Source organism: Oryctolagus cuniculus, chromosome 7 (genome assembly GCF_051225735.1).
Source record: "Oryctolagus cuniculus isolate XC-2025 breed Fujian yellow rabbit chromosome 7, ASM5122573v1, whole genome shotgun sequence".
NCBI classification, from domain to species: domain Eukaryota; kingdom Metazoa; phylum Chordata; class Mammalia; order Lagomorpha; family Leporidae; genus Oryctolagus; species Oryctolagus cuniculus.
This window is the reverse complement of record NC_142873.1, coordinates 76,275,656-76,419,834: the sequence shown is the minus strand read 5'-3', so window position 1 is coordinate 76,419,834 and position 144,179 is coordinate 76,275,656. Positions and strand designations below refer to the sequence as shown.

The 144,179-nt window shown below is 43.1% G+C and overlaps 1 protein-coding gene across 4 annotated transcripts; it reads right to left on the bottom strand.

Moving 5' to 3' along the window:
* Positions 1–32,621: 32,621 nt before the first annotated feature.
* On the bottom strand, positions 32,622–137,271 carry ALG14 (ALG14 UDP-N-acetylglucosaminyltransferase subunit). Of its 4 annotated transcripts, none has more exons than XM_002715847.6 (4): positions 137,008–137,255; positions 127,149–127,300; positions 95,654–95,785; positions 32,622–35,818 (listed from the first exon to the last, which is right to left on the bottom strand). In XM_002715847.6, the coding sequence occupies exons 1-4, from the start codon at positions 137,141–137,143 to the stop codon at positions 35,588–35,590; spliced, it is 651 nt and encodes a 216-aa protein (XP_002715893.1). In that variant the 5' UTR covers positions 137,144–137,255; the 3' UTR covers positions 32,622–35,587. The 4 variants fall into 4 exon arrangements, with proteins under 4 accessions (XP_002715893.1, XP_089193178.1, XP_089193176.1 ...); XM_089337052.1 differs by lacking the exon at positions 32,622–35,818 and adding an exon at positions 44,350–44,795 and having other exon boundaries at positions 137,008–137,259; XM_089337050.1 differs by lacking the exon at positions 32,622–35,818 and adding an exon at positions 79,844–80,146 and having other exon boundaries at positions 137,008–137,269.
* Between the last annotated feature and the right edge of the window lie 6,908 nt (positions 137,272–144,179).

The window sequence follows — 144,179 nt, the reverse complement described above, 5'->3', positions numbered from 1 at the left end:
TGTTGTCAGTTACATCATATTGTGCCCTCACCATACCAGGCCGGAAGGGAGGCCACTTCTGTATTATTATGCCTATTTTATAGATGAGGCTTAGGCACAAGGATAAGGTGACTTTCCCAATATTTCAGGATTTGTGACTTAGGGCCTTTATAAGCTTGGACAGAGTTTCTCAATCTTTCACGTACAGATAAACCACCCAGGAATCGGTAGTTTTAGCTGTGGAAACCACCCGGGAATCGGTAGTTTTAGTTTAGGGGTGGGGGTGTTCCAGATTTCTTCATTTCTAAAGGTTTCCAGTGATACTATAAGAAATTGGAATATAGAGCGCATTACTTTTTAATTATTTTTTATTATAAAATGAAGCTTACATTTACAAAGAGCATAAAAATCCCATGAATATTCTTAAAAGTTATTATAGGACAAATGCTGTGTGGCTTCTCCATCTGGGTGAGAATTAAAACCCTACCCATGGATTCTCCCTAATGTTCCATGGCTTCTCTATTTCCTATGCTCTTCCCTCTTCGTTAACCTTTTCCCTTCTCTGCAAGAAAGCACCATCTTGATTTTTTTTTTAGGAACCTAATTTTTGGAAGAGATGGTTTGTATTATCCTGGTTCCTAAAACTTGGAGTCATCTGTATCTCATACGTGACAAAGGTATGCAGGCCAAAACGGCAGATCTTATCTTTTGAAATCTTTTTTTTTTTTTATATAGATTTATTCATTTACTTGAGAGGCAGACTTATAGAGAGAGAGAGACAGAGAGAGAGGTCTTCCATCTGCTGGTTCACACCCCAGATGGTCGCAATGGCTGGAGCTGGGCCAATCCGAAGCCAGGAGCTTCTTCTGGGTCTCCCACGTGGGTACAGGGGCCCAAGCACTTGGGCCATCTTCCACTGCTTTCCCAGGCCATTAACAGAGAACTGGATTGGAAGAGGAGCAGCCGGGACATGAACTGGTGTCGATATGGGATGTTGGCACAGCAGGTGGAGGCATAGCCTACTTCGCAGCAGCACCAGCTCTTGAAATCTTTGATAGGAGAAAAACCCCTTAGAGGAGTCCAGCCAGGACCTGCTCAGTAAAAGCATTCAGAAACAGAGGCTATCGCTCACATAAAGCACTGATCGTGGGAATGCGGTGTCCTGGCAAACAATGGATCCTGGACTGTCATGACGGTATCAAGTCAATGTTTAACAAATTGGTTACAATCGTTCAAGGTCTTTTATAGATGGCGGGACAGATAAGAGGAGTCAGGATAACAATTGTGCCACAATAACACAGACCAGGAGAGCGTCCTAGATGTTCTGCCTGCGTTTGTGTGGTGTTGCTTACAGATGTTCCAATTCCCTTCACTTGGTGAAGGTCCTGATTTTCAGTAAAACACAATTTCCTGAAACAGTCACCGTATGCTGGCCAGCCCCCTAGTCTGACTAAATACAGAATTGGTGGCATATTCAAAGGGACAAGAGATAGAGCTGCCCGTGCTTATGTTTAGCAACAGGTGACCAGGAAGTGTCTGTGTGGCCAAGAGAACTAGGGAAGTGTACCCGAAGGCAATGTGCCAGCTAGCTTGTGGGTGGGACTGGGAATGCGACAGGGGAAGGCTGAAGGCCCTCTGTTCTCTGCAAATGGACCTTCTGGACTGCATGTGTGTTGGTTGACTATCGCTGTGTAACAAACCATTCCAGAACTTACTGGCTCAAACATAGCCCATTATTTTTTTTCATGATTTCTTGATTTGCCTGGAAATCCTTGTGCTGGTCTCCGCTGGGCACACTTTGGCTGAAGGCCAGCTGAGCTGGAAGGACCAATGAGGTTTCAGGCAGAGAGCTGTCAGAACTGGGCTATTGTCTGGGGCACCTTGGATTTCCTCATTCCTAAATGCTTGTCCCCAGGCAGCTACGTTATTATCAGCCAGATGTTAAACCACTGGTAGGTGGAAATCAGCCATGGTGGGAATCATTGCACCACAGACACTGGCAAATGTTATAAATCAAATCTTCTTTTTCTGGAGTGCTGGTCTACCAGACCATCATGGCCTACATCTGTGTGTGCCCTGTGGAGCCTTGCAGTGTGGGTGCTCAGTATATGTTAAAATGAGTCTTAAATACAGAGGTAGAGAGTTGCAAACAGTGTTGCAGTCTTATTGTCAAAAATGTCAAAACAATTTGTACAACAAGGAGGCTAGATCCAAGATAACTACATTTCTTTAGGGGATATACTGTGACTATTAGACGCATATATGCACACTCTCAAACACACACACACCTTGTATCAGCAGCTCTATTAATTTAAACTCTTATGGGTTTTTGAATGGGGAGTTTCTGGCTCTGGCATAAATATGAAATTATATGCTTGTATCATGGAATACAAAAACAATAATTCAGTTTCGGACAGAACAGCAGTCCATAAAGCTATGCTGATGTCGTTTCTGAGAAAGACACAGAGTGGAAGACGGGGTGGGACAGTTCAAGACACTTGCTGCTCCCTCCTCATTGTGTTGTCTGCGTTCTGAGTGTTTGGACTTGTGCCTTCCCAGCACTGCCTCCACACATGTCTCTGTGTCTCCTGGCCTTGATTACAGGGCCTGCTTGTCTATTTTTCTCCAAATGTGTTTGGGTTTCTCCCAGACTGTCTGGGTGAAAGAGGAGTGTGGGTGGCAAGGGAGCAGGTTGGGTGCGGCTTCTTCCCATAGTTTTCTGTGTTTCTTAGCCAAGCGTTTTCCCGATGCATCGAAGGCAGTTGTGAACGTGTCATCACGGACCAGAGCGGTTTGCAGCCTGAGAATGATCTATCAGGTCCTTGGGACTTCCTTACGTTACTGTCCCAGATACCTTTTTTGGCTTCTGGTTTTCCTTTTCCTCGTTTGGCCGGAAAAAAAGCAAAGAATGAAAGCAAAGTATATAACCATACTCCATCTCTTTTTATCTGTGTTGCAAAACCCCTTTGCGGGGGGGGTTCTTCCTTTGCTCATCCTTAAACGATGGTGCTCCCTGTATTTTGTTTTGTGACCTTTGGCTTCTGCTCCTGTCCCACACTGAGTGATCCTGGGTGATTTACTCCACTCCCCACTCCTAGAATGGATGACCCCATCCAGACAGTCCCAGATCCCAAGTGTGCACCTGCCTACTGGACAGCTGTACTGGGATATTCCAAAGGCTCCCAATGCTTGTCACATCCTGATCTCAATTCATTATCCTTCTTGACTTAAACCTTAAACATCAATTAATGTGAGTCATTCCAGATATTTGCTCCTCACCTTTAAACAAATCCTATAGATTCTATTTCAGTTATCTATTACTGCACAACAAACTACTTCAAAACTAGTGGCTTTAAACAATGATGGTGGGGCAGGGCCGGTGCAGTGGCATAGTGAGTAAAGCCGCCACCTGCAGTGCCGGCATCTCATATGGGCACTAGTTCGGGTTCCAGCTGCTCCACTTCAGATCCAGCTCTCTGCTATGGCCTGGGAAAACAGTTGAAGATGGCCCAAGTCCTTGGGTCCCTGCACCCTCGTGGGAGACCTGGAAGATGCTCCTGGCTCCTGGCTTTGGATCAGCACAGCTCTGGTCATTGTGGCCAACTGGGAAGTGAACCAGCAGATGGAAGACCCTCTCTCTCTCTGCCTCTCTTTCTCTCTCTGTGTAACTCTGACTTTCAAACAAATGAATAGCTCTAACAACAACAACAACAACAACAAAATGATGGTGGTGCTATGGTGCTGTGGTGCAGCATGTTAAGTGATGGCCTGAAACACTGGCATCCCATATGGGCACCAGTTCGAGTCCCAGCTGCTCCACTTCTGATCCAGCTCCCTGCTAAAGCACCCAGGACAGCAGCAGAGGATGGCCTAAGTCCTTAGGCCCCTGTACCCCCTTAAGACATATAGAAGAAGCTCCTGGATTCTGCCTGGCTCAGCCCCAGCCATTACGACCGTTTGGGGAGTGAACCAGTGGATGGAAGATTTCTCTCTCTGTCTCTCCTTCTCTCTCCATGTAACTCTGCTTTCAAATAAATACATTTTCTTTTTTTTTAAATTCAAAGAAAAATGGAATTAAAAGGTGTTTATTAAAAATTAATAAAATTTAAAAAGGTTTTTTTTTTTTTTCATGACTATGGCTTGGCTGAGTATTACTCTTTTGGGTTTTCCTGGGCTCAAAAATGGGCCTGTTGGGGCCGGCGCTGTGGCGCAGTGGGTTAATGCCCTGGGCTGAAGCGCCGGCATCCCATATGGGTACCAGTTCTAGTCCCAGCTGTTCCACTTCTGATCCAGCTCTCTGCTATGGCCTGGGAAAGCAGTTGAGGATCGTTCAAGTCCTTGGGCCCCTACACTCATGTGGGAGACCCGGAGGGAGCTCCTAGCTCCTAGCTTCAGATTGGTACAGCTCCAGCTGTTGCGGCCATCTGGGGAGTGAACCAGCGGATGGAAGATCTCTCTCTCTCTCTCTCTCTCTCTCTCTCTCTGCATCTCCTCTCTTTGTGTAACTCTGAATTTCAAATAAATAAATAAATGTTTAAAAAAAGGGCCTGCACATAGCTGGACTGGGAGGCCCAAGATGGCCACATTCATGTTTGTATATTTGGCAAGTGGCATTGGGCATTGTCTGCAGGAGGCTGGTGTTGCAAGCAGTGAAAAATTCACAGAGAGATCAGACAGAATGAGCAGAGCCGGACTAGTTGAATATGCTGCAAGGGAGCAGTGGACAGCAGGCTAGAAGCTGAGTAATGCTGCAACTTGGGCTATAATCCAAGCCCTCTACTTTCACCTGCAGTATCTTCCCAGTTAGGGTGGGTTTTTCCCATTATCTAGCAGGTTTTCCTGGGTAGGTGATTTGTGTTTCCGAGTGGAGCTGGGGAGCCTGCAACCACCCTTAGCTTGGGGGCTTTCCCAGTGCAGAGTGCTGACCCTCTTCCGGTGTTGGCTGTTGGTTAAAGAGCCTCAGTTCTTCTTTACATGGCCACTCATCCTCTGGTTGGCTAGACTAGCTTCAGAGCAAACACTTTCTAAAAAAGCAAAGGTAGGAGCAGCTGGACCTGTTAGCCCTAAGCTTCCGAAGTCTCATGTTAAGTGAGACTTGTCCAACCAATTCACAAGGCCAGCCCAGATTCAAGGAGAGGGAAAAACAGACCTCTCTCCTTGATGAGAGAAGCAGCAAGGTCATGTTGCAAAGGAACATACCTACTGGGATTGGAGGATTTGTGGACATTAAATAAATACCACACTATCATAGGCAGACCATGGTATGTCTTGTATATCAAGATCTGTTGCAATCTGCTCTGTGTTGTAAGATAGCAACTCTGGCCATTTGTGTATGAGTTACACAGGCCAGAGGTTAGAGACAGGAAGCCTAGTGGGCAGTTTGCTTCAGCAGGCCAAACAGAAGGAAGAGGGCATCGTTCATAGGGCACAGACGGGGAATGTGAATGTAAGATGGACACAAGGTGCTTCTGACCTAGATTATAGAGCAAGTGAGTTTACCATAGGCTCAGTCTAGGAGATGGAGGGAGATGTGATGTTAGCTATTATTAAAATGTAATCCAGCCAATAAAAAGATGTTTGTCTGCCTAATGGAGAATTTACACTCTTTTTGGGACAAAGGAAAACCTGATGCAAAACCACTGAAAGTTACAGTGAGCTCTGCCTCTTTGCTTTGGCAGCAGAATCTCTCTTTCTCATGCTGACTCATTCTGATGGACTGGTTAGCCCCTGCACATTCTCCCCAGTACACCTGTCTTCCCGCCCTGGGGAATAGTGCCTACTGCTGGCCACTGGAGGTTCAAGGAGGCATATATGGCCCCAACCTGGACAATAAGCACCTGCCCCAGGACTTCCCTGTGGACACTCTCTAGGAAGATTCTCTTTCTGCTGTGAGGATGTGAGGCTGCAGCTGCCAAGGCCAAGACACCCATCATGGAGAAACACTGTGCAAGCAGAATCAGGCAGAGCTGAGATGGAAAGACCGAATCCTCTAATGGTACATGTGAGTTCCTGGATCTAGCCACGCCGAAAACAGATGGAGCCCAGATTTCTGTTTTACGTAAACCAAGACTCTTTTGGCTTAACCCAGATTGCGTTGTATTTCTTTCATACCCAACTAAAAAAAGTTTTGATTCTTGAGAAAACAACTGCAAGCTTGTAGAAACAGGTCCCGAAGATTCTGTCCTCTGCTTCTGTGTGCTCCCCTCCAAACCAGCCCACACACTTCCACTGTGCTAGTCTTCTAGAAGATTATTTTTGTCACGCAAAACCCTTTAAAGGATCTCCATTATTAACTTACTATTTTCATATAGGTCAAACCTAGATTGAACTTGCCACTCTCCATTTTTTTCCATAAATATTTGTTTATTATTTAAAAGGCAGAGTGTCAGAGAGAGAAGGACCGGGAAAGAGAGAGAGAGAGAGAATCTTCCATCCACTGGTTCACTCCCCAAAGGGTCACAACAGCCAGGGCTGGGCCAGGCTGAAGCCAGGAGCAGAGACCCCATCCTGGTCTCAGGTGGGTGACAGGGGCCCAAGCACTTGGCCATTACAAGTGCGTTCCCAGATGCATTAGCAGGAAACTGGATCAGAAGCAGCAGAGGAGCAGGATTCACACTGGCACTGTTGAAATGGGATGCTGCTGGTGTAACCCATTGTGCCACCACGCTGCCCTCCTCTGCTTATTAACCAGTATTCTCCCAGCATTCCCTCCAGTCAGATTGGTTCGTTGACTCTACCATCAAAATTACTTTCTCATTCCTGTTTCCTGCTCCTGCCTTCTATTCTCCTACCTTGCAACATCCCATTCTCCTCTCCCCACTGAGATCCCATTTACACTTAGTGTCCCAGTTCAAGTACACTTCTTCCACAAATGCTTTCTCTGGACATAGCAAGCCAAGAGTTCTCTCCCTCTTGGAAACACTGTCTTGTCCCATCTGTCCCGTTCTTCGCACATGCAGTAACATACTGTCTCCTATTATCTAGCTGTTGTGCTAACTTTATTTTCTTGATTAGATTTTAATGAAGCCTGTGAAAAGTCTACTTATGTGAGGTCAGTCACTCAGTGTCTTCATGCATTTTTCTCTGCAATTACAGAACATCATAGACTTGGTAGCTTACAAAGAACAGACATTTCTCCCCACAGTTCTGGTAGCTGTCAAGAGCATGGCGCTAGCATCTAGGGAGGGTTTTGGTGCTTCATCGTCCCACAGAGGGAGGGCACGTGAGCATGAGCAGATGGAGAGCCAGGCAAGAGGGGGCCAAAGGCACAGCAAGCTCTTTCTTTCTTTCTTTCTTTCTTTCTTTCTTTCTTTCTTTCTTTCTTTCTTTCTTTCTTTCTTTCTTTCTTTCTTTCTTTCTTTCTTTCTTAGATTTATTTATTATTTTTATTTGAAAGTCAGAGTTAACACAGGAGAGGCAGTGAGAGAAAGAGAGAGAGGGAGAGAGGGAGAGAGAGGGAGGTCTTCCAACTGCTGGTTTACTCCCCAATTGGCTGCAACAGCCGGAGCTGCTCTAATCTGAAGTCAGGAGCCAGGAGCCTCCTCCAGGTCTCCCACGTGGGTGCAGGGGCCCAAGGACTTGGGCCATCTTCTACTGCTTTCCCAGGCCACAGCAGAGAGCTGGATCAGAAGTGGAGCAGCCAGGACTCCAACTGGTGCCCATATGGGATGCCGGCACTACAGGCAGTGGCATTACCCGCTATGCCACAGCGCCGGCCCCCAGGCTCACTCTTGTGATAATCAGTCCATACTTGAGACATTGACATTAGCCTATTCTGCAGAGCAGAGCCCTCACAACCCAATCACCTCTCCTTAGGCCCCTCCCAACACTGTTGCACTGGGGATGACGTTCCTAGCACATAAGCACTAAGGACATAGTCAAATCATATAAATCTTTTTTAAAGAGAGAAAACAAATTCATACCCCGGTCTGGTGTGTGGCACAGGGGGTTAAGTCACTGCTTACGATGCTCACATCCTGTATCACAGGCCAGTTCTGGTCCTGGCTGCTCCGCTTCCGATCCAACTCCCTGCTAATGTACTTGGAAAGGCAATGGAAGATGGCTTGGGAGACGCGGATGGCGTTTCTGTGTCCTGGCTTTGGTCTGGCCCAGCCCTGGCTATTGCAATCATTTGGAGATAAGACTATACTTTCAAGGATCATTTCTATAGTTTGCAATCATTTGGAGAGTGAAACAGCAGATAGATGATCTCACTCTCTCTGTCTCCCCCACCCCAACCCTATGTCACTCTTTCAAGCCAACAAACAAATAAATAAATCTTTGAAAATAAAAAAAAAAAAAAAACATGGCACTCAGGAAATTGATGGATGATGCACTGTGTCACATCAGAAGGAAAAAATTTGATGGTAACTTCTGCCAGAGAGAATTACAGTTGAGGTGCATAAGTCTGAAAAATATGCACAAGTGTGGCCGGCATTGTGGCATAGTGGGTAAAGCTGTCACCTGCAACACTGGCATCCCATATGGGTACCAGTTCCTGTCCTGGCTGTTCTGCTTCTGATTCAGCTCCCTGCTAGTGGCCTGGGAAAACAGCAGAGGATGGTCCAAGTGTTTGGGCCCCTGCCACCCATGTGGAAGACCTGGCCATTGCAGCCATTTGGGGAGTAAACCAGCAGATGGGAGATCTCTTGTCTCTTCTTCCCTCTAACTTTGACTCTTAACTAAGTTAATATATCTTTAAAAATACATACAAGAAAAGAGGGTTTGGGGCAGACAAGTGGCACAGTGAGTTACACCCTCACTTCGGATGCCCGCATTCCATTTGAGTCCCTGCTCCTCTGCTTCTCAACCAGCTTCCTGCTAACGCACCCTGGAAGGGAGAAAACGACAGCTCAAGTGTTGGGCCCTTGTCACCCACAGGAGAGACCCAGGTGGAATTCTGGGCTCCTGGCTTTGACGTGTTTTAACTCTAGCTGAGGAGTGTCTGTCTCTTGGTTTCTCTGCATTTCAAATAAAATGAAGGTAAATTTAAAAAAAATGTAAAATGTGTTTATGAAGAAGGCTGTGGTAGTTACCACATTCTTGCCCCCCACACCCTTTTAAGGAAAGTTACAGAGAAATGGGAGAGAGAGAGAGAAAGGTCTCCTATCCTCTGGTTCCCCAAATGCCCACAATGACTGGAGCTGGGCTGATCTGAAGCCAGGAGCCAGGAGCTTCTTCCGGGTCTCCCATGTGGGTTCAGGGGCCCAAAGACTTGGGCCATCTTCTACTGCTTTCCCAGGTGCATTAGCAGAGAGCTGGATCAGAAATGGAGCAGCTGGGACAGTGCCCATATGGGATGCTGGCATCCCAGACAAGTGTCTTAACCCACTACGCCACAGCACCATCCCCAACATGTTCTTATGATGGATCAGGGTGGGAGTACCCAGCTTCCCTGTGTACTTGTGTGTGTGTGTGTGTGTGTGTGTGTTCCCTTGTCCACTTCCCAAGGACCCGTCCCTGACTCCAGGCAGTCAGGGCAGGCAAGGCATGGGGAGGAACCCTATTGACTTGCAAAGAATCTTAGTGAAGGGCCAAGCCATTGTACCCCTGAGCACGGGGAAGCATACTGCATGGACAAAGCTTGGCTGGGGTACAGACCCCTGGAACTGCTGGAGAAGAGACCCAAGAGCCGGCTGCACAGCTCTCTGTTCCTCCCGTCCCCACCCCCAACTTGTTCTGGAAGCTCCGTAGTGGCTGGAACTGTGAACCTGGAGCAAATCCTCCTTGTTCCGCAGTGCTGGAGGGACGCCCAGGGTGCCAGCCCACTGGCCCCTGTCAGGCCTCAAAGAGGAGGGAGAAGGTCAGGAGGAGGCATCCTATTGGCCCCATATAGTGGGACTCCTGCGGTATTCATCAAACTGAAGCGTTTGCCTGAACCTCAGGTATTTTTGTTGGGTTGAAACTTCAGTGACTCCTCTGGCTTGGCTGCAGTCCCAACATCCAAGTTCACCCGTCCTTAGTCCCACATTTAACTGCGAAGTTTTTGAGATTTTTTTTTCCCCAGCTGAATCTCAAAAGGTTGGCCTGGAGAAGCTGGAGGGGGCGGGGTTTCCCCTCTTGTCGCATAAACAAGGAAGTGAAGGAGGCCTCTGTGCGCTCAGAACTCCAAGCATGAAATGATGGGAGTCTAAGCATTTAAATCACTTGGCTGGGGCTGAGCATGAGAGCGTTTGTTTGTTTGTTTGTTTTTCTCCCGTACCAATTAGGTTGGGGCCTCCGTGATGCATTTGGAGACTTGTGGTTATCGCTGGAATGACACTGGCAGGCGAGCTCTGAGAAGCTTTACTGAACAGCAGGAAAAGCAGCTACCCTTCCTGTCTGTGCTCCTGGCCCTCATACAGGACCTCTAACAAGTCCAGTTTCTCTCGTCTTGCGGTGGAGATAACTGAGACCCAGAAAGAGGAGAAGCAAGAACAACAAGAAGCCCAAATAGAAAATTCGTCCAAGGGCATGCGACAGGACAGAGGCGGAGGCAGGATTCAGGCTCAGGGCTCTTGGTTTCCCAGGGCACTTTTACTCTATGCCCTATCGTAAGAAAAAATGATGCCCACGGACCCATGCTCTGGAGCTCCAGAGACTTCCTGGATAAGGGAATCTGGTACACCTTTCTGTAGGCCAATAGTGGAGTCTGTGTGAGTACAGATTTATGGATAAGCTTAGCCTGTTGCAAGTGAGCTGTGGTGTTCCTGTTTGGGAAAGTAAAGACGCCTTAAGGATTTTAAAGAGGGCTTTGTCCGTGCTTTGGATAACCACGTGCCGGGTGTTTCTCCCAGGAGAGCAGTGCCTGTCCTCAGCTCCTGCCTGCCTATAAAGACAACATAAGAGTACTTGTGGCAGCAAAGTCAATCATTTACAAAACTTTCTTTTCTGCTTATCACAGGGATGCATCTCATTATAAAATGAAATACAAAACCCAAACATTACAAGAATATAAATTCTAACAAGTTAGTTTCCTGTATTAACAGCCCAAAGCAACAACCAATTATAGATGGAAAGATTAACCCCTGAAACTCTTTCTCCAGGGGTGGGCATTTGGTTTGGTAGGACACCCGCATCCCCATTGGAGTTCCTGGGTTGGACTCCTGGCTCCTGCTCCCTGTTCCAGCTCCCTGCTAATGAGTATCCTGGGAGGAAGCAGGTGATGGCTCAAGTGATTGGGTCCATATCACCCACACAGGAGACACAGATGGAAATCCCGGCTCCGGCCGTGAACCAGTGGATGTGAGCTCTCTTTCTGTCTCTCTGCCTCTCAAATACATTAAAAAAAATCAAAAACCAAAACCTCCTCCTCTCAAGGAGAAACAGAGGATGCTGGCTATGAATTCCCCTGTCCCGGCTCAGGCAGCCCCTCCAGGTCTTGGAGACGTTTCGTGGTAGCTCCTAACCTTGGGTGACAAGAATCACGGCTGGGGGCCGGCTGCGGCGCAGTTGGCTAATCCTCTGCCTGCTCATGTTCCAGCTGCTCCTCTTCCGATCCAGCTCTCTGCTGTGGCCTGGGAAAGCAGTGGAAGATGGCCCAAGTCCTTGGGCCCCTGCACCCGCGTGGGAGACCCGAAGAAGCTCCTGGCTCCTTGCTTCGGATTGTGCAGCCAACTGGGGAGTGAACCAGCAGATGGGAGACCTTTCTGTCTCTTCCTCTCTCTGTCTGTAATTCTACCTCTCAAATAAAATAAATAAAATCTTTATTTATTTATTTATTTATTTACTTTTTTATTTTTGACAGGCAGAGTGGACAGTGAGAGAGAGAGAGACAGAGAGAAAGGTCTTCCTTTTGCCGTTGGTTCACACTCCAATGGCCGCTGCAGCCGGCGCGCTGCGGCCTGCGCACCGCGCTGATCCGATGGCAGGAGCCAGGAGCCAGGTGCTTTTCCTGGTCTCCCATGGGGTGCAGGGCCCAAGCACTTGGGCCATCCTCCACTGCACTCCCGGGCCACAGCAGAGAGCAGGCCTGGAAGAGGGGCAACCGGGACTAGAACCCGGTGTGCTGGCGCCACAAGGTGGAGGATTAGCCTAGTGAGCCACGGTGCCAGCCTAATAAATAAAATCTTTAAAAAAAAAAAAAAAAAAAAAAAAAAGAAAGAAACACAACTGAAAGTAACCATGCAACAAAACTGGCTGCAGAATCATGAAAAACTTCCCTAGCTGCCCTGTTAATTTCCTTGTGAGAAGACACCAAAGCCACTGAAAATTTGGATTGTTCTAGAACTTCCTGGGCCAGTGACCACCAGATGCACTGGGGGTGGGGGTGGGGGGGGCAGAATCAGGGCACACTGCAGGAGATGCTCCATGATCTTTGCTGAGTAAAGGAACAAGAGCTCTGTACACCAATTTAGAAAATCAAAACCAAAAACCATTGAAACACGTGATGGACTTTATAGGCTTTCAGTCTACCTTCTTTTTTCTTCACACGTGGCAAAGAGAAAAAAAAAAAAAAACACCAGCCATGTGTTTCCCGGCTGAATTTTATTTTGCTTTCCGTCTCTGCCACTTGAGTTCCTGTTATCTTGCTCTGAGGTGCACTGAAGTGCAGCAAGCCCAGGGGATCCCAGCTGCTTTGAAAAGCGTCTGCCTGCCGCGCAGGCAGCAGCAGAGATTAATAACGTGATGTCAACACGGCCCGTGCTCAGGAAGCTCTTGGAAAAGAGCACGAGAACCCTGGGTCGTGGCGCTGGGCGCTTCTAGCAAAGGCTTTCATGCAAAAGGGTGGTGAGCATTTTACAAGGGCTATGAAGAAACCTTTCAAGTTAATAAAGCTTTTTATTGAGTGTTTACTGTGTGTTACTGTGAGCTTTACATCTCTTAACTCACTTCATCTTCAAAACAACCCTATAAAGAGGTTACAACTGTGACCCCCACCTTACAAGCCAAACAACTGAGGCACGGAGAACCTCAGTGTCTTGCCTAGGGTGACGGCTAAGACAGGCTCTGGACCCAGGCAGCCTGGCACCAGGGCCCCGCTGTCAAATCTCCTTACTGTGCAGCCTCTCAGACAACAGAGAACTTTGATGAATACTGTGTTGTTGAATTCTAGGTTGTGTGCATTTTTTTTAACCTACAAGAGTTTAACAAAATACATCTGAAATACTAAAAAATAACATTTTTTAAAAGTGTGCTTTGTTCTCACTAAACCTACCACTTTTTCTTTCTTTTGAGAATCATTTCTCGTTCCCTTCCTATTTGTACAGCAATGATAGCTCTGTTTTAGTGTGAGAAAAACGAGGTGAATGACACGTCATTTTATCCAGGAGTGTTTCCGGTGAGTTTGGCAATCACACGCATGTAAGTTTGACTCTCAGGCCCCCTACCTGGCAGCTGTGAGACTTGATGCAAATTTCCTTTGTGAGTTCAGTTTCCTTATGCAGAAATATATGTGTCATGGTGCTGGCACTGTGGCGTAGTGGGTAAAGCCACCACCTGCAATGCTAGCATTCCACATGGGCATGAGTTCAAGACCTGGCTGATCCACTTCCCACTCAGCTTCCTGCTAATGTGCTTGGGAAGGCGGCAGAGGATGCTCCAAGTGTTTGGGTCCCTGCCACCCATGTGGGAGACCTAGAGGAAGTTCCTGGCTCCTGGCTTCAGCCTGGCCCACCTCTGGCTATTGTGGCCATTTGGGGAGTGAACCAGTGGATGAAATATCTCTTTCCATCTGCCTCTAGCTGTCTTTCTCTGTAACTCTGACATTCAAATAAATAAATAAATAAATCTTAAAATATAGAAGTAGTCACTTCTAAAAAAAAAAAAAAAAGAGAAGAAAATAAGGTGCGGTATATGCGGAGTGTCCACCAGAGTGCCTGGAACATTATAGGTACACAGTAACAGCCGGGCACCAGGAGGGAGGTGAGACAAAGACAATGCAGACGGCGACTCTCCTATGGGACAGCCTGACACCATCGGTGGAAAACCAGCGGGTAGTGGGATGGGGTGACTGACGCTCAGCCTCGCTGCGCTGTCAGCATGCAGTCCCTGTGGGTGTTGGAGAAGAATGGGAGGCTGGAGGCTTGGGCATGAGCTCCGCCAGCCTCCTCTGCCAGCTCCCTAGATCTGCTTCCTCAAGTACATAGGGTAAGTTGCAGGGCAGCCCAAAAGATGCCCCAAATTTCTTCATTATAAATTCGACTTTAAACAATTTGTTGGTCTCCATTCTCCCTTGGAGAAGCACAAAAGAAAACAACTGAGTTTTTCTTTTCTTTTGAATTCTGTTGACAGGCTAATCATAGAGAATAGTCAACTTCTGGTGTAGACTTGTCCATGAGACCCAGAGCTCAACAAACAAAAACCTCAGGGTGTAGGATCCTTTTTTCTTTCTAAGTAAAATTATACAAAATTGACGATGACTTGATCAGGAAGAAAACTCAAATACACAGAAACTCATACTCAAAAGTTAGAGCTCTTGATTTCCCTAATTTTTGTCTGTACCACAGCAAAAATGTAACTTCAAATGAAGATGATTTTCATGAAGTCAGCTTTAAAAATTGGCTTCTGGCCTAAGACTGGAATGTTAAAGTTTAACCCTAGCTCTGTGTTGTATTCTCACCAGCACTGATCCATTGATAGGCAGTATCTTTTTGGCTTTCACGGCTGTCAAGCCGCTATCTGAGTTCCAGGTACCATAAATGTGTTTTAACAGCGTGTTACATAACAGCGTTGTACGATTACTCCAAAGTCAGTTGTTTTCTCTTTGTTGCTTTGAGTGAGACACAGTGGAAAGTAGGCTGTGGGTTGGGACACCTGAGCATTAACCAGCAACACCTATGTCTTGGAGTGCCCTTGGTCCTCTGTCCTCACCAAATCTTTTTAAAAAGGGGGGATATTCATTTACAAACCTTCCAGCTCTAAGTTCCAGGTTTTCACGTCTGATTTATTAACTTCCCTTGATCGTACTCAAAGAAGAAGAAAAACATCCAATTGAAAAGATTTTTCTTTTGCTGACTGTAAGCAGAATTAGCTCAGTTGTGCTTTGGCAAACTGCTACTCCTCTGGTTCTGTCTTTTGTTGTGACCTAAAAATGGTTTATTTCATATCTCAAACTTATATTCAAATGATTACACTTGATTTACTTCTGCATGTCAGTCTAACCACAAAGCATATGTCATCACATCACTTAATTTATAACAGAACATAAATTTGCTGTGTTAGCTCCTCAAGTTAAAATAGAATCTAGTAATTTACAGTCACCCACAAAAAAATTCACAGTGAGGAATACTAAATAACAATTAACAATAGCCGAGAGACTCAGGAGAGAAATAAAAAAAATTCAAGACAGATTTCTGTTGAAAAAAATCATTTTGAAAGAAAAAAAAGTCCCTATTCTGTTTTCTTCTCTTTTGTCTGGCATCCTGTTGCTCTCGGAGACAGCTACACACACAGATTCTATCTCACACACCCACACTCACACACATTCACACACTCACACTGCAGTTTTGAGGAGTGGGGTGATTGAATAGGGCAGGAGGAAAGGAGATAAGAAGGCTGGTGGTTTTTCCACTAAATTTCAAGCCTCCGATTGAAAAACATTTTAAAATAAATAACTCTGCCTTTTATAAGCTTTGGAATCTTTTTGTACTTAGAGGGTTGAGGCAAAGGGGGTTCACAAAGAATCTAATGACAGTTATGGCCTATCTTTCCAAAAATGCACAGGTGGACACAAATTCCAGAAGCTGTAGAGATTTCCAAAGACTGATAGTCCCTGGCTTAGATGTTTGGGGTGAAAAGATGGAAAATGTTGACTGTGTGAGTCCTACATGTATTACTCAGATGTAGCTACCACTGGTGGGTCATACCCTTCGTATTACACACTATTTAATACATAATTTATACATGGGTAAGTTATAAAATTTACTATTTATAAAGTAGTAAATGTATGGAAAAAGTTTTAGACCAATGGACCGCTCTCTATAACAGCAGGGGGGAAGCAAGGAAATCCTTCCATTGTATAACCGACTTGTTTCCTTTTCAGAGCAAGAAATCCCCTTTTAATGTGCAGTGCCTTACACTTAAGTTTATACACTCAGCATTCTGTGTAAGCCAGGACTCATGTGGTAGCCCTTAGATGCTTGAGTTACGTGGCCATTTACCACCTGCAACATGATGGTAGATGATGGAAGAAAAAAGAAATTCATGAGAATCCTGACATCCTACATCAGAATTGTTTCGATTGATACCAAGTTAGAACCTCCACAAAAATCACTGGTGCTCCGGAGATGTCAACGACCGTCCAGCCAATGTTGACACGGAGAACATGTGGGCAGCTCACCCAGGCAGATTGCCTGTTGTTTTTAGGACAGAAATGTGAGACTTATCCTGGCTCTTTATGAACCTGCCAGGAGTTCTCATTGGAGCTCCAGAGAAAGTAGTCTTTCAGGAAGTGTTGGCTTCAAAAACAGTGTGAGGGACAGGAGGCTGTGGTGCTAATTTGTTATGTGGAGTACAGCAAGAGAGACTGCAAGACAAAGAGCGAAGAGATTCCTCATCAGGTTTTATTGCCCCCAAGGCTTTAGGCATGCTGAGAGGCAGACCCCGGCCCTGCATCGGGAATGGAGAGCTTTCTCCATCAGAGAAAGGCTGTCTTGATTACTTTACACAGGCCAGCAAAAAGAGAAACAGTTTCTTTTCAGGATGCATTTTTTTTCCTGCCTTCCTCTTGGCGCTTTCCTGATTCCTCCTTGGGTCTTAATCAAGACGCTCCACCAAATGGCCAGCTCCTGTTTACCCTGCATACTCTGATGGAGAAAGCATTTGCTGGCCCAGGAGTGGGAATCTCAAGGCTTTGCCATTTTGTCCCCTTTGCCCCTTCTGTTCCCGCCGCGGTCAGTGGGGTTGACACTGGGGAGGGCTGACGGGAGACTGGTGAGGGGAGAGAGGACAGACGAGAAGTGTAGGGGGCGAGAAGGCCCACAGTGTGGGGTAAGTCCAGAAGCTTCTGCTGTGGTGGGAAGAGAAAGCTACTGCTGTCTCTGTACTCTAGCTCTGTGCCTCCTATCTTCAACCCATAACGATTTCTCTCTTCGGGGCAGAGTTCATCAGGCAAGTGCCTGCTTCTTTGCATTGTCTTCATTTGCATATTCCTGTTTCCTCAAATAAATGAAAAACTCTGATGTCAGTGTAGGTGAGGCAGCACTGTAGCTGCACTGTGCCCTGTCCCCTACTTTCCTAAGCTCCTCTTTTGGTTTCTTTGGCTGATTTCTCCCCTACTCCCTAAGGCACTGATGGAGCTCTCAACCACAGCAGTCCTGTCCCCCATCCTCCCACTCCCCCACCCCACCCCCCACCCCCAGCTTTGCAGGCCAAGATGATTGGTTCAGGAGAGTGAGGTGAGGCAGGGCTAGTCAGAGGTGCCCCAGGTATTGTTGAATGAATGTCTGTCCCTCACGGAGGCTGAATTGGGAGGGTGTGAACCTGAGGCACATGGTCTTTCTCACTGCATAGAGAAAGCGTACACAGAATAAAGGCAGAGAGTCATTTCAGCTCTTGAAATTGGACTTGTTAGCCTTTGTTTATGACGCAAAATTCCATTCTAAATTTGAATTAGGCTTCTATTATCTTATTACAGAGAATTTTAACATCAGGGCAGGTATCTGGTTCAGTGGTTAGGACACTGGGGTGTCCACGAACTAAACAGGAGTGCCTCTGTTCAAGTCCCGACTCCACTTCTGATTCCAGCTTCCTGCTAATGTGCACCCTGGAAGGCAGCAGGTGATGGCCCAGGTTCTTGGGTCTCTGCCATGCACGTGGGAGGTCTGGATTGAGTTCTGATTTCCTGGCTTTAACCTGGCCAAGCTCTAGCTGTTGTGGGCATTTGGGGAGTAAGCAAGGGGGATGGAAGAGCTCTCTGTGGTTATCCTTCAGATACAATTAAAATAAATAGTCCACGGACATGAAGTATTAATTGTAACATAAGTAATTTCTGGATATTTGCTGCAGTGCCTGGCAGCGGGGCCGGTGTTGCATGGATGTCATCTGTTGAGAAGAAGGGCAAAACCAGGATCAGATTGCAACACCACGTCAACACTCCCAGGGAGAGCGCTTTGGGTGAGGGCACTAGGACTGTGGGGGACAGTGCAGGAGGCACAGATGCTGGAACGCCCAGGGCCTCAAGTCAGGGGCACCTGGCTCCGCATCAGGGCTCGGCCACCCAGCAGCTGTCCAACTTCGGGCAAATCGCTGGTGTCTCTAACTTCATTTTCCTCACTGCGGAAGGGAAATGGTGATGATAGCCATAGTTCCCTGGCTTGTGAAGGTTAAACTTAAGGTAATTAATACAGTGCTCAGGGACACTAGGAGCGCCTAGTAAATGCTGGTTATAATTACTAGCAGTGTCTTTGAAGGAGATGCTGTTAGGAATTTAATTTCATAAAATTATGAAATTATTTAAAAAGAGCTGGGAGGTCCTTTGAGAGCAGGAAGTCCCTTGCATTTTAGATGTGTCACTAAAAAATCATTAGTAATTTAAATCTCCCTCTTTTCCCCTACAGCCTTCCTTTGGCTGGATGCAAATTTAAGAACTGAAGACCAGGGCTGGTGCCATGATGCATTAGGTTAAGCCTTTGACTGTAGCACTGGCAACTTATATGGGCACCGGTTCAAGTCCCAGCTGCTCCACTTTCAATCCAGCTCCCTGCTAATGGCCTGGGAAAGCAATGGAAGACAATGAAAGTGCTTGGGCTCCTGCACCCATGTGGGAGAGCTGGAAGAATCTCCTGCCTCCTGGCTTCAGATTGGCCCAGTTCCAGTCTTTGCATGCTGGGTCTTAGTCCACCCGAACGAGGATGGACTGGGTCTGAAGAAAGGTAAGTGCGCTGCTCGCCCGCTCCCCAGCCTCCTGATCCCAGAGACGGTCAGAGGCAGCGGGGAGTCAGCAAGCAAGAACTCGGTTTATTGCACGTGTAGCAAAGCCTTTTAAAGCACAAGACCGCAGGATTACTGGGGCAGGGCATAAGGACCAATTACTTAAAAGGTCATTTTACGGGGTGACTTTTTACAGGACCAGCCATATGTCTGTACACTCATCATCAGTTGTCGTCACCTCCCCTGATGCTGCACAGCCAATCAGCTTTGGTAGTAAATGACTTTGGGTACCGCCCACCTTATTTCCTTTGGGCGCATTCTTTGAATTGCCTCCTGTGCCTAATTTCCCCACATTTGCAGTCATCTGGGGAGTGAACCTGTGGATGGAAGATCTCTCTCTTTTATCTCTCTGTCTCTCTCTCTTTCTCTCTATAGCTCTGCCTCCCAAATAAATAAAAAAAAAACTTCAAAAAAATCTTATTTTCTCTCATTGTAGAATACACAATCAAAATATAACTAAAAAATTTAAAGAATAAATTGCATATATAATTCCTTAACAGATATATTCTTTTTTTTTTTTTTTTTTTTTTTTTTTATTTTTATTTATTTTTTTTTTTTTTTTTATTTTTGACAGGCAGAGTGGACAGTGAGAGAGAGAGAGACAGAGAGAAAGGTCTTCCTTTGCCGTTGGTTCACCCTCCAATGGCCGCCGCGGCCGGCGCGCTGCGGCCGGCGCACCGCGCTGATCCGATGGCAGGAGCCAGGAGCCAGGTGCTTTTCCTGGTCTCCCATGGGGTGCAGGGCCCAAGCACCTGGGCCATCCTCCACTGCACTCCCTGGCCACAGCAGAGGGCTGGCCTGGAAGAGGGGCAACCGGGACAGAATCCGGCGCCCCGACCGGGACTAGAACCCGGTGTGCCGGCGCCGCTAGGCGGAGGATTAGCCTAGTGAGCCGCGGCGCCGGCCAGATATATTCTTTTTTAAAGTTTTATTTATTTGAAAGGCAGAGTTACAGAGAGGCAGAAGCAGAGAGAGAGAGAGAGAGAGAGAGTCTTCCATCCACTGGTTCACTCCCCAAAATGGCCACAATGGCCAGAGCTGTGCCAATCCGAAGAAGAGCCTCCTCGGGGTCTCCTACGAAGGAGCAGGGGCCCAAGCACTTGGGCCATCTTCCACTGCTTTCCCAGGCCATAACAGAGAGCTGGATCGGAAGTGGAGCAGCTGGGACTCAAACCAATGTCCAGATAGAATGCTGGCACTGCAGGCGGCAGCTTTACCCACTACGCCACAGCACCAGCCCCGAGATAGTCATTTTTAATATTTTATATAATTTAGCCCTTTTAAACTTTGCATAGATTTTTAAATTGTGCTCATGATATACATGGTATCATTTAAAATGTAGCATTTTAAACACTTAAACATTTTTATTTATCTGAAAGACACACACACACACAGAAAGAGGGAGAGATAGTGTTTCTATTCACTGGTTTGCTCCCCAAATGGCCCCAACAGCCAGATCTGGGCCAGGCAGAAGCGCAGAGCCCAGAACTCAATCCAGGTCTCCCACATGGTGGCAGGGACCCAAGTACTTGAGTCATCATCCCCTGCTGCCTCCCAGAGTACGCAGGAAGCTGGAATTGAGAGCCAGAGCAAGGACTTGAACCCGAGCACTCCAGAACTGGGGTCAGGGCATCCCAGCCAGTGTTTTAACTCCTGGACCAAATGTCTATCCCTTAAGCATTTTTTCTAGGCTATTAAATATTCTTTAAGAACTGATTGTTGGGACCAGCATTGTGGCATAGTTGGTTAAGCTGCCACCTGCATCCATATGTGCACCGGTTCAAGTACTGGCTGCTCCACTTCCTTTTTTTTTTATTATTATTTTATTTATTTGAAAGACAGAGTTACAGAGAGAGAGAGAGAGAGAGAGAGAGATCCTCCATTCTGCTGATTCAATGACCACATTGGCCAGGGCTGAGCTGATCCAAAGCGAGAAGCCAGGAGCTTCTTCCAGGTCTCCCATCTTCTACTGCTTTCCCAGGTCATAGCAGAGAGCTGGATCGGAAGAGGAGCAGCTGGGACTCGAACCGGCGTCCATATGGGATGCCGGTGCTGCAGGCTGGGGCTTTAACCCACTGCGCCACAGTGCCGGCCCCATTTTCCACTTCTGATCCAGCTCCCTGCTAATGTGCCTAGAAAAGCAGCAGGTGACCCAAGTGCTCGGGCCCCTGCACCCATGTGGGAGACCTGGAACAAGCTCCTGGTTCCTGGCTTCCGTCTGGCTCAGCCTTGGCCATTCTGGTCATCTGGGGAGTGAACCTGTGGGCAGAAGATCTTTCTATCTCTCCTTCTTGGTCTTTAACTCTGCCTTTCAAATACATAAATAAATCTTTTTTTTTAAGAGCTGATTGTTAATAGCTGCACAATAGTCCAGTGTACAGATTTATTAAATGCTTTTAAATTTAGGTTGTTTCCAATTTCTATATTATAAATAGGACTTTGGCAAACCTCTTTGGATATAATTTTAGTTCCAAGCTGCCTCTCCATTTCTTCATCTGTAAAGAAGCAATAGTAATACAAATGCTTCCTAGGGTGGTCGTGAAGACTGAGTTAACAGGAGAGGGTCTTCATAAGCTTCAAGGAAAATATGTTATGAAAGAACCATTCCTGAATTGCAAATGTTTTGCACCAAAATAAACTTTATCTTTTAATTCAATTTCTCCCTGAATGTTCTGAAGAACCTTCATACGTTTATGACTGAGAATTGGGCCTGGGACATCAGTACTCAACACTGTCAGCTACTGTTATTATTACTAACTTCAGATATTTGTGGTTAGGGTCCAACGTGCAGCTAAATTGGCTACTTGGTATTAAGCACATCAAAGTATGCCTTCTAAAAATATTGTAATATTTTTATAGCTTTTTTCAGAAATTTGCTTTTCCAAATTACCTATAATTTGCTGGATGGTTCATTACAAATAAAGTTATTGAAAATATGTTTGGCTAATTTTATTTCTGTGCCTCAGGATGTCCTTGGAGGGAAGGCAAGGGTCTTAACATATCAGAACTAATTTCCTGGTCTTAGAAGTTTAAAGGAAATAAACAAAGACCTACTTATATGATTGGCCAAACATTTGTTCAACAAGGTTAAAATCCAGGGAAGTTACCTTCTTGATATTCCACGCTTGGAGCAGCAGCTGTAGGTCAGAAGTTCAGAACAAAAAGTGAAATCCTAGGATTAACTGTCGGACTCTGGTACCAGATATTTTTCTCATGAATCAACTTCCCATGGTAAATTTTTCTGGAAGACACTTCGCCATTGCTTCTGTCTGCTGCATCCTCAGTTGGCACCAACAACGTCGTGCCTGGTACAGAGGTCACTTAGCTGTTGGAAGACGGCTTTCCAAGATTCTCTCTGTGTCTTGTGAGAGCCTCAGGTGCTTGCAGCCTTTGTGGGTTTTGTTGTGTGGCAGCACGAAAGCAAACAGCCATGGAAATGTAAGAATGTCACTCTCAGCCCTGGCTGGGCCACTACCTCGCTGTGCAGCTCCAGAAAAATCACTCACGCTTTCTGTGTCCTAGAGAGGTGGCAGCAACAGCTACCCCTGAGCAGGCCCAGCCCTGGCACCTACAGGTCCCCAGGCAAGAGTGTGAAAAAGCAGCCCACCTCCCCTGCCTTCACGCCCGGCTCTGTCCTGCACTGAGCACCCAGCTGGGCGGTGTCCACGAGGCAATCTCTTCAGCTGCAGAAACAGAGTCTGGGGGCGTTCCTATCCACCGGGGGTGACCTGTCAGTCAGTCTTCTGCCGTGGGGCGGGAAGTGTGTCCTTGGAGAAAGGGGATCCTTTGGTGGGAGCCAGCGCCCTCCCGCCTCTGGAGAGGTCTTTTCGGGTTAATGTTGGAACACCTCAAATATTTACTGAACAAGGAGAAGCACAGCCCTTAAGTGGTTCAACAGTAACGTGACATTCTGTCCTTGATAGCTGTGTACCAAGAGGCCCCGGACACAGCGCTTCAAGCCAGAGAAACCCAGCGCGGCTCAGAAGTCAGATCTGCAGACTGAAGTTTATGTTTCTAGGCGTTCAAGGCCAATACAAGTCACTTAGAAACGTCTTTTCTCATTCTCATTTAACAAGTGCAATTTGTTTGGTTTTATCTATAATCAGGACATTCTTTGTAGAGTTTTCAGCATCGGAAAATGTCCGACATAAAACACAACTCCTGGTTGTGGAAGTGGTGGAACGGAGATGAAAGCAGAGGCGCCCACTGGGTTGCTGTGGTCTGACGACTCCCCGTGGACCCACTGCCCACCCAGTGGCCCTGCTGATCACGCGTGGCCAATCCTGTTTCACCTGTGACTTCTCCTTCCTTCTCCTCCCTGAGCATGGATTTCGAATCCAACCTCAGCCTTCTAATCCTTTCCTCCGCGATGTTCAGGAGAACAGGTCACGCTCCCCGCGCCCGGCCGCTCTCGCCAGCGTGTTTGACTGGGTTGTCAATGGACCGCAGCCCGGGCCCCCTTCGGATGCCTTCCAGGGTTTCACATCCAGCTAACTCGGGGCAAATCAGTTTGAAAACTGAACCTCTTTTTAATTTGCCTGCCAGACTGGAAACTGAATAGGGGAACATTTGGGATACTTTTTATTCCTTGCTGAATTGCTGCCAGCTCTGTATATGGGATTTCCATAAAAGTCTTGTTTTTCTTCCCTTTTCTTTGAAGAGTGAAACTCCTTTCTTGCTTCTTTGAGAGGCGAGAGGAGCCTGTCATCTCCGACTCCTTCCTCCCTCCTGCTGCGGCTGGGTTCTCACTCTAATCTGCTGCTTCCAGGAGCTGGCCATCCACACGGAGGCCCAGGGATGGGGGAGGCCCTGCTCGTGCCGTAGAAAGAAGACTTCGCAGAGTTCTCCTTACAGTTACGGAATCTTACATCATTATCCTACAAAGACTGAGAGGAGGGAAAGAAAAAGCATTCGAAGTTAGACGGAAAAAAAAAGAATTCGCATCTTCCTGCCAGAAACATTGTTCCTACTTTCAGTGGAGTGGTTTGGGTATTAATTAAATCTCCACACTCAGCTATCTCCTTCTCTACATTCTTGCTGCTACGCGTCATACATGTGACACATGACTTCTGTTTAAATGCTCAAGTTTATTAGAGTGGAAAAAAATTCTCAGTTACACAGGAAAGGAAAAGAGATTAGGAATCAGGTCCAACCATTTGCTTATTCATCTGCATATGGTTAAAAGATTTAAAAGAATCCATTGGTTTCTGTTTCACTGTTACATGCAGGCCAAGGAGCAAGGAGTTGAAAAAAATCCTTTTCCTATCCACCATGCAGAAATTCAGCTCCCTTTGCCTCGGGGGCGAGAAATTGCTTCCCCTTTTAATATTAGGCCAAAGTAACCAACCTTTGCAGAAACTGGCCTCTTTTGAAAGGTTGTTTTTCTAATGACCTATTACTTGTAACAAATTTATCCCAAAACGTGTGGGAGAAAATAAGCCCAGGGACTCTGTGAGCAGCCATTCACAGGCCACAGGAGAAAGGAGGTGGGGGAGAGGCGCTGCTTTTCTTTGCTCCTGGTGTCTGAGCCCCTGCGGGGAGCCTGGGGAGGCTCAGGGAGCCTCCAGTGCCCAGGATGCCATCATCTATAGGCCCCTCCCGCACATGTGTAGAGCCTGGACTGAGATGACTCGGAGTCTGCACTGAGAGGCACTGTCAGCTGGGCCGCCCGCACGCGGCTTCTCCATGTGGCTTGTACTTCTCACAGCATGGTCACTGGTGCTGAGAGGGGTTCTGTCCAGAGAGTGAGCAAGACACCAAGTCAGAATGCCATTCCAGCTGTAGCCAGTGGTTAAGCAAGTTCATGTGTAGGCCAAGTCAGTTCAAATGGAAGGGATGAAAATCCTGCTTCACTTCTTAATGGGGAAGTGGCAAGGTCATCACTGCAGGAGTGCATTGGAAGGTTAACTTTTAAAAAACTATTGGTGGCCGGCGCCGCGGCTCACTAGGCTAATTCTCTGCCTGCGGCGCTGGCATACTGGGTTCTAGTCCCGGTTGGGGTGCCGGATTCTGTCCTGGTTGCTCCTCTTCCAGTCCAGCTCTCTGCTGTGGCCCGGGAGTGCAGAGGAGGATGGCCCAGGTCCTTGGGCCCTGCACCCCATGGGAGACCAGGAGAAGCACCTGGCTCCTGGCTTCGGATTGGCGCAGCGCCGGCTGTGGCGGCCATTTGGGGGGTGAACCAACGGAAGGAAGACCTTTCTCTCTCTCTCTCTTCTCTCTAACTCTGCCTGTAAAAAACAACAACAACAACAACAACAACAACAACAACAAAAACCTATTGGAGAGGCAGAGAGAGAGAGAGAGAGAGCAAGCAAGCGAGCTATCTGTTGGTTCCCTCCCTTAATGTCCACAATGGCTGAGGCCCCTGTAAGACTAAATGAAAAACAAAACACACTCAAATTATCTTAGCTTCTGGTGAGGGCAGGAGGGTGGCGTGAGGCCTTTGGATGAGGCATCTTCATGGGTGGTGAAGCGATCTGTTTCAGGCTGAGACCAGTTCCTACTGAGCCCTGCCCTCAGAGCCCTGCTGTGTCTGAGGCACGTTCATAGACTTTTTTGTCTCTGGCATTGGGCAGAGATGGAATCCCAATAAATAGAAACACTCCCTGTGGTGGCTTCCTGGCTGCTGTGCCAGTTTTTGTTTTGTTTTTGTTTGTCTGTGTACTAACCCACAAATATATAGGTAGATATATTACTATTGGTGATTTTTTTTTTACTGAGATAGAATTCATACACCCTAATTTCACCCAGTGTACAATTCAGTGGTTTGTAGTGTATTCACAGAGTTGCATAACCATCACGAGTAATTCCACAACATTTTCCTCACTTCAGAAAGAAATCCCATACCCACAGGGAGTTGCCCTCCCCTCCTTCTTCCTGCTGACCCTGGCAACCGCTAATGCATGCTGTTTATGGATTTGCCTGCTTTGGACATTTCGTATGAATGGAATCATACAACATGTGGTCTTTCATGACTGGCTTCTTAGCATAATGCTTTCAAGATTCATCCATATTGTAGCATATATTAGTACTTCAGTTTGTTAAAATTTTTTTATTTTTTAGAAAATGTTAATAGACATATACAATTGTGCATATTTATGGGTACCACATAAGTTTTGGTATATCATGTAATAGCCAATCAGGGTAAATACATTTATCCTTTCAAACATTGAGCATTTCTTTAACACTTCATTACTTTTTTGTGACTGAATAATATTTTGTTACATGAGCTGACCACCTTTTGCTCATCCATTCATTAACTGATGGACAGTCGGGTTGTTTCTACCCTTTGATTATGTTGATAATGCTATGATGAATTTTCATGAATGAGTGTTTGTGTGAACATGTTCCCACCTCTCTGGGGCACACAGCTACAGGTGGAACTGCTGGATGATGTGTGAACTGCACGTCTGGTTTCTGAGGACCTGCCTAACTGCCGTCTGCTGCTGGATCATTCTGCATCCCCACAAGCAGTGTACGAGGTCTCCAACTTCTCCATATCTTAGCAACATGCATTTTCTACTCATTATTTTTTTTTTAATTTTAAGACAGAGAGAGAGAGTGCGCTCTCATCAGCTGATTCACTCCCTGCAATAGTTTGGAGCTGTCTGGGCTTGGGCTGGGAGCTGACAACTCAAGCCACGTCTCCCTTCAAGTGAGAGAAACCCAATTACCTGAGCCATCACTGCTGCCCCCGAGGGTCTGCACCAGCAGGAAGCTGGAGCTAGGAGCTAGAAGTGGGCAATGAATCCAGGCACTCCAACATGGGACGAGGGTGGCCCAACCACTAGGCCAGATGCCTGCCCTTTCTGCTCCTTTTTGATTACAGTCATCCTACAGGGTTGGAAGTTGTTGCTCTGCTTAGTTTAAGGACAGCTGTCCTTCAAGACACGTACACACCAAGGAAGCCACCACTGATGAGACATAAGGTCACTGAGGCCTTCCTGTGTGGCAGGCTCTGTGTTAAAATGCATAGGGTTGAAATCTCACAATAACTTTAGCAGAGGTGTGCCTATTTTATAGGGAGGTTAGGTAACTTGCTCGAACAAGGATGGAGCTTGGCAAACACGAACTTCCCCAAATTAAAGAACTGGGGGACGACAGTAGAAATTTGGTGGTGAAGGTGAAAGGTTGGATAAAAAATGTTTGTTTTCCCCAAAACAGAACAGCAGAAGTCTGTGATGGCCCCTAATATTGTACTCCTGGTATCCCTGCCCTGTACAATCACTCATCCCTAGGTATAAGTGGGATCTGTGAATGTCATGGGATAGACTCACACAGTAAGTAGCATTAACATGGCAAAAGACATGTAATCATGGGCCTAATTACTTGACTCTAGTTAATCAACAGGAAGATTACATATGCCAGGTGTGCCTGACCCAATCATACGAGTCCTTATGACCCAAGCAGGAGCAAAATACCTCCAACTGGTCTTTTTTTTTTTTTTAACTTTTATTTAATAAATATAAATTTCCAAAGTACAGCTTATGGATTACAATGGCTTCCCCCCCATAACTTCCCTCCCACCCACAACCCTCCCACTCCCTCTCCCATTCCATTCACATCGATTCATTTTCAATTATCTTTATATACAGAAGATCAATTTAGTATATATTAAGTAAATATTTCAACAGTTTGCACCCACACAGAAACACAAAGTGTAAAGTACTGTTTGAGTACTAGTTATAGCATTAATTTACATTGTACAACACATTAAAGACAGAGATCCTACATGAGGAGTGAGTGTGCAGTGACTCCTGTTGTTGACTTAACAATTGACACTCTTGTTTATGGCATCAGTAATCACCCAAGGCTCTTGTCATGGGTTGCCAAGGCTATGGAAGCCTTTTGAGTTTGCCGACTCTGATCTTATTTAGACAAAGTCATAGTGAAAGTGGAAGTTCTCCCTTCTTTCAGAGAAAGGTACCTCCTTCTTTGATGGCCCGTTCTTTCCACTCACTGGGATCTCACTCACAGAGATCTTTCATTTAGTTTTTTTTTTTTTTTTTTTTTTTTTTTTTTTTTTTTTGCCAGAGTCTCTTGGCTTTCCATGCCTGAAATACTCTCATGGGCTTTTTAGCCGGATCCGAATGCCTTCAGGGCTGATTCTGAGGCCAGAGTGCTGTTTAGGACATCTGCCATTCTATGAGTCTGCTGTGTATCTCACTTCCCATGTTGGATCGTTCTCTCCTTTTTAATTCTTTCACTTAGTATTAGCAGGCACTAGTCTTGTTTATGTGATCCATTTGACTCTTATTCCTATCATTATGATCAATTGTGAACTGAAAATTATCACATGGACTAATGAGATGGCATTGGTGCATGCCACCTTGATGGGATTGTATTGGAATCCCCTGGCACGTTTCTAACTCTACCATTTGGGACAAGTCCGATCGAGCATGTCCCAACTTGTACATCTCCTCCCTCTCTTATTCCCACTCTTATATTTAACAGAGATCACTTTTCAGTTAAATTTCAACACCTAAGAATAATTGTGTGTTAATTACAGAGTTCAACCAATAGTATTAACTAGAACAAAAAAAAATACTAAAAGGGATAAAGCATTAAGTTGTTCCTCAATAGTCAGGACAAGGGCTGATCAAGTCACTGTTTCTTAGTGTCCATTTCACTTCAACAGGTTTTCTTTTTGGTGCTCGGTTAGTTGTCACCGATCAGGGAGAACATATGATATTTGTCCCTTTGGGACTCACTTAATTCACTCAGCATGATGTTTGCCAGATTCCTCCATTTTGTTGCAAATGACCGGATTTCATTTTTTTTTTTACTGCTGTATAGTATTCTATGGAGTACATGTCCCATAATTTCTTTATCCAGTCTACTGTTGATGGGCATTTAGGTTGATTCCAGGTCTTAGCTATTGTGAATTGAGCTGCAATAAACATTACCAACTGGTCTTTAGGAGCCAGGTTCCCATGAGTCCCACAGCTGCAGGGAAATGAACTCTGCCACGTGCCCCTGATTGAGCCTGTACTGAGAGAGGATCCAGAGTTTTGGATCAGAAGTCAGCCCTGGTTGTCACCTGGATTTCAGCCTTGTGCCGTCCTGAGCCCGTCTGGATCTCAGACTCACAGAACTGGGAGATGATGTGCTATTTTAAGCCAGTAAGTTTGTCAGACAGCAATCAAAGGAATACAGAGATCACTGACTACAGGCTTTTAGAGGAGCTAAAATCATTGGTGTGACATTGTGCAGCACAGCAGCTCTCAAAATGTGGCCCAGGGGTCCCTGGGGCCCTCAAGACAGGGAGAGGTCCATGAGGTCAAAATTATTTTCCACGTAGTATTAAGGTGTGGCTTGCTTTCCCCTCTCATTCTCATGATTATAGTTTCCCAGATCCTATAGAACGTGTGAATGGGAGCATTACTCTGGGGCTAATGGAATATGTCCTGTACATTCTGTTTAAAATTTTCTCCAATTTTTAATACTGGGATAAAAAAAAACAAATATAACTCACATAAACAAATGCTCACTGGGGTCTTCAACAGTTCTAGAGACTAACGAGGTCCCAAGACCAAAAAATGTGAGAACCACATGATAACAGCACCAAAGCAGGCCTAGACAGTCTGAAGCTCTAAGGATTTATGTATTCAGTTATGCCTGTATCTTGTCCAGACCGTGATGTAAGAATTACCAGGAGTGGAACAAGGATCCAAAACTTGCATGAGGTAGAGTCCCCGAGGTAAGGCAGACAAGAAATGATTAGCAGAAGCATGCGTCGTCCCCTTCGCACAGGTGTTTCTAGGAATCAGGCTCTGCAATGTGATAGAGTGTAGCTCAGTGCTAAGCTTCTGTCCAGGGGCTCACTGAAGAAAGCTGCTCAAGCTAGGCTGTGGGAGACCAAGAGGGCTTGGCGGGAGAGGCAGAAGGAGGGGGAAAATGTTTAGGGCACTATCCTTCACACCGGGCTCTCACGCACTTTTCTTAGAGAGACATTTCCTGGCATCCCTATGCAGAGCATGCAGCACCATCCGCTCCATCACAGCTCCCTGTTCACTTCCTTGGCAGCACTTTTTAAAAACCTAACACAGCTGTTAAGGTAAGTGTAGCCTGAGCTCCAGTGCCTGGGTTCAAATTCCAGCTGCCGCTTTCTAGTTATATGATTGCTAAACAGTTACTTTGCTGTGCTCCAACTCCTCCATACAATGTTATCACCAGACAAGGACCTTACATGGAGAGCTGGCTTAGGTTGTGCCCATGGGACTGCGAAACAGAGGGCAGGTCAAAGCCAGAATCAACAGGTGAATTCAGACAACAAGGAGAAAAGATAGTACAAATAACTGCGTGAGAGAAGAGGGAGAAAAGACAAGGGAAAATTATGGGGACATTAAAAAACAAAAGGCATGGGGCAGGTGTGGTGGCACAGGGGGTTAAGCTGCTCACTGAAATGCCCACATCCCATATCGGAGTTCCTGGTTTGAGTCCTGCCTACTCTGCTTCTGATCCAGTGTTCTGCTAATGCATCCTGGGAGGCAGCAGATGGCTCAAGTGCTTGAGCCCCTGCCACGCATGTGGGTGACCGGATAGAGTTTTGGGCTCCTGGCTTCAACATTTGGGAAGTGAATCAACAGATGGAAGAGCTTTCTCTCTGTCACTCTGTCTTGTAAGTAGATTAAAATAAATGAACACATACAAACACACATACACACACACACGCATGCATGTGTGTGCAAATAATTATCTGGGGATAAGGGAAGAGAATGAAAACTGAAGAATGGTTCCAAAGTTTGTTGCTTGAGAGATATGACAGGCTACTAGGACCAGCATCAGTTTACTACTCCAGAGGGAAAGGAGGAGCTGTGTTTACAAGGAGTTGGCAACCAGAATACAATTGTAGATGATTTAATTTTATAGCACTGGAGGCATGATCCCTAACGGAAAGAGCTTGAGGCAGACAAGATTTGCGTGTCTGCTCTTGGTGTGTGCTCTTAGTGTCAGAGCTGAACTGCACAGCGGACAGCCTGCTAATACTTGTGACAGTGTTCTTAGCACTGACCCAAAGTGCTTAATACCTGGATACCTGGCTATCAGACTCCAGTGGGGGACAAGGCTTTGCAGAAAATATAAACCAGTGATCCAGCGCAAGGACCTGCACAGGAAGGGGGTAAGTTTCCTAATTTTAACCTACCCTGTATCTTGGGAGGCTCAAATAAACAACGTGCTCCAAGATGCTTTCCTAAGGGGGAAGTGTGGGTTATCGCCTTCCCAGTGAGGACCTCTTGCTGTTTAATTTAAAACTGTACAACACTGCTTCTGCGGACATGATTTCATAGCACCCCTCGATCCAGGCGGAAGCTTCCTGTCGTGACTTTAGGGAGTCCTGTCGGAAGCAGATGGGTCTTCTGACGTGGCAGCTGCTGAGAGCTTCGAGCACAGCTGAACCGTCGATGAAAACCTTCCCGGGAAGCAGGTGCAGTTTCCCTGCCTCTCATGCGAAGGCTGAATCAGTTAATTTTTCATGAATGGTCTCTTACGGTAAAAATTGTATTCCAGAGTGTTTTAAAGGAAATTGAAAAGGACAAGTGAGCTACTGCTCTTCTGCAGTTTGGGTTGAGACAGGCGCACTATCTTTCTGGATGTCACAGAGGAGCACAGCAAGGAGGCTGGCCCTGGACTTCAACAACCTCGAACTAGCCCCCTCGACTTAGAGTGACCCTGGAGGCTTGAATCAGCCATAACAATAACACAGAGCAGAGTATGTGCTCACTTACCAGGCCACAACATGCCCCTGGCCTGGCTTAGAACGTGTGGACGGGAGCCTGCACCGAGCGATGAGACTTCTAAGCTCTGAGTGTTGTAGCACATACAGATTCTTTCTCTGACATTCCAGGCTAACCACTGTCTAAGTCAGGCTCTGCAAAACATCTGGGACGTATGTTTCTGGAAAAAATTATGGCATCTTTTCTAGGCCTCCTCCCCGTCTGAGTGTTGCGCGCTCGGGCCCAACAGCAGCTCCTGCGGCGGGATTGCCTGTGGGGCCTGGGCGAGCTGCTCTGCGGCACAGGGCGGCACCAACTGAACTGAACGCAGTGCACTCTCCCTCACAACCGCTTACCTGGTGCTACCTGGGAACAAAACACAGAGCGGAGAGAGGTTAAACAGGAATAAAACGTGGATGCTGCTGTCCCTGAGGAAATCATGTTCACTCCAGAAAGTGGAGTTCATTTCATCTCAGGCCCTGGTGGGACCGGTCAAATAGGCCGTCTGATGCTCGAGGCCCGCAGGTCAGTGGGAACACAGCCAGTGCCTGAGATTTGAGGATTGCAATCAAAGCACGATGAACTCCCACTTGACTGCCCCATGGCCGCTGAATCCAGACAGCATAGCACTCTCACTATTAGGAGACTTTGTCTGCCACCTGTATCTCCAGCCAAAACCCAGGAAAATGTCCCAGTGATAGATGTGTCTACATACCTGGTTCAAGGAAAGGTTTCCTCAAAGAACAGGAAAGGCTAGATGAGCCTCAGCGTTTTTGAAAAAAAAATTATTTATTTGAAAGGCAGGAAGAGCGAGCCCCAAATGACTGCAATGGTGGGGGTAGGCCATACTGAGGCCAAGAGCTGGGAGCTCAATCCAGGTCTCCTACCCGGGTGGCAGGAAGCCAGTTACTTGAACCATCACCACTGTCTGCATTAGCAGAAAGCTGGAGTGTGTATGAAACCCAGCTAGTCCAACTTGGGTGTCTCGAGTGGCGCCTTCAACCCTTGCCCCTCAGCACTCTAATCACATCATCTTGGGTGATCATGCTTCTTTTCAGTCAAATTCAATCTCTTCCATTAATCATGTACCATTCCTTTATTAGATTTATGTCATACTTTGCAAACAAAAGGTTTAGGAGGAAAAACATAAACTGAAATACTACAGGAGGACTTCTCACCTTTTGCTTTGTTAAAGGAGCAGAGCTTGGGGGGAAGGGAAAGAATTTTCTGACTGTAGAGGAGCTACTTGGATCAGGCACTGCACCAGGTATTCTACTTCTGTTGTGGTAGATGTGGCCCCAGTAACACAGGGTCTCATGCAGGACCAGCTCCATAATCTTGGGAGGGGGGGTCTAAAATGTGAGTCCCTTGATAAAATTAGTTATTAAGAAATTCAAAGGAGTGACAATATTAACCTTGGACCCCTATGTAAGTGCACAGGCCATATACCCATGAAACAAGCCCTACTCTCAAGCCCGGCTTGAATCCTGGCTGAGCCACTTAATAACCAAGTCATCTGTAGGATGAGCATTGCAATAGTCCCTATCCCATCAAGGTCTTAAAAGAGGATTAAAAGAGATAATACGGGACTGGTGCTGCGGCACAGCGGCTAGGGCCGCCGCCTGCAGTGCTGGTTTGAGTCCGGACTGTTCCACTTCCGATCCAGCTCTCTGCTATGGCCTGGGAAAGCAGCAGAAGATGGCCCAAGTGCTTGGGTCCCTGTACCAGCGTGGGAGAGTGGGAAGAAATTCCTGGCTCCTGGCTTTGGATTGGTGCAGCTCTGGCTGTTGCAGCCAATTGGGGAGTGAACCAACGGATGGAAGACCTTTCTCTCTCTCTGCCTCTCTTTCTCCATATAACTCTGACTTTCAAATAAATAAATAAATATTAAAAAAAAGAGAGATAATACTTCAAAAGTGTTTAGCAGAACACCTGGCATACAGTAAGCACCATATCCACCATGTGTAGTAAGTGCATTAGGATACTTCAGAAAGTTTGTGGAAATGGGGCAGGTGTTTATTGCAGTGGTGGGGATGCTGCCTGCGACGGCCACAGCCTGTGTCAGCCTGGGCTCCGGTCTCAGCTCTGCTTCCTATTCCAGCTTCCTGCTGATGTGCACTCTGGGAAGCAGCAGACGACAGCTCTAGTATTTGTGTTCCTGTCACCTGTGTGGGAGGCCTGGATTGAGTTCTGGGCTCCAGCCTTAGCTATTGCAGGTATTTGGGAAGTGAACCCGTGGGATGGAAGAAATCTCCCTATCTGTCTCTTTTTCTGCTTTTCAAATAAATAAAATAAATATACATTTTTAAATAGGTTTTCAGAGAAACAAAGTTAAGTAAGTTTAGGGGTGAATGTTTGGTATAGCTGTAAATAGCACTTTAGGGGCCAGCACTGTGGTATAGCAGGTTAAGCTATGGTCTGAGGCACTGGCATCCCATATAAGCACTGGTTAAATTCCTGGCTGCTCCACTTTCAATCCAGCTCCCTGGTAATGCGCCTAGGAAAGCACTAGAAGATGGCCCAAATGCTTGGGCCCTTGCACTTGCGTGGCCATTTGGGCAGTGAACCAGCAGAAGGAAGATCTGCCTCTCTGCCCTTCAAATAAATATAAATAAATAAAAATTGGAACAAAAACAAACAAACAAAAAAAACCAATGATCTTTAAAAAGATGTTAACTTTGCTTCAAAAAAACTTTTCAGGGACCAGCACTGTGGCATAGTAGGCTGAGCCTCCGCCTGTGGCACTGGCACCCAATGGGTGCTGGTTCGTGTCCCAGCTGTTCCTCTTCCAATCCGCCTCTCTGGTTACAGATTGGGAAAGCAGTGGAAGATGGCCCAAGTGCTTGGACCCTGCACCCACATAGGAGACCCAGAAGAAGCTCCTGGATTCTGGCTTTGGATCCGCCTAGCTCCAGCAGTTAAGGCCATTTAGTTTGTGAACCAGCAGATGGAAGACCTCTCTCTCTGTCTCTCCCTCTCTCTGTAACTCTGCCTCAAATATGTGAATAAAAAAATCTTAAAAAAAATTTTTTTGGAATCCATGCAAAGTTTTCTATACTCCACTGTGTGGAGGCCCCTGGCATACACTGGCATCCTAACCATCTCCCAATGGCAGAGATGGTCATTCACTTGAATTCCTTAATTTTGTCTTTAACAAGGGACTCACGTTCAGGATCCCGAAGATTATGGAGGTGCTCATGCTTGAGACTGTGCTCTCACTGAGGCCACATCTGCTGCAACAAAGCGGAGCACCCGGTGCAGTGTCTGGCCCAGGTAGCTCCTTTGCAACTACAGTCGGGACAGTGCGAATTCACTAGAATGTGCTTTCAATGTTTTGAGAGTTTGGATTCCTCACACATAGAATCATGCTTTTATTATCACCTTTTAATTTATTTTAACACTTGAACAAGAGATTTTAAAAGATATTTTGGATTGAGGCCAATCACTCGTAAAACAAGACTGAACAACAACAACAACAAAAAGAGACACTGGTTTAGGCTCGGGTTCTGGAAGCCTGCAGAATGCAAGTTGTCATGAAGCCAATTTAATATGACTGCTTCCTTTACGCCGCAAGGGTTCACTGGGGACATCACCGCTTCCATACAGGAAATAAAGCCTGTTGTTGTATCCAAACAAAAACGAAGAAATACCTTTCTTTCCTTTTTATAAAGCAGATACTTGGGGAAAAAAAAAGCTATGGAGCAGGAAATGTTACTAATCATACAAACTCTATATTTAGGTTAAGAAAAAAACCACTCTGTAAACAGAAGATAACTTGTAGTCAGTGATATTTTTTTTCTAGAGAAGAAATCTGGTAAAAAGAGGCATAAATATTTCATGTCTACAGCGTATCATGTTTGTTTTATGAGCAGTCTCAGTGTCGTCACTGAGTTATCTGCACATTTTGTTTTCAGTCTCCTGACCATCAGTAACTGCCGGGACTTTCAGAAGCCTTCACAGTAAATATGTGGGTTCCCACCCCACCCCCACTTAAATACCATGGTCCACGGCAAGACTCTGCAGACCTAGTACTTTGCCCTTTGTCAAACGATTCGCCCGAGGTACACAGACTTGGGGTACTTCTCCTTCAGAGTCGGCCACTGCACAACGAGGTAATCTGAGAGGTGAAGCAGAATCTTTCCCGACAGGGATAAGGTTTCCACCCGGCAGATGCTTTCCACGTAGACAATGATCACTTTCTTTATCCCTAGAATCCCGAGGAGCAGGGCGGATATGCAGATAGGAACACATGTTCCCGGTCCGTTACACAGCACCTTTAAAAGAGAAAAAAAGCTGAAGGTCACACTGAAATACGGAACAGGCCTCCTGCATCTAGAAGTCTGATCTTGGAGGGGTTGTGTTTGTTATTCTAGTCCGTCTTCCTTTGTCAAGAGCCAGGATGTGGCGCGGGGCATGTGTACGCCTGTGCACTCACAGGGCTGTGTCCTGTGTCACTGTGTCCTCTGGGTGCTCCTGCTTCCAGCTGCGTGGCCTGGGGCAAATCATCTAACGTCCAGCTTTGAGCATTAGCACGGTACCTGGCACTCGGTCGGCACTCACTGGACGGCATGAGCTGTTCTTCTCTGCTTTGTGGATCGCCAGTGTCACACAGACATATGAAAAACAGATGAAATCAGCTAAGATTCACCCCGTTTTCTTTCATGTACCAGCTGGTTTGTTCTTGATGAAGGGCAAAATGACTAATTACCCAGAATATTTTTGTGGGATTGGAATTATTTTAGGAGTGCAGTCCAACAAGTGGGATATTCAAGAGAAGGCTACCACATGAATGAGATTTTCCCTTGAGAGGGTATAATGCATGCCTGTGCTACAAAACAATTTTAATGCTTTTGAATTCTGCTAGTTTTTACAGAAAGGCTACTGGTTAAAAACAACTGTGTTGACTAATTTAAGAAGAGAAATAAACATTCAACTCACACTGCAATCCTAAATAGCTTTCTCAAGTCTTTCAAAAAATTAGAAGAAACTCCATAGAATTTGTGGTAAGAAAATTTATGACTATCTTCAGAGGAAAAAGAATTTTATGCAACATCTTACTCATATGCTCATGTTGACTGAATTAGTAAAACCTAATAAAGCAGTTTATTCTGTAAGCCTTAAAACTAGATCTTTGTGGCTGTCTACTTGAGCCCAGTGGTCATGATCTGCAGTGTTGCATCATTTTTCCAGCTCCAGGTCCACGTCTCTACTAGACGTCAGAGAACCTTAACAGTCAGATCGACTGTCTAACCAGGCTGCATTTCAGAAGTTTTCCAGACAGCCCCACAGGTATCCTGCCTCCATGTGAACATGGACAAGGCTGGAAAGGCTTGACCAGGGTCACCTGGTCCAGGCCCTACCCTTCCTTCAGGCACACTCACTTGGAACATGATTCACAGAGCTTTTGGAAAAGAGTAGCCTGTTTCAAGTGAGTTTGTTATTTTAGTCCGTCTTCGTCAAGAGTTAGGATGTAGCACAGGGCGTGTGTAAGCCTGTGCACTCGAGAGCACTGTGTCCTCTTGGTTCGTTCGCTTTCTTTCTTTCTCTCTCTAAGATTTACTTATTTATTTGAAAGTTAGAATTAGAGAGAAGAGAGAGAGAGAAAGAAAATCTTCCATCCACTGGTTCACTCCCAAACTGGCCGCAATGGCCAGGCCAAAGCCAGGAGCCAGAAGCATCATCTGGGTCTCCCAAGTGGGTGCAGGGGCCCAAACACTTGGGCCATCTTCCACTATTTTCCCATGCCATCAGCAGGGAGCTGGATCACAGGTGGGGCATCCAGGACTTGAACTGGCACTTATATGCGATGTCGGTGCTGCAAAGGGTGGCTTAACCCACTATGCTACAGCACTGCCCCCAGGGGGCAGTCTTTCTTACAGCGTCCAGAAGCTTCACCTACACTCCAAACCCTTCTGCTGTCATTTATGGGGAACATCCATTCAGCCTTTTTCTTCTTACCAGCAACTGAGTGCTCTAGCTCCTTTTTTAAATCTTTAAGAAAGATTTATTTATCTGAAAGGCAGAGTGGTGGGGGTGGGGGAGATGGCAGGGAGGGAGAGTTGCTTTACTCCCCATATGGCTGCACTAATTAGGTCTGGGCCAAGCCAAAGCCAGGAGCCAGGAGCTCCATCATGGTCTTCCACATGAGTGGCAGGAACCAAACCCTTGAGCCATCTTCCACTGCCTCCTCAGGTACATTAGTAGGGAGCTGGATCTGAAGCAGAGAAGTAGGGACTTGAACACTGGCACTCTGATATGGGATGTGAGTGTTGCAAGTGGTGGCTTAACCTGCTTTGCTGTAACACCAGCCCCCTGTGCTCTCTAGATCATATTTCCTTATCTCCACGAAGCTCCTATGATAACCTTTCTTCATCGACCCTCAAGGTGGTGCAATAAAAGAATAGGGCTGAGAGTCAAGGGGACAGGGGCAGAAAAGCAGCAAGCTAGGTGTGGTGAGTCTGGGCCACAGCAGTAAGGTCAGTCCCCACCTTGGCCCTCCCACCACTATTTATTATATTTTGTTAAAGATTTATTTTATTTATTTGAAAGACAGATGTGTGTGTGGGAGAGAGAGAGAGAGAGAGAGAGAGAGAGAGAGAGATCTTCCATCTGCTGGTTCACTCCCAAAATGGCTGCAATGGCTGGGGCTGGGCCAGGTTGAAGGAGCTTCATCCAGGTCTCCCACGTGGATGCAGGGACCCAAGCACCACCACTATTTATTAACAACTCACTATGTACTAAAAACGTGACATGTGCTACTTCTTTATTCAGCCTGCCAGCAACCATGTGAGGCAAGTTTTATTCTTCTTTGTGCAGATGAGGAAGCAGGCACAGGGAGACTGGGCAAGTTGCTTGATCACATATTTAGGGGGTGAAGGATTTATACTGCTTCAGGTCACCTTTTTCCTGTGTGACTCATTTGCCTTATCTAGAAAGTAGGGAGACTGGACTACATGACTTTCCCTATCAGCTCCAGGAGTCTATAATCCTATGACTCTAATTTGTCTGTATCTTTATCTTAAGCCTAAATTATGAACTTGCTCAGAACTCTTAAAATCCTCTAAGTGCAAAGTGTTAGAGATAATTTGGACTAGATAATTTTTATTGTGGGGTCCTCTCTTGTGCACCACAAGATGTTTATCAGTGTCCCTGGCCTCTGCCAATGAGATTCCAATAGCCCAGACAATCAAGAAGAATGCCTCTGAGCATTCCAAATGTTGACAATCACTGTATTAATGGGCTCTCTTATCCTCAGATCATGGATGTTGCTTTTCTCAATATTCTCTTCAATAGTATAGAGCAAAATAAAAAACACAGCTAAGAAAATAATGTAAGGATTGCTTGTTGGATTTTGAATGTCATAAAAACATTATCACATTTGTTGCCTTTTAAAGTGTACATAACTACATGATCTGGCTGACTCTCTAAAAAGAAACAATATAAAAGTCTGTGGTACAACAGAACCACAAAACCATAAAGAAAAAAAACTAATCTCATAGAAAACTTAGACTAAGAAAAGCTATTTTTAATTAAACACAGGTTTTAAGTTTTATAGGTTTTGAGTTTTATAGCAGCATAGGCAAAAAAGCTTTTTAAAAATGTGGATTAGGGAGTATTCCTTATTCAAGGAAGCATACCAGAGAGACTTATTCCAAGCACTGAACAAAACAGATGCAACTCAGCCAGCCTGGGTAAACAAGGTGTCAATATAACACAACGGTTGAAGCTATCTTTTTAATTTTATAAAAATCATAGAAATATTCTTCACATTTCCATTTCTTATAATATAAATCCTCAGTGAATACAGGACCATGACCCTGGCCATCTTTCTTTCTCACTGCTCTGTCAGCTCCTACGGGCAGAGCCTACTTCTAGGACAATCTGTATTCTGCACTTGAAATTCAGGCACTGAGTAAATTTTGCTAGAAGGAGAGAGCAAAGAGGTCAGGGAGGAGTGAAGCCTTCTTTGCCTATCCTTTGTGGAGTCAAATGTGTCCCTTGTCAGACTTGACCCCACACACATACCATAAACATGTGATTGGCTAAAACCAAAGCCTTTTTTTAAAATCATCTTACATCCATTCACCTGTTTCCTGGCGAATCTCTGTATCCCTTGCTTTCAATTTAAGTTCTTGTTGACTCCACACCCAGCTTTAAGGAGAGGACAGAAGACTCCCATCCAACTGTCTGACTCAGGTTTGAAAAGCCAGAATATCAGGTTCTACTCATGAAAGTTGCTGGTTCAAAGAAGAGCATGTAATTGAGTGGTTGAGAAACCATGAGACACACAGGGACATGTGCTGGAGCTGCTGAGAGAGCAGTACAAAAGGATGCTAGGAAGATGGGGACCTGGTGTTGTTGACATTTCTCTTGCCACCATATGGAGACGTTGAGAATGAAGCAAACACAAAGGAGAGCAGAGCTGAGAGATGAAGCCAGACCAAGTCCCAAAGGCAGCATTTAAGACCCATGAGCCCAGCCGTGCCTGAAGGAAACCAGATCTATCCCCAGACTTGCCAGGTATGTGAGGGAATACATTCCAGTTTTGCTTAAGCCAGTTTGAATCAGGGTTTCTGTCACAAGCAATAAGAAGCACATGAATTGACACAGCCCTTTATTTTGTCTAACTCCCCGACTGGCCCCTGACCATCTGCAGAGGCAACCAGTGGTACAATATGAGTATGTGTGTTGGATGAATTAACAAATCAATAAGCTTCTCTGAAAGCAGGAAGTTCAAGAGACAGACTAGAGACAATATAAGTTACAGGTCTAGAGAGTAGAAGGAAGCCAGGGCTAATATAAACACGAAGCCAGGAGGGCCCAGGAGCCAGACCAAGGAGCAAGAATAGTTACAACAGGATTTCTCTTTCGTAGATTTGGGTGATCATAGGTCGAGTCCTGCTGGCTGAACCATTACATCTGCATGTAGAAGAAGACATATTTAACTTGACTAGTCTGCACTTGTCTCCTTAGCCCAAGAGGAAACCTCCATACAAAATATGGGCCAAGACCTTTGGGGTCCTGGGTTGGTTTGTAAGCCAGAGACCACGAAGTTGAGGTGATCCATGAAAGAGTACGTGAAGGTAAGGATGGAAGCCAGATAAGGAGTCCAACTAAGGCTTCAATCTTAAGAGACCAGACAGAGAAGTGGAGTCCAACTCTGAGGCAGTGGCCTGAAAACCGGGCTTTCTGACAGCTTCTTGGTGGGAGTGGAGGCTGGGGATAAGTCATGAACTACAGGAACATCGCTTCAGGGAAGGTTGCATTGAGCTCTGAGGATCATGGATAAAACCAGAAAACTAGAGCCCACTGTTAAAGTTGGCTCAGGCACGTGACCTGGAAGTCACATGTCCTCTCAAAATCAGCACTTCCGTTTACAGGAGAGCTCCATGCTGCAGACTGATAAATGAATGAGATGAGGAAGGGGGCAAACAGTGACATGCAGGAATAATCAGGAAACACAGGAAGAAGAGAAGCTTCCTGGAAGGCTTCACAGGGAGCAAGGTCAAGTAAGGCACTTTATTTATTTATTTTTTTGACAGGCAGAGTGGACAGTGAGAGAGAGAGACAGAGAGAAAGGTCTTCCTTTGCCGTTGGTTCACCTTCCAATGGCCGCCATGGCCGGCGCGCTGTGGCCGGCGCACCACGCTGATCCGAAGGCAGGAGCCAGGTGCTTCTCCTGGTCTCCCAAGGGGTGCAGGGCCCAAGCACTTGGGCCATCCTCCACTGCACTCCCTGGCCACAGCAGAGAGCTGGCCTGGAAGAGGGGCAACTGGGACAGAATCCGGCGCCCCAACCGGGACTAGAACCCGGTGTGCCGGCGCCGCAAGGCGGAGGATTAGCCTAGTGAGCCCCAGCGCCGGCCCAAGTAAGGCACTTTAAGAATGGCTACAGGAAAATCACAAGGCCCCTGCCTACCTTCCAGAGTGTGTCAAAGATGGTGAAGCAATCAATAATGTGTGTGTGTGTGTGTGTGTGTGTGTTTGCAGCCAGCAAAGTTACAGAGACAGAGAAGAAATGTTCAGCTGACTGAGAAGAGTAATGGGAGCCTCAGAGATGGCTCTTTCAGCGAGTCACTGGTTTAAACACAGGGCAGGCGAAGAGACAGTTGCTGTGGGAGAGCAGCCTTAGGTAGTAGCTGGAAGAAATCAGCAGGGATGGAGGGGGGTCTTACAGAATGGAATAAATGCCCTACCTGTCAAAATAAGGATCAGCGAGAGCCAAGTGATGGTGGGGGAAGAACTGGTTACACAGATGAAGGTGAGGTTTCAACACAGGGAGAGAAGAACAAGAATTCAGAGTATTTGCTTTGTGAGGAAAATCATACTTTTATGAGAACACAATAAAGAATAAAAATGGTGGCACAGGAAGTCTACCTTGAATGGACATTCTTTTAAATATTAATAACTTTTCAGCTCAATATGAAAAATACAGAGAAGCACAAATAAGAAAATAGTGCTTCTATTATGACCAATTTGTTAACATTTTGGCATATTTCCTAATTGATGTCTTAAATATACATTTATACGTTAATATAAAATATGTTAATATATGCACATATATAATTGTGACCTTATATATAAAGTCCTTTTTAGTTATACTTTTGTTTATTTTTCCAGAACTTTTAAGAAACCTATTATTTCTGGCCGGCATTGCGGATCACTTGGCTAATCCTCAGCCTGCAGTGCTGGCACCCCAGGTTCTAGTGCTGGTTGAGGCACTGGGTTCTGTCCTGGTTGCTCCTCTTCCATTCCAGCTCTCTGCTGTGGCCTGGGAAGGCAGTGGAGGATGGCCCAAGTGCTTGGGTCTTGCACCTGCATGGGAGAACAGGAGGAAGCACCTGGCTCCTGGCTTCGGATCAGTGCAGCGCGCCGGCCGTAGAGGCCATTTGGGGGGTGAACCAATGGAAAGGAAGACCTTTCTCTCTGTCTCTCTCTCTCACTGTCTAAATCTGCCTGTCCAAAAAAAAAAAAAAAAAAAGAAAAGAAAAATGAAAAAGAAACCTATTATTTTTAACAGCTGAATATATTTAACCCTATGAATATAATTCTTTTAACCATTCCTTTATTAATGAAAATGTTTCTTTTTTTTAAAGATTTCATTTATTTATTTGAGAGGTAGAGTTACAGACAGAGAGAGGGAGAGACAGAGTGAAAAGTCTTCCATCTACTTGTTCTTTCCCCAAATGGCTGCAATGGCTGGAGCTGGGCCAATCTGAAGCCAGGAGCCAGGAGCTTCTTCACAATCTCCCACATGCGTGCAGGGGCCCAAGCACTTGGGCCCTTCTCCACTGCTTTCCCAGGAATATTAGCAGGGCGCTCAACTGGAAGTAGAGCAGCTGGGGCTCTAACACCTTCAGCAGTGGCTTTACCCTCTATGCCACAACACAGGCCCCTCTCAGCTCTTTCTGAAGAGTTGCCCATCTGGCCTGTCAGATGCACTGCCTCATTAAACTGTGCTACCTTGCTTACCACTACTTTCTGTCTCACATCTGAAATTTTCTTCTACTGCTTTCTCAGGCCTTTAGCAGACAGCTGGATCAGAATAGGAGCAGCAAGACACGAAACAGCGCCCATATGCAATGCTGGCACTGCTGGCAGAGGCTTAACCTGCTATGCCACAGGGCTGGCTCCGAAAATGGTTATTGTTGGAAATTTAAGCTTTTTTTTTTCCCCCTATGATGTTACAAACCTCTTTGTATATAAATCTGTGGTGCCTAAAGTTTTAATTTAGCATTGAACTACATTCCAGAGTTCTAGCTGAGTGAGAGGTTAGAAGAAATAGCTTCAAAGACTTAGAAAGTTGTGCAAAGTTTCATGAAATGATTGTTAGGGATCAGGAATGGGCCATGTGGTCCTTTGGTTCGGTTTCATCCCTGCCTAGAATCCCCCTGAGCGATGCTCCACTGTGAGAGCTGTGGTAGTAGGCAGCCCCATCTCTCAAGGCAGAAGTGAGCCAGCCCTTTACACCGCTCTTTACAAAGCAGCCAGCCCGTGATCTGACCAGATGTCTGCCTACAGAGGCAGGGATGTGGGGGAATCGTTTCTGGTGGCAAAGGTGCCCTGGGCAGGCTCCAGCATCCAGTGCCAGTGGTGCCGGCTGCAGTGCTGTGGCCGTGGAATGTTGGCTGTGGTTCTAGCTGTGTGGCTCCCACTTTATTCCTCTGTTTTCTAAGTCTACTTTACTAACATTCCTGGTAATTCTGAGAGTTCTCAATAGCCTTTCACTAAAATTCTTTTTCTGCTTCAGTAAGCCAGAGTGGATTCCTATGGCGTGCCACCAAGAACGCTAACTAGCATGGGAGGAACACAGATTTTCTGAGAGCAGCAGATGCAGCGCTGGAGAAGGCACAGATCCTGTCAGAGCAGCCACAGGATTTCCTCAGGCAGGGCTAAAAGCACGGGGCCACCAGGCAGGGCTAAAAGCACGGGGCCACGCACACAGGAAGCAGACGCAGTGAACACGGAAGAGGAGTACCCAGCAGATGGAGACCAGTGAGAGCCCAGGGTAGGGAAAAACAAAGCAAAAGGCGTCGACCAAGAAAGGAAGGAAGAGGGCAAGAGCAGTGGGATGAAGGCCTCAGAAAACCGTAGAAAAGCATCTGAGAGCCATCCAGGGAGTGACGCAGAAAATGCAGTCGGAGGGCAGGTGGTTTTTCACGCGCTCAGGACCGGAAGGCTGGGGTGAAGTCTGAGGAAAGGCAGAGCTGAATGGCAGCCTTCAGCGGAGGTGGACAGCAGGAAGGAAGAGGATGTGCGACAGATGGCACAGAGTGTTCGCTTGGCTCACACCACGGTACACTGGCTCTCTTCTTTTTTATGAATATTTAATCATTTGAGTAGTAACACTTAAATGGAAACATCCAAATACCAAAACCAACATGAAACAACCAAATAAATCCTAAACACTCGAATCATCCATCAGTTGAGAATGTTCAAGGTCTCTCAAATTCTGTTGCCTACACGGTGTTCCCAGAGTCCTTAGCATCGTGCAGATTGCTTTGCGAGGTCCACTTTGCCACTGCTGCAACGACTTGTAGTCTGTGTTTCTGGACAGGTCTGAGTCGCTCTGCTGCATGAGCATGCCAGGTCATCCAGCCCTGCTTCTCTCTCTCTTTAGCCAGGCACAGTCAGAAAGGGAAGTTACAAATTGCTTTTTATTAGGCTAACGTACTAAAAACAACGTTTTAAGGATACCAAATTTATTTCTGGTTCCTCAAATATCAGTTGCTTGAACTTTGCTTGGTGACAACTAGAAACAAAAAAACAAAATTGTTCTCAAGTTAATAAATGGGAAGAACAGTAAAACTTGGGTCGTGTAGGCTCCTGACCAATTGATAAGTTTCCTGTATTGACACTGGTTTACTTGGGTCTATTCAGAATATGTCTGTTCTTTGTGTACTCATATTACCTGCCGAGAGGCTGAATAACATAGTATATAGGGACCAGGTTTTTTTAAGATTTATTTATTTATTAATTCCACATCTCAGTTTGCCCATTCGTGAAGTCACCCACTCCAGAAATATATTTTTAAAAATTTATTTATTTATTTGAAAGTCAGAGTTATAGAAGGAAAGAGGGAGGGACAGAGAGAGAGAGGTCTGACATCCACTGGTTCACTCCCTAAGTGGCCACAACAGATGGGGCTGAGCCAGGCTAAAGACAGGAGCCAGGAGGTTTGTCCGGGTCTCCCATGTGCGTGGCAGGGTTCCAAGGACTCGGGACATTCTCCACTGCCTTCCCCAAGCCATTAGCAGAGAGCTGGATCAGAAGTGGAGCAGCTGGGACATGAATCGGTGCCTATAGGGATGCTAGCATCACAGGAGGCAGCTTTACCCTTTATGCCACAAAACCACCACACCCCAGAAACATTTTACTGAACAAAGATAATATGCCAGGTACTGTTCTGGGCATTTGGGATGTATTTGTGAACAAAAGTTTCTGCCCTACAAAGTTTTCAGGACAGGAGGTGGGCAGCAAGCAAGGCACACAGAGGAACACGTAGCATAAAGCAAGGAAAGGGAATGGTGATTTAGAGATCTCTGAGGAGGTGATGTATGAACTTGTGTTGGCGCAATGGAATGTTATGCCAGGCAGGAGCAGAGATGATCTGGAGTACGAGGAAGGAGAGAGGATGCTATAGATTTGTGGACTGTGAGCTACCAAGGGCCATGAAGAGGGCTTGAGGAGCAGGAGCAGGGGAGGAGTAGGAACTTGAGATAGATTTTAGTCAAACAGTGCTAAGGCCCAGGTGAAAGTACACCTCAGGGCCTTCAACCTCCTGCACTGAGCAATGCAATGAAAGATGCAGGGCAAGATGGTTTTGTCCTACCAGTTCTTAGGGGAAGGTGGATTAACATTTTCTCTTCTTAGGAGTCTGTAACCGTAAGGTAGAGAAAGCTAGGGATGGGAGTTGTAATCCAACCAGAAGCAGACAGAGGAGGGGAAAACAGCATCTCCAACAGTGTTGCTGCTGAGACTAAATGAGACATGTAAAGCATTTAACACAGTGCCTGACCACGGCAGAACGTCAATCCAGGGTAGCCATGACAACAGAAGTAAAGTCAATGCTGATGGCCATTTCCCAGCTTTCAGAGTACCCTGTGAAACAAAGGCCCGCGTCTTATGAAAGACAAGAGATTACGTGGCTTGTTCCAGCCTTGTCCTGAAGGCCTGCTGTTCTGTCAGGGCATGGCACTGACCGAGCACATCTGTCCTTCTAGTATACCTAACAGTAACTCAACCCTTCATTTTGGTGTCTTTATCTTCCCAGTGATATTGTTTGCCCTGCCTCATCCACTCCATGTTGACACTTGTAGGAAAGGGCTTGATTTTTACAGCAGTACTTTCTGGATTTTCACAGATGGGGATGGCTGGAGGATTCTAGAGTTTGCCTGGCTCTGGATCCACAGTGCCTGGATAGTGTACTTTTCAGACTATAGCCAAATGGCCTTGGAGGTCTATGGTCATAACCTGTTGAACTGGCCTGCTGACATGATGGATAACCCTGCCCTTGTTCATTTCAAGACAAGTGTTAGCTATTTTTACCCTTGTCTTTGAAATAACACTTCCCAACCTACTTGTGATTACCTTGATTTTCTGGGGGGAGGGGAGAATTTGGAAATGCAGAGTTACAGGATGGAAGATACACAGGTGGCACAGGCATCCAGACATTGGGCTCCGATGGCCCTCCCACAGGTCTGGGACACCAAACTGTGACTCTGATGCATGTTAGGAAAATCCTGCAGACCCAAGACTACACAGCTTGGACAAAAACACTCTGCTGGATTCTGCTTCACCTTAAATGCAAGGCAGGCCAAAGAGCTCCAACATTGTCAGGGCTGGTATTCCAGTTCCTTGCCTTGATGTTCCACCATGAAAAACAGATACATAAATAAAATAAAAATTTAAAATGTTTTATCTGAGTGGTCAGGCCCTGCTGGCTTAGCACCATCACTAGAGATCCCTGGCAGGTGAACCAAACATTGTTTTCCCAGCTTTTCTGGCTCTTCCTACTTTTAGTTGAGGAAACAAAATCTTTCAGGTTTCCTGTTCTCTGAATCAAATGGTCAAGGGGACAATTTCCTGACTTCCTACTCTTATTGGTTGTTTGCTTTGAATGTATTTTCACCCTCTGAAATGATGTCCCCAAGGTCTCTGAACCCTACAAATACTGTATTTCCCCTAATGAAACAGAGCTCTCAAAAGTACAGATAGGTGGAGCTGGATGCAGCCTGGCACATCATTTGGTTCAGTGCCCCCCTTCAGCTGGAGGAAGAGGGGGAACATACTGACGGTTACCAGGCACCTGCTACTGGCTAGGCACAGAGCCTACAGTGGCATTCTGCACCCTGTTAACTTTCTGTACCCCTTAGCTGTGGGACACGGGTTTCAAGACTCCTAGTGGGTGTCTGGAACTGTGGCTAGTACTGAGCCCTGTATACACTATTATAAAGTGTACTTTGTAAATTAGGTACAGTAAATTTACAGTTATGATAACATACTGTGGACCTTAGCAACTCAGTTATGGATTTTTTTTCCCTTTCCTTATTAAGTCAAGAACATTCACTTAAAGGAAACATTCTATGGTTTCTTTTTGGTATATTCAAATTGCCAGCATCACTATTCTTGCATTTTGTGGCAATTATTAAGTAAAATACAGGCTACTTGAACACAAGCACTGCTGGATGGTGACCATCGATCTGATAACCAAGGAGGCTACCCAGTGACTAACAGGCAGGTAGGGCACACAGTGCCAATAGAGTGGACAGAGAGGATTTGGCAGCAGGCATCTGGCTCAGCCCACAGTCATGAAGATACAGGCCTGCCTGGATTCAAGTCCTCTTCCCATGCAGTTTCTTACTAATGGGCACTGTAGGGGGCAGCATGTGATGGCTCAAGTACTTGTCTCCTTGCCACCCATGTGGGAGACCCGGACTGAGTTCTTGGTTTCTGGCTTCAGCCTAGTCCATCCCTGGCTGCTGTGGACATTTGGGGAACGAACCAGTGGATGGAACAGCTCTCTCCTCTGTCACTCTGCCCTTGAAATAAATAAAACTGAATGGATAAAGCTTAAAAAATAAAAGGGAGGATTCGTATCCTGGGCAAGACAGAGTGATACGGTATGAAATCTCAGCACACTACTCAGAATGGCGAGCAATTTAAAACTTACGAATTGTTTAATTTTGGAATTTTCCATTTTATATTTTTAGATATTTACCCGTGGTTCTGAAAATACAGATGTGAAACTACAGACAAGGGTTGGGGTGGGGGGAAGAGCCATACCTCATTTAAACTTTACAATAGCCCTGTGGGGTAGGAGTTGCTATCCTCATTTTTCTAAACAAGGAGATGAAGGCACAGAGAAATTAAGTGAATTTTGTGAGATTACATAGCTATTTTGTTATTCAGCTGAGGCTCAACAAAACCCTAGTTCCTTGAAGACTTATCTTGTGCTTTTCTTCCCAACATACTGATCTGCTTTAGGCTTGCCAATCAGATCCAGTATTAGTTGGAAGTAGACTTAAGATAAGGAGGCTCCAGGGCAGATGGTGACACAGAAAATTTAATATTATGGGAATCATTATGAAAATTTTAATAGTTTTAATAGACCAGTTGGCATACTGTAACATGTAACTGGACTAGGATGGATCAGGAAAGCTTTTCTGTATACAAATAGTGAAATGGTTAACATTTTCAGAAGAGAATACCCTTTCTAAACAGGAAGAATTGGCTTGAATTCAAAGTAATTATGTACACCTGACTTCTGACAAGGTGCTCTCTGAAGTAGGTAAGTGATATTTTCCCATTGACCCTTCCCTAATTTTTGTTCATGTACCTAAGCATTACATATTACTGTGTTGAACTGAAAGAAAGGTCAGCAGTTTTCCTTAAATATCTTACATGCAAACTATTCTTATAGTATAAATAGCTTAAACATTTTTTATAAAGGTCTATCTAGTTCCTTAGTTCTGAGTCAAAAGAATACATGAGAACACTTGTTTATGAGATTCTGCCTGCATGTGTGTGAGCATGTGTGTGTGTGTTTGTGTGTGTAAGAGAGCGAGAGAGAGAGCGCGCACGTGAGAGAGAGAAGCAAACAGAAAAAGACACAGATACATACATACACTTGAAGACAATGAAACATGCAGGATGACAGAATATGACAAATTGAGATGCATTAAGTAGCTGTACTCTTGGTGTGGTTAAAGAACATGGGTCTTTGGAGCCAAGTTTAGATTCCTTGAAGAAGCTGTCAAGGTCTGCCAAAGAAAACATGCCTCACTCTGTGCACTCAGGTTTTCAGAGGTAATTTTCTCCTTAATTGTCCACCACCTATTTTCCACAATCCTAGTAAGGTTGTACCTTGACACCATCAATACCTTGCAGAAGCAGAATGATACTGCTCGTCAAAATCAGGAGATATTCTGAGGTTTTTCACCGACCTCAAGTTTAGTTACGTTAAGAATGCTTGGCTACACTAAGAACTTCCTTCTACTATTGACCCAAAAGATAGGAGGATTGAGGGAAGCCATGAGTTTATCCTGGTTGTATTCAGGGAGGTCCCCCCCCCCCCCGAATCTACCAAGAGTGAAGCAACTTTATGCTAGTGTGTTTCTCAGGTGTCCACATCACACTCACTCAGTAATACCTCCCAAAAGTGTAGATCCTTTTGAAATCAAAATCTCGGGGGCTAGGGCCCAGGAACACACACCTTCTAATTTAATTTTAATTTATTTGATAGGTGGAGAGACAGAGAGAGAGAGAGCACCTCCATTCACTAGTTTGCTCTCTGAATGCCTACAACAACCAGGACTGGGCTGGGTCAAAGCTGAGAGCTGGGAACACAGTCCAGGTCCCCCACACTGGTGGCAGGAACCCAACCACTTGAGCCGTTGCTACTGAGTCCCAGGTAACTTGAGCCATCACTACTGAGTCCCATTACTACTGCTAAGTGGAATGGAAGCCAGAGATGGGTGTCAAACACATGTATGCTGACATGGAATGTGAGTATCTTAACTGCTAGGCTAGATACCCACCCTGAGAATATTTAGGTTCAAGAAACTCCCTGGGGATTCTGGTGTACACTAAGGCTTGGAAACCTTTGCTCTCCACCATAGGAAAGGGGCTGGCAATCTTGAGGCATGGCAGCCCCATTTACATTCATTCTTCAAAAGGGGTCCATACACTACAGGGAGAGCAGCAGGGGATGAGATGTGGCTACTGGTGATCCATCAAAGGCCATTTTGACTATTGTCTTGCTCCATGATTCTGGGGGCAGGCAACCCAGCTGAACTCATCTTGAGATAGGGCTTGGCAGAGATCCTGAAGTCCCCAACAATAGGGAGAACTGTTAGATACTGGGGAAGCTCTGTCAGGATGCTCCCACCTTGTTGGACTTACAGAGCATGTTAGAAAGTAAGTATTGGGGTCGACACTGTGGTGCAGCAGGTTAAAGCCCCGGCCTGCAGTGCCAATATCCTATATAGTGCTGGTTTGAGTGCCAGCTGCTCCACTTCCCATCCAACTCCCTGCTAATGTGTCTGGGATAGCAGTGGAAGATGGCCCAAGTCCTTGGGACCCTGCACCCATATGGGAGACCCGGAAGAAGTTCCTGGCTCCCAGCTTCGGATCAGTGCAGCTCCGGCCACTGCAGCCATTTGGGGACTGAACCAGCGGATGGAAGACCTCTCTCTCCCAACCCCCCTGCCTCTACCTCTCTTTGTAACTGCCTTTCAAATAAATAAAATAAATCTTAAAATAAAACAAAAAAAGAAAGTAAGTATTCCCAGGATGAGTGTCATTTGAAGGACTAGATGTTGGCTCTTTAGTCAACTGTTAATGCTTTATAAAGCAGCAGTGGACAGCATTCTGATGGTATGGACAGGATATGGAGTGGAAAGACAGAAAGTCATCAACAGAAAGGTGGCAGGGCAGGGGCAAAGCATCAGATCCCCTGCCACTCAAAGCCATCTTAGCGGCCAAGGTGTCCCATCCCACCCATGCCAAAAGAGCACGTGGGGAACAGTTTGCAGCGTACTTGGCATTACAACCCGATTGCGTGGACGGTGAGGAATGGAAACCCAGGGCTTCAGTGGTGGTGCTCAGTCTGTCAGTGGCACCAGAGTGATGGCTCTAGCAGGGCAGTCATCAGGGCAAGGGCAGAAGGTCTCAACCCAGCGACTAATCTGGGAAACCTCTTGCCTAACCAAAAGCTGAATTTTCTTAAGGGAGAAATTACCAGCCACTTAGATGAGAAGATCAAGCCTCCAGATTTTCTTGTTCAAATACTGAGCATCCTCTTTCTTGAAGTGATAGTTCATGCCTAACTACAAATAAGGGATGTCTGAGGCACTGATGATCCAGGAAAAGGACAGGGCTGACGGCAGGGACTCTGGAGCCAGACTGCCTGGGGCTGAATCCTGGCTCTATCACTTCCTACCTGTGTGGTCTTTGAGCTCATGATGTCACCTCCCTGTGTCCCAGTTTCCTTATCTGTAGGATGGGGTTTAGTGGTGTTTCCTTCATGGGGTTGCAGTGGGGATTCAGTGAGAGGTGTCTTGCAAAACTCTTAGATCACAGCAAGTCCCACATGAGTGTCTGATGCTTTTATGATGCCCAGTTTCCCCACCAGGGCAGCCTCACAACAAAAAGCCCCGGGAGCTGCAGGAGAAAAGGGAGTCAGTGCATCTGTGTGGCTGATGTTCTTTTGAGATCAGCAGAGGCTCTTCTGACTGAAGTACACTTTTCCCCCCTCCAAATCCTGCTGAGGGCATTGCTGGGCCACAGTCCAGGCATTCTGTTTCAGGGCAGCAGGTTCTCAGGTTCTCTTTAAGGGGAAAAAGAGGTGGGGAAGGCAGAAGAATAAATCCCTTTTTTGTGTAGCTCAGCTAACAGGACAAATACTGAACACTAAGTGATTACTGCTGGGGTTTATTTTAAAATAAAATTCTGTTAAAGAATCGAGACTGCCCATTGTAGGGTGTAAAATGGAGTAATCTTAACCTGGATTAAATGGTACTTCCTGAGTCTGACGGAGCGTTTCCAGGGAGAGTGAGTGTCATGCAGCCTTCAATGCCACTCACCCATTGTTGTTCTTGACCCTGACTGTCACCAGCTGTCTAACCCCATTCAGCCATCCCCACTGGCCCACCACGATGTGAGTCCTTGAGACCTAGAGCTGGTCTGAAAACAAAACCAGGCTCACTTTGGTTGGGAGAAGTGTTGGCAGTTGGAAGGCATGTGTGAGACTTGCTAACTTTAAATCTGATGTTCACTGTAAGAGCATGCTAAAACAATGCTTTAATTTTAATAACTAACCAGGCTGTTTCATCTGTATAACTTTATGGAGAAATTTATTCATGAACGCAGTAGGTATGTACTAGGCAGAAGGGCAGAACGATATCATGATTGGAGCTCTCATGTTGCTATCTCAAGCTGTCTGGGTTTCAATCTTGTCTACCATTTAGCTGCTGGCCTTTGGGAAAAGGCAATTTTCTTTCTCATATCTGAGTTTTATTTGTCAAGTGTGGGTAAAAATTGCAGGCAACAAACTCTTTGTGTTGCTATGAAGATGAAATGAGTTAATTTTGGGATGAGGTTTGGTGCAGCAATTAAGGTGCTGCTTGGGATGCCTGCATCCTGTATCAGAGTACCTTGGTTCAAGTCCTGGCTGTGCTAGACATCCCAGCTTCCTGCTGATGTGCACCCTGGGAAGAAGCAGGTGGCGGCCCCAGTATCTGGGCCCTTGCCACCCACATGGGAGACCAGGATCGAGCTCCAGGCTCCTGGCTTTGTCCTGGCCTGGCCCTGACTGTTGTAGTCAATTGGAGAATGAACCAGAAGGTAAGAGACCTCTTTCTATCTCTGTCTGCTCTCTTTCTGTCTGTCTTTCAAATAAATTAAATGAATAAATTACTTATTTTTAAAAAAGATTCAAGGATAGGCATTTGACCTAGCAGTTAAGATGTGTGCCACCAATATCAAGGGTGCCTGAGGTTGATTTCTGAGCCTGGCTCCTGACTTCAGCTTCCTGTTTAATGTACACACTGGAAGGCAGCAGGTAATGGCTCAAGTACTTGGGTCCCCATCATCCACATGGAAGACCCAGAAGGAGTTCCTGGCTCCTGACTTTGGCCAGGTCCAGCCCTGGCTGTTGTAGAAATTTAGGAAGTAAACTAGCAGGGGGGGATGTCTCTCTGCCCATCTCTACCTGTCTGCCTTTCAAACAGATAGATAGATAAGTTTAAATGAGTCAATTTGAGCAAGGTTATCTTTCGTGGCCAAGCGGCCTAGGCAGATGAGGAAGACGTAAGGGAGCTTACAATTTGAAAACATAGTTCTGCATTCAGCCCCCATCACATGCTTTACATAACAGGTGCATAGCAAAAGTCTCATGAGAAGGCTGCAGAAATTGCTTATTCACTATTGGCTTTCTAGAGATTCTGGCCAGTTTAATATCACTAAAAAATGATTTTATACAATACCCCTACAAATATGAATAAAGACCTTTCATAACATGTCATTAGTTTAAAACTCCATGCTCCAATATTGAGAATCTTTAAAAACTATGAAAAGGCTGGTAAAAGCTTTAATCTTCAGAGACAAGTGTTTCAATCTTTAGGTAATCACTAATACATACCTGAAGTGTGTGCTCACTGTTGACAAGCTCAGTGACGCTCCGCTGTGAGAGGCAGAGCACTGAGTCCAAACAACACAAACTTTCAGACAAAATATACAGCATGGTGAAAAGCAGCAGCCTAGAATGTTCTACGGCTATAAAATTGCTCCCCTTCCCACCCCCATGCACTTCGCAAGAATGAATATTTACCAATCTGTCCTTGCTCACTGCTTTCAGATCTATGTTTTAAAATCTGAGAGTCCTAAGCCGGCGCCGTGGCTCAATAGGCTAATCCTCCACCTTGCGGCGCCGGCACACCGGGTTCTAGTCCCGGTTGGGGCGCCGGATTCTGTCCCGGTTGCCCCTCTTCCAGGCCAGCTCTCTGCTATGGCCAGGGAGTGCAGTGGAGGATGGCCCAGGTGCTTGGGCCCTGCACCCCATGGGAGACCAGGAAAAGCACCTGGCTCCTGGCTCCTGCCAGGATCAGCGCGGTGCGCCGGCTGCAGCGGCGGCCATTGGAGGGTGAACCAACGGCAAAGGAAGACCTTTCTCTCTCTGTCTCTCTCTCTCACTGTCCACTCTGCCTGTCCAAAAAAAAAAAAAAAAAAAAAAATCTGAGAGTCCTTATAACATCCTTTAAAGACAGAACACAAGGAGAAAGCCCACCTCAGGGGTCAAATTCCCTCCCTACCAGGCAATTTAAGGCAAAAGAAGAATAACACTTTAAAAGCCTAAAGAAAATAAAGATAATATAAAAAGTCTCTGGCTAAGTAACTGACTGATTACACACCGCTCTAGGTCTGTGTTTTGGAGAAGCTGAGATGGGCTTCATCTGTTTGATTTCAATGGGCGAATGCAATTATGCAGGAGGCAGGAAGGTCCCCAACATGCTGGCATTTTTCAGAGTATACGGCCCCCAAATGTCCCCAACACACTGCGACTTCTTTGCCCACCTGCTTTTCTCTCTCTCCAATCACTGAAAGACTCATCTCAGAGTTTTACCAAGCCTCGCAGCTTCAACCTGCTAAAAGGTTCTCTCTCCTGCTGCCTCCTAGGGGGACGGATTCAGCTGTTCTTACAGGCCAAGTCCGTCTTTTCTTTGGCTCCGACTGCCTTGCCCAGCCTGGATTCCCCAGGGTAACCACCTAATCCTGCTGGGGAAGGGCCTCTGGCAGCACTCTCATGTGAAATATTATTTTAACTTTAGGAACCAGCCCTCCTATCTGATACATTTCTCTCTTTCCTTTCTCATCTAAGCCCTGTGAATACTGCCCTGAAAGCCTCAAATCAGGGATCTTCTCTTGATCTCCGTTGCATATACCTGGGGTGGGCCAGATCCCCTCTCACCAGGGCCACCCAAGCCACCTACCTGCTTTCTTAGCCCTGCCCCCTCCCCTCTGATGCACCGTCCACTGTGGCGCTACATGACTTCATCCTAAAGAAAACGTGGTCACATCATCTTCAATGGCTTCTTGCTGCTTCAAAATAAAGTCCAGATACCCTGACTTAAACGTTGTTCCCTCAAACTCTCTATACTGCTGTTCTTTATCACAGTGGGTTCAAGGTACACCTGACTTATCTCTATGGGGACAGCAAATTGCGTAAACACCATTCCAGATACTAGAACAATTGATGTGAGGAACTGAGAACTGTACTTCTGTTTGTTTGTAGCCATGCGTTGTACTTTGCTGACAATTCAGGTATGACCAGTTTGTAGCTCTAAAGCCAACCTAATTGTTCCAAATGTTTTCTTCATCCAAATTAATGAGTTTTATAACACATAAGCCAGGATTATCATAGATTTGGTCAATGTGAGTTAATTCAAACAATGCTTACTAAAATCAAAAGTTTAGGACCAGTATAACCACATTTAAAAACCAAACAAAAAGCCTGGGGTGAGGAGGGGGAAACATGACCAAACAGGGGTTCAGAAAGAGAAGAGAAAGAAGGCAAGGAGGATATGTCAGCCCTACTGACTGATCAAGTCTACCCCAGGTTGGTCTTGGACAGAGAGGGCAGTTAATGCACGCTAGTGCTCTCTGTTAAAGGTGCCTCATTTCATTTTAATTTTCACAGCCACACAATAAGGTAGCCAGGATTGTTCATATTTCACAGGTGAGGAAATAGACCAGCAATACTGATTTTGCTTAGCACAGCAATCACTAGTGAGGTATGTTTGGTGTTGGAGGTGAACACTCAACCTTCCTGTCTCCCTGGAGAGAAGGCAATTTCCAGGTCCTAGGGGGGGAAGTGTGGAGCTCCTTCCTGCTCAGTCCCTCCCTAGGGCAAGTGGCTTGCTGACCAGTGAGTGAGCTCAAGAGAGCACCCTAACTCAGCCAGCCACCCTGTGTGTCCTCATGTTCCTTTTTTCCAGCTTTTCTGTCTTCAGCATGTGTCCATCCTCCCTGGCTGGCATGCTGAATTGGAGAAGAATGCAGGAAGACCTGCAGTCTAACTGCAGGACAGCAGCATTAGCAAACACACAGTGGCTTCGTATATTACAAGCTCATCCTTCAGTCTGGCTTCCATCAGTTAAGAAAGCTAGGAATGGGCCGGCGCCGCGGCTCACTAGGCTAATCCTCTGCCTTGCGGCGCTGGCACACCAGGTTCTAGTCCCGGTCGGGGCGCCGGATTCTGTCCCAGTTGCCCCTCTTCCAGGCCAGCTCTCTGCTGTGGCCCGGGAGTGCAGTGGAGGATGGCCCAAGTGCTTGGGCCCTGCACCCCATGGGAGACCAGGAGAAGTACCTGGCTCCTGCCATTGGATCAGCGCGGTGCGCCAGCCACAGCGCGCTGGCCACGGCGGCCATTGGAGTGTGAACCAACGGCAAAAGGAAGACCTTTCTCTCTGTCTCTCTCTCACTGTTCACTCTGCCTGTCAAAAAAAAAACAAAAACAAAAACAAAAAAAACACTTAAAAAAAAAAAAAGAAAGCTAGGAATGAACGTTCTATGTCTTATTTCTCAATTGGTTGTGAATATAACAGGGGAACACAGAGGGCTATTCACTGGCTTCCTAGGAGGCAATGACAAACTACACATACAGGTATTTAGTAAATTACTGTCAAATGAGTGAATTAATTTGCCCAAGGCCACTTAGCTAATAAGCAACAGAGCCTTGAATCCATATGACAGAAAAGTCTGTGGTTTTCTCAAGCTCCACTTAGTGCTTCTTGAAGGATGCTTTATTTCCAGGCTTTAAGCCACACTTCAGTGTGACTGCCAGGAAACGGGAAACACTGATGGACATGAGCATTGCCTGCCTAAAAAATACTTGAATAAGAGGGGCAGGCATTCGATGCGGCGCTGAAGATGCCACTTGGGACACGGGTTCGATTCCAGGCTCTACTCCGATTCCAGCTTCCTGCCAATGTGCAACCTGGGAGGCACCAGGTGATGACTTAAGTAATTGGGTCCCTGCCACTGATGGGAGACTTGGACTCAGTTCCAGGCTCCTGGTTTTGGCCTGGCCTAGCCACGGATGCTGTGGGCATTTGGGGGAGTGAACTAACAAATGGGAGTGTAAATAAATAAGTCACAGTCTTAAATAAACACAGCCACACCTATGTTAAGAACTGTCTTGATGATCTATTTGTTTACAACAGTGGCGAGGGAGGAGTTCTGCTTGCTGTCAGCTATGTCCTGGCCCAAAGCTGCCTGAGCCCTCTAGGAACATGAGGAGGGACCTGGAAGATGTGGAGAGCAGGGAGGGGCCCAGCAGCCTGTAACAGATGGGGGAGGAAAGAGGGAGCCGGCCAACCGTGAAGCCGAGTGAGCCCAAAAGGGGTGGGGCAAGGGACTCAGGATGAATGAAAGGAAGCGGAGGGCCCCAGAGGGACTCAGGGGGTTGGGGAATGGGGAAAAGCAAGGGGGAAGAAAGAACAGACAAGAAAACATCCTAGGAGGACACGGAGCTAAAGAGAGTAATATTTCCAAGCAAAGAATATAAAGGAGGGAGAGAGAAAAGAACAGGAATAAATCACTTGCTGTGAAATAGTCACAAACTGATTTCCTGTTTCATGTGCAAGTGGTGAAAAGTGAGAGGCAGCCTGTGTGCCAGCAGCCTTTAGAAACTGAGAAATGAATACCCTGGTGGAAAAGTTTGGGGAGGCAGAGACAAGATTCCTCCCGCAGGTAAAAGTGAATGAATTGTGGTTTCATGGTAATGACAGTGTCCACACCCCCTTCCCTAGCCCCGGTCACAAACAGGGCAGGGAGGGAGGCTGTTTGGCCAGCAACTGTGGGTGAGCTCAGCGGGTCCCTGTCCTGAGCCAATACGGTCGCTTTGTAAGCGTATCTGGGAGAACTCAGGATTGTGTGTTCACAAACACCACATAAAAACAGCAGCGTCTTTGCCTTCTAAGCCGTGTTTTTCACTCTGTTAAAAGGCTGGGCTTGGACTTTTTTCCCCCCTCACTGGAGTGGCACACAAAGAATTCTCTGACATGCTGCACCCACTGCACATGAAAGCGCTTAAGTGTGAGTGAAAGCAACAATGTTTAGAGTGACATTTACTAGCTGAAAACAGTGAAATCAGAGCGTTCCAGTTCACGGAGATCAAATGTCAGGCTTTAAACATTTAGCACAGTATTAACTATGGAAGTTTTTAAAATTTAGGATCCAGTTTTATATGGCAAACAGCACCGAAGACGTATAAAAGAAAGATCTTTTAAAGTACAGAGACCACTGAGCTGAGCCCCAGTCTGAGTAGAATTTGGGCTGCAAACTCTGGAGCTGTAGGACAGTTGCTGTGTTGAGCTCAGCAGGACCAGTGGCGCTCACTGCCGGGCACCACCACCCAGATCCAGGAGCAAGAGCTAACGTTCCCCACACTTCAGGTTTTGGAAGATACAAGTTGAAACTGCAGATGCAGGGATTTCCAGGCTCACAACTTTCCACAGTGTGCGAAGGCTTGGAGGTCAAGAGTTCTTACAGTATTATTTCACAGTGAATGCCTTTTAGGGCACCAAAAGATCTGTTAGAGGGGAAAGTAGATCACATTTTTTTCCCATGAGTATTTTTCATAGATAAATTTATTTATAACAAAATCAATGGCAATTTCCAAAATAAGATCCATTATTGTGACTAAATCATAAAACCTCGGAATCTCACAGTATGAGCAGTCCTTCCATCCTTCATTCAAAATCAACAGTAAGTACTTCCTCTATTATGCCAATGATAATGGCTCATATTTCAGGTGGGTGTAAACACTTTATAAACATTCTGTGAGGGTACTTTAAAAAGTTCATGGAAAAGTGGAATTAAAAGGTAAGTTTACTTTGGCGCAAAATAATTTTGAAATCCATGCACAGTTTTTGCACAATACTCATTTTCCATGGATTTTTAGAAAACTGCAAGATTAGGTTATGTGGGATGCCAACTGTGGCCACTACTCCAAAGCTGGAGTAATTAACTTCCACTCAAGGAACATTCAGTTTAGCAGGGACCACAAAGGCATCAGAACAAGTAAAATTGCCACACAGGTGTATGCACAGACACACTGAGCAATCCAGGTCAGGGAAGATGTCACAAACGAAGAGACATTTAAGCCACATTGTGATACAGGAGTTCTCCATTTGGAAAAGGCCACCGAACTAAGATTACTCTGGGCCTGGAGCCAGAAGTATGTACTGAAGTTTGTAGTGCTTGACATGTTCATGGGACACTCAGTGTTCAATGTACATCTGAAGGCAGGTGGTGGTGGTGTGGTCTGGTGGTGGGGAGTGTGGAAGCAGGGAAGCAGTGCAGTTATGAGAGCCCGGGTGGAGGTGAAAAGGGAGGGGGGAAATGGAGGCAGCCAGACCCAAAGCCAGGAGCAAAATGGTCTGATGTCCCACTGTACGCCAGCCATAATGAATCCAGTTGCTAGCTTCTTAGACTACCTTTCCCGCAACCCCCCGCCCCCCCACCCCGGAAACCTTTTACTTAAGGAATACAAACTTCATAGGTACAACTTTAGGAATATAGTGATGCTTCCCACTGTATCCGCCCTCCCACCCACACTTCCACCCTTCTTCCTCCTCCGTCTCCCATTCCCAGTTTCATTCTCCACTAAGATTCTTACTACTACTTTTAAGACAGATATAAGGAGGGAAGAGATTGTGAGTGGGAGAAGGGAACAGCAAGAAGACATCTTTCTTCAGTTTTGAAAAACTGAATTTGAGATACTCCAAGGACCACTGGGCATCCTCCCTACTAAATAAACACACAATATCTCATGCACCAGTACTAAGGAAATTAAAAGAAAAACAAAGCTGGGGTCCACCCTTAGACTCAAGTATTGTGTAGTTTGATTCTGGAAATAGCATCCCTCAGTCACTGTAACAACCAGAAATGCTGCTGTGAGTTCCCCTACACATTTTTTGCCACCACTGAGATAAGTAGGTGGGTATGGACACTCTGCAGTACTTGGGACATCCAGGTCAACAAAATACCGTCCTGTATCCCTCTTGCCTTTCAAATGTCCCACTGAACATTCATGTGGGTGGTAATCCACTTATAACTGAGCCTGAATTTACTGTTTTTACATAGACAATTTTTTGCATGTTTTATATATAAACTAAAGTGTCCCAAATAGATCCACCATGGAAATTGAGGGAAGACTTTTGTTAGGAACTTTAATCAGAGCTGTTCGCTATTTAAGACAATTATGCCATGGATGGCAAAGCTGTTGACCGTGTTTGAATTATCAACACAATGCACCTGGATTGATCTGACGTGTATCAGTACTACTCTAGGGATTCTACATTCAGAATCTATCTGCTTGATTACTTCTCTTGGGATGGTTATGCCTTGGCACTCACATGTTGCAAAACATGTCATTTGATTAAAATATTACTTTAATTTCTCCTTTTTATTACAATTAAGATAATATGCTGCATTTTTGGAATTATGTGCATAGGCATGTTAAATGAACTATGAATTTCATTTCAGGACAGGAAAGGGCATGTTATAAAAAGGACACATGAGTGTTTGAAAGGTTTAAGAACCACTAGTGAGAGACTGACATACATAAATAGAATACAGGGAACCCATGGAAGCACTTCAGAGAAATAACAAGTACAAGGGGAGAACAAGGAAGAGACAGTATTGGCCATGGGAGATGCAGGAAGGCCCATGCAGGAAGTGTGATAGGATTAGTATACGCACAGGTGCTGACTGATACTCTCTGTAGGAATAACTCCAGGTATGTGGTATGTAGTACCCAGCTCCAACGATTTCCATTCATTTTGGCATGGCTTTGATTTGTACCAAGCTCTCTGCCATGTTCTTTCGGTATCTGCCCCACAAAGGCCCTTGTTCTGGGAAGTTCCAATGGACAGAGCATGATGAATCCCTAACCTCTGTGATGTCTATTCCAGGATTTGAAAACCGTGGTCTTTGTAATCCTTTCTGGTTAATCTTCTCTTCTGTGGGCTAAATCTCCCTACTTCCTCCAACTGTTTCACATTTAACTGGTTTCATATTCCCTCACCATCTGGGTCATTTTCCTCTGAATATGCTCCAATTTGTCAATGGCTCTTTAATAGTGTGGTACCCAGAACCAAATGTTGTTTCCAGAGCAGAAATATTTAACTTACATTTCGAACACTGGGGAAAATGTTATCCTTCCACACAGTAAGATCAGGATGCAGTGGGGGTGGAAGAACTGTCTTAAAAACATTGTATCTCAAGTACTGAAACTTTCTTTTTTGTTTCAGCAAGTTCTACTTGAAAAAAAAATTTTTAATACTTGCAACTAGACTTCTAATCTCGAAGAGGTTTGTTCCTTGTTTTGAGCATTAAATGGAAAATGTGGGCCTGGTTAACATATACTAACAAATATTTGCTTTGCTAATAGCATCTATTTGCTGGCATCCTATAGTCATTTCCTATCTGAAGACATGTTTCTCTAAAAACCTCTGTCCTGCCCATGACCAGAGTCAACTAAGACTGGCAGGAAGACCACTCTTCCCAGGGTCTTGGTTTATAAAATGAAACTCATATTTCTGCCTTGAACTTGCATTCTGCATTTCTGTGTGTCTAGGGAACTTTGGCTTTCACAACAAAATGCAAAATTATACTGAACCTTCTGAATTTTCATCCCATTTGGTTTGAAACAGAAATCCTGAAGTTACTTAACAGGCTCTTGGCAACGTGTTTTCTACAGGCACTAACACAGTACTAGTTCATCTCTTCATCTGAGATGCTGTAGGCCACTTAAACCAGTGACACCACCTACTGTTCTGAATCCTTTGGAAACTGTAGCAGATCTCTGCCAAAGAATGTCACTTTGGCATGAATACTAGCTTGCTGCTCACTTTGAATGCAATGACAACAGCAAGGATGGATACCATGCCTGGAAGTCTAAATACTTAGTCATATCAGCTGGCACCCAGGCTTCAACACGCTTTTGTAGTTGAACAGACCAGCTCCAAGGCAAACTGCATGAGACAGGTATCTGAGGGAATCTTCAATAAGTTCATGGAAAGACAGAATTGCAAGATGATGCAAATTTTCCATGAGTTCTTTGAAAACCCTCTTATTTGTTTCATTAACTGATGTATCCCTCACCCTTAGGATAATGCCTGGCACATAACAGGTGCCTAAATCACATTCACGAAATGACCTGACATGGTAGACAATGCTCTTTGTCTTACCCAGCATCACCTTCTTTTGAGAATTGTCCCTTCCTCATTTCCTGCTATTCTGGTGATCCTGACACTATACTAGCTAGCAAATGATGTTGTGAGTTGGGGGCAGAGTGGGGGTGGGGAGACTCATGAATATGCCAAGTCCCCAAACCCTGGCCTCTCTATAATAAGTAGGTATCTGCACTCTATCCTAGAGGCAGAAGAACAGGAGTTCTGATTAATGTGGGTGCTACATTCTGCATGTAGATCATTCAGAGGCTAAAACTGATGTGAACATCCATCACAGTACCCAAGCCAACAAGATAAAATGAACTTCCAGCGGGATGAAAGCTTACCTTTCTATCACTGACTTTCCTAACTAATCAAACATGAGGATACTTTAAAAAGTTTGTGAGAAAACGGAATCAAAAGATAAGTTTATTTTTGCACCACAAAATTGGAAATCCATGCATAATTCTTTCATAATATGCATTTCTATGCACTTTTTGAAAGCTCTTAAGTATCAGAAATTATCTTATTCTTCTCATTTGAGATGAAATTTTTTCAAATTTCTTAGGAAACACAAATTTCATAAGGCCAGCTTTAGTGGTGGAGACCTAGAGAGGCAGACAGAGAGTATTCCAATCTGCTGGTTCATTCTTTAAATGCCCACATGGCTGGGCCGGGCTGAAGCCATGACCAGGAGCTCAATCCAGTTCTCTCACTATATCAACAGGGACCCAATTACTTGAGGAATCACTTTTGTCCCCTAGGTCAACAGGGAACCTGTTTATAATGTAAGTGTGTAAGTTTAGAATGATTTTATGTAAATATATAATGATTACAAAATAAAAAGACTTTAAGTCTCTAGACTTTGATACCTGAAATTATTAACCCAAATATTATAAATGGCTCTACTAAATCTGAAGTGGTAAGTCTAATCCTTGATTGTTCACAGAGGAAAATATATAATATTTTTAGTTAGTGCCTTGGATAACCAATTCTGTCTATACCCTCATTGTCACATTGGCCCTGTATTTCTTCTTCCTGGATAGATACAGTAGCCCCTCCCCCCCCCAAAAAAAAAACAAAACACACACACAATTCTTCCAACCTTATATTCTGGAATAGACTTTACCTAGGAAGCCTCTTCCTAACATTTATCCCTTCTCAAGTAATACCTTCTTCAACTGTTGCCAAATCAATGTTTATAGTCTAGATTGCTCTCCAATTTCTGACAGCATATCAGTAGCATATCTACTGCATATTCCTACTTCTAAGAAGCAGCTGAAGGCCGGTGCCGCGGCTCAACAGGCTAATCCTCCACCTAGCGGCGCCAGCACACCGGGTTCTAGTCCTGGTTGGGGCGCCGGATTCTGTCCCAGTTGCCCCTCTTCCAGGCCAGCTCTCTGCTGTGGCCTGGGAGGGCAGTGGAAGATGGCCCAAGTCCTTGGGCCCTGCACCTCATAGGAGACCAGGAGAAGCACCTGGCTCCTGCCTTCGGATCAGCGCGGTGCGCCAGCCGCAGTGCGCCGCCCACGGCTGCCACTGGAGGATGAACCAATGGCAAAGGAAGACCTTTCTCTATGTCTTCTCTCTCTCACTGTCCACTCTGCCTGTAAAAAAAAAAAAAAAAAAAAAAAAAAGCAGCAGCTGAAGTCTGACTCACTGGTGTGTACAAGTCAAAAACAGGAGACTGAGCCTAACCCTGTTCTTAACCACCAACCCTCTCTGCTCCAAAGCAGTAACTGGTGCTGTACTGTAGCATAAAAATAGAATGCATTTGCTAATGTATAACATTGAAATTCAGCCATCTTTATCAGTGATAGACCCAGAGAAGTTCTCTGTCAATGAAAAAGATAAAAAATATCCTGTTTTGGCCTAAATTCCAAAAAACAATGTAGAAATTGGTTTTAGATGAATTCAGGATGTTTTCCATGGAGAAATGTCCTTATTTTGTATTAAAAGAGAAACAACAGTCTAATGCACTTGTGTATTTTTATTTCTGGTAGCCATGTGACTACCCACGTGTAGATTGTGGACTTAGAAAATACCACAGGGTTGAGTTAGTGCTCACCATTCCTAAGTTCTACAAAGAAAAGAGAGTTCTTCTTGACTGGAAGGGGGGAAAAAAAACAAGATATCATTCCATATTTAGTAAAAAGTTCTACAAATCTGGAAGATAAAATTCCTATTCCAAGAGGGCCCAGCAGAAATAAAAACAAGCAAAGCTCTCCATTATATAAACAAAGATATTAAATAAAGTCAAAAGAAATGGTTCTGACTGTATATTTAGAATACTATGTGCTGACCTGGTCACACTATGATCAGAAAATCAACTCGGAAAAGAATGAGGGATGGAGGAGCATCTGGGTTAGCCAAGAAAGCTGAAGATGCCAGTTACATCCTGTGTGGACTGAATATTTATATCCCCAGAATATTCACATGCTGCAACTCTAACCTTCAAGGAGATGGTATTAGGAAGTAGGGCTTTTGAGATGTGATTAGATCCTAAGAGCAGGACCCTTATAAAAGACTCCGGGGTGGGCATTTGGCCTAGGGGTTAAGATAGCAGCTGAGATGCCCACATCCCATTTTGGAGGGCCTGTGTTCAGGTCGTGGCTGTGTTCCTGATTCCAGCTTCCTGCTAATGTGCAACCTGGGAGGCAGAGGTGATGGCTCAAATGGTTGAGTTTCTGCCAGCTATGCGGGAGACCTGGTTGGAGCCCCCAGCTACAGCTTCAACCTGGCCCAGTCCTGGCTCTTATGAGCACGTAGGGAATGAATCAGTGGATAAAAGCTCTGTCTGTCTGTCTGACTGGTCAATCTCTTTCTCTGTCTTGAAAAAAAAAAAAAAGACTCCACAAAGTTTCCTTGACTCTTCCACCACATGAAGTTATAGTGAGCTATGCATATACTGGGAAGCCTGCTCTTACCAGACACTAAACTGGCCAGCATCTTGATCTTGACTTCTCAGCCTCTAGAACTGTGAGAAATAAATTTCAGTTGTTTATAAGAACCCAATTTATGGTATTTTGTTACAGTGGCCTTAACAGACTAAGACATTTTCCTATAAACAGGGTTAAGCGGCAGCCATTGTGGCACAGCAGGTTAAGCTGCTACTTAGGATGCCAGAATCCCATATCAGAGAGCAGGTTTGTGTACTGGCTACTCCGCTTCCAATCCAGCTTCCTGCTAAGGCATCCTTGGAGGCAGCAAATTAAGGTCCAAGTGCTTGGCTCTGCCACTCGTGTGGGAGACCCAGAGGGAATGCCATTTTCCTGGCTTCAGCCTGGTCCAGGCCTGGTAGTCACAAGCATTTGTCAGTAAACCAGCAGATGAAAGATTTCTCTCTCTCTCTGCCTTTCAAGCAGATGAAAAACAAACATGAAAAGAAAAACAGGATTAAGATTCTTCATTAGCCTTTATTATTGAAATTCATAATGTAAATTTGACAGATAATTGCTTTAATATTCATTTTTAATGACTAAAAGTGATGAAACGTGAATATTAAAAGATTTAACAAAACTTTATTGGATATTTTGGTGAATGTGACAGTAACCTATAGTTTAGGGAAATAATACTGATATGGTTTACCTTAAGCCAAAATTTAATATTTTGGGTTCTTGCTGTTTATTTAGATAAGAATTCTAAGCACCAGCCCATGCAAAACAGACAGCATGGTAAAGTTCAGGATTTATTTGAAAAGTGCGAGAAATACACAGAAACGTGAGGCTTTATCAAGGGAAAACAGGTCCTGAAGATCAACGGGGAGTTCCATACCAATCTTTTCCAGAGAGCAGCCCAGAGACTGCGAGAGAGAGGGCACAGGGGGCCGGCTCAGTGGGCTCCAGCCTCCTGTCCACTTTCAAAAGGGGAGTAGTTACATAGTCTGATTGACAGGTGGGTAGACATAGGTGAGAACATGAAGGGGGCAGGCGGCCGCAGCCTCTAGCTCATGAGTCTAATTCTGTCTCCTTGATTAGTTCCATATCAATTCCATCCAGCTTAGTCAGAAGTGGAGTTGGAACTAAACTTTCTCCAACTATTTTATTAGTCAAGCTATTATTTCATTGTAGTGGAACCCAGTTAAGATTTTGCTGCTCATTAAATAGTCATTTGCCACTAAGAAATGCAAATGCTGGATGTGGCAGTCGCAAAGGCTATGCTGGCTGGGTGAAGGTCCTGAGGTACCCCCAATCAGGCCACCCTCTGCAGGCTAGTCACAACCACGTCAGCAAACACGGGGAACATCTATGTTTCATGGTCAACAGGGCCGGCTGCTAGGCCATCACTTTAGAATCACTAAATCAAAGACCATTGAAGCTGCAAAGGACCTTAATGACCAATACTACTACCACCAGAAAAAGTATAATTTGATGAGATGTTATTCAACTCTTTCTTGGATTTGCTCTGTTGGTGAGATAACCAAACAACAACAACAATCCAAAAGAACTTTTCCCTCTCATCACAAGTATTACGTTGCTGTGTATGTTTAAATGCAGAATGGCCTCATTTTTCTAGGGCAGGATAAATAATAGGCCATATCTGAATGTGACCAAAAGCTATCATTTATCCTCAATTTATCCTAACCCTCCACCTCTTTTTTAGCTTCCTGTTCTTTACAGTAAAAACACAGCAATTCTAGAATCTGGATATTTATAGGGTTTTGCTAACAACTAAAACAAACAACCCCTCAAATCTGCACTGGCAATGTAGAGAAAAAAGTTAATTACTTAGACTAATTATTAGCCTAGTGAGGACTAGACTCCAGCTTGGATATTTTACTGCTCTCAGAGCCCCACTGAGATAAAACACTTCAACATATATTTTTAGTTTGGGATTATTTTTAATTTTATTAGCACTGCCTTTAAATCACTTTTCCTTAAAAAACAAAAAAACCCTCCAGTACTTCCAAATTTATGACCTCCAACTGAATTACACAATTTCATTTTGAAGCAATGACCTATAGTTTATCTTTTGCCCAACTTTTATCATTTTATGTTTTAAGAATCATTCTCAGAAATACAAACTGGCGATGACTGAACAAGTTCTAATTACTCCCCAGAGACTGTGGGAGCCTGGGCTTTCAGTATTGTTCACAGTTTGGCTGTGAAACAGGCTTCCTCTTCTGGTGCCTGATCTGTTACTGGTTTAAAAGCCGACCTAAAGGGCTATTTGTTTCAGGCCCTTTGAAGTGCAATTGCTGATCCTCTTTTCTGAACTGGTCTGTCAGACATCTTGAAGTTTCAGGACATATTTTTAAAAGAGAAAATTTAAAAGGTTTTATTTCTTTTATTTGAAAGGCAGAGTAGGAGGGTGTGGGCAGAGTTGGGGGTATCTTCTGTCTATCTGTTGGTTCATTCCCCAAATACCTGCAACAGCTGGGGCTAAGCTAACCCAAAGCCAGGAGGCTAAATCTCAATCTAGGACTCCAAAGTGCGTGGCAGGGACCCAACTACTTGAGCCATCACCTGCGGCCTCCCAGGGTGTGCCTTATTAACAGGAAGCTGGAAGCAGAAATGGAGCCAAGAAAAGAACCTGATGCATCCCAAGTAGCATCATAACCTCTGCACATAATGCAGATCCCCATGCCATATCCTTTTCTCTATTGTGCAGCCTGTGATAATCGGATGATGGCACACTAACCCCTTGTCATCTTCAAAGAGGGACTGGGATTAAAAAGACCTCCAAAGAATCATGCAAATGTTTCGGTCCAGAACTCTGAGGCATGCAAGTTCCATTCCTTGTCCACATCCACCAATCCTTTGCAGCCTTAGACTGGGGTCCATGCCTGTACGCCAGATTGCAAACTCTTCTGAATAAAAACCTCATCTCTGTTTTCCATGATGTCCAATATTGGTCTCATCTTGTCTCAGTTACTCAATGCAAGATAATTGGCAAATTTCTTTTTATAATTGTTCACAAATTTACTTATAAATTTATTTTCTTTTTCTTATAAATAAAACATCTGTAAAGTAAGAATAAATTGTGGACTAAGTGACTCCAAAGGCTAGCTCTGACATTTAGGTTTTGTGATGCTAGAGAAATAGCATCTACATTTATAGTTTCAGGTCATCTTAAAAATAAAAAATAGGGTAAGTGTTTGGCATAGCAGTTAAGACTCCCCTCGGAACACCTACATCCCATATTGGAGTGCCTGAGTTTGGGTCCTGGCTCTGCTCTTATTCCAACTTCCCACTAACGCACACACTGGAAGGTAGCAGGTGATAACTCAAGTACTTGGGTCCTTGCCACCCATCCGGGAGACCAGGACAGAGTTCTGGGCTCCTGGCTTTGGCCTGGCGCAGTGCTAGCCTGTGTGGGCACCTGGGGAGTGAATCAGCAGATGGAAGATCTGTCTCTGTCCCTGTATTTCAAATAAATAAAAAATAACTTTTAAAAAGTAATTCATTGGATGGCATTTTCTTTACGAATTAAGTGTAAGTAGGAAGTGTAAGTTGGAAGACCTGAGTTGCTAAGGCTTGGTTATGCTTCCCAATCTTTTTCGACCAGAAAAGAGCTTCGTACACTTTCAAATTTGCCTTGTCAGTCAGAGAAAGGAAGGCCCTAGTCCCCACTCTGATAATAAAGAGGGCAAGGCCCATTCAGCTGGCAGAGAGGGAGGGAGGGGGTCCAAGTAATAAAGGCGATGTGGGAGGCAGTCTGAGGGTCCAACTCCACTTATCCCTCAGGGGGTCCAGGAGGGACCAGAGGGCCTCAGCTGAAGAGATATTCCTCAGAGAGCAGAATCAGCACCCCGTGTTCTTGCAGGGAGCTGGGACCGGAGGCTGCTAATTTCCTTCATGACGTGTTCCAGTTCCTTACAATTCATCATTAATCAAAGGCCTCTCCAAACACCTGAAACATCCTCCATAGGGGATAATAATAAAGCCAGAAATCTTGGGTTTTGGCCCTTAAAGTGCTCACAAGCTAATTTGGGGAGGGAGAAAATGAACAGAAATTAAATGATCAGAGCCGGCGCCGTGGCTCAATAGGCTAATCCTCCACCTTGCGGCGCCGGCACACCGGGTTCTAGTCCCGGTTGGGGCGCCGGATTCTGTCCCGGTTGCCCCTCTTCCAGGCCAGCTCTCTGCTATGGCCAGGGAGTGCAGTGGAGGATGGCCCAGGTGCTTGGGCCCTGCACCCCATGGGAGACCAGGAAAAGCACCTGGCTCCTGGCTCCTGCCAGGATCAGCGCGGTGCGCCGGCTGCAGCGGCGGCCATTGGAGGGTGAACCAACGGCAAAGGAAGACCTTTCTCTCTCTGTCTCTCTCTCTCACTGTCCACTCTGCCTGTCAAAAAAAAAAAAAAAAAAAAAAAAAAAAAGAAATTAAATGATCAGAGAGCAATTGAATGTTAAACTGCAAGTTCAAGAGGAGCTCAGAGGAGGGGGAAGATTTGGCTGGAGAGATGGTGTAAGACAAAGTCTCAAGAAGATGAGAATCTGAACTGTGGCACTACGGTTGTCTGTGAACCAGGCACATTTCCATCAGCCCTTCTCGAGACGGCCAGAATCGGCAGGATGTCCTTGAATGGTGGCCCAGCAGGAGAGAGCTGGGATTCACTGCTAAGTCCTGACATACTGCATTTAGAAGGGCTGCAGTCTGTGATGAAAACACAAGAAGGGGGCCAAAAAAGAAAGAACAGAGAAGCAAATAATCCTTGGTTGTTTTCATGCCTGAAGGGGATCACTGTGGCATGAAAATCAACATGAAAACAATCAGACATACCACATCATCCAAGCTGGGCACCGTGCACACATTCCTTGGTCTAAATTTTCAAATATTTATTAACTCCTTGTTAGCCTCTCAATTTTTGGAAGAGAATATTGAACTCTTGACAAAGGAGATGGAAAGACACAGTAACTTACTGTGGACTGTGGAGACTCCGTACACATATATTGTTATGTTCACAAGGACTATGAAGTAGGTATTGTAGTCCCTGTACAGAAAAGGAAGGTTGTACAGAGGAAGTATCTCACTGAAGCTTGTACAAATATTAGAATGGCAGATCTAGACTTTTTAAAAGTTATTTATTCAAAAGGCAGAGTGACAGAGGGACACACACACACACACACACACAGATCTTCCATCTGCTGGTTCACTCCCCAAATTCCCCCAATAGCCAGAGCTGGACCAGGCTGAAGCCAGGAGTCTGGAACTCAATCCAGGTTTCCTACATGGGTAGACAGGTATCAGGGGCCTAAGCACTTGGGCCACCATCTGCTGCCTTCCCAGGATTATCAGCAGGAAGCTGGATCAGAAATGGAGCAGCTGGGATTTGAACTGGCACTTTGATATGAGATGCTGGAGTCACAAATGGTTGCCTAATCCTTGTGCCACAATGCTAGCCCCCAGACATAGATTTTGCACAGTGGTATGCATATTGCCCAAGCCCATTTCCTCTGTTCCATGTAGAGAGTATATACCTGATTACCCTTAGAGGAAAAAAAAAATCTATGATATCTCATTTGTGATGTGGTCTACAGCTGATCCTGGAGGTGGGATTCAGAAGAACTGAGTTTTCATTCATATTTTTCTATAGTTCTAAGAAACTGAACAAGGGACTCTTCTCTCTTGGTTCTATTATCTAAATTCTAAAACAGAAGGTATAGGATCAAATTACTGCTAAGGTATCATCTGTATAAGTGTATGATTCTGGGTATATGAATGGAGTTTCCATCAAGGAATGATCTAATAAAGCAGGGAGGGGGATGTGAAGGTACTCACTGATTTTCATATCCAGAAATCTAGCAAGATTCAAATAATCTAATAAATATTAATTTTTCTGTCACAACGGCAGTAGCAGCTCCGAGACTTTAAAGAAGAAGGGTTCAGTGACTGTGACAATAAGCCCACTGCCTTTGCTTACATGGCATGCATTTAGTCCCCAGATCATGGATGAGGCCTCCAAGCCACCCCTTTGTACTGCTACTGTCTAATAAGGTCCAGGGGAAGAGTCTTGAAGGCTCGACACAGCAGTGGTCTGGACAGGGAATGAAGCAGTCATACGTAAGCGATCACAGAGAGTGAGTCACAGACAGGGTAGTCAGTACTCTGGCTGATATCTGACCAGCAGTCAGAAACCCATACAGTTTTGCAAAAGGAGTCAGAAATCTGGGTTTCTGTGTAGTTGTGAAACACCTTGAACTGAAGATGGACTCCAAATTCAGACCAACTATGTGACTCAGACAAAACATGTCTGCATCCACTGTTACCCAAGGTTGGTCAGTTTGTTTCAAAACTGATAAGAAAGAGAAGGCAGGAGGCCTGGTGAGTGTTGTCTTTAAGAATAAAAATGGGCTCACTGATGTAGACAAAGAAAGGGTATTGATGGAAGCCCCTGTCCAATTCACTCTGGAATAAAGTCCATCCAAATTGAAATAAAGTAACCCATAAGCTCTTGTACATCTAACACCCATAAAGCTTACAGTTGTTGTCAACACCTGTATGCTCCCTATAGTCTGCAGCAAGAAAGCCCTCAAAGAGATACTGTGCTGGCAAAACAAAAGAAAGCAAGAAAGGAAAAGGGAGTGCAGAAAAGGAACAGGGGATTCAACACAGATCGCAAGGGGGCCACGGGTGCCAGAGAAGAGAGAATGGTCAGGGTATGAACAGAGAAGAGAGAATGGTCAGGGTCTGAACAGAGAAGAGAGAAGCAGGCCACTTAGCATGGGCAGGGCAGGGCAGGGCAGGGGAAGGGCCACCAAGCGCCTGAAGGCTCCTTAGTATGCATGTGGGTGTTAGGTGCTCCTTAGGTAAGACACGAGGAGCCCCAGCATGCCTCTGAGAGCTAAGTCACCATTATCATCCAAGCAAACGTGTTTTCTTCACACCCACACTATCTGAGACACAATACGCTATAGGTGCTCCAAGGAGCAGACGTCATTTTGGCCGACAGTGAGCAGCAGTTTGTGGTTTTGGGTGGCAGGGAATGACCTTGCCAGAGGATGGAGGGGTCTGTTTAAAAGCAGGTGGCCTTGACCTCTCTGCTGCTTCTACTGCAGCTTCTCACGGCTCCCATTTGCTAGGGAGCAGAAACTGTGCTCAGAGATGCTAACTGATTCGCTTTGAGTTACCATGCCTAATTATGGACAAAACAGGGTAAAACCAAAATCTCTTGATTCCCAGGATGACTTTTTTCCCCCTCCTGCGTCAGAAATGAGGTATAACAGATGTAAAACAGAGAAAAGAAATAATTTGGAAATTAAGAGAACGAAGGTGAAATGAATACTCAGGATCAATTCTCAATGAAACCTATGTAACAAAGGTAACTGGGAATTCCTCTGGGACCAGAAAGCTGTAAGCCTGCCTCCCCTAAGCCTCACCTGGTCCCTACGGAGAGAGGAGGCAATCCACTCCCTACTTACTCCCATCCCCCACCCACCTCCCCCCAACCCTGTCCACACTCTGCTCTCCAATAGGAGTGACCGCTGAGGAGTATGTATGTATGTATGTATGTATTGCCTGTGTGAATTCAGAAAGAAAAATCATGGCTCTTGAAAACTAACAAGAGTTGGCTTAGGAATAATGAAACAACAGACCAAGTCCCATGAGCTCTGGGCACTGCCTTCAACAGCACCACTTACCTATGAATACCTATTATATACGCAAACCTTTTGAAAAATAGCATCTGGAGTTTTGAAGATGTGGACACAACTGGTTGAAGCCTGTGACACCTGTCCTTAGAGAAAAGTGATTATTTAGCTCCCAGAAAACAAACCTGTTTTCACAAACTGTCAGCTGTAGACACATTTAAAAAACTGCTTGAGTCAAGGATTTGTTTAAGTGGCTTAAATGGGAATTCAGGAAGACCAAGAATGCAAAATGGTATTTTGCTAACAAATGGAATTTGCTGCCCTTTGCAATTCTACAGCTGATTCCACGGCAGGCTTTCACTCTCCGCAACAGAATATGGAAATTTTGACACTGTAAACATATGAAACCTATAAATCTGGTACTCAACATTTCTTAAAAGGAATGATCAGTCCCACGTTCTTTCTATAATTCAAGGGTCTTATCAGCAGGGAATTTCTTGCTATTTTTCAGAGTGTGTAGCACCAGTTCAAGCTCTGTAACCTGTTTCTAATCAGACCCTTTCCATCCCTCTATACAATAAGGCTTCTTCTGTAAGCCACAATGAAATTGAACTCTGTAAGATGTTTGCTCACTCCTCAGTAAATTCATGGTAATCAGAGTTTCCTCTTCCCTGACTGCAAGGTACTTCTGAATATTTTTTTCTTTTTTCTTTCTTAGAAAGCTTTTATTTAATACATATAAATTTCATAAGTACAGCTTTTGGAATATAGCGATTCTTCCCCCCATAACCACCCCCACCCCTACGCCTGTCCCACTTCCTACTCTCTCTCCCATCTCATTCTTCATTAAGATTTATTTTTAATTACCTTTATATACAGAAGATCAACTCTATACTAAGTAAAGTTTTCAACAGTTCGCACCCACACACAGACACACAAAGTATAAAGTACAGTTTGAAGACAAGTTTTACTATTAATTCTCATAGTATAACTCGTTAAGGACAGAGGTCCTACATGGGGAGCAAGTGCACAGTGACTCTTTTTGTTGATTTAACAATTGACACTCTTATTTATGACATCAGTGATCACTAGGGGCTCTTGTCAAGAGCTGCCAAAGCTATGGAAGCCTTTTGAGTCCACAAACTCCGACAAGGCCATATTCAAAGTGGAAGTTCTCTCCTCCCTTCAGAGAAAGGTACCTCCTTCTTTGATGGTCTTGAAGAATATTTTTTTAAATTTATTTTTATTTATTTTTTTTGACAGGCAGAGTGGACAGTGAGAGAGAGAGACAGAAAGAAAGGTCTTCCTTTGCTGTTGGTTCACCCTCCAATGGCCGCTGCGGCCGGCGCACCGCGCTGATCCGAAGGCAGGAGCCAGGTGCTTCTCCTGGTCTCCCATGGGGTGCAGGGCCCAAGCACTTGGGCCATCCTCCACTGCACTCCTGGGCCACAGCAGAGAGCTGGCCTGGAAGAGGGGCAACCGGGACAGAATCCGGTGCCCTGACCGGGACTAGAACCCGTGTGCCAGCGCCACAAGGCGGAGGATTAGCCTATTGAGCCACGGTGCCGGCCCTGAAGAATATTTTTATACTTATTTGTTCGTGTATCTCAGGGAAGGTCTGTTTACCTTTCTGGCCACATGGAATAGACTATGTAAGGTGACAGGCAGCATGACTTACATTTCCTGTAAGAGGTGGTCCTGGCATAAGAGGAGTCTCAAATCACTCACTAACAAGTAGAGGAATGGTAAACTTTCTATAGTGATTTGACTACACTAAAAAGGTTACTGGTGACTTCACACTACTCCGGTTATAAAAGATAAAAAACTAATACCAGGAAGTGAAGAGAAAAGAAATCACCAAGTAACAAACTATCAAAGAATAAATGCTAAACTAAAAATGTATGTTTGGGGACAGGCATTGTAGCACACATCCCATATTGGAGTGCCTGGCTCGAGTCTTTGGAGCCAGCTCCCAATTAATGCACCTGAAAGGCACTAGATGATGACCCAAGTACTTGCCACCCACTTGGAAGACCTGGATGGAACTCCTGGTTGCTGGCTTTAGTCTTGCCAACTCTTGGCTGTAACAGCCATTTGAGGAGTGAACCAGTGAATGGAAGATACCCCCTCCCCCTCTCACTCAGCCTTTCAAGTATATGAAAATAAATAACCTTTTTTTTTTTTTTTTTAAAAAGGAACACCTGGGCTCCAGTTTTTTTCTTAACAAACTGAAAAAAATCTGAAGTGGTTCCACTGCACTAAGACAGTAAAGCCAAGAAACTACTGATGAAAATGTTTTGGAAACTAATAGAGGTAGGGGTACATGACAGTGTGAAATGCACTAAATGCCATGGAATCATACACTTTTTTTTTTTTTTTTTTTGACAGGCAGAGTGGACAGTGAGAGAGAGAGACAGAGAGAGAAAGGTCTTCCTTTGCCGTTGGATCACCCTCCAATGGCCGCCGCTGCAGCCGGCGCACCGCGCTGATCCGATGGCAGGAGCCAGGATCCAGGTGCTTTTCCTGGTCTCCCATGGGGTGCAGGGCCCAAGCACCTGGGTCATCCTCCACTGCACTCCCTGGCCATAGCAGAGAGCTGGCCTGGAAGAGGGGCAACCGGGACAGAATCCGGCGCCCCAACCGGGACTAGAACCCGGTGTGCCGGCGCCGCAAGGTGGAGGATTAGCCTATTGAGCCACGGCGCCGGCTCCCATGGAATCATACACTTTAAAATGGTTAATACTCTATGAATCTCATCACAATTCAAAAATTAAAGAACTGTATTCTGATTGAGGTGAATGAGAAACTTTACCTTTTTTTTTTTTTTTTTTTTTTTTTTTAAAGATTTATTTATTTACTTGAAAGGCAGAGTTACAGAGAGGCAGAGGCAGAGAGAGAGAGAAAGAGGTCTTCATTCGCTGGTTCACACCCCAGATGGCTGCAATGGCCAGAGCTGCACCCATCTGAAGCCAGGAGCCAGTAGCTTCTTCCAGGTCTCCCATGTGGGTGCTGAGGCCCAAGGACTTGGGCCATCTTTCACTGCTTTCCCAGGCCATTGCAGAGAGCTGGATCGGAAGTGGAGCAGCCAGGACCCGAACTGGCACCCATATGGGATGCTGGCACTGTGGGCAGTGGCTTTAACCACTATGCCACAGTGCCACCCCCTCCCCCCGCCATATCTTCTTTTGATTGCTTTGACAAAGAAAAACTTAACACTTCAGAAACATGTAATAAAAAAAAGTCCTCAAATGAATTCCAGAGATTAATTCAGAGGACATGAAAGTTAACCAAAGAGCAGTTATGCAATGTTTTTTTCCTAATCTAATTTTTCCACTTTACCTAAAAGCTATCAGCAGTCACCACTATGTTTTTGTAGCTTCTCTGACTCCTTTCATATCCTTCCTATACAACTTTTCCCCTTCAATATTTATTGAACTGCTACAAGTATTTAATAGGTGCTAGGACAGCCAAGATGAGTATTACACCTTACCTTTCTGCAGTGAGTTCATGGGCTGTGTGCAGATTTTTAAAACTACCCATGCTACTTGTGTATCAACTCTAGCTATACAATCTCCAAATCGTTAATGATCTCACCTACCCTGGACTACTACAGCCCTTCTTAAATTCTCCCATTACATAATCAACTACTTGAGGTGCTTGTATCCCCCTTTCTCTTTAGATCAAAGGGCAATTTAAAAAATTCTAAACAAACATTGCTGTTGATTTTTAAATACTATACAAATAGCACCACTGCTTCACGCGAACCCTTTACAACGTATACAGAAAGCCAGTGAGGCTGGAATTGGCTCTAGAAATAATTTACACATTCAAGGCTGTTTTAAAGGTTCCCCTTCTCTCTACCCACTGTATATTTTCACCTACCCACCAAAATCTCTCACCACCTTTGTCCACAAGACCAAGTCTCACCAAGTTTACTGTCTCTGACCACACATCAGTCCCTCTGTTTCCATCACACTTCCGTTATTCTTATCTACTCTCAACTGAATTCCTTTCTGTTCAGCTTTCACTTTTGTTTCCACTGCAGCCACACTGTTATCCTTAAGGAATCACACTAGCTTTCGCCTCACAAGGACGAAGTTTTGCCAGGCTCAGATCTAACATGTGCCTATAATGGGCTAGCGCAGGGACAACTCAGAGAGTGACAAACCAGAGGGCAAAAATCCATGGCAGCCTCTGCAAAGAGGAAAAGCGTAATGTTTGCCAAATGGAAAAAAGATAATTTTAGAAAGAAAGACAATTTTCGAGGCTCTGAGAGCCCCCAACATGAAGAAGAATCAAAACAACTCAATGCGATCTCTCACTGGGAATACACAGCCTAATTTTGACAGTTTGTTCTGAGCTCACTCAAAATGTGAAACAGAAGCAACATGTTTAAATTAAATACCTCATTTGTGGATGGGAACAGCTACAGGCTGTCACCCCGCCAGTGTCAGTGGCACAGCTGGTAATTCCACCATGCAGCTGGGAAACGCAGTTTGCTCGGAGGATTTTCACATCAAATCACTTCTCACAGAGGACTCTGACCATCATCAGGCTTGCTAAATGCACATACAATATGGAGCTGGTTCTTTTCTCTCTTTGCAAAGGGTGCTAAGTTTTTGGCATGCTTATGGTACATATGCAGAGGGGAAACACAAGCTGGGAAGGGGTAATCCTGGCAACATTTTAATGCATGATGGATGACTGGGCAACAGAAGAACAGAAATGAAGCAATCTACACAAATGGCTCCTGAGTATGATTTCACCAATCTTGGAAAACATGAAACAGTAGACAAATGCGATCTAATTATTTTGCATTTGACTTGGCTTGAAAAACCTCATTCTTACTTAACTGCATTTATAGATATGCATCTTGGGACAGCTGATCTTTTCTTTGTTGAGCAAAATTTCCTTTGATCATGTTATAAAGGTTCTGGATCACCAAAAAATGTAATACCAGATGAAGGTCATTATATAAAGAGAATCAAACCAACAGCAGTTAAGAGGAAAAACAAAGTTCCTGTAAGGGTTCTGGCATATCAACAAAAAGTTAATTGACTCTTGGTAATGTTTCAAACACATGTTAATTAGTAGGCCAATAAAAAATTTATATACTATGCAAACAGTGATAATCTTATTGCTATCTAGTTTATGGCTCACCACAGAAAATACCTAATTATAAAAAAGAGATCACAGTATCTACTTAAGGACAATAACCTACTATGAAAGTTATCTTCTTGCTACTGCTATGAACTTAGACATTTTGTAGCTTAAACTGGATATGCAACATGGGGAAAAATGACTAAGTAAAATAATGGCCTTCCTTCATACAAAGCATGAGTGTAGATGTAATAAATACATCTAAATTTGTCATGGTGAATTAAATCAGCTTCAGTGTCAGGCAAAGGGACAGAGTGTTAGCCTGAAATGGCCCATTTCTTTCCAATTTGTTGTACATAAAGAATCTAAAATTTATTTTCTACTTGATAAAAAAAAACTAAATTAGCTTTCATGTTTACATGTAAAACTCCTTCCTTCAGTATTTCATTTAACAACAGTAAGGCTGGAAAAAAGCCAGTAATCAAACTCTGCAGACTTTGGAAACCTCCTGGTTTTGCAGACTCTTAATAAAACCCGAAAAAAGCACCACTGTAGGGAGTGGGTGTCTTTATTTCCGTGATGACTCAAAGCATCTAGTATTCATTCATTTATTTTCAAGTCATCCCACAAATATGCAAAAGCATTTTTCAAGGAAGGGACCATGGGAAATGCAAAAATACTTTCTACCCTCAAGAACTTTACTGATCACCACCACCTCCCAACATAAGCAGTCCTCTTTTAGTTTAACGATCAGCGACCTCATGGATCAAACTTTCTTTTCCTCTCCTTGAAACAAACTAAGTTCTCTTCAGGAGTACGTTTTCAAAAGAATATGAGATCAGACTAGTGATTCAAAGATGGGGAAACTGAAAAAGACATGAGAAGAAATCTTTGGGCTTTGAGATACAAAACAGTACACTCATATGGAGTATTTAAAATTCATTTCAATGTGGAATCAGTGTATACTTTATATGAGCAGAATAATAGCATAGAAGGAATTATGAAGGGCCAAGGAGTATGGAACTATTTAGACATTGTTTAGAAGGATTAATGAAGTGTTCCACGCCCCTCTCAGCAATCAAAAGGACTAGAAAATCAGCCAAGATATAGAAGAACTCAACAATATTATCAATCAACAGGATCTAATAAAGAATTACAGAAAATTACACACAACAACAGCAGAATACACAATTCTATTCAGGCACCCAAGGATTACAATTCATCAAAAGAGACTATATCTGGGTTCATAAAAGAAAACTCCTATATGTTTAAAAACAGAGAATGATCCTTAACCATAATGGAATCAAACTCAAAATCAGTACAGATAACAGAAAAAAAATTCTCAATATTTGAAAATCAAACAAACACTAGGTCAAAGTCGAAGTATCAAAAGGTATAAGAGATACTTAGAACTGAATGAAAATGAAAGTATAACATACCAACATTTGTAGGATGAAACCAAAGCAGTTCCAAGAGGGAAATTTATAGTGCTAGCATTAAATGCTTACATTAGAAAACAGGAGAAGGGGAAGGCATTTGGCCTAATAGTTATAATGTCAGTCAGGACAACCATACCTTACTGTGGAGTACCTGGGTCTTGTCAAGAAAACATAGCATACAAATATACAATGTCTAAATTTGATGTGCATGTGACAAAATGTTAAATAAAATGTAAGGAAGTGAAAGACTTCTACATGAAAATTACATAGCATTAATGAAAGAAACAGAAGACACCAAAAAAAGGGAAAAATCTTCCATGTTCATAGATTAGAATAATTAATATCACCAAAATGCCCATATTACTCAAAACAATTTACAGATTCAATGTGATCCTAATCAAAATGTCAAGGACATTCTTCACAGAACTAGAAAAAACAATACTAAAATTCATATAGAAACACAGAAGACCCCCAATAGCCAAAGCAATCTTAAACAATCAAAACAATGCTAGAGGGGCTGGTGCTGTGGCATAGTGGGTAAAGCTGCCACCTGCAGTGCCAGCATCCCATATGGGCACTGATTCAAGTTCCAGCTGCTCCACTTCCAATCCAGCTCTCTGCTATGGCCTGGGAAAGCAATAGCAGATGGCCCAAGTGCTTGGGCCCCTGCACCCATGTGGTAAACCCGGAAGAAGCTCCTGGATCCTGGCTTGGATTGGTCAGCTCCAGCTGTTGCGGCCATTTGGGCAGTGAACCAGCAGATGGCAGCCCTCTTTCTCTGTCTCTCTCTCTCTGCCTTTCAAATAAATAAATAAATCTTTAAAAAGTTATGGCAACTCAGTTTTTTTTTTATTTAGTAAATATAAATTTCCAAAGTACAGCTTATGGATTACAATGGCTTTTTCCCCCCATAACTTCCCTCCCACCCGCAACCCTCCCAACTCCCACTCCCTCTCCCATTCCATTCACATCAAGATTCATTTTCAATTCTCTTTATATACAGAAGACTGATTTAGTATATATTAAGTAATGATTTCATCAGTTTGCACCCACACAGAAACACAAAGTGTAAAATACTGTTTCAGTACTAGTTATAGCATTACTTCACATTGGACAAAACATTAAGGACAGATCCCACATGAGAAGTAAGTACACAGTGACTCCTGTTGTTGACTTAACAATTTGCCTCAGGCACATTGTTTATGGCGTCAGTAATCTCCCTAGGCTCTAGTCATGAGTTGCCAAGATTATGGAAGCCTTTTGAGATTGCCAACTTCGATCTTATTCTGACAGGGTTATAGTCAAAGTGGAAGTTCTCTTCTCCCTTCAGAGAAAGGTACCTCCTTCTTTGATGGCCCATTCTTTCCACTGGGATCTCACTCGCAGAGATCTTTCATTTAGGTTTTTTTTTTTTTTTGCCAGAGTGTCTTGGCTTTCCATGCCTAAAATACTCTCATGGGCTCTTCGGCCAGATCCAAATGCCTTAAGGGCTGATTCTGAGGCCAGGGTGCTATTTAGGACATCTGCCATTCTGTGAGTCTGCTGTGTATCCTGCTTCCCATGATGGATCATTCTCCCCCTTTTTATCATTCTCCCCCTAATTCTATCAGTTAGTATTAGCAGACACTAGTCTTGTTTGTGTGATCCCTTTGACTCTAAGATCTATCAGTGTGATCAATTGTGAACTGAGATTGATCACTTGGACTAGTGAGATGGCATTGGTACATGCCACCTTGATGGGATTGTATTGGAATCCCCTGGTATGTTTCTAACTCCACCATTTGGGGCAAGTCCGATTGAGCATGTCCCAAATTGTACATCTCCTCCCTCTCTTATTCCCACTCTTATATATAACAGGGGTCACTTTTCAGTTAAAATTTAAACACCTAAGAATAATTGTGTGTTAATTACAGAGTTCAACCAATAGTACTAGAACAAAAAAAAAAAAATACTAGAACAACAACAACAACAACAACAACAAAACAACTAAAAAATACTAAAATGGATAAAGGCAACTCAGTTTTTTTTTTTTTTTTTAAAGAAAAAACAGTGCTGAGGTATCACAATACCAGATCTCAGACATAAGACAGAGCTGTTATAATCAAAACAGCCTACTGTTGGTACAAAAATAAACATGTAGAACAATGGAACAGAATTGAATCCCAGAAATTAACCCACATATTTACAACCAACTAATCTTTGACAAACCAGTTGAAATCATTCATTGGAATAAGGATTGTCTCTTCAACAAATGATGTTGGGAAAATTGGATTTTCATACGCAAAAGTTTGAAACAAGACCCCTACTTTATACCCTACACAAATATCAAAACAAAATGGTTCAAGGATATAAACTTCAGACTTGAAAACATCACATTGCTAGAGGAAAACACTGTAAGACTTTGGCCTAGGTAAAAACTTCTTGGATAATACCCCAGAAACATAGATAATAAAAGCAAAAATAGATAAATGGGATAATATCAAGCTAAATCTCTTGCACAGCAAAGGAAGCACTGTACAAAGTAAAGAGTAAACCCACAGAATAGGACAAATATTTGCAAACTATGCATCTGGTAAAGGATTATGTCCAGAATATACAAGGAGCTCAAGAAACTCAACAACAAGACAATCTGGTTAAGAAATGGGCAAAGGATATGAATAGACATTTTGCAAAAGATGCAATACAAAAGGCCAACAGATACATGAAAAAATGCTTAGGATCACTAGCCACCAAGGAAATGCAAATAGAAACCACAATGAGGCCCTTTCTGGCCTTTTGCCATTGCAGGCCGTGCTGCCCTGTGCTTCCTGTGCTGCCCATGCTTCCTGGCCTACATGCTCCTCCACGTGCCTGGCTCCTGGCACTCGGTATGAATCCAGATTCCTTTCTCTTTTAGATAGGGCCTCACTCTCCTATGCATTTCTCTCACTAAATAAAAAGCTTAAAAACTTAAAAAAAAAAAAAAACACAATGAGGTATTACCTCATTCCAGCTAGAATGGCTTTTCCAAAAATTAAAAAACATAACAAATGCTGTTGAAGGTATGAAGCAAAAGGTACAATATCCTTGGTGGGAATGCAAATTGGTACAACCATTATGGAAAACAGTATAGAGGGTCCTCAGAAAACTAAAAATAGATCTACCATATAACCTAGCTATCCCACTCCTGGGAATAAGTAAAATCAGCATATGAAAGAGTTATCTGCAATTCTATGTTTATAGCAGCTCACTTCACAATAGCAAAGATAGGGAATCAACCTGGATGTCCATCGACAATAGAATCCCTGTCATTTGCCACAGAACTGATGCAACTGGAGATGATTATGCTAAGTGAAATAAACCAGACACAGGAAGACAAATATCAATGTCTTCTCTTTTTGAGGAAGTTAACATATAAAGAGTATAAAACTGGGTAGATGTCATAGCATTTGGCATTTAGTTACAAATCTTGCTTCATGTAAATTACAATATACTTTTCTTTTCCCATAAATCTGTGATATTAATATTAATATCTGTCTTCAATAAAATAGTATATATGTATATAAGCCTAAATTAAAAGTGTGACAAAATGTTAAAAAAATTTTAATTTTTAAAAATGTAAAAACAGATTTTAAAAAAGTGCTTATAAAAATTAGAATATGGTACTTTCTAACAATAAGGTTTTCTTGGAATATTTGCCTCTTCTTTTAATAAGAAATAATGAAAGGCCTTTAGGCTTAGGTTATATTTTACCAAAATAATTTCTAGTGCTTCAAGTTACTTTATTAAGATCTTTGTTTAGAAAAAACTGAGTTATTTGTTTATAAGAAAAAAGGGTTCGTGCTGGTGCTATGGTAGTAGGTTAAGCCTCCACCTGTGGTGCCAGCATCCCATATGGGTGCCAGTTCAAGTCCCAGCTGCTCCACTTCCAATCTAGCTCCCTGCTGATGGCCTGGGAAAGCATTGGAGGACAGGCCAAGTGCTTGGACCTCTGCACCCATATAGGAGACTTGAATGAAGCTCCTGGCTCCTGACTTTGGATAGGTCCAGCTCCAGCAGTTGCGGCCATTTTGGGAGTGAACCAGCAGATGGAAGACCTCTCTGTCTCTCCCTCCCTCTCTCTCTCTCTTTTTTTTTTTTTTTTAAAGAAGAGAAAAAGGGTATTTTCCTTCAACTGATTTTTTCTATATTTGTCTTTAAACTTTTTTGGCACTTTGGTTAAATAGATAACTATTGTTTCACAGTTAAATGTTAAAAAAATTTTTTTTGAGATACAGAGATGGGGCAGGGGTGGGGGAAGACAGAGGGGGAGAGGGAGATGGAGGGTGAGAGGGATGGAGGGGAAGGGGTAGAGAGAGAGAGAGAAAGAGAGAGACAGAGAGACTCTTATCCATTGGTTCACTCCTCAAAGGCTTACAACAGCTGGGCTGAGCCAGGCCAAATCCAGGAACTGGAAATTCTCTCTGGGTCTCCTACATGAATGGCAGGAACTCAAGTATTTGAGCCATCACCTGCTGCCTCCCAGGGTTTGCATCGGCAAGGCTTGGAGTCAGAAGCCAGAGCTGGTAACTGAACCAAAGTACGCTGATGTGGAACAAGAGCATGTTAACCAATACCTTAACCACTAGTCTAAATGCCTGTACCTAAGTGGCCATTTCCTTTTGTTTCTTATTGGTAGACTGTTAGCAGGGTTTGTGGAGAAAAAGGCTCAATATGCTATCTTAATAGTATCTATAACATTTAGTCTTATAAAACTGACTACTACTGCACTGAGATAACAGGTTCCATTAATTTCTAAAACAATAAAATATTTTATGTGAAATGCCAATTAGTAAAGGGGAAGTTTATTTAATGTGCATTATGTGACTCTTTTGCTCAGTTGATTTATTAATCTTCTTAGTCTGTTTTGTGTTGCAGTAACAACATATCTGAGATTGGGTATTTTATAAAGGAAAGGGATTTATCTGACTCATGATTCTAGGACCTAGAAAGTCCAAAAGCATGGCACGACTGTCTGGCAAGAGCCCCTGATTGCATCAAAGTGAGACAGAGAAGCACAGGGGAAGCAGCATTGTGCATAAGGGACCAAGCACCTAAAGTGGCACTGCTTTATAATCACCTGCACCCAAGAGAGGGTGGCTCCCCAGTCCCATGTAACACTCTTAAAGACCCCACCACCTCAATACTGTTGTTTTTGGGAATTAAGCATCAACATAAACTTTCACAGGAACAAACCACATTCAAATCATGGCTTTAACCTTTCACTCTTTCTAAAATGATCTTTTTTGGTTTACTCTAGTCCACTTTTACTTAAATTTAAAGATTATCTCTACCCTGAAGCCTTACTCAACTCCCCAAGAAGACCACACTCTTAACTACTCAGCTGCCACAGGCAAGACTGTTGTCTATTGTGCTTACATTAGGTCCTAGACAAATATTTGTCTTTTTGAGACTGGCTTATTTCAGTAAACATAATGGCTTCCTGTTGCATCCATTTGTTGCAAAAGACAGACTTCATTCTTTTTTGTGTGTTGAAACACCATATTTTCTTTATCCAGTTATCAGTTGATAGCAGGATTGATTTCCTATCTTAGCTACTGTGAACTGAACTGCAATAACTATGGGGGTACAAATAATTCTTTCATATGCTGATTTCACTTTGTTTCAGTAAATTCCCAGGAGTAGGATGGCTGGGTCATATGGTAGATCTATTTTCAGATTTCTGAGGTATCTCCACACTGTCTTTCATAATGGTTGTACTAGTTTACATTCCTACCAACAGTGAGTTAGGGTACCTTATCCTCCCTATTATCACTAGTATTTATTATTTATTTATTTTTGGATGACAGCCATCCTAACTGGGGTGAGGTGATAAATCATTATAGTTTTTATTTGAATTTCCCTGATGGCTACTGATTTTCTAACACTCCCATAGCTACTTTCACCCTTAAGGCTTGACATATTGCATACAATCATAACTCCGCTCCCATTAATCTACTCCACTAGAGTGCAAACTCTTAAAGAATACTCATGTTTCTACTCTGAGTAACTGGTACAGTATAGTGACTCCATGAAGCATGCAGGTGAAGCTGAGAAATTTAGACAGAAGAGCACAAGAAGACTTGGAGTATTTTAAATGTGTAATAAGAGAATCTGATAAATCACTTTGGTTGTTAATAGTAAGAAAATGGGGATATGAATGTCATTCTACAGGTAGACAAGTTAGGATATTGTACAGTTAGGGGTGGGAGGTTGGATGGCAAAGTGGCAGGGAAGAGGGACAGAAGGAGACACACTGGAGGATACATTTTGAAGAAATGGGTGGCAGGACTTAATATTGAACATAGGCAGGAGGGTATGGCACAGGGGAATCATGGATGCCTCCTGTGTATTTGCTGTGAATAAATTTACCCAGATATGAAAGAGTAAGAGATATCTACTATTTTAGATAGAATGCATTTCAGCTGCCTATCAGATATCCAAGTGGAAAAGCGGCACATAGCAGCCATGTGATATATACTTTTAATAACTACCACTTTAAAGACAGTTGACTCACATATAAATAAATCATATGATAGTGCCTTTCAAACTTGACCAGCTCTATTTAATTCTTCCAAGGTTATAGCAAGACAAACACAAAATAATAAGTAATTGAAATGACCAGATCGCTCAGCTCATCTGATAAAATCAATCATTTTTTGACTGCCACTTCTGCTCTCTGACACAGATTTTTAATATAAGTATGCTAAATTCATTGTCAGAAATTGTAGACAAATAGTGACTACTCAATTCAAGTACTTGACTCCATTTCCATAGGCCGTTTAAACAGTGGGGTGGATGGGAGGAAGAACCACTGTATTCCTAAAAGCTGTACATAAGAAATTTGTATTCATTAAATAAAAACCTTCTAAAAAATAAAACAGTGGGGTGGAGGTAATGAAATTGGCAATGGTTCACCAAATTACTTTCACTTATAGTTCAATGCCATATTCAAGGCTACTGGAAGCTAAATGCTTGTATGTTTTTGGCAATAGTACACATTTTAATTCACCTTATTTTTTTGTAATTTATATTTATTTAGATCTAATTTACATATGGTAAAATTCACCCTTTTTAAGTCTAAATGACTTGTCTGAGTTTTGACCATCACAAACAGTTAAGTAAACACCATCACAATCAAGAACTTCCTTCTCAAAGCAGTTTTACTACTCTCCCCACCTCTAAATTCCTCGAAGTCCTTTTGTAGTCAACTCCTCCCCTACTATGAGGCATGGCTTTCTAAACTCAAGCATAATCTTATGAATTTAAGACTTTTCTTTACAAATGCCTGGTGAAGTACTGTAACAAAATAAAGCTTTCTTCAAAAATATGATGTATGAAATATCAGAACCACTTAAAAACTATTTAATGACCTTGTAAAAGAAATCATCCATTCCGATCACTGCTGAGGGTGAGATTTGAGTCTCCAAAACAAGGCTTATAATTTTCTTCTAACAAAGATGTCTCATTTAAAAATTGTCTTGTACAAGACAAGAATGACTTTTAATATACAACCCATAAACAGATTTACACATTTTTCTTCAAAATGTCCTGAGGTTTTAGGGTTATCACCTCATACAAAAAGTCAAAGCATATTTCTCACAATGGCTTTAACATATGATTTATAGTATAATATGAAGCAGGTAAATTTGAATTCAGTTATTTTTCCAACTCAATTACATTTGTAGAATTTCTGAAATGACACATAATTTAATAATTCTGTAATAACACAATTCCTTCTCATTTTTATATTTTTTTAAAAAAGATTTAGTTTATTTATTTGAAAGGCAGACTTACAGAGTAAGAAGGCAAGATAGGGATGGGGAGAAGAGAGAGAGAGAGAAAGACAGAGATAGAGATAAAGATAGATATCTTCTATCTGCTGGTTTACACCTCAAAGGCCAGACCTGGACCAGGCTGAAGCCAAAATCCTGGAACTCCAACAGGGTCTCTCACATGGGTGGCACGGACCCAAGTACTTGGGCCATCTTCTGCTGCCTTCCCAGGTACATTAGTAGGGAGCTGGATTTGAGGCAGAGCAGCCAGGATTTGAACTGGCTACTTAACTTGCTATGCTACAATATTGGCCTTACTATCCATTTTGAATTTTGAAAATATCTTATTTTGACAAACATGACATATAACTCTGAAATCTGTATAATTATTATTATTCAGGGAGGTCAATCTTTATTAAATCTACTATGAAACAGATACTTAACTAGAGTTGCTGGGGATATGTTTTCTTTTTAAAAATTTTATTACTATAAACAGAACAAATTTTATGAATTCTATAAGTATAGTTCCAAGAAGACAACCACACTTCTTTCACTCCCCAGATCGCCCTTCTTCCCTCCTCTCTCTTCACCTGTTTTTGCAAAGCCATAGTTTTAATCCATTCTATATTCTCAGGCATAATTTGCCACTAATTATAACATTCAACAAGTAAAAAGTAGAAGACCACAATTCCACAGGAGTATAAACAATGGCTAAAAATGATAATCATATCTCAACATGACCACTGTATTCCTATACATTTTTGGTATTCTATATTAACTGCCATATATCAGAGAAAACAAATGATACTTGTCTTTTTGAGACTGGCTTATTTCAGTAAACATAATGGTTTCCTGCTGAATCCATTTTGTTGCAAAAGACAAGACTTCATTCTTTTTTATGTGGCGAAACACCATATTTTCTTTATCCAGTTATCAGTTGATAGCAGGATTGATTTCCTATCTTAGCTACTGTGAACTGAACTGCAATAACTATGGGGGTACAAATAATTCTTTCATATGCTGATTTCACTTTGTTTCAGTAAATTCCCAGGAGTAGGATGGCTGGGTCATATGGTAGATCTATTTTCAGATTTCTGAGGCATCTCCACACTGTCTTTCATAATGGTTGTACTAGTTTACATTCCTACCAACAGTGAGTTAGGGTATCTTATCCTCCCTATCATCACTAGTATTTATTATTTATTTATTTTTGGATGACAGCCATCCTAACTGGGGTGAGGTGATAAATCATTATAGTTTTTATTTGAATTTCCCTGATGACTAGTGATCTTGAACATTTTTTCATGTGTCTGTTGGCCACTTGTATTTCATCCTTTGAAAATTACCTGTTTATGCTCTTTGCCTACTTCTTAACTGGATTGTATGTTTTGTGTTGTTGAGTTTCCTGAGCTCTTTATAGATCCTGGTAATTAATCCTTTATCAGTAACATAGTTTGCAAATATTTTCTCCCATTTTACTGGTTGCCTCTTCACTTTGCTGAGTGCTTCCTTTGCAGTTCAGAAGCTTCATAGCTTGATACAGTCCCCTTTGTCTATTTTTTTTCTTTACTGTTTGTGTTTCTGGGATCTTTTCTAAGAAGTCTTTTCCTATGCCAATGCCTTGAAGAGTTCCCCTGATGTTTTCCTCTAATAATTTGATGGTATCAGGTCATAGATTTAAATACCTGATCAATTCTGATTTTTGTATAAAGTGTAAGGTAGGGGTCTTTTTTCATATTTCTGCATGTGTAGAACCAATTTTCCCAGCATCATTTGTTGAAGAGACTGTCCTTTTTCCAGGGATTGATTTCAGCTCATTTGTTAGTTAGATTAGTCGGTTGTAGATGAGTGGATTAATTTCTTGGGTTTCCATACTGTTTGACCATTGGTCTACATGTCTATTTTTGTGCTAGTAACAGGCTGTTTTGATTATAACTGCCCTGATATATGTCTTGAAATCTGGTATTGTGATGCCTCTGGCTTTGTTTTTGTTCTTTAAAATTAATTTAGCTATTCAGAATCCCTTATGTCTCCACATGAATTTTAGCATCATTTTTTCTAGATCTGAGAAGAATGCTGATGGTATTTTGATTGAGATTGCACTGAATATATAAATTGCTTTTCTGAATATGGACATTTTGATATTAACTCTTTCAGTCCACAAACATGGAATATTTTTCCATTTTTTTGGTGTGTCTTCTATTTCTTTAATGTTTCGTAATTTTCATTGTAGAAGTCTTTCATATCACCTGTTAACTTATTCCAAGGTATTTAGGGATTTTATAACTATTACAAATAGGACTGATCTTACAAGTTCTTTCTCAGGCATGGTATTATCAGACTATTGATTTTTGTGTGTTGATTTTATACCTTATTATGAGTTCCAGTAGTCTGTTAGTGGAGTCTTTTGTTACCCCTTTATATAGAATCAAGTCATCTGCAAACAGGGATAATTTGACTTCCTCCTTTCCAATTTTATCCCTTTGATATCCTTTTCTTTCCTAAGGCTCTGGCTAAAACATCCAGAACTATACTGAACAGTAATGGCGAAAGTGGGCATACTTGTTCCAGATCTTAGTAGGAATGTTTCCAACTTCTTCACATTCAATATAATGCTGGCAGTGGGTTTGTCATATATTATCTTGATTGTGTTGAGGGATATTCCTTCTATACCAAATTCATTTAAGGTTTTTATCAGTGAAAGGATGCTATATTTTATCAAATGCTTTCTTTGCATCTATTGAGATAATCATGTGACTTTTATTCTTCAGTTTGTTAATGTGATATATCACATTTATTGATTTGCATATGTTGAGCCATTTCTGCATACCATGGATAAATTCCATATTGTTCTGGTGAATGATCTTTCTGTTGTGTTGTTGGATTTGATTAGTTAGTAAAGATTTTTGCATCTAAGTTCATCAGGGATATTGGTTCTACAGTTCTCTTTCTCTGTTATTGATTTTCTGACTAGTTAATCTGTCTATTGATGAAAGTGGGGTGCTGAACAGTATTCTGGGTTGACAGTTTATTTCTTTTAGCACTTGGACTAAGTCTCTCCATGCTCTCTTAGCCGGTAGGGTTTCTGATGAAAATCAGCTGTTAGTCTAAAGTGGGCATCCTTTTAAGGTAATCTGTTGTACACTATTGCATTTTTTCTTCATTGTTTACTGTTGAACGTTTCACTATAATGTGTTGTGGTGAAGATATTTTCTGATCATGTATATTAGGAATTCTATGTGTTCCCTGTATTTGGATGTCCCTTTCTTTCTTAAATTAGCAAGGTTTTCTGCTATTATTTCACTGAATAGGCTTTTTTTTTTTTAACTTTTATTTAATGAATATAAATTTCCAAAGTACAGCTTATGGATTACAATGGCTCCCCCCCCCCCATAACTTCCCTCCCACCCGCAACCCTCCCCTTTCACTCTCCCTCCCCCTTTCCATTCACATCAAGATTCATTTTCGATTCTCTTTATATACAGAAGATCAGTTTAGCATATATTAAGTAAAGATTTCAACAGTTTGCACCCACATAGAAACACAAAGTGAAAAATACTGTTTGAGTACTAGTTATAGCATTAAATCTCAATGTACAGCACATTAAGGACAGAGATCCTACATGAGGAGTAAGTGCACAGTGACTCCTGTTGTTGACTTAACAAATTGACACTCTTGTTTATGGCATCAGTAATCACCCTAGGCTCTTGTCATGAGCTGCCAAGGTTATGGAAGCCTTTGAGTTCACCAACTCTGATCATATTTAGACAAGGTCATAGTCAAAGTGGAAGTTCTCTCCTCCCTTCAGAGAAAGGTACCTCCTTCTTTGATGACCTGTTCTTTTCACTGGGATCTCACTTGCGGAGATCTTTCATTTAGGTGTTTGTTTGTTTGTTTTTGCCAGAGTGTTTTGCTTTCCATGCCTGTAATACTCTCATGAGCTTTTCAGCCAGATCCGCGTGCCTTAAGGGCTGATTCTGAGGCCAGAGTGCTGTTTAGGACATCTGCCATTCTATGGGTCTGCTGTGTATCTCACTTCCCATGTTGGATCGTTCTCTCCCTTTTTTATTCTATCAGCTAGTATTTGCAGACACTATTCTTGTTTATGTGCTCCCTTTGGCTCTTAGTCCTATCATTATGATCAATTGTGAACAGAAATTGATCACCGGGACTAATGAGATGGCATTGGTACATGCCACCTTGATGGGATTGAATTGGAATCCCCTGGTATGTTTCTAACTCTACCATTTGAGGTAAGTCAACTTGAGCATGTCCCGAATTGCACATCTCTTCCCTCTCTTATTCCCACTCTTATATTTAACAGCGATCACTTTTCAGTTAAGTTTCAACACTTGAGAATAACTGTATTGATTACAGTACTGAATAGGCTTTCTAATGCATTCTCTCTTTTCACACATTCAGAAACTCCTAACAGTTTAATATTTATTTATTTATTTAAAAGTCAGAGTTACACAGAGAGAGGAGAGGCAGAGAGAGAGAGAGAGAGAGAGAGAGAGAGAGAGGTCTTCCATCTGCTGGTTCACTTCCCAATTGGCTACGCAGCTGGAGCTGAGCTGATCCAAAGCCAGGAGCCAGGAGCTTCTTCTGGGTCCCGCTGCAGGTGCAGGGGCCCAAGGACGTGGGCCATCTTCTACAGCTTTCTCAGGCCATAGCAGAGAGCTGGATTGGAAGTGGAGCAGCTGGGTCTCGAGCTGGTGCCCATATGGTATGCCTGCGCTTCAGGTTAGGGCGTTAACCCACTGTGCCACAGTGCTGGCCCCTGGCTCTGTCTTTTATTGGTTGTACAAACTCTTCACATCTTATAGCCTCAGTTTCCAATTCCATTAAATGGGAGTAGCATTACTATCTTTCTCATTTGACATGCATACAAAGTGCTTAGTACCAGGTCTGATGCATATCACTGCTTAATACATGTTAGCTATTAGTACCAGGCAGAATCTCCATTTCAAAACCCTAAAACATTCAAGAAATAAGGAAGTGTTTTTATGTTTTGTAGATGACAAAGTGAGGGCTAGAGACAACTGAATGGATCAGCAGACTTAGGAATTCAGGTGTAAGGTTAAAGCTGTTTGGACAACTGTGGTAATTTTCATTATAAAGACTGTTGCAGCTATTGTTTCTAAAAGGGCTTTTCCCTAGACTTTTTTTTTTTTTTTAAAGAAGGAACGATGCTCTGTGATGAAAGTCATAAAAAAGCTAACAATGACATTCTAGTCCATTTTGGTTATTGTAACAAAATATCATAAGCTGAGGGGCTTGCAAACCAGATATTTACTTCTCACAGGTCTGGAGCCCAGGAAGCCCAAGTTCAAGGTGCCTGCTGATTCAGCTGCTGGTGTGGGCCTGCTTCCTCGCAGACAGACTTCTCACTGCAACTGCACACAGTGGCAGGCGCAAGAGATCATTCCTGGACCTCCTTCATAAAGGCACTAACCCCACTTCTTAGGGCTCTGCCCCTGTGACCTGATCACCTTCCAAAGGTGCTACCTTCTAACACTCTCACCTGGCAGTTAGGATTTTGAGGAGGCACAAACGTTCAATGCACTGCAGATGAATATGGGAGAGATCTGCATGTTATAGTTCTCTTTTCAATACAGCAAAAATAAATAAAATGAAATAAATGAAAAAGACAACCTAACTCTCTTTTCTGTAAAAGGGAATCCACTAACTGGGAGCTCACTTGGAAATGCCAACAATACTACAGTAGCTGATTGGATAATTTTCAGGTTTCAGATAATTTTTTTAACTAACTCAGTTTAAAATGGAAATACGTATTTTACCTTTACCCCTTTCTCCTCTTGTTCCTTAGTAACATCATAATCTTTTTCCCCCTTCCACTTTTTACAAGCAAATTTATGGTGCTCATACAAATTTAGTCTAGTTTAGAAGAAAGCTGACATGGATTTAGTTCAATTCTTTCATTTTAAGGTGCAGAATGAGGGCCAAAAGGGAACTGACTAAAACAAAATAAAAGCCACAGTGGGACTGGAACAAGGATGTGTCCCACATCCCTCAAGCTATCTCAGTGCAAGAGGATCAGAAACGTAGGCCAGACAGTCCCCGGAGCTGCTCTGAACTCACTGTATGACACCCACCACGCATGGTTTTCTCCTAAGCATTAACAGCTCTGAGTCCTGATGAATGAGCCCTGAAGCTCACTGTTGCCAATGGAAATGGCCACACCTCTCTTGTGAGTTAGTAAATGTGAACCTAAAATTTCCAGTTTAAAATACTGAAGCCATTTTCTTCCCTTTCGCTTATCTCTTGAGTTTTAGAAATAAATTAAGGGGCTGGTGTTGTGGTGTAGTGGGTAAAGCCATCACCTGCAGTGCTGGCATCCTATATGGGTGCCGGTTAAAGTCCACGCTGCTCCACTTCTGATCCAGCTCTCTACTCTGGCCCCGGAAAGCAGAAGATGGCCCAAGTCCTTGGGACCCCGGCTTTGGATCAGCCCGCATCCAACAATTGTGGCCATCTGGGGAGTGAACCAATGGAGGGAAGACTTTTCTTTCCTTCTCTGCCTCTGACTCTGTAACTCTGCCTTTCAACTAAATATATAAATAAATAAATCTTTAAAAAAAGATAAATAAATTAAACTTTTTGGGACAATAATAATCTTTTAGGGAAATATAATTCCACTTACTAGACATGTGGTTGGAGACTGAGATAAACTCATTTTGTCAAGTATTTGAAAAGAAATATTAAAAAATTATAGTGATAGGTATAAGAACAGTGGTTATTTAGGGGCAGGGATTGGTTGAGAAGAAATGGAGAAAATATTCCAGGGTGATGGAAAATGTTCTGTATCTTGAAAGGGGTGTGGTCAAACTACACACTTAAAGTCTCTGTGTTTCACTGTACAAATGATATCTTTTTAAAAACAATCTCACGAGTCATGCAGGAAACTCAGCTTTTAGCTTTTAAAATTCTCATCCTAAAGAAGGACTTGCACTACAAGCTAGCTGAAGAAAGGTGATGACCAAATTCATAGAGACTTTTCCAAATCATGGCAGCTAAATGCATGTCTGTTGAACCATTCACAAGAATAACATAAACTGTGCCAGAACTTGTGTATCCACAAAGCAAGTAAAGACTTTCCTTTCAGGTTATGCCAGTTAAAGGATTCTGCCTTCTACAGGAATGGGAGTATTATTATTCACAAACTGTGTACACCACTGTGATATCCTATCCACTGACCTGCATTGTCCACTGAAATACATTTGGAATTCAATAATAGAACTTCAGGGGGCCAGTGCTGTGGCATAATGGGTAAAGCTGTCGCCTGCAGTGCTGGCATCCCATACAGGTGCCGGTTCAAGTCCCAGCTGTTCCACTTCCAATCCAGCTCCCTGTGATGGCTTGGAAAAGCAGTGGAAGATGTCCCAAGTCCTTGGGCCCATGAACCCACGTGGGAGATCTGAAAGAAGCTCCCGGATGCTGGCTTCAGATAAGCTCAGCTCCGGACACTGAAGCCATCTGGGGAGTGAACCAGCAGATGGAAGATATCTCTCTCTCTGCCTCTGCTTCTCTGTAACTGCCTTTCAAATAAAATAAGTAACTCTTAAAAAAATTAATAATAGGAATTCATTCTAAAGACCACAGAGAACTCAAGACTTCCACAGATGAGGAAAGTAAGTTTGAACATAGACTGCACTAATGAAATTTTCACCTTTCTAACTCCCATATTCTTTTCCCATAAAACTTGAGTCTGTATGACATTCTGCCTACTGTATGCCATATCTGGTAACAGAGCTGTGACAAAAACAAAAATGGCAATTGAAAATGAGCAGGGGCCAGTGCTGCGGCTTAGCCGGTAAAGCCACTGCCTGCAGTACTGGCATCCCGTATGGGCACCAGTTTGAGTCTTGGCTGTTCCACTTCCATTCCAGCTCTCTGCTCTGGTCTGGGAAAGCGGCGGAAGATGGCCCAAGTCCTTGGGCCCCTGCAACTGCGTGGGAGATCTGAAAGAAGCTCCTGGCTCCTGGCTTTGGATTGGCACAGCTCCAGTCATTGTGGCCATCTGGGGTATGAACCACTAGATGGAAGACCTCTCTCCCTCTCTGCCTCTACCTCTCTGTAACTTTTTCAAATAAAGTAAATAAATCTTAAAAAAAAAAAAAGAAAGAAAAGGAGTAAATGATTGGCCCTTTTTGGCTTGACAAGCACATGATGCCAGCTAGGAAACACAGGTGAATACATGTAAAAATTGGTTAAAGATATTTATATGCTAGTGGTAATCACTGGGGACAAGGAAGACAAAAGGCCAAACTTAGAGATCAAGGTATAGCTAGAAAGGGAAAGTGTATTTCTTATCTGTTACAGCAAAGTGCAATTTAATGGCTAAGTTTTTAATATTCATTAATATAAAGGCTAGTACTCCATTGGTACACTAATAAATGGCAGCTGTTTAAGAAAACAATATATCTTGTTAACTAATGAAAGATTCCCAGGAGATTTAAGATCCCTCTCCCTATGATGGTCTTACATACCAGATCAGGCTTCACTCGGTAGATCAGGGGGAAGGACACCCACATGGAATGCAAAGTGCTGATCACCGTGGAGAGCCAGGACTGCTGAACCTCACGGCTTCTGGGAATTCGGTGCAGGTAGTACCTGGTACGCTAGAAGGAAACAGAAATCCAAACCAACTGGGTCACTGATACCAAAGTTAAACACAGAAGTAGGAGATGCTTTCTGGCTTATTTATCATTTTCATTCTAGCTACTTTTCAATCAGAGTTGGGAAGTCTAATTCAATCTTCACATAACGCATCATTCAGTTATGATGAAAAAGTCCAAAATATGATTCAAAAAATGTTACAGTATCAACAAAAAGTTGGGGGAAATGGTCAATAAGATATTTTAGGAAAAGAGCTTAATATATAAAAACACAGAATTTTTACCAATCAATATATAAGATACATAACCTAGTATTTGGGCTGGCATTGTGGAGTAGAGGGTTAAAGCCACCACCTGTGATGCTGGCATCCCATATTTGGGCCAGTTCAAGTCCCAGCTACTCTGCTTCTGATCCAGCTCCCTGCTGGTAGCCTGGGGAAGGCAGCAGAGGACGGCCCAAGTGCTTGGACCCCTGTCATCCACATGGGAAACCTGGAAGAAGCTCCTGGCTCTTGGCTTTGGCCTGGCCTGGCCCTGGCCATATGGCCATCTGGGAAGTACACCGGTGATGGGAGAATCTGTCTCTCCCTCTCTCTGTAACTCTGACTTTCAAATAAATAAATAAAAACCAAACCAACAAAAACACTCCTAGCATCGTGATGGGCAAAGATAGATAAATAATTCTAAACAGAATAAATATCAGTAACCAAGAAACCAAAAAAGACTATCAACACAAGAACAAAAGAAAACAGTCAGTTTTTACCAACCCGCCTCGCAATGATTGTGGATACTTTGTGTTGCTGAAGGTATAAGGAAACAGATACATTCTCTGAGCAAATACACTGGCACTTTTGGAGAGGGTAAGTGGGAAGTATTTTAAATATGTCAACCTTTCATCCAGTATTTCTTCTTCTGGAAATACATCCCACAGGTTTATCCATAGGTTTGTCCACTGTATTATTATCTGTACTGTTGGAAATTTGCAACAGATCAAAAATTCTCCAATAGTCCATATATATGTCCATAAAATATATGGGGATTTATGATGGTACTCTTCCAATTTTGTGGAAAACTGAATCAAAAGATGTTTATGTTGGTACAGCATTTTTATGCATACTTGTTTAACAAATGACATGGAAGATGTACAGAGATAATTGGCTTATTCAAGCTGTAGGACAGTACGCTGAATATAACCCAGTATCTCTGAACAAAGCACCCACATACACTAACACATGTTTGTATATACATACACATACTAGCATCTGCACATAGACAATCTGGAATTACATGTAATAAATTACAAAAAAGATGACATTTTAGTATATATTCATTTTCCCAATCATATATATATACACACATATATATCTGTTTTAAATTTATAGTAAGAATATTATTATTTTCATAAACAGAAAAATCACCATATTTTCTCTGAGTCAGAGTTCCAGGTATTTTGGTTATCTATTACTATGTAATAAATTACTCAAAATCTAGTGGCTTCCAACAAATATTATTTGCTTCTCTCAGCTACTAGGGATTGGGATTCCAGGAGTGGTGCAGTTTGGTTATTCTTGCTTAGAGTATCTGATGAACTTGAAGTTGTTGCTTGGGGCCGCAATCATTTAAAGGCTTGACAGGTACCAGTGAAGTCTGGCGATTCAGTGCTGGTTGCTAGCTGATGGCCTTAGTTTCTTGCCACACGAACCTTTCCATAAGGCTACTTGAACATTGTCATTATATAGCAACTAGTTTCCCCAAAGTGCATGCTCCAAGAGAGATCGAGGCAGAAACCACAATGCCTTTTATGACCTAACCCTGCAAGTCATGCTTTATCACGTCCGCAAGATCCTGCTGGTAACACAGGTCAGCCCCACTCATTATGAAAGGGACTACCCAAGGATTGAATACAGGAAGTAAGAATCACCAGCAGTTTTCTTGCAGCCTGGCTGCCATACAGTTAAAGTCAGAGAGTAAAAAAACAAATATTTAACACTTCCCCCTTCACATTTGGCTGTGAGGAACAATATGCTCCTCTAGAAAAATAGAAAAGCCTTTTTCTAAACCAATAAAAAACACGTAACTACTTGTCCTAAGGTTTTTGTTTGTTTGTTTGTTTGTTTGTTTTTGTTTTCACTCAGAAAAAAGGTGTGAAATTGTGTTTGCAGGCTTTGGTTATGCTCCATGAGGGCATGAGTGTGTGTATCACACACTCAGCACGAAGTGAAAATGGAGGGCGCGTGTGACCACTCTGTGCCCCTGCATGAAGGTGATGGGTGTGGCCTCTTCTTTCCACAGCACAATAGTGGGGAATGGAGTTCTGGGCTCTATAGGTTCTTCATTATTTTTATTTACTTATCTATTATCTGTCAAATCACTGTTATTTTTTTTCCTTCCAAAGGCTTAGGATACTAAATCTTCAACTAGAAACTAATAATAAGCTGTTCCCAAACTAATGACCATTCAGGGAACAGCAACCAAGCCGGAGACAAATTTGTTTTGAGATCTGTGCTTGCCTAATTTGTGGACTTATAAACTGAAAATGAGTAATAGATTACTAAATCTATGGAGTCTAAATCTCTTCTCAGGAATCTTCTGTGTCAGAAGTGTTGAGACAGATAATGTGGTACATCCATCAGGTATTATATAATATCTTCCTTTGGAGTTTGGGCAAGTAATAAACATTAATTTTTCTGCAGCAAAACATGAATATTTACATCAACTAAAATAAATAGAGTATATAAGCCTCATACCAATTCAAATAAGACTTTTCTGTTAAATAAGTTTCTGAAACACTTAAAAAATTTTCCCCCAGTTTTTATAGGATTTCAGATAACAGACTGTACTACAAAATACATTTGAATCAAATATAAACTCAAGCTATTGTTATTATTATTGTCATAGCTTAAGTGGGGGTCTATTATAAATTTTTTTTTTTTCGATTTTGTGGCCTGATCTCAACATCTCTATATTTTCTTTAAAAAAAATCAGGGTGTGTCTCATGTTCCTTTAATAATTTTTAGAGCTGTAATCACATGACTTTGTAAAGGGGCAATGAAGAGCATTCCTATTATATTCTAAGCCTAGGGACTAGAAGGGTGAGGATTTGACTCTAGCTCCTCTGATTCCATCTTGGATCCAGAGAGGCAAATACACAAGGCTGGTAAGGCCTGGACAAGGGTATCAGGGCTGGAAAGCACTTTCCTGGACCTCAACATGGAAGACGAGACTACATCTCACCCCTGGAGCAGCCCAAAGCAACCTAGCAAATGGGTTTAAGAAGTCCCAGTCCACTCTCTGAAGAAGCAGAAACACTAGCAGAGGCATGCTGTGGGATGGGACCTGGCGGACCTCTGGGAAGTAAACTGGAAAAGCAGGCCTAAGGTACGATAATAAAATTAGTAACTAAATTTTTTTGACTTTTTTTTTTTTACTTATTTTTTTGACTTTTGGATGTGACATATATGACCTTTTCACCTCATTCCACCACAACATGCAAGTGCCAACATTTCAGCTTGCAGACCAAATGCTTAGCTGGGGTGGGGTGGGGGGAATCTTGGTTTTCCTTGTGTGCTAGAGCTAATGGCCACCACATACCTACAGTGACCAGTCAGCCAGTTTGCAGAGGATGCTTCCAGTTTACACCTGTTGTCTCGGCAGAATTATTAACAGGGACACATTCTGCTCTCAGAATGTCCCAGTTAAAACAAACAAAATGTGTGTTTAACAATGGGTCCAGCAAGGCGTCACTTCTTCCAAGTTCTGGGAATGATATCTACTCAGGACAGCCTAGGTAGTCAGTGTGATGGCAGAATCTGCATTAAAGTCAAGGATGAGGGTTAAAGTGGCAGCTAGGAAGAAAACCAAGCTTAAAGTCCTATCTGTGAGAAACAGATGACTAATGAGGAGAGTCCATACAGTGCCACTTTTCTGGCCTATGACTTTATCCTAGAAAAGTTTCCACCTCCTCATCCCATCCACATTATTATTTTTTGGTAAGCTGAGGTTACTGGAAATCCTACCAGAGATTGCTCTCCAAATCCACACGCACCCCCACCATCTTGCCAGGCCAGTTCTCCTCAGAGGCACCTTTCTGACTAGCCTTTCTAAAATAACCTTCTCTCTCATCACCACCACCCTCCAGCACCCACATGTAAACATATGGTTCCCTTCCCCACCACCTAGCTTGCTGAATGTTTTAAAGCAGCATTTACTATACTAGAATATAATATATTGCTTTTTATTGTCCATCTCCTACATTAGAATATGATTTACCCAAAGAGGCCAGGAATTGTAATCACAGCAATCTCAGTACTGATATTAGTACCTGGTTATAGCTGGTGCTCAATACTTATTGGAAAATGATTCACTATGTCATTAGACATTCGTATAAATTAACTCAATCATCTTATTACCCAGCTGAGATAAACTGATAATATAAAAAGGACATGAAAGAGGTAATTTGAGAGTTCTTAGGCTCTTATTTCCAAGGACCACTCAACAAATTGAACTGAAAGGAATTCCTGGGATTAAAGGAACAAAGTAAGGAATTAGGATTTATTATTTATTTAGATTTATTTTATTTACTTTAAAGAGTTACAGAGAGAGCTAGGGACAGAGAGAGAGGTCTTTCATCCACTGGTTCACTCTCCAAATGGCCCCAACAGCCAGAGCTGAGCCAATCCAAAGCCAGTAGCCAGGAGTCAGTAGCTTCTTCCAGGTCTCCCACTTGGGTGCAGCAGGGGCCCAAGGACTTTGGCCATCCTCTGCTGCTTTCCCAGGTGCATTAGCAGGGAGCTGAATAGGAAGTGGAGCAGCCGGGACTTGAACCGGTGCCTAAATGGGATGCTGGTACTATAGGCTGGGGTTTTAACCTGCTGTGCCACAGTGCCGGTCCCAGGAATTAGGATTTATAAACAGCCTGAGCCAGGAGGCACCAAGCCCTAGGGATGTGGGGCAAAGAAGGAAGGAAGGAGATGAAGCAAAGCCAGATGCCCCTGGCCTTAAGAAGGTTTTCTAGGCATACAGTCTAGAGCCTCTCTGAAACTGACCACTCACAAAGTCCTCAGGGAACTTCTCTCAGCATTGGTGGGTCTTTTCTCAGATCACAGGACCATGAGAGAGGAGTGCCCTAAAGCTCTGAGGTGTGGGCACAAAGAAGGAGGTGGCTTGCTAGGTTAGAGTAAACACAGCATCCCATTCTGCACCTAGAACTGCTAGAGATAGTCTCTTCAGAAATGATTATTATATCTGGCATGCAACCGTGCAGTCAAGTGAATGGGGATCTGGGGCCATCTTGACAGGGATCAGGCCTTCAGAATAGCCACGCTTGAATCTCAGAAGTTGGGTGCCAAGTTTTTTGGTGCCACATGCCAACTAAAGGAAACATTGAGAGCCAGTATGTAGCAAAATCTGAAGGATTATTATTTTACATAGTTTTAGAAAATTCTCAAATACATATAAAGAAGTCAATGGAGAAAAAAATATCAATAGAAGGCTTGTATTAGCATATCAGCAAAAGTTTCTTTGAAGATAAAGGAGCGGGACAGAAGTTGAGAGCGATAATTCAGGCCTGCCTACCAGCTTTGGCCAGGAATTCCCCAGGGGTGCAGCACCTGGAGAAATCCAAATAAAAGCATCTTCACAGACATACTGTTTTTGTTTGTCTGCATTTTTGCCTTGAGGCAACTGTCCCTCATACTCCTTTATGTCCTGTAATGTCTGCAGAGATGATGCCCTTATTTTACCACCCCAACCCCCCACTCCCAGACCCACCATTTCGTTCAGGAGCAGCCATGTGACCCAAGCAGGGCCAGAATTCTCCTGGATTCTTACAGAGACCCAGGGAAAGAAGTTCTCCCTTGGAGGGACACCATGGGCTGCTAAGCTTGCTCTCAATGCATTCTAATGGCACTGGCAAACATACTTTGTGTGTGTATGTGTTCCTCTATCCATTAGACTTTTCTACAATGACTCAAAACTGAATGATTATATTCACCACTAAAACATGCTACTCCTTCTGCATTCCCAACCTAGAAATCAATAAATCAGTACAGTCTATCATAGATTTCCTGCATACATATGAAGACCTGCATTGGGGCTGGCACAGACAGGAAGGAGGGCGAAAGCTGCCCCCAGGTTGCCTTCTTCTAATCCTCTACACACATTCCGTAGCTATCTACTTATTCCAAATGTCCCAGCTACTCCCACGGTTCAAGACATCAACATCTCCCACCTTGACTAATACAACAGCCTCTGAACTAGTCTCTTTGCTTTTCTTGCTCTCCTACAATTTATACTCTACAGAATCCCTAGGGTCATCTTTTTTATAATATAAGCAGGTACTCTTATTCTCCTTCTTAAAACCTTCCAAAGGTTTTCCAGTGCACCCAGGATAAAGTCCCTTTTCCTTACCACTGCTCCCAGGGTTGCACGGCATCTGGAACTGGTTTGCTTCTCCAGACCCTCCTTGTTCACTCACTGGCCTTGTGTCTGTTTCCTGACTCTGTCAAAGGGCCTTTTCTGCTCATTTCTACTAAGTCTGCTTCACCCTTAGATTGTCACATAATTACCTGCTTCCTCCAAATCAGATCTCATTTGAATATTGCCTCCTCAGAGAGGAGTCAGTTCTCCCCAAAACATGCTCATGCTCTACCACAGTGTCTTATTTTACCATTTTCAGAGCAATTATCAATGCCTCAGACTGTTCATGTATGTGTGTGTGTGTTTTGTGCTTCTCTCCTGCCATCAAAATCCCTATGAAAGGAAAGGATTTCATTCTGGGCATGACTATAATCCAACATATCATGGTTACTCAGTAAATACTTGCTGAACAGATGTATGACTAACACTACAGTTTCCAGAAATCCAGTTCATGGTCTGTCCTGGGGAATGGTGATGGGGAAGACGCTGGCTCTTAACCGCATGGTATGTCAGGATCATCCAAACTTCTCACCTCACAGATGAGGAGTCCAGACTTTCCCAAGGTGACAGTGCCAGCACCTGAACCCAAGCCTTCCGTGAGTCCTGAAATACACTGCTGACTCACTCTTCTACAGAACCCTTTGGCCTCCATGCTTCACTGCTGAGGAGCCACCTTCCCATCCAGCACATAAGGAGCTGTATCAGCTTTCAACAACGTTTACTCCCTGCCTCCTAGTGCTCTTATGTATAGCCAGTCACCTATCCTGCCATCTCCTTTTCATTCCTTGTTTTCAACTAACCTACTCACTACATCCACAGCCTCAAAGTATAGAGTGCGTTGTTGCTTTTGCTGGCTCTGAGAATTGAGCTCCCTACCTCTACCTGTCTCTGTTCTCTGTACTCTGTTCTACACTGCAGGCTTGGATTACTAACCTCAGCTACGACGGCTACTAATCCCTTCCCCATCTCCTGAACATTTTGGAAAATGGCCAGAATAAGAAGATAGGTCCTTAGAAATATTCAGACTTTTCTGCTGCGTGTTAGGCCCCAAGTTCCTTCTGGCATATTCTGCTCTTCTGCTCTTGCTCTTACCTGGCAGTCACCTGGGTTATGTGCTCTTAGAAAGGATGTTTCAGGGGCCAGTGCTGTGGCACAGAGGGTAAAGCCACCACCTGCAGTGCTGGCATCCCATATGGGTGCCAGTTCGAATCCCAGCTGCTCCACTTCCGATCCAGCTCTCTGCTATGGACTGGGAAAGCAGTACAAGATGGCCCAAGTCCTTGGGCCCCTGCACCCACGTGGGAAACCAGGAAGAAGCTCCTGGCTCCTGGCTTTGGATCAGCACAGCTCCGGCTGTTGCGGCTATGTGGGGAGTGAATCAGCAGATGGAAGACCTCTCTCTCTCTCTCTCTCTCTCTCTCTCTCTGTAACTCTGCCTTTCAAATAAATAAATACATCTTTAAAAAAAGAGGATGTTTTAGTTGAGTCTTTTCTTTCTCTGGAGTTCAGTGTGTATATCTTGCAATATGTACACATCTTACAACATGGTCTAGTCTCTTTCATACAACTGGTCAAAGAAATAAGACTTTTTTTCTCTTCTTCTCACTCTACCATATAGAAAAAAACCTATCTTAGTTGAAAATTCCTTTTTGCTTATCTCTCTGAGCTTTCTAATTAAAGAGGGGCAGTGGCCTTTTCTTCCAGTGGGCCTCCCAATGCTCTCTACACACACTTGACCAATTTACAACTAAATGTATGCTAGCAAGACAGACATGAAAAGCAGAACGCTTAAAAGTAAAAAAATAAAGTAGAGAAACAGCCTCTTTTTTTTTCAGGTTTCTAGTTTGAAATTATGTGAAACACTGAGTTAAATACTAATAGTATATGACAACATATAACTTTCAAAGTATGTTCCAGAATTACATCACTGCTAAAAACCACAAACATATCTGGCTGCAGATTTTTGAAAACTAAATAGAAGTTTATAGTGTTTTAGATGGAAATAATTCCACCAAAGAATCCAGATGGCATCATAAACCACAACAGAGCAGATCAAGTGGTCTATGAAGTCATTCTTTGCTGTTACCACACACTGAAATGTACAATGCATTTATTATTTAATGAATGCCACACTATTACAGAATCTTGGAAACAAGATAAAACTAAAATGGTAAAATTTCATTCAACCAAAAATGGTTTCAGTTTTCTTTCATAATTTTCAAAAATAATGCAATATATATTTTTGAAAAAATGTATTTGGATGGTTTAGCCCATCATTCTGGAATCCAGATGACCATAACTTACCACAGAAACATTTTTAATATGCATGTCCTTCAAGTTCTTGGTGGATGCTCACTTCAGGGGAGCTGATGGAGCACTATGAAGTCATGTGTAAGTGGGGGACCTAGGAGTTCCAGACTGAAGCCTGTCCCCTTAGGTGACTCAACCTCTCCAGACCTCAGTCCCCCACTGTGCAACGAGGAAGCCTGGCACAGATCAGAAATGCTCAACGGGCTCCTGGGAGCCCAGGACTGGCTCTCAGGTCTGACTTGTCAGAGACAGACCAGTCTGTCGCTCCAGCTCTACTCCAAGGCCACTACTGTCTTTCCTTGAGAAGCCCCTCTTGCCTGGTGGTCTCAGGCTTCAGGAAAATGAAAGAACAGTTTGCTTCTGAAACAAATGTGGGATCCTGGCCTCACAGTTTAAAGGCATTATGAAAGAACACTTGTCTTCCTCCCAGCTCTTGCTGACCCCTTCCCTTGACAATGCCCCAGTTTTTCTTTTGGTAACTCATTCCTCTCACATTCTCAGCCGGATGGTTTCGGTGGTATTCACTCCTGTCTCATTCAGTGCCAACCCCAGCTCCAAGAGGAGGCCTGGAATTGCTTAAGCAACATGGAATAAGCCACACTCCTGGCCACAATGATTGGCTGTGAGATGGGAATGTAACCGATGTCTGCGGGGGCTTCTGGGAAAAAGAGGCTTTCTCCCCGCCCCCGCCTGCCCCTCTCACCTCATCCAGGTGGTAGGAGGCTCTATTTTTCTTCAGTCTAACACAAAATATGAAGCGAGGAGGTGTTGCAGGCTTCTGCTACCCTAATGGGAGCACTTGGAGCTGCAGGTGGCAGCACTGCCACAAGCCTAATGGAGTTGCCATTGCGGAAGACTAAGCACAGAGACCCTGATTCACCTTAGTGATACCCATGGGCAGCTGCACCAACTCTTGCAGATTTAAGACTGATTTTTCCTGTTTTGTACATTGAAAAATTATATTGTTCAAGCCAGTTTTAAGTTTGGTGTCACTTGCAATTGAAACAGCTTTCCTTTGGCTTTAAAATGTTCTGAATTTAAAACAGCTCTCCTTTTCTTAGAAAAGACAGTGGGTTGGCATTGTGGTAAAGTCACCACCTGTGACATCAGCATTCCATAAGGACACATGTTTATGTCCCAACTGCTCTACTTCTGACACAGCTCCCTGCTATTGATCTGGGAAAAGCAGTGGAGGGTGGCCCGTGTCCTTGAGCCCCGTACCTATGTGGGAGACCTGGATGAAGCTCCTGGCTTTGACCTGGCCCATCCCTGGCAGTTGTGGCCATTTGGGGAGTGAACCAGCAGATGGATGAATATTTCTTTCTGCTCTCCCTCTCTCTGTAACTCTGACTTTCAAATAAGTAAATAAATCTTTAAAAAATTTTTCTTTTAATTTGGAAGTCAGAGTTACAGAGAGCAGGGTTGGGGAAAATATTCCATTGGCTGGTTTACTCCCCAAGTGGCTGTAACAGCCTGGGCAGAGCCAGGATGAAGACCAGGGCCAGGAGCTTCATCCAATCTCTCATGTGGGTAGCAGGGGCCAAAGCACCTGGACCATCTTCTGCTGCTTTTCCAGGCTGACAGCAGGGACTGGATCAGAAGCGGAGCAGATGGGACATGAACCAGCACTCCTATGGGATGCTGGCATCGAGGCAGAGACTTTACCTACTATGCCACTGCACCAGCCCCAATAAATCTTTTTTTTTAAGATATTAAAATCATGCATGAAACAACTGTTTTTGATGCTGGATTTCAGAGCTATATTCTTCATTATGAGCACAGATTCATTCCCTCATTCAACACGCAGTGAGCACCCAACTATCTACCAGGTGAGAGGAACTGGGCTATGAACACAAAAGTGAGTAAGACAGTCACAAGAACTCACTACAGACTGACAGGTCAAAAAGCAAAGCTGACCACCACAAGCCAAGAGATAAACACAAGACCCAATTTTTAATACAAGAATAGCATCAAGTGCGAAATGATAAAGCAGACCTTGATAGGCTGTTAGGCTTCCGGAAGATCTTGCTTGTGAGGGATGGGAAATTATCCACACATTAGGGGTGGCAGGGAAGGTCTTCCAGGCAGAGCAGGCAGTACACTCGGAGCAAAGAGGCCTGGAATGGCATGTTTGGGAAACTAAATCGTGGCGTGCCGGAGTACTAGGCAATGCAGCTGGAGGCAAGGCCTTCCAAGCCATGCGAGGGAGCACACCTCTGCATCTAAAAGCAGTGAGGAGCCATCGAGGGGATTTAATGGGGAAAGGGGGAGTGATGCAGCCAGATCCGCATTCAAGAAATGCCATTCTGGCAACTGTGAGAGTGAGGCTGAAGGCCTGAAGGACAGCTGCAGCCCCAGGTGGGGGAAGCACAGGGCAGTGGTGGGCGGAGGACTGAAGGGGGTGCAGAATCTGGACAACTCTCAGGCTTCTAGCTGGGCTGAACAGAGCTGGTGGGGCCAAGGGAGAGAACACGATGGGAAACAGGCTGGCGGCAGATTATTGTTCCCTGTGGTCTGGTTTTGAGCATAATTTTGTGAGTCACTAAAGCATTCTATGTACAAAATGTTTCAATCTTAGGAAACATGTCCAAGGGGGTCTTCACAAAGTTCATGGAAACGTGTAGCATGAAAAAACTATAGATTTCTAAATTTCTTTGCACCGAAGTAAATTTATCTCTTAATCCCATTTTTCAATTAACTTAACCCCATTTTTCAATTAACTTATTGACATATCCTTGTATAGGTAATTTTCAGGTTGAAATGGTGCAGACAGGGACTTGTACTTGGAACTAGGGCAATGGGATAACCTAGCAGGTAGGTGAACAGAGCAAGGTAATCGGGAATCTAGGAAGATGGTATTCAGAAATCTGGATTCAAGGCAGATGCTGGCAGCCCTACAGAGCCAGCTGTGGCCTAGGGCTGCAGCCTCATCAATCTCTGACAAGTCAGACTTGAGAGCCAGTCATGGGGTCACGGTGACCAGTTGAGCGTCCCTGATCTCAGCCAGGCCTCCTTGTTACACAGTAGGGACTGAGGTCTAGAGAGGTTGATTCACCCAAGGAGACAGAACTGGCTACCAGTAGGACCCCGTCTGGAACCCAAAGCTCCCTCAGTGCAGTGGCACTTCTTTCTCGGCTCCCAGGACGTGGTCATCTAGCAAGTACTTGAAGGATGAAGTGAATAGCCCTTGGTACCAACAATTTCTCTTTTACGACCTAATCCTGACTACAACTGCAAGGGTAGCACCAGTTACAGCCCTGTCTCTTACAGATGTATGCTATCCCTGGTGGGAATCTAACTACCAGGTTTCGCAATTGTGTTGTGGGACCTTATGGCTGAACAGGCCCAAAGTGCCTACATTTGTGCAAAGTGAAGACTGGAGGGAATTCCATCAGACCAGGCCCTGACTTGACAAAAGAAAAGAAAATATGGGGCCAGCACTGTGGTGTAGCGGGTAAAGCCGCCGCCTGCAGTGCCGGCATCCCAAATGGGTGCCAGTTCAAGTCCTGGCTGCTCCACTTCTGATTCAGCTCTCTGCTATGGCCTGGGAAAGCAGCAGAAGATGGCCCAAATCCTTGGACCCCTGAACCCATGTGGGAGACCTGAAAGAAGCTCTTGGCTCCTGGATTCAGATCGGCTCAGCTCCGGCCGTTGTGGCCATCTGGGGAATGAACCAGCGGATGGGAAGACTTCTCTCTCTCTGCCTTTGCCTCTCTATAACTCTGCCTTTCAAATAAATAAATAAATAAATATTTTTTAAAAAAAGAAAAGAAAATGTATATCTGTACCCATCATAGAAGTAATAATTTTTTTTAAAAAAATTGTGCTACTTTTATGTTTAAGTCTAATCACTGGCTGTCAGAATACCATTCATTTGCTTTAGCATGGAGATACAATAGCACTATATTGTTAAAACATTAAGTGCTCTGTATGTTCTAATACAAATTTAACTGGCATAGGGAAACTGCATAAATTACCAGAAGGTTGAAATAACTGCAATATGTTATTCACAATTATTTTAATTTCATAAATTCAGAACCTGAGTCAAAGAGAGTTTAACTGAATTTGCCTTAGTACTATTGACAGAGGAAGGGATGGGTAAGATCCAGGGAGAATTTTAAGAGATTATTTAAAACACTTTAGAAGCATGTATACATCTAAATGATAGAGTAGTTTAAAAATAACGATCTATACACTGGAACAGCATAGCAAGATTTCTCTTTGAAAAGAATTGTAAATATTTTCTAATTCATATATTAAATTATTTATACAGGTCTTCCTCCAAATTACAGGTATTTTTACCTTTATTTATCACTGAAAATACTTAAGGTCCATCAGAATGAGGAAAAGTGCATGTACATATTAGTTACACTCTAAAAACAGAACTGTGTCAAACCGGAAGTTGTAATACATAGTTTACGAACTGAAACAAAATCCCACAGTTGCAATTATACAGTTTACAAACATTTCTTTCAGAACTGCTTGAGGACTATGGACGATAGACACCAAACACTTCGAATTTACAAGTCTCAGTGCAGTGTGTGAAGTTAGCACTCCACCTTGTGGGACAAAGCAGGTGTTGGTGAGAGGAAGCACAGCATGCTAACCTTACAGGTGCTGCCTGCTATATCCTGCAACCACCAAACCCCACTGATTGATACAAACCCCAAAAAAGGTGAACCAAAAGAAGTCCTGTTTGTTAAAGTAACAGCAAAACTTCCATGCTTCCAAAATACAAAAACCTGGGCTCAAAATATTGGTGCCTATTGTATGTGTTTGAGTTGTTTCCTCAGAAAATACATTTTTCATATTAATGTTATTTTTTCCACTGGAGTTTTAAATATCTTTTTAATTTTGTTAATAAAAATAGTTGTTTGCTAATTGTAAGCTTAGAAAACACAGGAAAATACTCAAAGACAAAAACAAAAATCAACCAATATCCACAACAGTATCGACTGGGCCAGGCTGAAGCCAGGGGCCCTGACCTGGGTCTCTCATGTAGGAGGCAGGGATCCAAGCACTTGAGCCATCTCCTGCTGCCTCTCAGGCTGTGCACTAGCAGGAGCTGGAATTGGAAGGAGAGGCAGGACTTGAACTAGACACTCCCACACGGGACGTGGGTGTCCCAGGCAAGCGTCAACCAGTGAACCAAGCATCTGTCTCATAGCTTGGTCAAGCCCCTGAAGTAACTGATCACCTCCAGTTCCTTCTTGGGTCCATCCCCATTAGAGTTCTCTGCCCCCTTGCTCCACTACTGACTGGTTGTTCTCTTAGGCCCAGCTATGAGGTCTTCACACAGGAACTCCCTTCACTGCCATCCTGAGAAACGCCTTCGCTTTTGCCCTGGACTGCACCCAGGTGTCGGCACTGAGGCTCCTCCTTGGGTTCCTCTGTTGTAGTGAGGCACAGGCTCCAGCAAAGGGTATCTGGGCAGTCAGTTTAAATCCCTCCCACCGCTGTTCTGGCCCCCATTTTGATCCTCAGTGTAACTCCTTTCCTTGTTCTTTCTGGAAGCTTTTGGTTATCTTCTCTTTCTCACTAGTGCTGAAATTGTAGAAGATATATACCTTGTTATGGCTATAGTTGGATTGGGGTAGGAACAGCCCTTCTAGTTTGAATGTCATGTCTTTCTAGCGCTGGGAATTCTCGGGTCAGTTTTGTTTTTAAATGTCCCCGTTTCTATCTCCTTTCTGAATGGGAGACCTCCAACACCCAGTTTGGTTGTCTCATCTCCTTATTTTTCTCTAGTGTTCTTTTTCTTACACTTGATAGTAGAGATCTCCAATGTGACCTCTGAATCTTTTATTGACTTAGGCCATTCCTGCAATCTGAAATTTAATAACCATGGGTCTTTCCAAGTTTTCTTTTTTTAAATATATCTCATTCATTTTCTTAAGGATACAATGTTTCTCTTTCCCTTGAAAATCACTGTTTTCTTTGGAGTTCCCCCTCTACCCTCCTCTCTCCATTGTCCTTTTCTCTGATTCCTTTGCTCGAGTTCCCTTTACTGATTGTTAGTTTGGGTTTCACTGACATTAGAGGCTTTCCTCAAACGTCTGAGAGTCTGCAGATGTTGTTACAGGAGAGGGAAGGGGGCATTCCCCACCAGCCCACTCGGCAAGGTCTGGAGATACTGGGTTGCCCTGACTGGTGGTGGGGCGGGAGATGGTGGCGGTACACGGGCATGTAGTGGATGGTGGCCAGGGTGCTGCTACACATCCCACAGCACGCAGGACGTTCCCACCCAACGGAGCTTTATCTAGCCCAGAATGTCAGCAGCAATGCGACTGTGAAGTCTAGGTTTATATTTAAGAATGAGGTTTAAACGACAGACTAGAAGCTCCATATGTCATAGAGTAAACAATAGTCAAGAACTGGCCCAAGAACCTAGAGTTCTATTGTCTCAGGCAAATCAGCATCTTCAAAACTGACTTTCAGCTCCCTGTCTGGAGGACAGAAACGTAGTACTCCGGAGACTGGCCAAGAAAGAGCACTCAAGAGGGACATGCTGTGGGGACGGGGCAGATTTTCACTTTTCTACAGCCCCTGTTTCAAGGCAGTGTTTCACCACAATCCTGTCTGGTCTGGTGTTCCCCAAACCGAAACCCATTCAGTTCAGCTTCTCCAGTGGTCAGAGCTCTGGCTTACTGCTGGTGTAGGGTGGTGTCTGGGATGATAAGTGCTCTGTAGCCAGACTTCAACCACCCCACACCGCACCCCAGGCTTCTGAGCACCTGATGAGCATCCATCTCCAACTACACCAAAAACCTGAGGCCAAGAAGCACTTGCTTTCCTTACCTGTATTCCTCTTAAAACACAGAACAAATTTTTACACAGAAAATGCTATCCAGTTTTTGTCAGCAACGATTTTACTTTCGAGGAGGCAAAGCTTCCAGTGAGCAGTTCTACATTTCAATGAATCAAATACATTAGTATTGCAACCTCAACAAGGTGTTTGGGGAATAAAGTCCTTAAACCAAAACTTTTTCTCCAGGTGGAAAGACTGCTCCAAAGCCATATAAAAGCCTTTTCAAATATAAGCAAGGAAACCGCCCCTAGCAATGATACAAGGCACTCTCCCACCAGAGTGGGGGCCACCTCTCTCCCTCTACCTCCTCCCAAATTAGTCTGTTATGTTTACTTCATCTGTTATGTTTACATTCAGCCCTTCTGAAGTTCAGCCCTCTACTGAAAAGCAGTGCCAAGTCCAACAGCTCAATGTTCAGTGATGCACTGCCACCTGCTGGCAGCAGGGGGGTTCACATCAACATGGACAAGAAAGCTGTAAGAGGAAAGTGCTCATAGAATAATGGAAGTTTTTAATACATATGGAGGGACCCTCCAGGACCAGTTCTGAAGCTTGAAGGACCTTTTTGGAGAGAAAAGGGAGAGGGAGAGTGAATGAGAGAAGAGAGAGCTGGAGAGGAGGAAAATAGGTGAGGGAAAAGGAGGGGAGTGAGGGAAGAGAGTAGGTACACAGGACTTACATGGTGCTGAATCAATGCAGATCTCTGAATCCCAAGGTTTCTAGTCCACCCAGCCAAGGCACAGGCTGTTGACTCATTACAACGAGGTGTGGAACATTATGAAGATGCCCGGAGACAGGGCTGCTCCACTTACAGACTTCCCAGGGTCAATGATGGCAACTCCATTCTTAAAGCTCAGACCAAGAGCTTGATTCCTCCTCTCTTTTCCTCACATCCCGTATCCAATTTGCCAGAAAATTCTGTTAATTCTTTTTTTAAAAGAAGTCCAGAATCAGTGTTTCCCCAACTCGTACTGCCACACTACCCCTCGCTCCACTGCTGCAACAGTCTCCTACGCAGCTTCCTCGGATTCACTTCGGTCTCTGTAGCACAGCAACCAGAGTGGCCTGTGTAAAACGGCAGTCGCTCTGTCTCTGTAAGACAGGAAGTGCTACTGAGAGTCCAAGGCCCAATCCATCTGGCCCCTGCCTGTCCTTTCATTGCCTTGCCAGTGTCTCTCTCCGCTCAACCTGCTCCAGGCACCAGGACTCCCTCTGATTCCCCTGGGAATATCTCCTTCTATGGCTTTTCCAGACATTATTCCCTCTGCCTGAAACAGCTCCTCTCCCAGGTGCCCCCAACTTCTTCAAGCAGTCATAGCTTTCCTGCCCCATCAGAATCGCCCACCCTCGCACTGAACTTGGTAGTAAATTTCTCTAGAAGCTCTGGCAGGGTATGATATGAAGCAGTTAAAATGCATTATGACAGGGGCCAGTGCTGTAGTGCAGTGGGTGAAGACATCGCCTGCAGTGCCAGCATCCTATATGGGCACCAGTTCAAGTCCCAGCTGCTCCACTTTCAATTCAGTTCTCTGTTGTGGCCTGGGAAAGCAGTAGAAGATGGCCCAAGTTCTTGCACTGCTGCACCTGCGTGGGAGACCCAGAAGAGGCTCCTGGCTCCTGGCTTTGGAATGGCCCAGCTCTGGCCATTGCAGCCATCTGGGGAGTGAACCTGTGGATGTAAGACCTCTCTCTCTGCCCGCCTCTCTGTAACTCGGCCCTTCGAATGAATAAATAAATCTTTAAAAAATAGATAAATAAAAAAAAAAGAATTCCCCTTGCTCCATTGCTGTGCGATGCTCCCATCGCACCAAATCACTAACAATCATTATTGTTATGATTTTCTGATTCACTGCCTTCACTGCATCCAGTATTACTGCCTTCCCAGTCAGCTCCTGTTGAGAAAGCTGCATAATGGCAAAATGGTTTTGGTCTTTCATTCACTCATGATCCCAACAGCCTATCACTTGCAAATGGAAAAGAAATATTTATTATTCAAAAATGTTTTTTAAAAAAGTTAGAATTCTGACTGCTGTAGCATTATAAATTTGGAAAAATTTATAAAGCTTTATATACTTTTAAGCATCAGGAAAGTCATTTATTTATATTTATTTATACTATATTTAATGTCTCTCAAAAAGATTTTGCTATTGTATACCTATTGATTATTCCTCTCATTAAAGAACCTTTGCCAGTGTTGAACACTTAAGGTAACTACTACCGTCTGGATCCAGTTTGGACGTGGCCCCCAAGTGTTCAAGTGCTGGCAGCCTGGGCTCCAGTGTGGCTATGTGAGAGCTCGTAGGACCTTTAAGAGCTGGAGCCTAGTGGGAGCTCACTGAGCACATTGCCTCTGAAGGGACTGAGGTAGCCAAAAAAATCTGAGCGGCCAGCATTGTAGTGCAGCAGGGCAAGCCGTCACCTTCCATGCTGGTGTCCTACACGGGTGCAGGTTCAAGTCCTAGCTGCTCCACTTCCAAACCAGCTTCCTGATATAGCAGTGGAAGATGGCGCAAGTGCCTTGGCCCCTGCACCCACACAGGAGACCCAGCTGTTCCACTTCTGATCCAGCTCGCTGCTAATGTGCCCGAGAAAGCAACGAAAGACGATCCAAGTGCTTGGACCCCTACACCTGTGTGGGAGACCCGAAGGGAGTTTTTGGTTCCTGGCTTCAGATCAGCCCAACTCCAGCCATTGCAGCCATTTGGGGACTGAACCAGCAAATGGAAGACCTTTCTATCTCTTCTGCTGTAACTATGCCTTTCATATAAATAACTAAAATCTTAAAAATAAATAAATAAAATTTGGAAGGAACAAGAAAGAGCAAACAAAGAGAAAAATAACTACTCATACTCACATCACAGTTAATTCTGGGACATGCCAATAAAGATGTGCTAAACTATTCACTCAGCTTAGTGTCTTGATCAGAATCTGCACTCATTTAACATTTTTAATGAACAAACAACGTTTCTTGAGAGCACATCACACACCTGATTATACAGGGAAATATGATAGAGTGGCCTGACAGTGAAGAAGGTTGGCCGCAATTACTAAACCTTCAACTCCCTTTTGCGCACCGTACACTGGTGTTTTATATGTGAAAAAATCCACAGTGTAATTTCTAAATACAGTTTTAGAAAGCATTTTATTCAAGTGTCACCAAATTGCTTTTTCAGTAGTCACGTGATCTAAAGGGGCCAACTCAGTGCTCTCCCAGAAGTTGCAAGGTTGTCAAAGGAGGCAGCTATGAGACACTGCTCCAATTCAGAAGAAAATAAAAGGATGCCCCACCCCCCCACCCCGCCCCAGTGCAATGTCCTGAGCCTCATTTCCCTCCATGCCTTGCAGTGGGTGTATGCCACAGCCCAGCAACAAGACTATTACCGCTCTCTGCGAAGAAAGAGCTCTGGCTTCACTTTCATTCCCTTCCCAGGCTCTGGTAATCGGTTCTATTTGGAAAAGCTACTACCCAATTCTTGCTGGAAGGTATTACTCTAGCTACTCTTTACTTTAGAACTAATCCCAGTGGAAATTATTTTTTTCTCGAGGAGGCTTTTCAGGCTACTTTTCCCAATAAGTCATTTCACACCAAATGGTGCTTTTTCCTTAGCTCCCTGCTGTTTCCCTCTGCAATCTCAGCTGCTGTTAGTCAAGGAAGCCCGCTCCTCACGAATAGCTGGATAACCGACTCAGAGAAAAGCTGGCTGAACCGTAGCTAGAAGGGGACCAGGAACAATTATTCCTGCAAATAGGGTGAATTATGCACCTAAAAGATTTTAAGTATGACATCAAAAAATACAGCGAATCAGGGGGACGGGTGTTGTGGTGCAGCAGGTTAAGCCGCTGCCTGGGACGCATTCTTTATCCCAGTGCCTGGTTTGAGTCCTGGCTGCTCTCTTCTGATCCTGCTCCTTGCTAGTACTCCCGGGACACAGTCGGCGATGTGGCTATAGGACCTGTGTTCCTGCCACCCACATGAGAAACCCAGAGTTCATGGCTCCTGGCTTTGGCCTGATAGGCATTTGGGGAGTGAACCACTGGAGAGAAGGTAAACCACTGGATAGAAAACCTCTCTCTCTCTGTCTCTTTCTCTGTCAGTTACTCCGCCTTTCAAAGAAAAAAAGTCTTATTTGAATGAACAGGTTTCTGCAACAAAAGTGGTCCTACCTCTAACATTTCATTAACAACGAAACCAAGTCATTTGCAACAAGATGGAGGAATTTGGAAAACATCATGCTGAGTGAATTAAGCCAGTCCCAAAGGGACAAATATCACATGTTTTCCCCGATCAGCGACAACTAACTGAGCACCAAAGGGGAAACTTGTTGAAGTGAAATGGACACTATGAGAAACAGTGACTTGATCAGCTCTTGTCCTGACGGTTGATGTACAATGTAATACTTTATCCATTTTAGTATTTTTTTTTTTTGTTCTAGTACCATTGGTTGAACTCTGTAATTAACACACAATTATTCTTAGGTGTTTAAATTTTAACTGAAAAGTGATCCCTGTTAGGAATTTGGAAAACATTATGTTGAGTGAAATAAGCCAATCCCAAAGGGACAAATACCACTTGTTCTCCTTGATAGGTGACAACTAACTGAGCACCAAAAAGGAAACCTGTTAAAGTGAAATGAACACTATGAGAAACGGTGACTTGATCAGCCCTCACCCTGACTGTTGAAGAGCAGCTTAATATGTTATCCCTCTTAGTATTTTTTTTTGTTTGTTCTACTTAATACTTTTGGTTGAATACTGTAATCAATACACAATTCTTCTTAAGTGCTGAAACTTAACTGAAAAATGATCGCTGTTAAATATAAGAGTGGGAATAAGAGAGGGAAGAAATGTGCAATTCGGAACATGCTCAAGCTGACTTACCTCAAACAGTAGAGTTAGAAACATACCAGGGGATTCCAATTCAATCCCATCAAGGCGGCATGTACCAATGCCATCTCACTAGTCCCAGTGATCAATTTCTGTTCACAATTGGTCATAATGATAGGACTAAGAACCAAAGGGATCACATAAACAAGAATAGTGTCTACAAATACTAGCTGATAGAATCAAAAAGGGAGAGAATGATCCAACATGGGAAGTGAGATACACAGCAGACCCATAGAATGGCAGATGTCCTAAACAGCACTCTGGCCTCAGAATCAGCCCTTAAGGCATGCGGATCCGGCTGAAAAGCCCATGAGACTATTTCAGGCATGGAAAGCCAAGACACTCTGGGGAAAAAAAAAAAACTTAAATGAAAGATCTCCACGAGTGAGATCCCAGTGGAAAGAATAGGTCATCAAAGAAGGAGGTACCTTTCTCTGAAGGGAGGAGAGAACTTCCACTTTGACCATGGCCTTGTCTAAATATGATCAGAGTCAGTGAACTCAGGGGGCTTCCATAGCCTTGGCAGCTCATGACAAGAGCCTAGGGTGATTACTGAGGCCATGAACAAGAGTGTCAATTTGTTAAGTCAACAACAGGAGTCACTGTGCACTTACTCCTCATGTAGGATCTTTGTCCTTAGTGTGCTGTACATTGAGATTTAATGCTATAACTAGTACTCAAACAGTATTTTTCACTTTATGTTTCTGTGTGGGAGCAAACTGTTGAAATCTTTACTTAATATATGCTAAACTGATCTTCTGTATATAAAGAGAAATGAAAATGAATCTTGATGTGAATGGAAGGGGAGAGGGAGTGGATAAGGGGAGGGTTGCGGGTTGGAGGGACGTTATGGGGGGGAAGCCATTGTAATCCATATTCTGTACTTTGGAAATTTATATTCATTAAATAAAAGTTAAAAAACAAAAACAAAAACAAAATCCTATTAATTTAAAATTTAGCTTAAAATTTTGTTGTATTTTTCTATCAAGCATAAACAGGTAAATACCAATATTTAATTTTTTTATAAAAACTAGAATAAAGCATTTAAAAATTTACTGAGTAATTGTGTAACAGAACAAGTTACAAACCAAACAACAGAAAATCCTTGTGACTAGGGTACCTCTAACTGGTCATTTTTAGCTATGATTTCTGGGCAGTCTTCTTTATGATCTTGGAGAATCAAGCCTGCTCCAAAGCCCAGGTCTTGGGTGCTCACCAGACCAAGTGTGAATCAATGTGCTCTTGCTTCTGATGAGCCCCGGGTGACAGGGATGAGATGCTCAGCCCAAGCACAAAGGGCAGTTGCAGTTACGGCTTTAAAATGGTACAGATTTTCTGCTTCATGTGAAGTCTGAAAACAACTGGATCAGGAAGAGATAGCTCATGGCCTGTAGCCGCAGGGGTATCAGCAATAGCCTGGATGCTGTATTTGGCACGGTTATGCCAGAGAAGAACAACTGAGCAACGCTGGGGGCGGGAAGGGTGCTGTTTGCACAATTTTCAAATGATGCAGGACAGGCAGCTGCCCAGCAGGCACACTGCAACTCCAACTCCAATAGGAAATGAATCTGACCATGGGTCGGACACAATGGCAATACGGACTAGATTGAAAACCCTCTTCCTATAAACAGATGGCAATGCAGTGCGAAATACAGCAGAATATGATTGCACCTGAACCAGGAAGAAGCACAGGGAGATCCTTGCTTGCCAGAAACAAATAGGAAACGAAAAGTGAGCAGCCAGCCCATGGGAAGAAGACATAATCATGCTGGAGAACTATGGGCATGGTCTCAACAGACTGACAGCTGATATTCCCATGACGATAACAGCTCCCCCGCACCTGGAAGTCAGATTGTCCTATAGTACAGTTTTTTTTTTTTTTTTTTTTTTTAACAGGCAGAGTGGACAGTGAGAGAGAGAGACAGAGAGAAAGGTCTTCCTTTGCCGTTGGTTCACCCTCCAATGGCCGCCGCGGCCGGCATGCTGTGGCCGGCACACCGCACTGATCTGAAGCCAGGAGCCAGGTACTTCTCCTGGTCTCCCATGGGGTGCAGGGCCCAAGCACTTGGGCCATCCTCCACTGCACTCCCTGGCCACAGCAGAGAGCTGGCCTGGAAGAGGGGCAACCGGGACTAGAACCCGGTGTGCCGGCGCTGCTAGGTGGAGGATTAGCCTATTGAGCCGCGGCGCAGGCCCCTATAGTACAGTTCTTAGTCCTCTTTTATTTCCCATCAATTTAGGGTGGTCACACCCACCTTCTTAGGTCCTACTATCTACACAAGGATGACCCTGAAATTTATAATCCAGAGTAGACTTCCCCACTGTAGGGCTGACTCAGGACCAGCTGTATACTCCACATGGAGACTTGTACGCTTACAGACTTCCTACACTTAGCCTCCCGCTCTTCCCATAATCTTCCCGCCTGAGTGAAGGCCAATGCTATCCTGGTGGCTCAGACATAAAACCTGTGTGTCATCTGCACTCTTCTTCTTTTCTCTCATACCCCACATCATGTCTGCCAGTGAATCCTACTGGCAGCCCTAGTAGCTCCGCCCTCAAATACATCCGGATTCTGTTTTCCGTCAGGTGCTCAGCTGCCACCCTGCCCTCTCGTTTGGATTACTGCGATAGCCGCCAAACTCCTTTCCCGGCTTCTGAATGCTCCCCTTCAGTTTATTCAGCAGCCAAAGCAATCTTCTTAAAATATAAGTGAGGTCTTGTCACTCCTCTACCTAAATGGCTCCCAATTTCACACACTAGGAAAAGAACTGGCCTACAGATGGAAGCCAAGGTTTTGAAAGATCTGACGCTAACCTCCTCACCCTGACCTCGATGAACTCACGTCGCACTCAGCTCTCTGTGCTGTTGCTTCAGCCGCACTGGTCTCCTCCCCATCTCACAAACACATCGGCACAATCCCGCCTCCATGCCACCTTAGCAGTTACTGCTCTCTCTCCTGGCACCCTGTACCCTGATGGCTGAGTAACTCAAGAAATGTCATGTTTCCCGGACATTCTACCTAAAACTGCAGCTTCCTTTTAACCTCCATAAACCTCTTTCCCCTTTTCCTTGCTTTCTTCTTCTCCTTAACACATTTTTATGAACACATTATAAATTTTACTTAATTAAACTGGTTTTTAACTTCCCCCACCTTACTAAGTGGGCTAAGATTTTTCCATGTTTTATTCACTACTATACTGCTTACATATTGTAGGTGTTCAATAAATATTCATTAAGTAAGTGAATTAATGCTAAATTCATAGTTATGAAGTGAAAAATTCCACTTAGAACTCTAAATGCAGAATGCAATTAAAGGAAGGGAACAATAAGACATATTTTCAACCAAGCAAACAAACAGAAAAAAAAATGAAAAGAATGCATCACCTACAGACCTTTCATGAAGGAGCTAATGATACACTTTTGAAAGAAAAACATTGATTACAAAGGAAAGCAGGATACAAGAAGCAATGGTAAGCAAAGAAAATGTTTGATAAATAATCATTGACTGCATAAAGCAATAATAATGATACCTAATTTGGGTGGGATAAAATAAGGTATAACCAAAATACTGAACCATAGAATATAAGACGGGAGAGTGTGCCTACAGCTGAAACACTGAAAGCTGTGTTTTTAGGAGGAGGATGGAGATACTAACTTCTTTTACTTTAAGTCAGGTATCCATGTTGACAATTTAAGGATAACATCTAAATGAACAGAATAATTTCCATTCCAGGAGAAGAGAAAAGGGAGAATAAAGAAATCCCAATTAATCCAAACAGGAGACAGGTAAGGAAAAAAACAAAGATTCAAAGAAAAGAGCTTGGTTAGTAGAAGGGACAAAATAAAATGCTACAAGTAAACCTAACAATTAGTAATCACAATAACTGTATATACACCAAGCAGTCTTACTAAAAGACAACTTACAGTTTTGAATTTTAAAGATTCTGCTATATGCCATTTATAAAAGACATAACTAAAATACAACACACACAAAAAAAATGTAAAAATAGACAGAAAAAGATATACCATGCAAATACTAACAAAAGGAAGTTAACAGTGCTATATTAACATCAGTTAAAACAGATTTTAGGGGTTGGCACTCTGGTGAAGAGGACTAAGCCTCCATCTTCAGTGCTGGCATACGGGCACTGGTTCAAGTCCTGGCTGCTCCACTTCCGATCCAGCTCCCTGCTAATGTGCCTGGGAAAGCAGTGGAAGGTGGTCCAAGCCCTTGAGCCCCTGCACCCACAGGGGAGACCAGGAAGAAGCTCCTCTTTCGGCACTTTTTTTTTTTTTGACAGGCAGAGTTAAACAGTGAGAGAGACAGAGAGAAAGGTCTTCCTTCCGTTGGTTCAAATGGCCCCCAAATGGCCACTATGGCCGGCGCACCACGCTGATCCGAAGCCACGAGCCAGGTGCTTCCTCCTGGTCTCCCATGCGGGTGCAGGGCTTAGGCCATCCTCCACTGCCTTCCTGGGCCACAGCAGAGAGCTGGACTGGAAGAGGAGCAACTGGGACAGAATCCAGTGTCCCAACCAGGATTAGAACCAAGAGTACCGGTGCCACAGGCAGAGGATTAGCCTAGTGAGCCACGGTGCTGGTCATCTCCTCTTGCTTTCTCTCCTTCTCTCTCTGTATCTCTGCCTTTCAAATATAACTAAGTAAATCTTAAAAAAAAAAAAAAACAGATTTTAAGAAAAAAAGTATTATTGGAGATAAAATGGGTCACTTAATAACAATGTTTACTTAAGTTGGGCATCCATGTTAACAAATAATAATTCACTATGAGGGATCAAATTTGAACTAGAATGCAAAAATATATACTATGTCAAACTGACAAATATAAAGAAAAAAAAGACAAATTCATCATTATAATTTTTATATATTTCTCTCAGTATATGAATGCAGTCAAAAAACTAATAAGAATATAGGAGATGACCTGAACAGCCTAATAATTATAGAAATATGAAAAACTTTGTACTGAACAATAGTGAATAAACCATCCTTTCATGCAGATAAGATTTATGCAAACAAACCATATCTTGATCCACACAGCAAGTTTCGACAAACACCAACTTCTGCATTTACATGAACACATTCTGTCCACAATGTCAGATCAGAATTTTGCAAAAAATCCAGCAATGTGTTACATCAGACACATCCGAAACATAAATGCATATAAAGATACCAAGTGCAAGAACACAAAGTTATGTTAGTCACAGTAATATCAAAATCTTTATATTTTAAGAAAAATCATTTTAAGGATAAAGGGAATCACTAAATACTGTAATAACAGGAAGTTCAATTGATCAGTAAGCTATAATAATTCTTAACTTTAATGCATGCAATAAAATATACAAAAATATTGACACAACTATAAGAAGAAATTAAACCTACCATCACAGAGGGAAGCTGCACCTTACTGTTTTCAATAACACATAAGCCAAGCACACAAAATTATTACGGAAGTCACAAATCTGAACAACATGATTAATGATTCCTTTAATGGTCATATTTAGTGCACCCAACAATTAGAGAATACATATTTTTCTACAAGCTATGGAGTAATTAACCATGAGCAAGAATATTAATAGCAAATTTCAAGACCATGAAAAAATTTTGGAAGTTTATAAATACAAGTCTCATACAGGCCAATTTTCTGACTACACTAGAATAAAATAATAAATCAATCTAAAAAGATAATTAGTTTAGAAACATAAAAATACTTTGAAATGATTAATATGAAAAATTTATAATGAAAATTTTTTGGCACCTAGAAATGAACAATAATAAAATGTTACATATTAAAATTTATGAAATGAAGCTAACATGTTACCTAAAGTGCAACGTATACTTGCATTTGAAGATAAGAAAGAAAGGCTGAAAATTTCTGAGCTTAAGATATAATATATAACAGAAAAAATAATAAGACAATAAACAAAATTATAAGGAAGATTATAAAAATAATTAAAGAAATAGAAAACAAGATATAACAGAGAAATAAAAAAGCGACACATTGAAATGAATATTAAAATTGACAACCATCTGGTTTCAAGTAAGTGAAATCAGGAGAACATGGACACAAGTAGAGACTACTAAATAAGAGAATGTTATGAAAATATGCTAGTATATTTGCAAGTTTACATAAAATGGACACATTCCTAGAAAAATATCTTAGCAACACTAACTTAAGAGGAAACAAGGCCTGAAGGGCCCTATAGACATAGTTAGTTTTATAAAACTTAAAAAATACATCTAATATATGAAGTTAATTAGCAAATGTTACTGAAAAGCATTAAAGGAGAGCTAAATAAGGAAGACAGAGATCATGTTTCAGGATAGGAAGATTGTATCATATGCATATTAAATATCCCCCAAACTAATATACTCAAGTCAAATAAAAATCCCAACAAGATTCTTTGTGAACTTTTCAACACTAGTTCAAAACCTACGTAAAAAACAAAGAACAATGGAAATAGTTCTGAAGAATAAGACTAGGGGAGTGTGCACTGGCTCATAGGCAGACAAACGAAGCAGCCACCTGAGTAGAGAGCTATGCATACTCAGAACTTGCTGGAACAAAGGTGATGGTGAAGATCTATGGGGCAGGGACTGCTCAATAAGTGGTACTGGGCTAGCACGGCTGTTTTACCAAATGGAAATTAGATCCCTTTAAACATTACCCAAAAAAAAAAAAAAAATCATTCCAGATGGATTAAAGACAAACGTGGAAAGCAAAATGTTAAAACATTTAGAAATTAACAGGAGTGTATCTATGACCCTGCAGGACTATGGGACAATGTAAACTTGATGAATACTCAGAATTTTTAATTTTGATAATGATTTTAATTTCAAGAAATCTCTCATTCTGAGATTGCTTCTTTTGAAAAATAAAACATGTTGGTTTAGTTAATGAAATATGTCCTTGAACTACAACGACAACAAAAAATTTAAAAAGATATTTTGTGTTTCTGTATTAGCTGCTTTGTCAGCAGCCTTTTGCTTCAATCCTGTTGATTCTCTTTATAATGCCTGATCATATTTCATTTTTAGCTTATAATTATACACCAAAATCTAGATCAATGTCATATGATAGAATTTTCTGCAATGATGAAAATGTTCTATTCTGCACTTTGTCATAAAGTAGTTACCAGCCACACGTGGCTACAGAGCATTAGAAATGTAGTTGGTACAATTCATGGAGCAAATTTTAATTCTTTTTAACTTTAATTTATGTTCAAATATAAATGGTGACATGTGGGTCATAGCTACCATACTGGATAGTGTAGGTCTACATTGTTCAGTGTTTTTGGTTCACATGGGCTCTTTCAGCAAAGGTACTTATAACTATTGACTTCTTCCCAAATCTTTCTTTTCTTGGTCTGCTGAGCTCCATGGAAGGTACAAAAGATAGTGTCAGGGGCAGGCATTTGTCTTAGTGGTAGCAGTTAATGCACTACTCGGGACACCTGCATCTCATGTCAAGTGCCTGAATTTGAGTTCCGACTTTCCTCCCAATTCAGTTTCCTGTTAATGCACTTCTTTGGAGGCAGAGGTTATGGTTCAAGTAACTAGGTTCCTGCCACCCATATGGGAGACCTTGATTGAGTTACTGGCTCCTGGCTTTGGTATAGCTCATCCCTGGATGTTGTGGGCATTTGGAGAGCAAACCGGTGGATAGGATCGATCTTTCTCTCTCTGCCTTTTAAATAAACAAAATATATAAGAAAGCAAAAAATTCAGAGGGAAAAAGATGGTGTCAGTGGCCACTGGTGCCCAGTTCCCTGAGCTGTAGTGCAAATAAATACCAGTAGGTGGACCCCTTCCTTCACTAGGGGTTGGTGGGCAGGTGTCTCTGTTCTTTTCCCCTCCACAGCTTGCATGAGCCTGAGAGCAGACATACACACACACACACACACACACACACACACACACACACATAGTGAGGCACACAGAAGTGGCAAGCAGAAAGGACAACAGACATGTTCATGCCACCACATGAACAAAAACTCTTCTCTGCTGGTCTGTGGGATTGTTGCTGGCTTGAGATTTGTGAAGAGACCCTTTCAGGAATGGGACAGAATTGTCTCTCTAACAGTGGTTGCATGCCCCAGCAGGAAATGACTTGACAGAGGAAGGATGTTACCTAGAGATGCTCAGTCCTACACTGTGCTACTTTGAGGAAATAATAACGGCACCTAAAAACCCCAATATCTTTAGCTTTCTTAACAGTGTGAACCAAACCCAACTTACTGGGTTATAATAACCTACTGGGTTACATACTGATTCACAGTATATAACAATCTTCCAAATATTTCATTAAGGCTTGACATCACTCTGCAAATGAACAACACAGAGTGAAACTGGGAGAGGGGAATAACCAACATTTATGCTAAATTAAAACCAAAGCCTCCAGGTCAGATGCAACTTCAGGAAGAATGTATACCAATAATTGAGTAAAATCAAAGACACCTCTTCCTTACACTGAAAAAGTGGTAAGAATTTTGTGACTACTTGACCTCTATCGATGTTTAAGTGTTCTATACTGTTGGCAAATAATTCTTGTGAAAAAAAAAAAAAACCCACATCATTTTCTCCAAATCCTCCATCAGTTTTCAAATATGCTCTAAGATAAGAGATGAAGTGACATTTTGAGTCTATGATGCCTTCAATGAGAATTTCCCAGGTATTCCTTTCTCATTAAGCTTTTAGAATTGGAGCAGAACACGTAAAAGAGGCAGAGTGACTATGCAGGAGAAGACAGGCTTTGGAGAACACCTGTGTAGGTAAGTGACACATACCTGGTGTGCCTCTGGTCCAGACAGTTATGCCTCTGAGCCCCATTTCCTCATATGTAAAATAAGGATACTATTATCTGCCTCACAATTATTGAAAGGACCAATCACTGGAATTTTCAATGGTTTCTATATTTTCATTTTATGTTTTCTAAAAGGAAAAAAGTTGTTTTCCTTCAAATGCCAACTAGACAGACATATAAGGTGCATGCATGTGCATTGGGTTGAATAGTGTCCCCCAAATTTCCTATCTACTTAGAACTTGTGGATGTGACCTCATCTGGAAACAGGGCCTTCACAAATGGAATCAAATTAAGATGAGACCTTTCTGGAATAGCGTGGGCCCCAAATCCAAAGACGAAAAGAAGGACATGTGAAAACAGACGCAGAGGATGTCATGTGAGGATAGAGGCTGAGACTGAAGTGATGCAGCTGCAAGCTGAGGCATGCAAAGGATTGCTGGCAACCACTGGAGGACAGGAAGAGGCAAGGAAGATTCTTGCCTAGAGCCCTCAGAGGGAGCATGGCCCCGTGACAACTTCCTGTCAGACTTCTAACCCCCAGAGTTGTGAGAGAATACGTTTCTGCTGTTTGAAGTCACTCAATGTATGTTGTTTTGTTATAGCACCCACGGCAAACTAATACTGTATCGATTCCTAAAACAGACATGAAAGTGTTGTGGCTCATCTTTCACACAGAAAAAAAAGTTCCATACATTTTGCTGTGGCTAAATGATAGCAAGCTGATTCATACCTTAGTTTTATTTGACATGGATTTTCCAAGAATACACTTTATTTCAGTTTTTAAATCCTTTTTTATTTATCTGAGAGACACACAGAGAAAAACAGAGCTCCCATCTACTGCTTTATTCCTCAAATGACTGCAATGGCCTGGAGGAGCAGGAATGATCTCCCAGGAGGGTGGCAGGGACTCAATTACCTGAGCTATTCCTGCTGCTTCCTAGAGTCTACACTGGCTGAAATCTGGAGTCAGGAGCCAGGCTGGGAATATACTCTAATGTGCACCTGGTATCTGAATCACTAGATGGGTGCCTGCTCTCCCCCCACTCCACAAAATTATTATCTTTGACAGGGTGTGGCCAAGATGACAGACTTACCCCATTCTCTGGGTATCCAAGTCTACAAACCTCAAAAGAAGATTTCGATGGGCCAGAGCTGGTTTCGCTGTCCACTCCTGAACTACCTGATGCAGCCCTGTGGCTGGGCAGTTCCCACAGAGAGAGGACGGATGGAGACAATCAACACAGGGAAGGAAAACTCCATTTCCTTCTACAACACGCTCTTTACAAACAAACAAAACAAAAACAACAAAATCCTCCAAATCCTGACTAAAATACTAAAAAGTGAAGTGGGCAACCACAGGTAGAGAAGCAAATCTAAAGGGAGACACAAATATGATTTGAAGAATAAGTAGTTGTAGGAAAGTCAAATTATCAATAAATGCAGTAGATTGGTAAAGAAATTTAATTAGGAGTTAATAAGCAGATGAACTGGATGCTTTATATATGTAAGTATAAATAAAATAATTTTCAGGGGCCAGCATTGTGGTATAGCAGGTAAAGCTGACGCTTGCAACACCAGCATCCCACATGAGTGCAGGTTTGTGTCCCAGCTGCTCTACTTCTGATCCAGCTCCCTGCTAATGTGCCTAGGGAAGCAGCAGAAGATGGCCCAGGTGTTTGGGCTCCTGTCACACATCTGGGAGACCCAGATGAAGCTCCTGGCTCCTGGCTTCACCCTGGCCCAGCGCTGGCCATTGCCGTCACCTGGGGAGTGAACCAGTAGATGGAAGATCTCTCTTTTTCTGTCTCTCCCTCTATCTCTGTAGCTCTGTCAAAAAAATGAATAATTTTTAAAATAAATTGATTAAATAATTTTCAAAGTTTGGGGTTCCATGAAAAACTCTTTCCTATTTAGAAGAATAAAAGAAACTAAGCAACCATTTGTTAATTTGAAGATTTGTTTGACAGAAATTCTTACCTTTTGTTAATAAAGGAAATGCATTTCCCCACAGGTAAGCATCTGACTGCCAATTATCAGTAGGGCACTGGAGTGCCATGGGGTTATCTCCAGAGACAATTAAACTCAATGTACCACTTGTAACTTTCTTAGAAATAGAAATGATCACTTACCATGGTACTAGAGTCTCTATTAGCTCGATCAAGTTCAAAAGAATTTATTTTTTTGGCACTCATTTCATCAGTGTCAGCAAGGATATAATGTCTAGGTGAGTAAGCACTGGACAAGCTCTCAAGCAGCCTCAGGATCTCAGTGGTATGTCCACCTGGAAAAAATATCAGAATGCCTAAGATTAAGAAACCCACAATGAACGTACTATTTGACTATTACACTAATGTCATATCTTCAGAGGAGGAAGGACCACTGTAATTGTATATTTCTCAAAAGACACAAGAAACATTTAGAAATAGTAATTAAGCCCTTGTATAAATACTACTTTTATATAGGGAAGAAGATAATAAATGCATAAAAATAAAATTGGCCCTAGTGATAGGTACTGAGGAAGGTAGAAGGAAGTGTAAGAAACAGCTCTGCTTCTCCGGAAGTCTGGTGGGGACGAGCAACACACACAGACACACAAACATACATGGATAAAGAAGAAGCAAGACAGCAAGAAAAACTAAAATGTGAGGAAAAGGCAAATGGTTATGAAAAAGCAATGCCCTAAAAGTCAGGAAGATCCCTGGTAAAAGCTGAGATGACTTGAGAGGTGAAGGTACAGGGCAGATGGGTGTAGGGAGGCCACTGGGCAGGGTGCAATCTTGTGGGTGTGAGATGGCAAGATCTGAGACCTGTGGTTCAGGGGGTGATGGGATTAAAGGGAAGAAGGGTGAGGGGGAAGCAAGGTAAGGAGAGCACAAAGAGAAATGGGAAGACAGACACCAAAGGTTCCTGTGCTCAGCAGTAAGGCAAGGGAGGCACCAGCCCTACCAGTAGAGTTTGGGTCTTCCTGAGGGAGACTTCTGTTCATCACTGTAGTCCCAGCTCCCAAGAGAGGTCTTAGCACACTGCAGGTCCTCAAATTTTACAAAACTCACCAACCAGGTCTCCGTTCAGTTTCTGAAGTCTTACAATTGTCAGTATCTAAATCTCTGATTTCAAAAGCAGATTTACAAATCAACTACGTTCACTGAGGTTTCCTTCATTCAAACTACAACAAAGAATATCTACCTATCTACAAGCCAACCACTTAAACAAAACAAACTCCTCACCACCTCTTTATCATTTCTCAAGTTCTGTGTCTCAGCCTGGTTGACATCTTCAACATTTCTGCATTCATCTTACTTAAAACTTCCTCCTTGCCTTGGATCACCTTCCCCTACCTAGAAACCTTCCCCACCCTGTCTTTCTTATTCTAAGAAACAGTTTCAGTAATGACAGGTGAATGCACACAAAGATAACCAAACAAATAAAGTTTATGTTTCTGCCAACACATACATTTTTCTTATAGTAAAAGTGAAGGAATTCTTTTTAGATTCCAAAAGGAATCAGATATAGAAAGAAATGTGGCATAGATTTAGTGTGACTTTCAGCAGTTAGAATCATACATTAACTTTACAACTTATCACTCATCTTCTTTTAATATCTTCTTGTGATATCTCTGGTTTATACTCATTTTTGTTTTGTGTTTGTTTGTTTTTTTAGCCTTGAAAAACTGTAGTGATTTGCAAAGTGGGTGCTTGTTTTCACAGCCAGAACAATTAAAGATAAAACCTTAAATCTACAACATCTTCTATAGCAATGAATTTCATTATCCCTGTTTTCATCTTCCTTCTTTTTTTTTTTTTTTTAAAGAAAGCTCACTGAATACATCAACTAAAAATTTAACCTTGTTACTGGAAAAGGTCATTAATATCATGGACTTGGTCTTCCGCTTTACACTTTTTAAGATATATTTTAGAGGGAATAAAATCCTCTCAATTCTACCTGAAAATATATCGAGTATCCAATCACTTCTCACCACCTCCTTTGCCACCAACTGGCTCTAAGCAACTACCACTTCTCTCAGCTCCTTCCCCTTCCATCTATTCTCAACATAGCATCCAGAGTTATCCAAATGATTTACCTCTGCTCAAAACCCTCCAGTGGCTTCTCATCTCACATGGAATAAAGGCTTCTTATAATACTACCTCCTGGGATTCCATGACTTTCTCTAGGATAGATCATATGCTAGGCCATAAGGCAAGTCTCAGCAAATTCAAAAAAGTCAAAATCATAACACGTATCTTCTCTGACCACAATGGAATGAAGCTGCAAATCAACAACTCAAGAATCTCTAGAACATATGTGAACACATGGAGACTGAAAAACCTGCTCCTGAACAGTTAGTCATAAAAGAAATTAAAAGAGAATCAAAAAATTTCTGGAAGTGAATGAAGATGACAATGTACCATATAAAAACTTATGGGATACATCAAAGGAGTATTAAGAGGGAAGCTTATAGCAACTGGTGCCTACATAAAGAAATTGGTAAGGCACGAAATAAATGAGCTATCAGTGCATCTCAAGGACCTACAAAAACAACAACAAACCAAACCTGAAATGAGGGGGAGGAAAGAAATAATTAAAATTAGAGAAGAAATAAACAAAATTGAAACAGAAAATACCCCACCAAAAAATCAGTGAAATAAAGAGCTGGTTTTTTGAAAAAGTAAACAAAATTGATAGATCATTGGCCCAACTAATAATAAAAAAGAGGGAGAAAATCCAAATCAATAAAAAAGATGAAAAAGGAGATATAACAACAGATACCACAGAAATAAAAAAAATCATCAGGAATTACTACAAAGAGCTGTATGCCAACAAATTGAGAAACCTAGAAGAAATGGATAGATTCCTGGACATATACAATCTACCAAAATTGAGTCATGAAGACATAGAAATCACAAACAGACCAATATCCAAGACAAAAATTGAATCAGTAATAAAGACCTTCCCATCAAAGAAAAGCCCAGGATTGCTGAATTCTATAAAATATTTAAAGAACCAATTCCAGTTCTTTTCAAGTTAATCAAAACAATTGAAAGGGAGGGAATCCTCCCAAACTCCTTCTATGTAGCCAGCATCACATTAATTCCTAAACCAAAAAAAGATACAACAGAGAAAGAGAACTATAGACCAATATCCCTGATGAGCATACACGCAGAAATCCTCAACATAATACTAGCTAATCAAACTCAACAACATATCAGGAAACATCATTCAGCAAGACCAAGTGTGATTTATCCCTGGAATGCAGGGATGGTTCAACATTTGCAAATCAATCAGTGTGGTACATCACATTAACAGATGGAAGAACAAAAACCATATGATTATATCAATAGATGCATAGAAAATATTTGATAAAAATACAACAAACTTTCATGATGAAAACCTTAAACAAATTGGGTATAGAAGGAATATTGCTCAACACAATCGAGGCAATATATGACAAACCCACAGCTAGCATCTTATTGAATGGGGAAAAGTTGGAAGCATTCCCATAAAGATCCAGAACTTGACAAGGATGCCCACTCTCACCATTGCTTTTCAATATAGTCCTGGAAGTTTCAGCCAGAGCTATTAGGCAAGAAGAACAAATCAAAGGGATACAAATAGAAAAGGAGGAAGTCAAGCTGTCCCTATTTCCAGATGACATAATTCTATATATATGAGGAATCCAAAAGACTCCACTGAGAGGCTACTGGAACTCATAAAAGAGTTTGGTAAAATGGCAGGATATAAAATTAACACACAAAAATCGACAGTCTTTCTATACACAGACAATACCATGGCTGAGAAAGAAATTCTAGGATCAATCCCATTCACAATAACTATAAAAAATTAAATACCTTGGAATAAATTTAACCAAGGATGTCAAAGATCTCTATGATAAAAATTGCAAAACACTAAGGAAAGAAATAGAAGAAGACAGAAAAAAAATGGAAAAATCATCCATGTTCATGGAATAGAAGAATCAATATCATGAAAATGTCCATATTATCAAAAGCAATTTACAGATTCAATGTGATCCCAATCAAAATACCAAAGACATTCTTCTCAGACCTAGAAAAAAAATGCTAAAATTGATACGAAACACAAGAGACCCTGAATAGCTAAAGATATCTTATACAACAAAACAAAGCCAGAGGCATCACAGTACCAGATTTCAAGACATACTATAGAGCAGTTATAATCAAAATAGCCTGGTTCTGGTACAAAAACAGATGTGTAGACTAATGTGTTAGACTAATGTGTAGACTAATGGAATAGAAACTCCAGAATTCAATCCATGCATCTACCACCAACTTATCTCTGACAAAGGGGCTAAAATTAATCCCTCGGAAAACTGGATCCCATGTGCAAAAATATGAAACAAGACCCCTACCTTACACCTTACACAAAAATCCACTCAAAATGGATCAAAGACCTAAATCTATGAATTGATACCATCAAATTACTAGAGAATACTGGGGATACTCTGCAAAACATCGGCATAGGCAAAGACTTCTTGGAAGAGACCCCAGAAGCACAAGCAGCCAAAGACAAAATTGACAAATGGGATTATATTAAGCTTCACTGCAAAAGAGACACTCAGCAAAGTGAAATGGCAACTGACAGAATGGGAGAAAATATCTGCAAGCTATGCAACTGGTAAAGCGTTAATATCCAGAATCCATAAAGAGATCAAAAAATTCAACAACAAAAACAAACAATCTAGTTAAGAAATGGGCAAAGGACTTGAACAGGCATTTTTCAAGAGAAAAATTTTCAAATGGCCAACATACACTTGAGAAAAATGCTCAGGATTGCCAGGCATCAGGGAAATGCAAATCAAAACCAGAATGAGGTTTCATCTCACCCCATTTAGAATGGCTCTTATATAGAAATCAACAAACAACAAGTGCTGGTGAGGATGTGGAGAACAGAGTACCCTAATCCACTGTTGGTGGGAATGTAAACTGGTCCAGCCACTATGGAAGACAGTATGGAGATACCTCAGAAATATGAATATAGACCTACCATATGATCTAGCAATCCTACTCCTGGGAATTTATTCAAATGAAAAGAAACTAGCATATGAAAGTTATCTGTACCCCCATGTTCATTGCAGCTGAATTCACAATAGCTAAGGTATGGCATCAACCCAGATGTCCATCAGCTGATGACTGGATAAAGAAATTATGGTACATATACACTATGGAGCACTACTCAGCTATAAAAAAAAGAAGAAAAAATTGTCTTTTCAAGACAATGGATACAACTGGAAACCATTATACTTTATGATATAAGCCAGTCCCAAAGTCAGATATCATATGTGTTCCCTGATCTGAGATAACTAATGGAGTACTAAATATAATGTATTGAAGTGAATTGGACATTTTGAGATTTGATGATTGTTTACAGCTCTTGTCTCTTCTTTTGAGGTTCAGTTTTTCTTCCTTCGTACTATTTGTTGGATTCTTTACTTAGTGTAGGGTTAACCTGATGAGTACTAAGTAAATTGAAAACAGACTTTTGTAAAAACTAAGAGTGGGAATAGCAGAGGAAGGAGGAAGAAGGGTTGGAGAATGGGTGGGAGGGAGGACTGGGTGATAAATCACTATGTTCCTAAATTTTATATATGAAATTCATGAATCTTGTATACTTTAAATAAAATTAAAATTTTTTAAATGACCCCCAATTCTGTTACTTCTGGGCCTTCATTTCTTGCTTCTACTATCTAACTTGGGTCACTATAGTTACTAAGGCCTCTATGCCATTAGATATTTGTTATTCCTCCAGGAAAGTGTTCTCTGATAATTCTTTTAAAAGTGCAACTCTCCTTCCCCATATCATAGCAGTTTTCAAGATGTAATTTATTATGTAGTCTATTTCTTTTCTCTTAAGATTTATTTATTTGTTTTGAAAGAGTTACAGCAAAAGATCTTCCATCTACTGGTTCACTCCCCAAATGGCTTCAATGGCCAGGGCTGAGCTAGGCCAAAGCCAAGAGATGGCAGTTCCATCTGGATCTTCCAAGTGGGCACAGGGGCCCAAACAGTTGGGCTATCTTCCGCTACTTTCTCAGGTACATTAGCAGGGAGCTGGATTGGAAGTGGAGCAGTTGGGACTTGAACAGGCATCCATATGGGATTCTGGCATTGTAGGCGGTGGTATTACCCTCTATGTCACAGTGTCAGCTCCATATACAGTTTCTTTCTTTCTTATTTTTTATTCTCTCCCCAGCCCTACCCAACTGGAAGGCAGGCATTGTGCTGTTGGGAGTTTTTGTTCATTTTGTTACTGCTGTTATCTCCAGTCCTTAGAAAAATAGTAGGACCTCCTAACATTTAATGAGTGAAAATTTCATATTCAATCTAAAATTTTCCTAAGGAGACTAAATCATACTTCAAATGAAAAAGAATCATTTTGACAGATGTTCTCTAAATATGAGTGGTCTTCAAGGAAAATGTGTGTTAAGAACGAACTATGGTAAGATTTCAAAAATATTCTGCATAAAATAAACTTATCTTTTTTTAAAAAAATATTTATTTATTTATTTATTTATTTGAAAAGCAGAGTTACAGAGAGGTAGAGGCAGAGGCAGAGAGAGAAGTCTTCCATTTGCTGGTTCACTCCCCAAATGGACGCAATGGCCGGAGCTGGACTGATCCAAAAGCAGGAGCGAGGAGCTTCATCTGGGTCTCCCACGTGGGTGCAGGGACCCAAGAACTTGGGCCATCCTCCGCTGTTTTTCCAGGCACATTAGCAGGGAGCCGGATTGGAAGCAGAGAAGCCAGGACTCAAATTGGCTCCCATATGGGATGCCAGCAATGCCAGTGGCGGCTTTACCTGCTATGCCACAGTGCTGGTCCAAAAACAAACTTAACTTTTAACTTGATTTTTTGGAAACTTTTTGTAGTACATTTGTAAATAAATTTCATAGTACTCAAAAATTAAATATTTCTTATATCTTAAAAGTAAATATTGAAGGCCTGGCACTGTGGTGCAGCAAATTAAGTCACGGCCTGCAGTGCTGGTATCCCATTTGGGTGCCAATTCATATCTGGCTGCTCCACGTTAAATCCAGCTCCCTGTTAATGCCCCTAGAAAAGCAGTGGAAGATGGCTCAAGTTCCCGGGCCCAGGAATCTGTGTGGGAGACCCAGAAGAAACTCCTGGCTCCTGATTTCTGCCTGGCCTGGCCCTGGCTGCTGTGGCCATTTGTGGAATTAATGAGCACATGGAAAATCTCTATCTCCCTCCCTCTAACACTTTCCAATAAATAAATAAATAAATAAATCCTTTTTTTAAAAGTAAATATTGAAAATATTTTCCCTCCTCCAAAGTTTTGGGAATGAACTATTCAACTATTTATCTAATTATATGTATTTTTTTGACTTACAGGATTCTTTGAGACCCTTGACCCCTCTCTACCATGAATAATTTGAACGACAGGTGAATTCTCAGTCCTAGTTTTGGTTTCTGGTCTACCTAACTCACTACTATCAAGCAAAAGGGTCCAACCTGCAGTCATCTGTTTTAAGTTAGAAACACGGACATCATACTTGGTCCTTCACTCCCTCCCCATCTACATTCAAACCTAAAATCTCCTAGGCTCATTTGAAAGCATTCACTTTTCTCCATCTCCACACTCTTCACTTCAGTCAGGCTTCCTCATCTGTCATCTGAATTATTCAAAGGGCTCCCAGTCATCTCACTGTCTTAGTCTTTATCATGACACTCAAGACATTCCAGGCTGAATGACTTTTGTGCAAGTTCAGTGAAGTGCGTCATTCTTCACTAAAAAATATTTTAAAAGATTCCTTTGCTCCTAGAGCTAAAAATAATTACCTTTTATTAAATGCTTACACTATGTAACACTTTGCTGAACACTCTACATACTACATTTAATCTCTCCTGACCTTTCTTTTCATGATGGAACCAGAAGGCTTAGTGAGATACTAATTTGCCCAAGATCAATAGGGTAGCAAGTGTAAGAGATGTGACTGAACTTTAGCAGTATGTGACACTGCAGGCCTGTAACCCCTACATGATCCGGAGCTGCAGAATAGCAATATAGCTCTATAAAGCAGGTTTAAGAACAATCTTGAAGGCCTGGACTGAGCTTACTGCCCCATCTGGAACTCTGTGTAGCAGCGCCATTTCTCCATTCTCGGTGCTAAGGGCCCTTTCGAGTACTGCTACCTTCTTTTATTACACCTTTCCACCCTTCAAAGTGCCAGGCCCTCTCTTCTCTGGCTAATTCTTCACCATCTTTCAAGTTTAGTTTCCTGTCTCAAGTTAAGATAAAGTGGTGTCCTTCCTGGAAATTGCCACAAAAGTTTGTACTTGTTATATTTTATACATACATACATATATATATATTTTTTTTCATTGTGACAAGTACCCATTTTGTTTATTTTCTGTTCATTTTCCTATATTCTCCATCTCACTTTTTGCTCTTTGTACCCTTCAGTGGCTGACACATAGTCAGCACTCCATAGTAAGGAATATTAGTCAGTTTTGTTATTTCCAGAGCTTACCTTAGTGCCTGACCTTTTCTATGGCTCAAAATATGTTAAGTAAATAAAAGAAAGAACTATACTTGAACATAAATTTAGGAAATTTGCTCATCTGTAAATATTATTCTATCTAGATGCAATCTCCTGGTATTTCCAAACGTACAAATTTTGGATATATATGCATGCATGGGTGCAATACACTCATGCAAGCCCATAAGGACCTTTCAATCAACAGCAGACCACATATATAGTCATGGTCCCTTAAGATGATAATTTAGCTGCAAAATGCCAATTGCTGGGTCATCACAGCTGTAATTTCTAGTGCAATACATTATTCATGTGTTTGTGGTGATGCTGGTGTATACAAACCTGTGCTGCCAGTTGCATAAAACTACAGCACATGCAATTAGATACAGTATATAATACTTGATAATAAATGACTATGCTACTGCATGATGTGTTTACTACACTCCACTTGATTGTATAGAGCACACTTCTACTTATAAAACAGTTTAGTGTAAAGCAGTAGCCCTATGATGCCAACAGCAGCTTCATACCTCTCATGTTTACTGAGTCTCGTGATGGCATCATTTTCTCTGGTGCTTAATTTAATCTCATGTTGTTCTGTTCACCATGGCCTTAGGAGCAATAAGCTATGCCATACACGAGAAGGTATTTCAACATAATGGAAAAAGGGAATTCAACTCCATGCACAGTTTTTCTTTCTTTCTGTTTTTTGTTTTTTACAATCGCAGTCATATTTCAAGAACTTATGTAAGACCCATGGTGTATGGACACCATGAAATCTACGTGTATAGTAAGGCTATGCCTTATGGACTGGTGTAAGCACACTGCCTGCACAAGGTCGAAATCGCCATCAGGATGCCTTTCTCACAACGTAAGCAACCCACGGTTGTCTATACTCTTGCCCAAACTGTCCACTTAATGATGTGAGCATCGTCAGAGCCTGTAGACGTGGACTCCACCACCTGACAGGCCAGCGGTCTGTTAATCATACTCTGCCACCCGGGGTGTCTTGTTCTACGGTCGGTGGATACTTGTATTTATCCTCGCGGATTTTGTAAATTTTGTAAATGTTACTATTTACGTTATTCGTGTTTCCTAAATACAAAATGACTACATTAGTAATGCGCAGCAGCCATTGAGGGAAACTACGTAAGCTTCAAAAGGCTTCAGCGTTCTCTCTGTTCACTAATAATTTACTCGAAAAAACAATGTTATCCAGAGGTCTAATTACACCCAAGCGTTAAGTTTCTTAAGACTTGTCATTAAAACACGACTGGGCCGCGTCGGCAAACTAGCATTTTGCTGTGGCCGGGAGGCCGGTTCCGGTTACGCAAAGAAACTACAAAACCCAGCATGCAACGCTCAAAGCAGCACTGAGGGGAGCACAGAATAGCGTCGCGGTGTACTCTGGGGTTTGTAGTGAAGGACACAAACCCGCCCTCCACCGCCCCGATACTTACCGGATCCAGCCACTACTACGAGACTGAGAGACTCTCGGGGCGTAACGCCCCGGGAATGAAGCACTACCCATAGTCGCAGGACTAGGAAGACCACCACAGCTCCTGCCGCTGCAGCTAGACTAAGAACCCACACCATGCGAACGGAAAACGCATGCGTGCTAGACCCTGGCGCCAGCGGGTAAAGTTCACGGCTACGGGCGCCGAGGAGACTCAAACGCGGAGCGTCGCACCTCCTGTGGGCTGGGCTTGAGCGAGGGGGCGGAGTCACGGTCCAGAGGGAACGCCGACCTCTGTGCACCTCTGCGGTGCACTCCCCACGGCTACCGCTCATCCTAAACTAAGCGGAAATTCGAGAAGTCAGGAGCTGCAGTTTGAGTTCTGCCCGCGACGAGGTCAGGCCGCCTGTGCGCCCTAAAGACCCCGAAGCTCCCAAATTGGGAGATGTTCCAGCTTTTCCCCGAGGCTAACGGCATCCATGGCTGCTTTTTTTCTTTCTTTCTTTCCTCATGTGGAACGATGTATTTATGTTGCACGTACAGACATTACTGAAAGTGTTTGACAGTAAAAGGTACCCTGGGGGCAGAGGAGTATTGAGACTGGAGCGCTCGTTCAAACTCTCTTTTCCCCAACAGGCAGGTTTTAGCGTTTGCAGGAGTTCCCCAGACCTCAGTCCATGTGACCAGAGTAGTTGAGGTGATCTCGAGTTATGCCGTGTTCCTGAGAGCAGAGGAAGCTCTGTGGCGCATGGAGAAGGCAATAGCCCTGCAATTAACATTCCGTTCATTTTACCTCAGAGCGTTCCCAGTTTGTTCTTCGTATCCTCGGCCAGGAAGATGATTTGTCAAGCGCCGCTCCAATCTGTGTTTTGCTTATTTTTATGTCTACTTAATCCACATTACAGCAACAGGAAAATACTGAGAGAAACCCCCTCGCTGCAAGTGTAATTGGCCGTCAGTGCCCTGTAGACCTGTAGGTTAGGTGGTTCAAGGATGCAGATAGATAAGCAGGTCCAGAAAGGTGCAGCAGCTTCGGGCGGAATAGTGGCCGATCCGGAACTGGAAATCAGAAATCCCAACTCCCGCTCACAGGAGGATTACGTAGTGTATTTCTTTCCTAAATTCAAGTTCGCCTGATGGTCCTACTTATCTGTGTCCTAGACTGTGTTTTCGAAAGTAAGGATGCCCAGAGTCCGCTAGGAAGCTACAGAATTAGTCTCCAGGGGAGGTGCCTGGGATCAGCTTAAATGAGTGCATTCCACCAAGTTTATGGGAAAATGGAATTGAAAGATAAGTTTATTCGATGCCAAAAAAATTTTTTCTGCATAGTGTTTTCAAAGTATACATTTTCCATGAACTTTTTAAAACCCTTCATATCACCAGCGTACCAACTCCTATCAGCAGGCACATTTTTGGAAGACTTTGTGGGTGTATCCTTTTCTGGCTCACGGACCTCACAGCACTTTCCGTATTTAGTCTTCTGGCAAATCTTCTTAACCCTATGTTCTCACAGTAGGCTCACACTGATGTCTGTTAGCGGTTCCAGAAATTAACATCCACACAGGGCAATCCCCAGAGCCAAAAAGGAGATTATTTCGTCATTCAGTCTTTTTCTAATATCAAGGAACCTTTTTGAGTCCCTAAATACACACTTTTTTTTTTTTTAAAGATTTATTTATTTATTTGAGAGGCAGAGAAACAGAGAGAGAGAGACGCACACACACAGAGAAAGGTCTTCCATTGCTGGTTCACTCCCCAAATGGCTGCAATGGCCAGAGCTGGGCCAAGCTGAAGCCAGAAGCCAGGAACTTCTTCTGGGTCTCCATGCAGGTATAGGGGCCAAGCACTTGGGCCATCTTCCACTGCTTTCCCAGGCCATTAGCAGAGGGCTGGATCAGAAAAGGAGCAGCAGGGACACGAACCATTGCCCGTATGGGATACTGGTGCTGCAGGTGGAAGCTTAACCTACTATGCCAGAGCCAGTCCCAGCAGTTTCTTTTACTCCTTTAGTCTGTACTTGTCTCAGTGTCCATATGCAAAAGAGACAACAGAGCTGGTGGAGGGGGCAGTGGAGGATGAGATGACTCTTCTGTAAAAGTGTATGGCCAGGTGGGCGCCACGGCTCAGTAGGCTAATCCTCCGCCTTGCAGCGCCGGCACACCGGGTTCTAGTCCCAGTCGGGGCGCCGGATTCTGTCCTGGTTGCCCCTCTTCCAGGCCAGCTCTCTGCTGTGGCCAGGGAGTGCAGTGGAGGATGGCCCAAGTCCTTGGGCCCTGCACCCCATGGGAGACCAGGAGAAGTACCTGGCTCCTGGCTTCGGATCAGCGCGGTGCGCCGGCCGCAGCGGCCATTGGAGGGTGAACCAACGGCAAAAGGAAGACCTTTCTCTTTGTCTCTCTCTCTCACTGTCCACTCTGCCTGTCAAAAAATTAAAACAAAAAAAGTGTATGGCCAATGGGTAGAGGACGGGTACTGAGCAAAATAAGCATTCTCTTGGAGAGGAAGAAGTTGAACAACAAAGGATTTTTTTGTGTGGGCAAGCAATAGCATCTGGATTTCTATGATGATAATGTGTCTGATGGGGCTTTGTTAACTGACACATATGAAGTGGATGTTGAGCGTATAATAATTATTTGGCTCCAGGCCCCAGCCTTTATATTGTTGTACCTGAGCGAGTGTAAACAAAGGAGCACCACACATTGATAAAATGTGATGGTCCTTTATTACCGGCGGTGGAGAGTGGGCTCATGCCCTAAAGAACTCTCGACCCTGAAGCCCAAAGCCACAGCATTTATAAAGGCAAAAACCACAAAATCGGGAGGGGAATACATGGTTGCTAGGATCGGGGGGAATACATGGTTACTGGGGTCAAGCTGACCTAAAACCCATGTGAAACTAGTATTAATTATGATCTTGACAATACCAGTTACAATCTTAAAAATTTCAATTATAATGTTGACATTAATTCAGGTATTGGTTTTAATCATATGTAGGACATAGACAAATTGCATTTTTATCTTTAAACCAGGTACAGCCTATCCACTTCCAAGCTTGAGCGATCATGCTATGGGGTTTCTATGCTCTGCCAAGTGTGATGTAGTAGACTGCTATTGTCCAACTGTTTTGGATCATAGTTTCAGACCAGAGTCTCACGGTGTGGGGGGGCACCTTCCCAGAATGGAGTCTCAGATTCTCCAAAATGGAGTCCCTACTGTCAAGGTGTTACTTCAATATTAGGGAAGATTTAATACTGGGAAAACACCTTGGCATTTGCTATTACTGCATCACCTCAGTACTGAACTGTTATCATAGGAAAAATCATTTTTACCCCACTTAGCATGCAGCTGGAATGAATGGGGGCAATCAGGCATTTGGGGGCTGCCCATAAGTACAGAGATTTTAAAAGGTTGAGTTAGCAGTTATTCTGAATTAAGGAGAGGGTCAAACTGTTCAGTATTTCTGTCAAGAAAGTTGAGGACTTCAAACTGGAGCTGGGTAGAAGGTAGGGACAGGAACCAAGTTGAGTATTCATGAATAAAAGTGCTGCTGAGTAAGCTGACTCTTTGGCTATTGCAGACACAGAATACAAAGATGATCAAGAGGTCAAGAAGTTGTAATGCATTAATTAGGAAAATTAAGGTCAAACCAGAAGAAGCAAAAACTAAAATTTCTTTTGGTTAGGTGAATCATACTGATATTGCAGATATTAAATTCATAGAAATACATATTAGTACTGTGAAAAGCATGAAAAACACATTAATAATTGAAAAATGAATAATGGTATGTGGTCCATAACTAAGCATAAATAAAGTCTGCTGGGAGGTGATTATCTTCTTTTAATCTATTTCTCAGTTTTTATGGCAAATAGCTATTAGTCATATTTGTTGAAGTTTTTTTTTTAGATTTAGATTATTTTGCACTATTCTGTAGACTTGTGTTAATTTAGTCAACATAATTGGTGAGTATCTCTTATATGCTTGACACTTTAAGGTGCAGAGGACATCAAATAAGTAGGACAGTAGCCCAGGAAAGAACAATGGACTAGAGAGATGACAGTGGAGTTATAAAGAGGGCAGATTTGAGATATGGCTTCCTGAACTGAGGTTTTCTGTTGTTTTCCTGGCCTTCTCCATGCATATACCTCCTTTCTGGATCCCAGCTCTCCCTTCACTTGTCCCTACAGGCCCAGAGGTGGTACCAGCCCACTGTAACTTGTCCTAGATTCCTGCAGTACCCCTTGTGCTTTCCTTACCTTATTCACATTGTTGTAAATAGCCCCTTTATTAAGTCAGCCTCAAGTTAACCTAAGTGTGCCATTTGTATCCTGTTGGGGACACTGACTGATACAGGGTGGTACAACCACGTGACAAAAACTTCACAGGAACTGGAGTTGATGGTTTGGAGAGGAAGGTCCTCCTTACCTGTTGGGGTGTGACAGCCAAATAACCTCTATTTGAGAGACCTACTAGGGAAGTAAGGGAAAACAGGGCCTCATCCTAAGCAGGGAAGTGGTGAAGACATTCAAAGAGAAGTCAAAGATAACTGGGGAGTTTGCAGGTTATATATTAGGAGGTCCAAAGGGTTTGAAGGATGGTAAGGAAAGGGGATTAGGTTAGACTGGGGGATTAGTAAAAACCATGGAAATAAGAATCAGGACAAAAACAGATGATCTGTGAGGCGTCTGGGGAGTGAAGAACGTGGGGAGGCTCTCAATTCACTTTAGTTCTGCTGACACCTATCATATGCTTCACATTGGGCAGGCCACTGGGGGTCCTGTGATAAGGGAGTAACAGTTAACACCCAAGCAGTGACTTAACAATGAGCCTAACTGTGTGAACTGCAGGCCTCTTGAAAGGGCCTGCTACAGAAAAGCCACCCAACCAATTCTTTCATGGGGCTTCCTGGGAGTGCGGGCCGCTAGGGATCCTGGCAGCTAGGACTCTAACCACCAGAATCCAACCATCTTCAATCCTAATGAGGATTGAAAATTACGGGTAAAGAAGACTGAAGCTTTTCTACAAAAACCAGGAGCCCACTTTAGCCGGCATTATGCTTGTCCATGACAAGGTAGGATAAAGCTGGACAAGAGTTTTAGTCTGGGTCGGAGACGGAACTAGGGCCATGCGATCACCAGGACTAATGATTGCATGCCTTACAATTAAAGCTCTTCTAGAAGGCTAGGCAGGATGGGTAACAGAAATTGCCCCAGTACAATGCAAATAACCTTCCTTTATCAAATACACTGACATATAGGTATATGAGTCACAGCCTTTTCCTGAATGGAACTACTACCTAGGACTCTTTGAATCACTAACCCTTTGAAGGCTAAGGCAGCTATTTAATACTTATAATAATTGGCACTCACTGTGTGCCTACTGCATTCTAGTATTAACTAATTGAATTCATAATAATCCTATGAGGTGAACAGTATTATCATCCCTCTTTTACAAATAAAGACACTGAGGTACAGAGAGATCATGTTATTTGCCCTGGGTCACAAAGCCAAGAATTGATAGATTCAGAACTCAGTCTTAGTACATTTGAGTATATAGTTCATACTTTTATCTTCTGCACTATCATTAAAACTATTGTATATTTATACCTGCTACTATGCCACATATTTAACAAAGCAAGATAGAAACATGATATTATTCACTATGTCTGACTTTTCACTTATAAAATGAAAACTAAATAGGAGGAAAAGGATGTTTTAAAGTAGTTTAGAACATTTTAGTAAATAATTAATTTTCGGTTTTCTAGATTTTTCTCCAAGTGTATACAAAAGATACTGTAAATCTACATATATAATCTTGATTTAAGACTTGTTTAATGTGAAATAACTAAGACAACATAATTTTATTCTCACATATTCACTTTATATCCATTTATCTCAATTCCATCTTTTCAGATATGTTTAGAAATTCTGCCCCAACCTATACATATACAATGATTTATCATTTCTGTATTGTTAAATGTTTGTTTATTCATTTTCACTTATTTGAAAGGCAGAGCAGTAGAGAGACAGATCTTCCATCTGCTGGCTCACTTCCCAAATGCCTGAAATAGCCGGGGCTGAGGGCTGCTGAAGCCAGGAATCAGGAACTCCAACTGGGTGTCCCATGTGAGTGTCAGGGACTCAGGACTTGAGCCATCTTCTGCTGCCTCCCAGGCACATCAGCAGGAACCTGTTTCAGAAGCAGAGGCAGGACGCTACCCTGGACACTGCCAAGTGTAACTTAACCCACCGCTCCACAATGTCTGCCCCATGATTTCCATATCTAATGTATTAAAATCTTATTTAAAAATATATGTGCACCCTGGGAAGCAACAGGTTATGGCCCAAGTAGTTGGGTTCCTACCATCCTCATGGGAAACCCAGATTGAGTGACTGGCTCCTAGCTTCAGTCTGTCACAGCCCCAGCTGTTGCAGGCCTTTGGGGGAGTGAATCAGTGGATAGGAGATTTTTTTTTCTCTCTCTCCCTCTCTTTCTCTGTCTCTCAGATAAAATAAATAAGTTATTTTTAAATTAAAAGAAATACAAATTCAGCTTCAGACTATCATAGCATATTGTACTGATTGTTAATGATAGCCTTATTAATAGTAGCATTTTAAATTTCAAAAAGGCCATATTTTCTGGTTTTTGACCTATAAATTTGGAAATAATTACATTTCTGCACTAACAATTGTCTTTGGAATTCATCAAGTTAATTTTCTCCTTATATCAGTCCTCCTTCCCCTAAAACCTCTGACTGGCATCTCCACTGAGCCTTTTATCCTTTATCTTCACTGCTCTTCTGGTCTTTCTTCAGTTCTCTTCTATTGCCAGAGCTCCTTGTCCTTGATAGAAACACATGTGTCTTAACTGTTCTCTAACTATTCATTATTTCCTACCTTTCTATGAGGACAAAGTGCAGCAACTCCCCTGCCCCACTCCATTTCATAAACATATAATATGTGCTGTATACCATTGAGTAAGCATGTACACCTCTCAACTACCATCTTATGAATGTAAGCGCTGTTATTAGCTGCATTTTGTAGGTGAGGAAATGGGAGACTTGGCAATGCTAAATCACACTGCTGGCTCTTTGATCTTGACTTCCTGTGGATGTATTGTCACCTTCCTGGGAACTTCAGGGAGATAGTGATGTTACTTAGGGAAGGAACTTCCTGCAGAA

What these genes read in the sequence shown, in the direction of transcription:
- ALG14 (XM_089337050.1), bottom strand. Translation starts at nt 137,143, where the DNA reads ATGGTGTGGGTTCTTAGTCTAGCTGCAGCGGCAGGAGCTGTGGTGGTC. An exon ending in CGTAGTAGTGGCTGGATCCG is followed by an intron (nt 127,301 to 137,007) that starts GTAAGTATCGGG and finishes TATTTTTTCCAG; the next exon opens with GTGGACATACCACTGAGATC. An exon ending in ACCGAGTGAAGCCTGATCTG is followed by an intron (nt 80,147 to 95,653) that starts GTATGTAAGACC and finishes TTTATTTGAAAG; the next exon opens with GCAGAGAGAGAGAGACAGAG.